Raw genomic sequence first — 122,506 nt, 5'->3', positions numbered from 1 at the left:
GAGGAAAGACTCTCTGCCTGTTCGTGGATGCTCCGTATAAGCTATTTCTCATGAATGAAAGACGTTTCCAGAGGCAACAGCTGCACTGACTGACGGCCTTCTCAGCCTCCGAGGGGGCAAAGCTGCATCAAAGGACTTTTGATGAATTTTTTTTGTAAGTCACTGAGAGCGCATTTTTTATGGACGTTAAAAGCGCTCTCGTTTTGCATCGTTTTTCCTGGAGTGATAAATGCATTCTTTCGAGTCCAGTGACTAAACAGCTGTATTTTATAGATTAGCTATGGAGCTTTTTGTGATTTGTAAAATAATGCGAAATTGTGCTGTAATACTATTTGAGCTGTAATCCATTTTTACTGTACAGAGTGGCCTGTAAATGAAGGACAAACCTTTAAATGTAGGTAAATATGTAAAACACTCAGAACCTGTTTTTAGTAATCGCTCTTGATCCTCGGGAGGAAATATCTTTTATCTCGGTTACTACGTTCAGTCAAATGATGTGATATTTGTGGATGCCATTTTACCAACCATATGAATTTAATGTAAAGATTTGATGCCATAAGAAACAACCGTACCAGGTCAATCATATCAACTCTGGTATCCCATCAGAGAAGTATCTCTTTTACTCTGCCACTTCCTGTTTTTACTGATTAAAATGTTTTCTACCATTTCCATCTTGCCTAAAATTTGTATCAGTGCCAAGTTAAATTCACTGTGTGTGTTTTTACAGCTTCCTGCTGATATCAAATGTGCATCCTACAACTGTACGAGTGAAATAATGATTCACTATAAAAAGGGACGTGGTTACATGTTTGTGCTCTCTTAAATAAATTACACTTTTTTGTTGTTTTGCAGCTGATGGTTGAAGCGAAAGTTTAGCATTGTGAGAAATACACATATTTACATCACCGCTTTACATAGTATAGTATTTCATAAAAAGTCCTGCTATAGTATGTCATGAAAATGTGAAAAAAAAGTCAAAAAAATGTCATTAAAAGTCATGGTATAGTATGTAATGAAAAAGTCAAAGTAGATTATGCCATAAAAATTTGTCAAAGTAAAGTATGTCATAAAAAGTCCTCGTATAGCTCTCATAAAATATCACGGTATAAGATGCCACAAAAATGGCATAAAAGATGTCACAAAATAGTCATAGTATGTCATTAAAAATGATAAGTCATAGTATGTCACAATAAATTATAAAAGTCATAGCATGTCATTAAAAATTCCAAAACTAGAATTACCGCATTGCAGTTTTATTTTTCTGCCAATTAATCCAGTTTCAGTTTCCTCACTTCATTATTGTATCATTTTAGACATTTGTTTTTTGTCATATTTATTCATGACTAATTAATTACACTTATTATTAGTTCAAGTGGATGTTTGAGCCTAATTTGAAGGAGAATGTACCATACATGCATACTGTACACACGGATGGACGAACAGGCAACCCAACACAAAAACACAATGCCTCCAGCCATAACAGGTCATAGTAGAGTATGTCCTACAAAATGTCATTAAAAGTCATAGTTTAAACAAGTCATTAAAAAGTCAGTATAGTGTGTCATGAAAATGTCATAAAAGTCATGATATAGTGTGTCATGATTGATATGATCTTGTTTCATAATCACCTCCATCTTAAATGTTAATTTTGAACCAAATGAAGACCGCTCCCATCCTCCCGTTATCCACACTGTGAACATCCGTGTGGAGGATCCTAACCAGCTCTCATGTCATGATTTAACTGTTATGATCTGTAGTTGAGTGAAAAAGCGACATGAACAGCTATTTTCATAGCAGAATATCCGACCAATAAACTATCCTCACATCTACTGTATGCGCGTACTCATCCTGTCGACTTGTGCTTTATACTTTCAGTATTCATCTTCGAGTGAGACAGATCTAACCTTTTCTAATCATCATAAATCTGTCATGGGAAACTTGAGTCCTAGCAACAATTAGCTTACATTACTTCAAGACATATTGAACCAAGGAGAGAGACGAGTCATTAAAACTCACTAGGTGGTGCTGAAGCTGCTCTTTAGTGTTCCTTGTTCATCAACGTCCTCTCTTATCCTTCCTGCTGAGCTCCAGCTGCTTCTAAAATAGAAACAAAGTCAAGATTTCATTAAATGCAGTGTATAATGAATACTTTCATTACTCATTTATAAACTTCTCATCTTTGATTGATGAACTAGTCTTTAACTGTAAAGGTATGTTATACACAACTTGACAAGTAATAAGCCATAAAGAATTCTTAATATTGAGTTAAAGATGTTTCAGTAAAACTGTCTCTAACTAGATGCAACGGTAGAAAAGCTGTACTCACAATGAAGAGGAGGCTTCAGATTCTTACTGAGATACACCGCTGTACATGTGTGCATGATTTCATTCATAGTTTGCAGTGTTTCTTTTAAAAACAAAACGTTTCTACTCATGTTACTACTTGAAACTTCTTCAAATGTGTCATTTCCAGAATTTAGAGCAGTGATTTCCAACGTGGAGGTCACAAGATAAATCAGAGATGATATTTTAAAACACAAGAGGATTTACAAGATAGAAAAACTATAATACATATATTATTTTGCAAGACAAATCGATGCTTATTGTTTAAACTGGTCACAACCAGTGTACACATGCAACCAGTTAAGAGGAGTTGCAAGTCGACAATGTTTTAACGAGTCACAAGCTACTGATTTACACAAATAATGATGCAACTTCTTCACCTCAGACAAAAGCATTGGTATGATACAGTCGAGTCGTAACAGATCATTTTATTAAAAAAAGATGTATTTGTATAGATGCAGACATGTTCAGTTTAAATACAATCTAAAATGAATCTTTTATATATTCATATTTTTTTCATAACACTGGGAATGGACTACTTTTAAAACAATTTGCATCTAGCAACAATTCTATGACCACGCAGCAATTAGCACAGCAACTACGACAAAAGCATGTTGAAGAGTTTGTATACAAATGCACAAAAGCACAAACAATAAAACACACATATTTGCAAACTTCAGATCTGTGTCAACTCCTCATAAATACTGTAAATCCAACAAAAGGAGGACAGCTCGAACATTATTCGTTTGTCACCTGTTCATCTCCGTACTTCATAAATACAAGAAAAATAATTTCCTGATTAGAATCCCTGTCACACGTTTTGTTAGTTTGTCTGGAGTGTTTTCAGTTTGAGTCGTTGAGGCTGCTGCTTTTCTGCTCTGAGCCGCAGTTGCAGAGCCGGACCACGATGCTCTGCAGGCTGGGCTCCACGATACCGAGCAGGGGCCTCTGGGAGGGGTCCCCGTTCCAGCAGGCCTCCATCAGCTGCCAGCATTCCTCGTCAAAAGTGGGCAACCGTTCGGGTCTGACTCCTGGAGGCAACGTGGACACAAGTGAGCCAACAAGACAGAATCACACAGAGAGTCCTCAGATAGTGAACATCAGCGCTTCATATCTGAAGCCCGACATGTTCCGAGGGAAGGTTTCTCATTTGTATGCCAGCCTCAGTAAGCACTTACATCATAGAGGTAACAGTTACGGTGCTTTAACAGCTCATCTGGCTTGTTCTGTTCAAACCAACTCTGGTCCAACCAACCACAGGTTTTACAATTAACATGAATTCAAAGCTAAAATACTTTTAAATCTTTCTTCTGGCCATCAACAAGGACACAATCTTAAGGAATACTTCATCCTCAAACTGACCATTTGTAAATCACTTACTCCAGGTTACCTTGAATTCTTGAAGAAAACTTTGTTTTCTTGCACGTCTTCACGGTGAACGGAGAATCAAAAGACAGAGAAAAGTCTTGATGAGTTGAACTAGACGTGGGCCGCGTTTAATAACAGCAAAACTACATCAAAACAGTTTACACTCTCAGTCGTGCAGTATAATATAAGTCTTATTCATTTAGTTGTACGGTCGCTACTTCCCAAGCACATGCATCTTTGCTTAAACCGTACTATTAAAACCTCTTCAGACTCACGCTGATGAGTAGCACGTCTGCAGATGACTCTTAATGTGAAAGGGTTTCAAGACGTTTCTGTTTTCTGATGCTCCGTTCACCGTGGAGGCATGCGAGAAAAATGTTTTCTTCAAGAATTCAAGATGTGGCGAGTAATTGATATACAAATGGACAGTAATCATTACATTATGGTTTGAGACACCTGTTCATTCCATTTCTTTCTTTTTTCACCCGTTTGTCCTCATCATAGCATGAGGTCTCGACTAAAACACATAATCAGTTATTTCCTCGTGGATCTGTGACATCAGAGAATGTAAACAAACGCATTAGAACATTGAAGTGTCACCAGAATATGATTTCCTCATAAAACCATAAAAATCTCCAATCGGTTTGTATAACTTCATGTTTACTGCTCTTGGGTTGTTTGTAAAAAGTCAGTGTGAACACAAACTGGACCAGAACTAAAAAGGTAACAAACTATTTATTTCCATCAATCTGAACCGAACGAACCACACTGCAGGTGTGAAAGCGTTTATTACCTTTTTTAACGTTATTCCAGAGCTGGTCCTTACTGGAGCATCTCTCAAAGGCTTCTGGGAGTTTAACTGAACCAGTGCAGAGGTACCAGAAAAGGATCCCGAAGGCGTAAACATCAACCGAGTTATCATACTTTCCTGTTAGGAGAAGGGTCACAATGAAGAGGAACTCTTAAAAAGACGGAAATAGAGCATTCCTGCACAATCCAGTGTAAGTGATGACATAAGATGCGATGACAAATCTCAGTTCTGACACTGTGTATATAGAAAGGTCTCATTACAGGGTTCTCCTCTCAAGTAAAGAAACATCTGCTTGTTCAGACAGTTCTGACCTGTTAAACCTTTTGAAGTTGTACCTCAGGAGTTGCTTCATGATGAACTTATGGACCGTATGACTGCTCAGTAATCGTACCTGTAAACAGCTCTGGAGCCATGTGGATGGGGGTCCCGACGATGCTGCCAGACATCATGGCCTCCGGTTTACAGAAGCCCAGATCGGTGATCTTTGCACGATTTTGTTTGTCCAGCTGGAAAAGGAACAGCAGACATCAAAAGAGAGGGATGCGCTGGTTAGGTCAGAGTATAGCGCATCCCTGAAGCGTTGTGATACAGCTGCCTTAGAAGTCACAGACTCAAAACGTTAGCTGAACTTCTAGTTGGTCTGAACTTACCAGAACATTCTTTAGCTTTATGTCTCTGTGCAGGAGGCCCTGGCCGTGCAGGAAGCGGATCCCCTCCACCACATCCAGAGCAATCTGAAGTCTCTCCCTCAGTGATAAACCGGCCTGGTGGAGATGGAGAGAGAAAGAAAGGAGACTAGAATGAAATGTTACCTTTAAAACAAGAATAGGTCTCTTTTTCCAACCTCTGCATTGTCAAGTCACCTTCAAGCCCGTGTAGAGGTCTCTGTGCAGCCGCTCCATGATGAGCAGCACCGCGATGCTGGAGCCGCCTCCGTAGGTGTGATCGATCACAGAGCCATGCAGGTCCACCAGCCGCTCATGCTTGGGCAGAGACCTGAAGCAACACACATCCTACTTCAGCAACATGATCATAAAAGGAATCACTTTTTATGCTAAAGTGGCAATCCTTAAGATTTCAGTCCTGGTTGATCAGAATTTCTATTTGAGTGAAAAGAAAAAACTACAAATACATCAATTATGCAATACTTTCACCAGTGATGAATCAATCCCCTTGTTTGTCCACATAAAGTAGTTTTCCCGCATTCCTTAATTAGACACGTTCAACATGCTGACTTGTGCACAAGGCTTCAACAGTCAAAACCATTTCTTTCACATACTGGGTGGAGTTTATAACAAGGCAACTGTCATGTCCAATGAAAACATGTCTGTGCTTGATGAATGCAGCCGTCGCTCTCACTAACTCACCTCATGTAGTGGAACTCCAAAGCCAGGTCGTTCCAGTGTTTGTCATCAGGCGGTACCACAGACTTCAGGGCACATGGGTAGTGTCCTCCCCAACTGTCACACAGGTACACAACTCCGTACTGACCCCGACCCAACTCTCGCCCGAGCTTCGGCTTTCCTGTCATAAAACAACATTTTTTTACACTAAAATACACACACACAAAAATGTTTTGCAAATGTGTAATGTATGTGTAATTGACTGGTGGGATATTTAATGATACCAGAGTCACACGTGCAAAAGGTACAGTTTAAAGAGGGTATGTTTTTGCCTGACTTTTCCTTTCTGTGTGTGAACAATGGGAGGATTTGGTGGTGACTCACCATGCAGCAGCACATCCCTGAGGGAGCGGCTCTCCAGAGACAGGCGGGCCAGCCGAGGGGCGTGGTCCTTCCTCACACGCAGCCACAGGTCCTCCGTGCGCTCCAGACGACCCGTGTGCCCTTCCTCAAGCTACAAACGCCAACACATGACATAATATCTCATGGTTAGCATAACAAAATAGCTGCTAAATGACTAGCTTCATTTAACGGTTATTCATCAGACTTCACCATCGTAGAGCAACGGCTAACGTGCCGTACTTTTACTTACTTACTTACTTTCAGCGAGGACGACTGCCCTCAGGTTCTCAGTGACTACAGGCCAGCTGCCTTGACCTCGGTGGTTGTGTAGTCATTTGTCAGACTCGTTAATGCAGAGAGCCAACACAGTTACTGCTTGATGTATCTCATAGTTATTTTTACCCAGAGGCCGACAGTACAGGGTTGAGTTCTCATCACTGGTGTTTGCTTTGTGCTCAGCTGATACTTTTAAGGCAACATCAGAACATACTGTAAAGTTTGCTGGATCTAAAGATTGTGTTCTGTAGTCTGGCTTATTGCGTAATGATAGTGTTCATTTTAAAAGCTAAAAATCTCACTGGCCTCTTTTAAATCACCTCAAGACTCACTTTTATTTCTGTTGTTTTACTTGTACTTTATATTTGTTGACTGATCTTGTATTTGACTGCTCTCCTGCTTTCATTTATCTGCTCTCGTATGTGAAGCCCTTTGAAACGACAATGTTGAAAGATACTATTAAAGTTATTATTATTATTAATTTATTCAATAATAATCAGATTAATAAAATATTGATGGCCTGAAAACTGTATTTAGCCATCATAAGTCCGTTCACTCTGATTATTAAGTTTAAATTATTACTTGCTATTTAATTGACTTATTTGCTTGGTAAAGTATGCCAAGTTCATTCACATGTCTAACGTCAGTCGATCATTGTTTTATGCAGCGTTGCTTAAGAGAAATGGATCAAATGTACGCATCTTTCACGATACACTATTCGGCAATTAACTGCAACAATTATGTATCACATCATTGCTGCTCTGGGGATCAGAATAAGTGCTGAGTGTATTTGTCATGTGTTCTTTTTAGGTCAGAATAAAGGACCCCTCTTTTAAATGCCTATAAGACCAAAAAGGCTTTATTTCCCTCTGATAATAATCTCTACTTTTCCTTTACAGCACTTTGTATTCGTTACATTTCCTCCATATCAGATTGCAAGAGTTTCTATCTCTATAATTTACTGCTCGCTCTACTTGTGATTCTAAAAGGAACATGACAGAACAATAATAATGTTTTAAGAGGTTGCCGTGTTTGACCCGCACTCCATCACTCAGATAAATAAGTAAATTAAATCAGGATATTTCTGTCCATCAAAAGCCTTGAACATAAAGCGTCACAATATCATTTCCTACATTAATGTGTATCTTTAATTGCAAGCGCGGAAATGTAGTCAGTGATGTGACCCACACCGTCTGTCATGTGATAATTATCATCAGAGCAATTTCACTGGAACCGATTTGTCAGGGACTTCAAGGAAGGAGTCGGAGCCATTTGCACACTGGAGCTTTAAAGGCCAAGCAATTCAAGTGAAGAGGAATACGTTGCTGAACCACGAGCTGTGCACGGCTTGAGTCAATAAAAGCCGTCTAAAGTGATGAAGATGTGCATTCAGACCGGTTGCCTCGTGCAAATTCTCCTCGTCATATTTAATAAGGGTGTCCTGGAAGTCATGTTATATCAGGAAGAGGTTGTTGCCACATTTGTCGCTTGTCCTTTTTACAAAGCCCTGTTTTTGTTTTTCTTAATCGACCTTTCACACCTACAGTATCTCACACTGGCGGTTAGAGATGGCAATTGATAAGCTGTGTAGCCCTGGGGAATGAGAGGCTCGCCTCTATGCGAGGTCTTCAACCTCCGGAAGAATTTTTTGTGCATTTTGGGGGAAGCTGGGGACATGGGATCAGAGTGGGCCACGTTCAAAGCCTCCATTGTGGAGGCGGCGGCTTGGAGCTGTGGTCAGAAGGTCATCAGTGTCGGTCGTGGCGGCAATGTAAGAACACGCTGGTGGACGCCAGCGAAGAAGAGGCCTTTTGGGTTTGTCTCAGCAGCAGAGAGGTACTGGTTGGCCAGAGGAGCTGCAGCTGTGGCAGTTGCCTAGCAAAAATCCAGGTGTGGGATGAGTTCAAGGAGTCTATGTAGAAGGACTTTTGGTTGGCCTCAAGTAAGTTCAGACAAACCGTTCGATGATTCAGAAAGGAGTAGCAGGCTCAGCTCAGTTTGCCCCTCCAGTCTACATGTGTTTTGTGGACCAGAAGAAAGCGGGTGAGGCGTCCTTTGGAGGGTGAGACCATCCTCTCAAAGAAGTGGTTGTGTAGCCACTAGCCAGCTAGGTTTTATTGCACAATTTTCCGCATGGATAGGTCTGTAAGCAGCTCAGACGGAGAAGATTTCATCCGCCATAGCCTGACTTAACATCCACTAGTGGTTTGATGGTAGAGAAAATTATGTTGAGGTGGAAACATAAGTGTGAGAGACTTAAGCCAAAATATGGTCAGTAAAAGTTACTGTTTTTTGATATATAATCAAGATGAACTTAGGAAAGCAACAGAGCACAGTGGTACAGGAATGGAGAGAGAAAGGTGAGAAAGATAATGTTCACCTGGTGCAGAGATGCTGCGAAGGCCTCATGGGAGCTGTTGAGGCGGGTTCTGAACTGGGAGCAAATGCTTCTGGCCAGTTTGGCAGCACTGAGGCTTTCTATGGCGTCCTGGGCCACTTTGCGCTTCCACTCTGGGCTGACGGCAGGAGGGTTCACGAACGTTATCCTGTGGATTATCTAGAGGCAAGACACGGAGTAAGAACACCTCTTCAGAAGTCACTGATCACCTTGCGGTTTGAAAGGCGTATTGCTGAATGTATTAGACACTGACCTGTTTGATTTGCTCCCAGAAGAGTCTTGAGACAGAGGATCCTGAATGAAATGTGACCTCCACATGATAGGCAGCATTTAGTAACTGTGGCAGATGAGAAGAGGGAGTAAATATGCAGCAAATCCACTTCCTATGATATCAGAATAACGTCTGTTGGTCTAACGGCTTGTGGCACTGAAGGCTAGCGGATATGAAGAAGGATAATGAAGGCTACGCTTCATAAAATGTCACTCGTCTTTGTAGGAAAACCCATTTTTTATTATTTGTACTGTGCCTGATCCCATGTTGAACCCTTTGTTTTGGTTTGCTTTTCTACTAACTTTCTATTGGTTCACAATTAGGTTTAGATGATTAAATGAACAGTAGACGGGTGACAATTTCTAATCCAACTTCAAAACCCTCAAAAACTTTCTAATCTGATTGCAGACATTTGTCATATTGGAGCCTCAGTCAGAAATCCTTTTGTATGTAACATTTCTTCACAAAGAAAATACATTTTAATAGTAGTAGTAGTAGTAATAGTAGTAGAAGTATTAATAAATATGGTCATACTGCTCACATTATGGTCATACTGCTCACATTCTAGACAAGCAAACTAAACACGGTTTCTGTTTTTCACAAAGGGCCGCCCACCTGTTTGAGGTGATTGGAAGTGATATTGTGGACAGAAGACTCCATGTGTGACTTCTCCAGACTGTTAAGACATCGCTCCAGAGTTCCTACGAAGCTCTCCCTCAGATAGTCCACAGAGCTGATCAGCTTGTTAGCCACGGCCTGATTCAAACGAACCACTATCAGCTCCTGGATCTGGTGGATGCACGATTTGATCTCCTTCGACGTAACAGGCTCTCCATTAGTTGTTACGATGACGTCTGCAGTTGAATGAAAATAGATCATCAAGTTAATATGTGGTGCAAGCCACCAACAGCACAGAACTCCTGATGAATGAATGCTGTCAGACATTAGTACGAGACAGTCTGGATGTTGAAGATGCAGACACACCAAGAGTCTCTGGAGGGTTGTGCTAGATTCTGTGCGCTCTACAGAAACGTGTTCATCCTAGTTGGCTACTTATAGCACTGTGTAGTTTAACATTATACAGAAAGGAGTCACTGTCATTTAGCTTAGACAAACCCTCTCTGTATAACTTCATATAGTTCAACAGCACCACAAACTGCAGCCTCCAAAGTGACCCCCCAGTTGAATCAACACCTCTCTATCCACATTATAACCTTCTAGAAGGTAGGGTTTATTGCAGGGCCCTTGTATCGACCCTTTTGGTGCCATGATGATGATTACGTAACGGTGTTAGCTGGAAGAGAAACAAAGGAGAGAATGGAGAAAAAATGGTATCACCTCAGAGCGGTACGCTAAAGTTACACACTGAAAATGTATTCTTGCTATTTTGTTGGGTGCCAGAATTGACGTATGGCTGAAACTTGAAATATTTTCGCACCCTTTAGAGGTCGGTGGTAATGGATTTATAAAGGCCAATATAATAGTGATAGTGATAGTAGTGATATTGGAGCAGGAAAAAGCTGATTGCACATTTATCGGCCTATACTTCGCAAAGGCTGATAGCGGCAAGATGAGTGAGACGGTGCAAAACTTTGTGGGCAAAAATGCAGGTCTAAAGTCTCTGCAGGTCTAAAGTCTCTGCAGGTCTGACTACACTCTAAGCACCGTAAAGAAACTGGCTTTGAGAGACTCAGGCTGCTGATTAAAAAGCCTGGCCTGATAAGTCAGTTGTCTGTTTTGTCTCCCTCAGAGACACATCGGCAGAATCACAAATATAAGAGAGAATGGATCAAATAAAATAATCTGAATGGGTACCACGAGTCAGCTATCTTTTTTTAAATATAAGAATAATAAAGAGGGAATCCTTTCTCATTAAGTGGAAGATTTCGACAGCAAGATAAACAATGAACACAATGCAGTCATTTGTGAGTAATCCGATGTGAAGCCACAGAATCCAGGTTACTGAAGTCTATGACAGAAAATCACATTTCTGACAATCTAGAATAAGATTTTATAAAGAAAACGTCTTCATTGTAGAACGACTCATAGGTTATGACTTAGTTGAACTCACGAGTAGAGAAACACTAATATTCATAAATTAAGATAATTGAGTAGATTAGATCACATTTTCAAAAAACCCTTTGATATTTTAACTTTAATCTGAAGAGGAAATTCACCTTTTCTCTTTTTTTTTTTCAAAATCAGTAATTCAGTCCACGTCTGGACTGAATCCAAACACGTTGTCACAAATGACTTCATGGTCATGAAGACTACGGCCTTTTCAAAACATAACTTGTTATTTACTAAACGCATGCATTTAATAACAGTGATAAATAGTCAGAAACGTATAAATCATTTGTGTTGACTGCACAGCAAAGACGAAAACCACAGCACATGATAAACTCACTGCTGATAATGTCAAAGTATTTGCAATATCCATTAGAATCCCAAGCTTGTACATGAATTAGTAATTAGCATGTACTACATCATAAAAGAGCTAATTAAATTGGAAGTACAAAGATGGAAAGATCTCGAATTGGGGAACAGTCCCAAATAATCATTTTGAGCTTTAGTGATCTTTTACAGTAATATCCTGTCAAACACTTATTTGCAAACTGTAAAACCGACTTAACTCCTTCTGTTTTTAAAGTGTTACGTTAACTATAAGGACTATAACCACTATTTTGATATAATGTAATAATCAAGATGTTTCTCAAACCCGCTCCGTGTTATGAAACATCAGTTCATTTTGGTTAGGTTCATTTTAAACAAGTTCAAATCTAGGAGCAAACGTATTTATTATTTACCCACCAACTTTTATCATGTAATTCTTTGTGCGTTCCACCACTTATAACACAATATCTTCGTAAGAAATATGACAAACCCTGCGCTGTGGCACTCATCCAGGGTGTTCACTCACTAACCTGTAAACTCCAGGTTGGCAGCATCCTCCAGCAGCTGCTCTTTCATGCTGCCGAGCGTTTCCACAATCATCTCCTTCATCTCTTCCTGTTTACGGTTAGCGATGGCCATAAGGGAGGTGAAGAGTTCACCCTCTTTCTCACGGGTGTACTCCAGCCTGCGGGGTGTTATCTGCAGGTCCCTCTGCATGTCAAAGGCCTGCAGGGAAGGGAAGATAAAGGTCTGAAGGGGATTTGTCATGGGCACACTGGGTCAAAAGTAGACTGAGATCAAGCAGTGCATGAAAAAAGGTAGTAACAACTCCATCATCCTCTGACCTGGTTGATGAAAATATCTAGACAGCGACAATGAACCCCATTAAGCAGGTTTGCAGCCTCCACCTGCTGGTTTTGAAGCACCTGGCGAGTAAAAGGCACCAGCAACCGATGCAGCCTTTCGAAAGCCTCACCCAGCACGCTCTGGGGCTTGGCCCCCGGGGTGGACGTCTGTGTCGGGGCCCCACAGGAGCAGTTTCCTACTGGGCTATTAAGGAAGCCGAGGGAGAGCAGCTGCTTATAGAGGGCACTCTTCTCCCTATCCCTCTCCTTTTCCCTCTCCACATGGCGGCCGGGTTCTGGGGAGGCTGCTGCCATTGTGTCAGGAATACGGATAAAACAGATAGGAAAGGAGAGCATCTCTTTGACCTTCCACAGCTCAGCCACATGGTCTGTGCTTAGGGAGTCCTGGTTGATGGCGTAGAGGATGATGGGGATGACAGTGCGGGTGCAGTCTGCCAGGGCCTCTGCTATGGGCTGGACACTCGGACAAGGCACCACCATGACCTTTGCTTCCTAAAGACAAAGCACAAAAAAAACACACATACGTTTATTTCATTTCAAGCTTTAAATACAGTCAATGATGAGGAATCATGGTTCTGTGAAGAAAGGCCAGTTCACCAGAATTTGACAAAAACATACTTTCACATTTACTTTTCGTAAACTCCAGCCATGCAGACACCACTAGGAGGAAACCACTGGATTTAGTTGCTGAATTTTTACTGCAATATCTACCACTGAACCAAAAACGGAAGTCAAAGGAATTTAAAGCTTTAAAAAGATAAGATGAAGATAAAGAGGTTTTTATTGTCATTGTCGTGATACAACGAAATCTCGTTTGGTAATCGTTATTTTTTACCAATAACAATGCATCAAACTATTACGTGTAATGTGAAAGCTTTTGCTTGTGGTGACAAGCGAATTGTTTTTGGATTTACAGTACACAACTTTACTGTTTAGCTTCACACATAGTGGTGCAGTTAGCAGTGAATGAGCTGGATATTCTCCTCAGGAGTTGGCGTAGACCAAAAACGGAACGAGATGGGGAGTGAATATTGGGCTTATATTCACCAGGTGAAACAAACTACAGCCCCCGTTAGTGTTCAAGGCACTTGGAGGACAGTTTTCGAGCCAATGGATGTTAGAAGACGTCTAAACAGCCTTAACTGCAAAATTAAGAAAACACACATCACATGCTCCTTCTATTTGTGAACACTGGATGGCACATAAATATTTGTGGTGGTCTTGGGAATGTCTGCGACAGGGCAGCAAAATGACACAAGTGATAGGTTTTCTTAACCCTTGATAAATAACGACTTATACAAAAACAGTCTCGGAGAGGGCTTGAGAGGGAGACCATGACGGGGGAGGGGGGGGGGGGGGGGGCATCCCGAGAAAAGAGGCAGAAATGACCAACAGCTACACAAAGGAGACAGTCAGTCCTGTCTCCAAGAAACAAGAGCAGAGCCCATCTGAGCAGTCTCTTTAGCACAAAGATAGCCTACAAACATTTCTTCACAACTAATCAAAATCAAGACAATGTATTAACTGAGTTATTGCAGTCACTTTTCAACTTAAACCCATCGAGAATATCTCTGTTGGCTATTTTGAAGTTACTATTTTGTTTTTCCTATGTCTGTTAGAAGTGTCAGTGCGAGTTAGCATTAAACAAAGCAACACAGTCATGAAAAATGGCCATGTCAGAAAATCAAGAGGTTTCTTCTATTAGCGTATTTTAAGGGTGACTGCTAACATAACAAGCCTTTGTTACCACCAGACTTACTTATGTGAATTCATGGAGCAATAAACATAACAGAGTATGTACCACAAGACGTTTCCAAACGTGGCGATAGCATATCACTCTTTTTGTCCCCTGGGTGTTCAAGTGAAGGTGGGAAGCCTCTGGGACGAAGAGAAGGATAATTAGCAAGTTGGCCACTAAAGCAGGTCGCTGTGATTATGGCAGCAGGGTGTGAATACCGCAGAGAGACGAGAGATTCTGGGCCTTTGTTTACTCCCACTTAAACACGGTAATCTCCAATTCATTCAGCACAAACCTAAATCAGAGTGGCACACTGCTTTTGTGACAAACCTATGTTCACAACTATCAAAATGATATGTAAATATTACATTGAATTTGATTTGAAACAGACAAACAGACTTTTCTGTTTGCTGCTGCCTTTAATTGAACCAGATTCAAGGATATTAATCAATTTCCTGCATTTCACTACTGTATTTTATTTCTTACACTGCTTTTTAGTGTTTTAATGACCGTTTTTATTGTTTCAATGAATGTTCTTAATTGTTTTTAAATCTCCTTTTCTTTTGCCTTATGTTCTGATGCTTTTATGTGAAGCACTTTGAATTACCTTGTTGTTGAAATGTGCTATACAAATAAACTTGCCTTCTTGCCTTGAGCATGGAAATACATGAAAATTGTTCTGTCTCTCATCTGTGATAATGTTTGTGTTATTACTACGAACAATAACGCCTCTGATGTCCTCGCAAATGTGACCAACTTTTTGACCCAAATAAGGGGCTGCAGATCCCCTGCCTCTCAGTCACATGTGAGAATGAACAATGGTGTGAAATGACTGGCTTTACTTCCAGCACTAATATTTTCCTTCCAGGGTTATCTAGTTATCTGGGGGGGGGGGGATCTAGATGCAGCGGTGAAAAAGGTTTTAAAAATGTCAATTAAGTCAAATATATCTACATATTATTTGTTGATCACAAACAGATAATGAAGACAGTAATGCAAAATATAATAATAGTCAAACATTAACTTTAACTAATAACAATTAAGTTATTCCACAACACTATTGAGACACACTGACTGGTGTGCTTTTGTCACAAACACATATTTTGAGGATTCATTATTCTTTATGTGTGTCAACATTTGTACAAATTGATTTTCTCAGGCGAGATGCTGGGGAAGTTGTGAACGGGTCTTTTCAATTTCACAACTAAAAATAATAACTTTTATTACTATAAAAAACACAAGAACGTTTTTTCTAACGATGTGAACAACCACCGTCCCAGAATCCAGGTGTAACCATGGCCCCTTCATCACAGCGAAGGGTTTGGGATTTTTTTACCATGACCTAGTCATGTGAAACGCACCAGACCAGTGGCATTACGTAAGGGGGCTGGGGGGGTGGGCCGCCGTGAGGCAGAGCGAAGCCTTGTTTCTGAGCCTTGGTCTAAAGGATTAGAGACTAATTTCCACGTGTCACACATGATAAGGAATGACTACAATCCTTACACCGTGCTAGATCAATTCACTCCCACAAGATATTGGGATTTTCAGGTCGCACTGACCGAATACCAGCATGACTTGTTCCACTGTGTCCAACAAGTTGTCCTTTTTCCCATAAACACAGTAACCCGCGAGTCTGTTTTAGTGCTAAAAACCTGAACGGGAAAAGAATGCATTTCTGAAAAGTACAAATCAGGTAAAGTAAAAGACTGAACAACACAGGAAATAATCAGCTCTCCTAAGTAATCCGTTTGTGAGGTAAACCATGTGTGAACACAAAGGCTAGTTCAAGCCAGAGACAAGGATGAAAAAACAAAACCTTTTGTTTGGGCTACAAGAGGAAATGCCACCACACAAAAAATAAACAGTTAGGGATGAGCCATATCTTTGAAATCAATGACATAATTAAAGGACAGTTTTTTTCATGTTTCTGTCTAGTACAGTAAACACAACATGACCGGCTAAATCAGAATACTATATAAAACTAGCAGTAATTTAACCTTAAACTGTACCAAACCTCATTTAAAAAAAGTTGATATGAGACATAAAAACACCATATTCAAATTTGTAATTATTATATCATCAAAATATGAATTTTCTAATGGATGACTGAAATGTCAATTAATCCGTTCTTGTCGAGAGATATTCACAGGAAATGGAGGACCATGCAACGGCTTCAGGTCCACGTGAAGTGTCCTCTCCAAGTACACGTGCCAGTTATTTCATGACTGAAATAACTGAAGCCCCTGAATACTGCTAATTTTTCTGCAGAGATGTCCTCTCTACTGGCCTAAGGAAGGATGTGTATACATACCTTACAATGTCAAATCTTAGAACACTTATGTTTATCTAATAGCAAATGAATCTACTTACTTCAGAACGTGATATCATGGCTGTCATGTATCAGATATTAGATAAACTAATAATGTCCTGATGCCAACATTTGATGTCATCAACTTAGTTTTGCCTCATGTCAGTTCTGGTAAAAGCTTTTCCAGAGGGCTTTAGAGAGCTTCATCCAAGCACACACTGCCTCATCTTCTCACCTTTATTCTACAACTCCTTTCAAAAACACAGCAGTGAGAGTGAGTGGACACTGCATGGAAAGTAGATCCAATAGGTTTTCGTGTGATTTAAAGCCTACCTGTAACAGTGGGTGATGTAGGGTGATCTCCAGCTCTGCTAGCCTGTGGGCCGGGTCCTCGCATTCCTCATGGATCTCCAGGTCTTCCCGGGGTACCGTGTCCCAGCGACCGCAGTTAGCCGCCAGCTGGTGCACCAGCTCATACTGGCCCGGCAGTGCCAAGCTGAGCCGTGTCTGTCTCCCATGGGTGAAACACAGCTTCCGCCTCTTGCAGACGCTGCCCTGGACTCCTTCACAAGCCTCTCCGGCCTCTGGGCCCAGTGGCAGCAACCTCTCCCCCAGGAGGCTGTTAAGCAGCCGATAGCGGGCGGCACAGTCCTGGCCTAGTACCAGGATGTACGGGGCAGCACCCACCGTGTTACGCAGGAACTCTTCCTCATGGCTGGGGAAAGAGATGCAGCTGAGCTGGCCTGAGGGAACAGACAGAACACAAAGAGGTATATGATGTTGGGAAGCGGAGCTTTTTAGGAACCTTTAGCAACCCTGTTGAGTGGGCTTTTTGTAGAGTTCTTGGACAACATTGTGCGCAGAGATTGGGTATTTAAGGACACACTAGCGGTTGCATCTGACCATTATTTCCCAGAATATACAGAAGATCCTTGTTCGATGTAAGAGATGTACTTTTTTGACAGTCTGATATTATTCCTTGGCCTATTATTTCCTGATCCAGCACTAAGATGTGGAGCACACACACAGAAGAACCAATTCAACCGTATTATTGAGGGTTTCAGATATAGGCCTAATCCCCAGTGATGCTGAGTCACAGTCTAAAACAGTTATATAACAAAGAGAGGAGAGAGCAGCATTGGCCTACTTTATCTTCATACACAAGTGCATTTCTTTCTAACATATGGCTTTACTGTAACTGTTACTCTACGTTAATCTAGCATTACCCTACTGGTATCCACCCCTTGACCTAACATGACACATTAAAGCCTATTGTTTCAGACAGACCGGCGCTGAGCATTTGACCGCATGACCCCGGCACAGTGGATAGACTAAACAGGCAGCCAAAGCATAACCTCTACCAAAATATTAGATCAAGCATGTAATGCACAATTGAAAGATGAATCTTTCTGTCATCTCTGTAAACAACACACCGGCTCTGAAGAAAGCCACTCCTGCAGATGTGACATATTTCATACCGTCACTCCTGTGCGGTTAAACAATTTCCATGAGGATATAAAAGGAGTTGTGATAAACATTTTATAAAGCATATCAAACGGGGCGTGGGGGTACGATCAATTTAAAGTTTTAATACACACCTAACCAGTCACTAAAACACTCACACAATTAATGTAAAATAGAAGAATGTGTGTCTGATATTCCAGGCTCTCGGTGAGCTACAGAGTGTAGAAATCTCAGCATATTTGGTGCACTTAGTCGCCTCATGCTTTTCAGAAGGGGGCTTAATCCCTTTAGTTCTCCCAAACCCTAATGACTGCATTTTTCCAGTTTATTTGCTGGTGGGGAAATATCTGGGTAACAGAAACGTCATGACTTTTCTTTTACTTATAGGATACAGATGAATAACATGGGATGCTTTAAAGATGGTTTAACACAGTGACATTTGGGTGCACCTCAGGGGGTGTTGCTGCAGCATGTGTTCAAACCTACCTGCCTCAAAAGAAGCTGAATCCGAGCTCATGGTTGATGCACAAGCATTGCTGTAATTTTGCCTTATTTCCCGGAAGAACGCATTAGTTTCCTTTAAGTTCTTCTTCAGTTGTATGGTGTGTTTGTTGTAGCTGTTAAATATCCTCGTCAGTTCCCGAGCTAAAGGTGTCGTCTTCTGTTGTTGTACGTTTCCCTCCATGGTCAACAGTCTTCTCCTGTCCGTGGGTTACAAGGTTCAGCAGGTGCTTCAACGTCTTAGTTAAGCTGCTCAAATGTCAACCAGTCCTGTTACACACCCTTTTTTTCCTTGCGTTCCAGCTAGTAGCCAAGTTAGTTCACCCATCTGCTAGGCTGTCTTAAATAATGAATTTACTTGTAGTCCGTGTTAACACACTGGTGTTGTGCTGGACAGACAACAGTCACTGTAGTGGCTCGTGTCAGTGAATAAAGTCCAGACATTTGGCTTTTGTTGTTATGATGTTGAAGCTGACTTGAACTGCAAGCTAGCTTAATGTCGTGCAAGATAACTTTAAGGTTGTAGTTGACTCGAAGGCAGATTTTAACGGTTAGCCAACAACGTAACCGCTACTTCGGCATATTTATTTTAAAGACCAACTGTTAGGCTGATTGCAGACTGTCTAAAAAACAAATAATAACAACACTACAATGATGTGATTCTGAATAATGTGCGTTTAACGACCTAGCTGTGGTCCAGATACCGTCAGCGCTGCTAGCCAGAAGGCATCTCCTGTCCGCCCTCTTGGCCTGGAGCAACAGACATAACGTTTAACTCCACGGAAATCCAGGGAACCGTTTCACAGCCATAGAGCTCCGTGTTTAAAGAGGGGGGGGCAACTTTGACAGTTTCCACTGAACGACAACTTGAGCGCGCGACAAAAACGTTCGTGTTTTCCTCGATGAGGTTCCGTGGGAGGAGATCTTCCTAAAGTGGCTCAGGCCCGGAGAAGCCAGCGGACATATTCCACCCTGGAGAGCGACGGCGGCTCAACAACACGAACTTTCTCTCTCTTTTGATGATGATGAGGAAGACGAAGAGGAGGGTCAGTGGGGGTGCAGGGCGAGGTGTGTCCAGTCCGGGTCAACTCGCATAGCTGAGACCGAGCAATCAAATCACTGCAAAACAGAAAGTCGACACAACCAAAGTTTAGGGAGAGGAAAGGGCTGGGTTCGGGATGACGCACTGCAGTATGGGAAATGTAGGAATATTGGTCTTGGATCCTCAACAGCTGGCTACTGTCCAGTATGTTGTTGTTCTTCTTCTTCTTTTGCTTTTAATGGTGGTTAGCAAACAGCTTTCGGTTGCATTACCACCACCCACTAATCTGGAGTGTGGACTAAGAATACCCTCTCTAATACGACAACCAAACAAAACAAATTTAACTTAAATAAATAAAATAAAATAAATAGAATAAAAAAGATTTTTCCTCTAATTCTATTCATTAGTCCTGTTGACTCTAAATATTCCAGAAGAAGTTTTGAACAGTAGCAAAAGTACATATGGAGATATATAACGATACACTAATGTATAGAATGATTAAAATAATGTCCTCTAGTGATAGAAAAAAGGGATATACAAAATAAAACATATATATAAAAATTGTGTAAGGCGGGTGGTCAATATGTAACGATATAGCCTAGTATATGAACATAATGAAGTGTGTACAGTAGAATGCTTATGTACAATGTAAAAGAGACAATATATACAGCTGACCATTGTCAGTGGTAAATAGTCTACAATCAGTTCGATAGATGACTGGGAGGTGAACATACAGCAGGCAATGAGTATGAACATCAAACTTTAACTTAATATCTCATCATTTTGATTTAGAAAGTTAAAGAGGATCCCCACTGATTAGCCGCTTAGCCACTGAGAGAGTACCAGTCAGCCTGTGAATACAGTATAATATCAGTAATGGGCTTCCATCATAAATCTTAGGAGACAAAGAATACTAGTTTCATACTCTTGAATAACTAATTAGTTCCCTACGATGACTAATTTGTCAGCAGATTATTAATTCTAGTTGAGTTTGGATGGAAAAGGAACAAGAACGCTTTATCTTTTTGGTTGTGTACATCATCAGCATGTAATTGTAATTTCTGTGGCTAACTTGGGTCATAAGAAGACTGATCATGTGCCCTGGGGGAAATCTAGAGCTTGTTTTCCCCCAGACTATAAAGTTTATTGTTCATCCACTTCACTTTCCCTTCACCAGTTTTTCTAAAAGTGCGGCCCGGGGACCCCCAGGACTCTGTGGCCTGATCTTATGTTAACATGATTCAAATGTATTGTGTTTCTGTTAATCACTATGAAACAGGTTTGAAGTATTTAGGTTGAAAAGTTTTAGAATACAAATAGTTCAAATGGCATCTAAAAGTACAAATGGTAGTATGATTATGCTTAATCCATGTTATGATTAAGAGGGGGTCCTTGGAAAATGTTCTCCTCTTTAAGGAGTCCCTGGACCCAAAATGTTTGAGAACCTCTTCCCCCTAAACCACTCAGATCTCATACATATACTCATACACAGTTCTGTACCACTTGGTTATATATTAATAACATATTTCTGCACATATACCACCCTACTTGATAAACATTTGTTTAGAAAATTAAACTACTTAATTGCAAATATTGTAGAGACATTTGAGGAAACAAGATAACCATTTTGGGGCATAGGACTCCACACGACTAATGAGCCCCCTCTACTGGCAGATCTACGTAATTACATAAACAACACCTTCAATGTGTGGTTTACTTTTTAATAGTCTTTGGTTTCATATTTTTCTCCTAGCCTAGGTACTATTATTTTCTGAATCATATCCAAAATTAAGTGTGAATTTAAATGCAGCAGTCAATTGGCCCTAAGTATTACATATATACAATATTCTCACTAATTTCACTGTTTGTGCACACATTGTAAAGGGTCAATATTGTACAACCTTGTCAATTTAATATATAAACTTATATTCTGTTTTTAGGTTTACTTTGTAGCATCTGCCTCTTGGGACTACAGCTGAAAAATAGCCTCTTGCTCTGGCTCATTTACAGCAATGCTTTTATTAATGTTCACTGTCCCTTATCAAATAAACCATTGAAAATAAAAAATATTTAAAAAACATCTGCTCATCCTGTCCTAACCAAGGAACACTCACCGGCTGAACTAATATTACAGTCTATATAGGATATTAAACGCTGAACATACTAGAATATCCTCATTAATAGAATGCAGTTTAAAGCTCCACACTGGCTGTTTCAGGATTTCTGCCGGCCCACATCTAGCTAGTGGTGACTGCATGCTGATCTCTAGTGGCCTACATCTGTAATGACACTAATACCGCAACCTCTTGCTCTTTTCTAAAATGTATTTCTCTCAGTTCACTAGACTTCCTATTTAGGTCAAGTCGGACTAATGGTTGAGAACAAAAATACATATTCTAGCTCCATGAAGTCAGCTAGGATTTGAAATGCATTTTCTCTACAACCCGTAGGCCATAAAATAATGTAAGCATTGTATTGTTACCGACGACAAACATGTGGATAATGCTCTGTTTGTTAACAGGGAGTTTGCCCTCTGTGTAACCTAAATTACAATTATATGATAGTTATATAATGTGAAGTATTTTCACACGATGACACCAATGATCTCTCTGAAGGACTGGGAGAGTCATTGCATGCAACTGTAGCTGTGTTATTCCAGTCGCTCTTAATCAGGTAAACTGTAGGTTAGGTTGGAAAAGGAAGCTCCGGCTCATTAATCAGTATTTTTTAAGTAGATAATTCAGGAAAAAGGCCCCAGAAATTCAATAAAGTGTGTCAAACGTTCAGTTATCAATAAATGCATTCAAAATGATCAACAACTTGATATTATTGATCTCAGCAGTATAGTTCTCTTATTTGGTTTACTGATATTCTGTGTTATATTTAGTGGGGGATCTTTTACTAAGCCAAGTAAAAGTAGCAATATACTGCAATTTAAAAATACTCTGTTATAAGTAAAAGTCCTGCATTAACAATGTCTCTTAAGTAGAAGTACCAAAGCAAAGCATGCAAAACTTAAAGTATAAAAGTAAAAGTACTCACAATGCAAATTAATTGTCCTAGAAAATGTTAAACTATTATATATGCCATTGTTAGCACCGATGCATTAATGTGCAAGTTTTACTATTTCATATAGGACTACTTTTGGGTAGTTTGATTTTGTATGTATTTGTTTCTCGAAATGTATTGCATCATATTTTACAAGCTCATACGTTTTGTATGTAAAATTAACCTGTAAAGTAACTAGTAAAGCTGTCAAATGAATGTAGTGAAGTAAAAAGTAGTATTTCCCTCTGAATTGTACTGGAGTACAAGTACAAGTACCTCTAATCTCTAAATACAGTGCATTGGTGTATGCTATTAAAAAAAAATAAAAAAAATGCTCTTAGATGTTATGAGTGAAAGTGAATGGAAGTCACGAAAGTCATTCAGGAATTCCCCTTCTGTACCTGCAGTAAATCATAAGGCTACATATTGCAAGGCTGTATAAAATACATTTGCCTCACGCTTCATTTTGTGGTGCGCTTGTTGTATATACCCGTGCACACCGATTGTAACAACAGTCACACAAAACAAAAGCTGAGATCTGCATTATATGTTCTAACTTGGTTTACCAACTACTAAATACCACTAAACTTCTATTACAAGTACTAGTCTACTATAGCTATCCGCCTTAAATCACTACTGCTGTTAATGTCGCAGTCTGCTGCTGCTACTATTACTGTTAATAACTCACCACTTTGAAGCACCATTGAACTAAAAATAGGGTTTAACTTGGAGATTAGAAAACATGTAAATAAAAAAAATCTGCCACTAAGAAGAAAGTAACAACAAATTGACCTCAATCCATGCTCTTGCACTAACCGGCGCCGTCTGGTGTCTCAAATCAAACGCTCCTCCGTGTACCTGGAACGCCCCCTCGACTATTTGACGTGTCCGGCTGCAGGCTGAGCGCGGAGCTCGTGTCGCAGCACGCTGTGTACCTGCAGCTGGTAGGTCTCAGCGCTACAGATACACACACACTCTTTAGCTTTCGGTCTGAAACATTTAGTTGTAGTAATCTGCTGCACAGCCGGAGTCAGCTCGTATTTATCTGAATTGTACCTGAGCACTTTTGGGAGCAACTTGCTCCAACAACAACAACAGAGCTCCGCGCGGAGGAATGCACTTTATCTGCGTGAGAAAATACGCCAAAAAGAAGAAGAAGACAACAACGTTGTGTCAGGATGGAGAGCTTAAATGGTGCCCGTCTGTCGTCAAACCGTTGGCCGTCTGTTGGGGCAGTTTCACCGGGTGAACATCCTCCTGTTGGGAGAGCTCCGTCCCAGGTGACCGTGAAGAGACAAGCCGTGAAGAGACACCACCACAAACACAACCTGAAGCACAGGTACGAGTTTCTGGAGACCCTCGGGAAAGGAACCTATGGCAAAGTGAAGAAGGCCAAGGAAAGATCCGGCCGACTGGTAAGGACCGATATTAACATTCTTTTATCACTTTTTATTTGTAATGCCTTCATCGACGGTGTCCACATCTGTGTTGTCCTGTCGGCCGCCTGTTGTGTAGAGATAGAGAGCTATTTTTAGAAGACGCACTGTCTGCACACAGGTATGGGGTTTTTATTAGGGGGCCTCAAATGTGTCAATGTGAGGAATTGATGAGCCACTACTAAATTGTAAACGAATAAAATAGGTTGGTGTCAGTTGACAAACCAGCATACGTTAGACATCAGTTTGTTTGGTTTAGGTTTCTCTTGTTTTTCTCTGTTTTCTGAACATTGCGTCCAGTCTGTGTATTTGGTAAAACAAAAAAAACCGAATAAACTGTTTTAATGTCTTGCATAGTAATCTAAGCATTTTATTCTCACCACCTTTCTCAGAACGTGTGTGTGTGTGTGTGTGTGACTGTGTTTGCTAACGGGGTTGGAAAGTACACAACTCCTCTGTGTAAATTAAAATGAAATATAACACTTATCTATTCATAAGTATTTACACACCGTGGCACCAGTTACCTCGGTGGCCTCCCGAGTCTGTGGCAAACCTAATATCTTAACAAGTTATTTGTGGTGCATTAAAGTAGATCATTGGGCAACTAAATCGATACTTGTGTGAGCTCATCCTACAAAGACTGAAGCCTACATTGATCCCTGTAACTCTGTACACAAGACGTTTTACGCAGTCACCTCCTACTGGGTTAAAAGGAAGTAAGCGGAGGTGTTTCTTCGGAAAGCCCGTGTGACTTCATCCCAGCAGGAAGTTTAAAACAGGAAAGTTAGGTAACTTTCTTTCTTTGGGGGGGGGGGACCGCAACGAGCCCTCGGGTTATTCCAGTTCCCTGTGACCTAAGGCGAAATGGGAGGTATCTAATCTAAACGCACTGGGCAGAGATAACCCGTTTAAAAGGAGCACAGAGGTTATATTCTTACACGTCCACAAATTGATGATGTGCCAGTTTATATGAATGATGGTAGACTAAACAGTAGAAGCATGTCAGTATAATGCAATATAATTTAACTACAGCCTATAAAATGGCCATAAAGTTGAATCAACAACTTTCTAAAGCAGTTTTAACAAAAACGAAACTCTGACATTCCTGAAGGTTAACTGCAGGGCTCCTGCATTAGACCGCACTCAGTTTACCAAGTGTTGCCTACTAAATGGCAACTATGTGTCTGTTTGTCTACATATTACAAACGGTGTTCTACACCTGATAATTAGCTTTCTACTAAATCTTTTTTTTTTTTTGTTTGTTTCCGTAACGTAATTTATTCAACATTTAATCAAGAAATTATAGGCCAGTTGTCAAAAACAAAAGGCACACTCAGAGTGTAACTGCATTTTTATTGCAGGTGCAGGTAGATGCCTTCAGAAACGGTGACTCATCAAAAAACCAAAACACAGATACTTGGCCTAGAAGTGAGCTCCCCTTTGTCAGCAGGTCATGTTTATCGGAAATGCTCTTAGATGTTATGAGTGAAAGTGAATGGAAGTTATTCAGGAATTCCTCTTCTGTACCTGCAGTAAACAGTAAAACAAGTCCAGGCTTGTTGTCCATCCCTTGTTGTCCACCCCTCTCTGCCCTGACACCGTCTGACGCGACTCGCTGCTGCTACACTCAGCTTTTATAGGAGAAGAGTCGGCGTCTGAATGTCATCCCTGCAGGCATCTTCCTGGTCGTCATGCCTCAAACCCATGTTAACGTCTCAAAATACTGATCAGCCCAAATGTCTGTTTTGAATTCAGTTCAGCTCAAACAGCAGTTGGCACACAATGGAAACATTCATGTGCTTTGTTTTGAGCTACCTACCTGTTGGTATTGACGACACAATGGACAAAGATGTTATTTGACGCGGGGAGTGACCCAACACAAAGGATGGCTTCATCTTGCGTGCGTTGTGGCACTACAGCTGTTCCCATTATCTACATGCATATGTTTGATGACATAACCCATTAAGGAGGGTGCTTTCAGCACACACTGACTGTAGGGTAGACCTCACATTGACCTGGATGCTGTATCCACAACCAGCTATTCAGAAAGCCATTACTTTATTTATCTCGATTAACAAATCTTATATTCTATAACATATTCTTAAAAAAAAAAAAAATAATTCAAAGCTGATGGATAATAAATTTACTATCACAAAGTCCTCAGAAGCGAGCTAGGAAATGTTTGGCACTTTTGCTTGAAAAAAACGTCTTAAATGATTTATATTTAATAGTTGCCAACTAATTTTCTGTCAATCAACTAATCAATTAATTGTTTCAGCTCTAATCTGTCATGCTGTCCAATCAAAAGCAATCAACTATGTAAATATGAAGTCACTGTAGCATCAACCACTTAAACATAACTTTCATAAATAACAGCTTTGGAGGGGCAACAAAATATAAACATAACTGCTAATCCTTTGTAAATGTAGGTACGTAAGTATTTTTGTATGTTTCAAAGCTAGCTAGTAGTTTTCATGCAGGTTAGAATGAAAATATCCAATTAGCTAACCTAACGTTATTTGGTCATTTAAGTTAACGTTATTGACGTTTAAGGTATATTGTGTTATTTTTGTGAAATGTAATGTGTCAAGTCTCATGTGTAGACACGTATTACTTCTTTTGCTTTTCTCTCCAAACGGCTCGCATATAAGTCAGTTGGTTCAGGGAGCTATGCAACAGTAACACAGTGGAACTCTGTGTTAAATATCAAATATTTCAACCTCAGTGCCTATTGCGTGGAACAAACTGAGTAAAGAGGCCACACACACACACACACACACCAACACATGGGTGTGAACTCATGAGTGTGAGTTCAGCCCGTCTGACAGATATGCAAACAAACGCAGGAAGCCACAGTTCCCAGAATCAGGATAAGGGTTCTGTGTGGTGTGACCCGGAGGAGCCTCGAGGCCAGACACTGACTCATGACGGGAGACAGTTGTGTGTAGAAACTGATATGACAGGTCGCCGCCTTACTCACTTCCCCCGTGTCTGTAGCCTCGAGGGTCAGAAAGGAGAGGAAACAAGGACACCCCACCACCTAGTGCCCATCGGGGGCCTCATCACACCCTTCAACTTGGGGTAGACTGATGACGCACTCGGTGCACCGAGGAATCTCAGGCATCTGAGCTTCAACTAGACAAACGCAACATAAAGACGTACAGACTTGTCCAAAGCTTTTATGTGATAAGTCCCCAACAGATACTATTCACATTTAAATGTCCTTATTCCACAAGTCTCTCAGACAAACGGCAGCCAATAGATTTCTTTACAGCAGACAATACTTGACCCGGCGATGCCTCTGCCTTGTTAGAAACAACATGGCACAGTATTCGCTTCGCTGCTCATTGTTACTCTCGCAAGAGGACGAGCTTCAGAGGGAAGGAAATGCTTATTAACATTTTGTTCTTCTTTTTTGTGCACTTATTCTGCTAAATAGACAGACATAATGTAGTTTATTTATTTACTGACTTCTATTCCAAAAGCAGTGCAGTTGCTGACCATTGTATAAATGTTTTCTTTGTCACTAAAGCGAGATTATGTGAGTCTTGACACACACATTCTTCTTTCAAATGAAAAGTGAAAAAAATACACTGTTGCACATTTCAATACACTCAGTGGTTTCACTGCTGCAGCCTCACTTGGGTTTGTATGAAAGAGCTTATGGTGGATAATGGATACCGCTCTGTAACTGACATTACAGAGTCGGTTCACTGACTTCTAAAGACTCCTCAACTGGGTCTGTTGTTGCACTGTGTTTGGATATTTACCATTTTCCTGCACTTGTCACTTAAGGCCACAGCAGCTGCTGTTCATCAAACGTTACACCCTTGCTTTAAAGTAACTATTTGACTCTCCTAACAACTGTAAAGCTATATTATTTTATTTATAAGCCCCTGGAAGTAATCTCACTTTTCTAAAAAAAAGTATGCAAAATATGATCGATTTTTCTGAAAGTCAAATTTTCTTTTCTTTTTTTAGGTTGCCATAAAGTCGATCAGAAAGGATAAGATAAAGGATGAGCAGGACCTGGTTCATATTCGCAGAGAAATTGAGATCATGTCCTCACTCTGCCATCCGCACATCATCACCATATATGAAGGTACAGTATTCAAAATGTGTTTGGGTTTAGTTTCATCGCTCGCCGTTCAGAGCTGACTTCGTCTCCTACATGCAAAGTGAAACGTGATACCTGGAAAGAGACGACTCTCAATCGGTCTCTGTTTGGAGATTCAGAGTTTGGTCACGCAAGTCTTTTGTGCTGAAGAACGATGTCATGTTGCATAAGCGCTGACGTCCGGTCATACCCCGAAAGAAAAATGTGCAGGGCTCTTGTGTCTTCCCGTGTTCCTCACGCCTGATGAGATGGTCGTCGTTCAGTGTTTGTCCACCTCAGTGCATGTTTGCAATACGGTCATCATGGGGCCCCGTTTATCCTAATCAGAGTGGGACTAGGGGTCGCACAGGAAGGTCTATGATGGGCTTTCAATGCAGAAACGTTCTTAATTCAAATGTGTTGGCGCTGCAGAGATAATCTCATTCAGTTCCATTTGGGTGATGAGTTGGATTTGAAACCTTTTTAATAAAAGTTGTCGTGTTTTTTTTGATCTTGCAGTATTTGAGAACAAGGACAAAATTGTGATTGTGATGGAGTACGCCAGCCGAGGGGACCTGTACGACTACGTCTGTGACAAGGGGAACATCTCTGAACGGGAGGCCAGGCACTTCTTCAGACAAATCGTATCGGCTGTGCACTACTGCCATCAGGTGAGGCCGTCTGTCTCAATCCCACGCCTTCACACAGAACACGTAAAGTTGTTTATTGTAGCTGTGGTCGAGTATCTCAGCCCTCCTCACGCATGGCTGCTACGTCGAGGCTAATGACGCAGAGCTCCACTCGGACTAGCTGCTCCGCTCGTCGTTTTTTTTTTCCCAGAGCGCTGGCACCCCCAAAGTTACATAATGGGCATTATTCACTGTGAGCCTGCTGATCTGAACAGTGAGGCTGTGAGAACGATGCAGGGGGAAATGAACAGTTGGTCTGTGGAGAGCTAAAAGCCAGTCGTCCCTACAAACACACACTCTTAATGAGGGTGTGATGGAATAGAAGGGCTCTACACACACGAGCAGTTGTTGCTGTGTAATTACATTTACAGCACACTATGTTTTAGTGTTCAGTACTATGCAGAGCCTTTATACATGTTTGCTGGACTGTATGCACAGAGTGAATTGCCCTGCCATATTCTCTGTCAGCCATCTGTTTTATTGGGTGCTGATGTCTCGTTAAATATTTAATTTTCCACGTGGAAAGCAGTCAGGAAAAGGCCATCGAAACACTTTTTAAAAATTGGTTATGCATGTTGCAGCGATGAATTCTAAAGAAGTCCACGCAATAGTTTCTTCATGACTACATCGTAACAATAAATGAATCCGTTGCTACCAGTAGTGCCCATATACGTAATAGTTGACCTGCATGTTTGAAAGCAAAACGCATTCAAACTGTGCCTGAGTCAAAGGCATGCCCCCCTACAGAGTGGAGGACAATGAGGCATAGCTGACGTACTAGAAAAAAAAAAAACTTCACTCGGAAAAGAATGTGTTCTGACCCAGTAAAGACTAATCCTTTTATATAATATAGAAAACGGATGTGTAATGGCCTGGGTGTAAGATGTTGTTATGCTTAATAACTTGTATATATATTTTTTCCCCTGTCAGAATGGAATAGTACACCGGGACCTGAAACTGGAAAATATTTTACTAGATGGCAAAGGCAATGTGAAGGTATGTTCCAAAAACACACACACACACACACACACACACACACACACACACACACACACACACACACACACACACACACACACACACAAAAAAAGTCTGCAGTTTTAGGTTATTGGATTTTTGTATGGTTTAGATTGTAAATGACAGCAGATGGTGGTTCTATCAAAGGTAATTAAAAATAACGTGTTATATTTGACAGAAGATTTCATTGCTTCAAGTTCTTGTGAAAAGTGATTCACTATGCAACCTTTAACATCACAGTATTACGTGTTCTGAATAAACAATGACTTATAGTGACGCATAATGGAATCTTTTGAGGTTATTTCTGCAGTAATCGGATGATGATACAACAGCTCCGACTGTTGCTCAGCTTGACTTCCACTTCTTGCAGATCGCAGACTTCGGGCTGTCGAACCTCTTCCACGGTGATGAGTACCTCCAAACCTTTTGTGGAAGCCCTCTGTATGCTTCCCCAGAGATTGTCAATGGACGGCCATACCGCGGGCCAGAGGTGGACACGTGGTCTCTTGGTGTGCTGTTGTACACTATGGTTCATGGTACTATGCCATTTGACGGAAACAACCACAAGGCATTGGTCCAACAGATAAGCACCGGAAACTATCGTAAACCCATCAATCCCTCTGGTGAGTCTTTCAGCTCAACTACTCTTTGACACATTTATTTTGGTGTCTATATATTTAGTTTCGTCAAAATGTAACTGTTTGTTTCTCTATTGCTCTCTCAGACGCATGTGGGCTTATCCGTTGGATGCTGATGGTAAATCCTGAGCGCAGAGCCACAATAGAGGAGATTGCAGGACACTGGTGGCTCAACTGGGGCTACCCGCAGCCATTACTGGCTGAGACAAAGAGCAGTCCAGTGGAGCAGACCACTTCCCCAGCCTCTCCATCGACATCACATCCTGCCGGGCTGGCCCTTGTTGGTAGTTGGCTGCGCCGTACGTCCAGGCCTTTACTGGAGAACGGCTCTAAGATGCGCTGCCTGCTGCGCTCACAGGGCGGTGGAGGGGATGTCGTCCGGCAGCGCTCCCTGCGAAGGTCGCAAAAGGAAAACAACGTCTCCCAGACCGTTCATGAAGTAAGCACTGACAGTCGCCCCTCCAAGGGGATTCTAAAGAGACGCAACAGTGTGAAACAGAAGGCAATGAGTGAAGTCCCTGCTGCGGGTTCAGTGGAGCCACAGAACATTTTGGGTTTGTCTGCACCAGCTGATGCGCCTTCAGCTGATCCGCTGCCTCGCAAAGGAATCCTAAAGAAGCGAGCGGAGCAAGAGTCGGGCTACTACTCCTCCTCTCCCGAGAACAGCGACTCTGGCTGGGCTCCACAAGCTAAAGAGTGCCCTTCACCGCCAACTCACAGGAAAGGCATCTTGAAGCGCAATGGAAAGTTCTCCTCAGGTAGGCTGCAGGAGTTTGGCTCTCTGGACCAGCTGGCGGCTTCGTTACCCTGCGGAGGCGTCCGGTCGAGACCGAGCGGGGCCACCAGCGAGGACAGCATTCTGTCTTCCGAGTCCTTTGACCAGCTGGATCTGCCAGACTGCGTAGGACCTCCAGCACAACTGGATAAACCAGCCAAGTCCAGCATGAGAGGATGCGTGTCTGCTGACAACCTGCTGGACATCACAGAAGACGGGATCCTTGGGGACAGGTTGCCGAGGGCCTGGCACTGCTACAGGTCTGGAGTGGCTGACAGCGCCTTTTCGATCACAGACTGTGATAATGTAACAGAGGCTTACAAACAAGCCGCGGTTACACGAGGCTCTGCAGCAAGCTGAAGGCCTGTTGACTAAAGACTGCTAAACTACTGAAGACATGTTCGCCAAAGTGCATTATGTGACCTCACCGGCACACTGTTGTGATAATCATTCTGGCAAACTTCAGGAAGTGCACAGTACCAAAAAGGCCGGAGGCTTCTTGTTAAATGTCGACGACTGTATTTTAGATGGTGATAAGTGTCTTTTATGAATAGCTTGTAATTTGAATGAGTAAAACAGGCAAAAAATAAGCAGACTGCACAAATATCATGCTGCAGTTTAAAATGTCCATTTCAAAGATCCTCAGGAGAAGAGAGCTGCTGTTGGTCAACCAGGAGCTCTACATTTTCAACATAAGAGCTTATTATCAAGTGTAGTTAAAGTCACCCTGAAACCAAAACACTGGTCTTCAATGTCGAAAAGTAAAGTTTGTTTAACAGTGACAATAAACCAAGAAGCTGACATTCAGTCACAATAGGACTGTTGTTTGAACAACGCTTCAGCCACAAAGTCTGTGTCTTTTACTGTCGACAGGACAGTTTGATAAAGAGTTTATGACTTAACAGCTCTTTAAGATTCTAGCAGTGCGAGAGCTGATCATCTGTCAACATATTTATCTAGAACAGCACTAACGCACAGGTTCAACGTTAGGAGGGGTATACTACAGCTTTTACTGTGCTTCAGGATGTGGGGGAAATGACATTTCGTGGATACCAAAGAGTAAGTTTGCTACTGTCATTGGAGTTATTTTGTTTCTTTATTTAAAGCAACAGCAAAAAGTGCCAAGATGTTTGTTTGTGACAGGGATTTCAGCTCTGAAGAGCAATTGTTTTTTTAAATTCTTGTATTTTTCCACTTGAAAGGACTCGTTCTAAGTTTGGATAATGACTTGAATAATAATCATGACGTCTGACTCACATAGAGCGTAACCGGTAGAACCTGCTTTTGCTCCAGAGCCTGCACTAATACAATAGACAGGTGGCAGTTTCACAGGAAAGGTAGGGCTCATAAGGCTTTAAGGTCAAAACACTTTACTTTGTAAAACAGTGAGGTGTTTGAAAGCGAACAATGCGCCCCAGCTAACTACTGTATGATGTGTAACCCTTGTACCGAATTTTCAAGATCCGTCATGCAGCTCGTGTGAACTTTTAAATTTAAAATATCTCGACACCTAAGGTGATACAGTATTTCACAAAGCTAGATTAAAACTTCAGCCATTTAACTGTTAAAAAAAAAAAAAAAAGTACTACGGTTTAACCTGGTGACCTTGAATGGTAAAAAAAAAAGCTTAAATATCAGGTTTAGAAGTAGAATCATGCAGGCTAATGATGACATTACATTTTACAAGATATCTGGTTTCTACTCCTGCTTTATTAAATACCTGCTGGTAATCATAAATGTACATTAGTATGTTTCTGTATGAAATGTCATGCTGCACACTAGAGCTACTTAATTGGATTGGCATGCTGGCATTAAAGTAGAACATCAAATATTTTTTCCAGGTATTTATGGCCACGCTGAGGCTTATCAGGAATGTAACACGCATACAAAAGTAAACTTTGAATTGGCTGATTCCAACTTAACATTCTTTTCATTCATTTGTAATCTGTCACAGACAACTGATTTATTATTCAAGTGTGACAGAGGAAGAGGGGTCTAAAATGGCATCTGTTTCATTTGTGTGTACAACATAAAGTGCATTTCATCACGGTTTCTCTTGTTTCAGAAGTTGCAGGTATGCAGACTCTGATCATATATATTTTTTTCTTTAACAGCAACAAAAACCATGTTTGCCAAAGTTACTGGGCTTGTTATTTATATGACTGTGATCTGCCATGCTGTTATGACCGGGATGAAGAAATCAATAAAAACTACAGAGAACTCAAGTGCTGACTAATGTCATCAGTGACCTACATACAAATGCTTAATGTCTTAACAGTACTGGTTTATAGCCACAAGGGAATTCATTAAAGTGCTGAGACTATGTAGAAACATCTGTTCAAACGTATCAGAACTGTCCAGATATAACATTTTCAATGAATCTAGATATATATGTATATATATCGATACATATGAATAGAATATATAACATTTCAAATGTGCAAACATTGATATTGGGATTCAGTGCAATTCAATATCAAAAAAGTTAATGTATTATATCTTTCAAAGCTGCCTAGCATAACACTTTAAAACAAGCAGCAACAGGGTGGACATTTAAAACAAATCTTAAACTGTAATAGCTCTACATGTCGCGGAGGGATCTCCAAAAGAACTTGCCAAGAACAATAAGGATTAAGGAGTGATAGCATTGTTCTGGTTCATGGCTGTAAAGTTATAATTTAACCATTAATGTCAGGGAGGAGTGGTTTTTGCTTGAATTCCTGGGGTGATGTCACTGGTGTGAATAAAACATCCTGAAAGTCAGCAGGGCTGTAGCTGATCTCTGAGCTGTGTGCTCCGGATCTGCAAACACTGGCCTGGAAACAAGAGGGCAGGCTGAGCTCCAACACACTCCCTAGCTGGTCATAGCAGAGGAGGACCGAGCTCTGTTCAGGGTCAGGTGAAGAGGAAAAACAACCATAAGTTCATCAGTGGGTCATGGACAGACTCTGGCTCTTGACCCAACACTCCATGTGCATTGGTTGTTCTTCTAAAACACACATCTGACGGTCTGTTTAAACGGGGAGCTTTCTAACGCCATCACAAACATGACAGTCGATGTTGACAACAGGGCAAAGTCAAAGAGATATCATATGAAAACGTGAGTTAAACATTAACCTTACCAGATCAATGACCAATAGGTTGGCCAAAAACGTCAGCACCGAATCGGAGGCGATGGCAGCGTCCACTAGCTTCAGCCTCTGCATGGCAAGGCTCACGCAGGCACATGCAATGGTGGAGGGCAAGAACACTGAAAACCTGCATTCTGACGATAAGAGACGAAGATCACTTCCTCTAGATAGTGAAACAATCATATCTAGTACAATATTTCCTAATTAAGATGGCCACTTGCAGTTCACTTGAAGTATTTGTAGCCTACTGCAACGGTGAGAAAGTCAGTAAAGGCTAGACGTAGACAATGAAATGGATTCCACCATTGCAGACACACCCTGGTGGACTAAAGCTCGTACTCAAAAGCAGACATTTCCCAAAACCTGATAAGCTTGTAGAATATCCTAGTTGCTTGAAGACAGGAGACACGCTGAGACAAAACATCAGACATTCAATCCATGCCGAGACACCTTTTTGAATGCATTACAATGGTGGAAGCCTCGGAATTGTCTCAACTTTATGGGCTGTAACGTCATAGTGTGTCTAAAACAGCACACACTGACTGTCTCCCCGTGACCTGTTGCCTCGGGCAGCAGCACAGAGATTCGTGGGAAATCCGCCAGCTGAATGGTCGGACGGAGGTCTTTCACGGGAGACAATACAGGATTACACAAACTCAGCTCTCTGTCTCCGAAATGAACTGCTGACACATCGCAATCAAAGTTGTGGCCGCTTTGTGTTCATTGTTCACCGTGTGGAAAGACATTTAACTTCACTGTCACGTTTAACGCTCACTAACAAGGGATTTAAAGTAGCTGCTTTTACTGCACTGGAGGAATAAAACAGCTTTACAATCGAGCACAGAAATCATTTAACACAAGGGGGAAAAATGGTAAAATGTCTTTTTTCCATATTTGTATCCATTGCCACTGCGTATTGTCTTCTTTATTTATTATGGTAACCCAGTTATGTAACTTACCAGTGGCTGCCAGAGCAATATAGGTGTGAACATGCCTGCGCATGTTAGGAAGGTGCTGGGGCCGGACCAAGGGGAGAGCGTGGAGCACCGGCTCCAGGAAGTCAGAGGGTACCACAGAGGCCAGACACCAGTCTAACCTGGAAACCACCGCCACCTCCCAGTGCTGCAACACACACAGTCCTTTAACTCTACCATCAGAAGGCCCGTACATTAAAACGTTGAATTATAAACCATTAAAGCTATGGCTATCTGAGGGGAACAGTGAAATGTAGGTATGATCCAATCATTGGTTCCCAAACACAATGTTTAGTTTATGTGAAAAATAAAAGTGGAGTTACCAGGATGTCTGAGATTGAAATGGAGTTGTCTGTGTAGATACAAAGCTTGCTGGCAGTCAGATGGACAGTCTCTCTCATCTTGGAGGCCAGGAACATACAAACGGACCCTAAAAGCTGCAGGTTGGACTGTTCAACTGCGAAGCTGCTCAGGTAACAGTCCAGGTAGTGCACCGCCAGCGGAAACACCTCCTCCTCACATTTCTGCTCCTCGCACACCTATAAAAACAGCCAGATGTTGTACTTTTAAGTCAGCAAAGATGACGTGTACTTTGAGTTTGACTGATGTGCATACCTGAAACATCCACACTGCCAGTATATTCCGCATGAAAGGCTCGATGTCTGTCTGGACTAGTTCAAGGTTTGGGGCCACCCGGCAGGTCTTCTCTAAGGCCGTGAGGTTGTGCAGAGTTCGGAGGTCGCCGGTCACCGGTTGGTCGCCGCCCGCCCGGAGAACCACATCACGCTCCGTATCACCGGCATGTATGTCTCTGGATCCCCAAAGATCCATTCGACGAAGTTAAATACAGGAGCGTTCAACGAGGCGTCCGCTTCGTCCGATAACCGTTAGCTAGCTACCGTTAGCTAGCTATGCTAACCCTCATGGGACGTTCACTAAATGACACCTCGTTTAAACGAGGCCTTTAAAGTAGCAAACACAAACAGGCTCAACTGGGGTACCGGGTTTGTTTTGTTCAAACTAAATTTGATAAGTTGAATTCAGGTCTATCATAAAACGATCAAAGCTGAACGTAACGAGGTCTAGCTCTGTGGCCTAACGTTAACTTAATGTCGGATCAGAGAAGACACAGTTAAAGGTGAACATTTATTTTATGATATCCGACCTCAACTACATTTTAACAATGATGCTGAATTTGAATTAAACAGTAACTCATTGTCTTTAAGTACTTTTAAAAAAAGGCCAATTTCACATTTACAATTATTCAGTCTCAAAAAGGACAGTTCACCCCAAAAATAAATGTACATATATCTAACTCTCACCAAAAACTTTGATAAAAAGCACTAGGAGGAAATATATGTATTTTTGATTTGGGTGAACTGTCACATTAATACATTCCTTAAAATACTAACTTTTTTTCTTTTAGGTATTGACTTTTTTGCTAATTATTTTGCCTTTGTTTAATAATATTATATTAGTTTTATTACTAATTTCCAATGTTGGTATATTCAATGAATGAGTCTATAGGTTTTCTGATACAATTTAAATTGACAGGTCAGAGATGACTAAATATGTTCCAGAAGAAATACCAACAGTATCCATTTTTATTTCCTATATGAAGACGCCAGGTAGGTCATGTAAATGTTTTTAAAACCAGGCTGCAAATAGAAAGTATTTCACCATCTATCTTGTGAATCACCCTAACAGTTAAGACAACATAAAATGGAAAGAAACACATTCTCCCTGACCAACTTTTAATGGACTCCGGTTGTTTTTAATCAAAACTGTTGCTTGTAAACAACAAAGTTGCTATAGTCAAACAAACACAAACACCAGTCTTTGTCTTCCCAACTGCAGGAAAAAAAAAGCTCAGACATTCCTGATGGGAAATTTCATCAACTACATCACAACTGATGTGCATTTTTAAATGTGCAAACTCATCCAAGCAGGGGACAGAATTACGGCTCCTGAGACACTGCCATCTTTGAAACTGTCCTTTCGAGGGTCAGGAAGAATAACAAAGTTAGATTTAACCCAATTTTCATCATGCTGAAGAAAGCGTGAATCATTTGCATCAGAGGAGGAGGAAGCACCAGACCAGAGGAAATCCTCATTCCATCTCAACAGTAACAGGGAGCCCAATTTCAAGATCCCTCGACCCTGAATTTTGCAGTTCTCTGCGAATCTCTGCAGAGATCGGAGGGTGTGTTTGTATCTTGAGCAGCTCCAGCAGTGCCGTCTTCTGCTCGGAAGCCAGGTCAGCCTTGTAGCGCTGAGCCATGGTGAGTAAACTCTGATGCCACAGCACAGGAAGCACACGTTTTTCACTGCGGAAGGACAGGAAGTGGGCCACCAAGGCATCTAGGACACGGAAAGGCAGGGCGTATTTCTTGTCAAGCAAGAGGCGCAGGAAAATGCTGTTGGCGCCATTGTACTCCATCTCTGCCAACTTAAGCATCGCAGCGCTGAAAGACAAAAACAATTTAGCATGTTATGCAACCTCCCATGTTATGCAATCTTAACCGTACTTATCTTGCCAAAAGGACACCTGGCTGAATCCTACATACAACGATGAGATGCTGACATCTGTCTGCAGGTGTGCGTATGTGTGTGTGTGTGTGCGTGTGTGTTAGTGTATCAGTGAAAGGAATCATTACCTGGAGTGGAGCACAGGGATGGAGCACTTTGTGAGTATGCTTCCGACGATGATGGCTTCCCTCAGAGTACATGTCCCAGACTCGCACAGAGGAAGCAGTATACCTGTGTGACAGAAGAAGCAAAATACATCAAAAGGGTATTCCGGTACTTCCACAACTGCAGATGCAGCAGAGGCAGTGATAAACCTGGCTTTTACTCCTCAGTCAAGCTGGTTAAAGCTGCAAAAACACTGGCTCCAACCATTTAAATAATGCAAGAAAAGAAAAGCAGCTTAAGTTTTGCCTTCTTCACATCATATGGGAGGGATGGCAGAGACGGGAATGATTCCCATGTTTATGACTTGGGAGCATTAACGCCACCTGAGAACTCAGGATTGTTGTATGATTAACAGAATCAGCCATGTTAAAGTTAACTATCGCCATTAAATTTGGAATTAATTACCTTGACGACCGACTTTGACCGATGTAAAGCCATCCGTGCTTGTTTTATTTTCAGGTATTTTCATACTTTGGCAGATGGCCCCTTTAAAATAAACCTTTACAGGTACTAAACCAACAGCTGTTCAGCTTACAATAAACTATTTTGATTCCAAAGCACACAGTCAAGATTGACAGTGTTGGCAGAGTACAGTTTCACATCAGACACTATATTGCACACAGCATATTAAACTTAATAAGGTATGATCTGTGCTTTAGGTTTGCTTTCATGTTTGTTCACATGATACATCATATTTGAAAAAATATATATATATATATATTTAAAAACAATTATTTCAGAGCCTCCGGGTGCAGTGATCGCATGGAAAAACCTAAAATTAACTCCAGTAATCAGTTCCATTTATCACATATTAAATGTATTCAGTAAACTAAATGAGCTCCAATAATAGAATAATTAATGGAAAAAAACAGTCACTTGTGGTCAGTTCTCTCACTCACTGTGTGACAAACAGTTCAGTGTATTTGTGAGCAACACTGCCACTTAGTGGAGTTGTCTCATACTGGTGTTTCTTTAAATATGGGTCATGGGACGTTTGGGGGACAAAAGTCACATTAAACTGGGACAGTTTGTAAACAGTGAGTTCACAAAGGATTAAAGAAAAACAATCATTGGCCAAACAAAGGATAATTTGAGTTTGTTAATGTCTGAGCTTCCAGAACCGATGGTGTTATTTACCCTGTGGACACGAATCTGAACTAATCCTCTGTGAGCGTCCTCTGAACACAAGTTCTAAATTTAGTGCTGAAATTAGAAGCGTGACACGTCCCAGAAAGCTTGTATTTCCTTCTTTGCAACAAGCTGTCAAATCCTCTCTTTACCACTTTTTATTTTCAAGGGTCAGATGTGAGTAGAGCTTAGCTCAGCATTCACTGGGGATTTGGTGAAACAATAACTAGTAATGCCGAACATGATGGCTACACTTTACAGGTCTGCAGGGCACATCAGTAACTATTTTACATCAACACCATTTGGATTTTACTCTCAGCCTGCACTTTGCTAAATAACAAATGTATTCACCATCCAAATTTAGAATTTTGATAACAGCTAGAAGAGTGGCGCTAATGAATTCAGTCCTTAACAAATTGTTAAAAACACTTTGCAGCTTTTAGGAACTTTCACTTTGCTTTTGATGAAGAATCAATCTGGACGTAATCAGAATTCCATCCCACGACTGGGAGATGCTTAAAACAGGTTACATAAAGAGAATCAGGGTCAAAGAAACACATTAAACAGCATAAAAACTAACCGGTGAACCTTATTGTGAACTAAGATAATATCTTAAAACCATGTGATCAAGCATTTTGTTTTATCCTTTCCAAAACCAAGATATCAAGTTTATTGTCATGTCGGACAAGTAACAAATTCTCATATTCAAGAAGCTGGTGCCAAAAAGTGATGCATTTTTGCTAGACAAATAGAAATAGTTGAAAAATAGTTTAAATTTTCAGTTCCACGATTGTTGCAGCTCTAATGTAAATATCTTCTCACTCTGAAAAAAGAGAAAATGAAAACCATCCATTTAAAATGGTCTCACCTTTGAACCATGCTCCTGGTTTGAACAAGGCCTTCTTCAGAGCACTGTAGAGATGGAAGTTGAGTTTCTTGTACTCTGCGATATCGTCCCGTACTCGGGGCAGCAGCACCAAGTTGTAAAACCTCTGAGCCATTCGCTCTTTCAGATTGGACGAGAAGATCCTATAAGAAAGGCATGGAGAAAAACACTTCATTGTACCTTGTTGAAATATCTGGTAGTAAATGAGATAACCTGCTCAGTGTACAGCCAAAGACAGACCACCTGGGGGACTCACCTTGTTGCTTGGTACATGGCAGCTGCTGTCCAGGTCTCGGGCTCGGTCAAATAAAGAATCTGCTCCCAGTTTGAAAGTGCTGGGACTATTTTAAAAGCCTTTGGCAATTTACCGCTGCGATATCGAGACAGAACCTGAAGCAAAAGAACAGAAATGTAAACTATCATTTAACTGCTCACTAGGAGGTCTTTACACTTACAGTCAGGCACTAAAAACACTTTCTTCCCTTTAAGTCGACGGATATAACTCACCTTATTGACACCTTTGTACACTTCTATTACCCTCGGGTCAAGTTGGGGCATTGGACGCCCCGACACCTCCGACATCACTGTCCCTACCTCAGTCTGCTTCTCTGTAATCTTCTCCATGATGATATCAGCTAAGGTCCGTCTACGAAGAACACAAAGAGAAAACACAGCGAAGCTTTAAAAGCAAGAACTGAGCTCATTTTGTGCTTCATTACAATTCAAACTCAAACAGGTAAGTTTCAAAATGAAGCCAGGATTATGCTGCCTCTTGCCTCATTGGAGGGTTTTTATTCATGAACAGCTCCATGGCCTTCTCGTCGTCGGGGTCAACGACGATGTCGGTGTCACACACCACATCGCCGTCGTCAGCACCCGCCGTTCCCAGTGCGGGCCACTCCTCATCGGAGTCTGCATCCTGAGTGTCAGGCCCTAAGATGTTATGACAAGACAAAGATGGTCAATAAGATTACACGGTACTGTTTAAGATACACACTCCATAGTGAAGTGAAGTCGATCATCTGAAGGAGCGTTACACTATCAAACATGTTCACTATACTTGTGTCAAAGTTCTTCCTTTGATCAAATATTCCTGATTTATTTATGTTTCCTTCCCCACTTCCAGTTAGTATATATTTTTACTTCTGTATAATTAATGTTGAACATGTAAAACTACAAATTACTCACAAACGTGTGAACTTTCACATGAACTTAAATTGTGCTTAAATATAGAAATTATAGAGTAGATAAGTCCTGACACAGAAGACTCCATCCAAATATCCCTCAATCTAATGCATTTCATGTAAAACACAACTTCATAGACTTTCAATAACATGGCTGCAGTTCATATTGAGGAGGACAGACACCTCCGACATTACCGAGAACAGTGACCGGCGTCTTCTTCTTCTCTGGTGCCGGGCCATATTCGCTCTGAAGCTCATCTTGCTGAATTCGTGCCTGCTGTAAGATCTTCCGAGACAGACGCTCGTCTACGTAGTTGTCCTCGTCTTCCGCCCGGCTATCCCTGCTCTTCACCCGGCCTCGGGCTCGCATCGTGTCCGCCTGCAGGATCTGGTCAGCCAGCGCCATCGCCGTCGCTCCTCCGCTCGTCTCTCCTCCTCCTCCGCCTTTGGATTTTTTCACTTTGGGCATCGCTGTGGTTTGATAGAAGATGTAGCGATACTATCAGTGTGTTTGGTTGGCATGTGCTATGGAGCTACCCGAGGTCTAGAATTAATAAGTACTGTAAACAGTCGCTTTATCAACACGTGCGGATGTCCATTGCAGAGGGGAAGTGACGTAGTTCGCGTCACGTAACGTCGAAACCGAGCAGGATTGTAGAGTCGTGTTTGCTGTTTTTGTTGGTGTTAAACTATTTTGCGGTCCACGATTTGTAAATATCGAGCTTCATCAATTGTCACGGATGTTTCGTGTCTGTTTAAAATTTGAAATACTCCGATTTAACTAGCGGAAGACTCATGTTTCACCCGGAAGTACTCAACCGACAACCAAGAATACAATTTGAGGCAAAACATCAATGGGGGTCACTTGGTGAGACGATTGCTTCATGTTTTTAGCTGCATTTAAAATGTTAATGTTTGGAAAACGATGTAATTATTGTACATACCGTATATTCACTATCTCGCCTCAGCCATCGCACATGTTGTTGTGTTACTTTGGCAGCGCTTCATCGCTCACTTTCATTCACACGATGCTCTGCTCATCTTTCTCACATCTCAATCGTACTTGGCTTCTCAGTCCTTCCTTACAGATCCTGACTTGACCTGGTGCTTTTGTTTGTTCTGCAGTGTGTGTCAGGTGCCTGTGACGGAGGGGAAGAGCGTGCAGCAGACAGTGGACGTCCTGCACAAGAAGCTGGAGCAGCTGGGTGCTGTGAAGCAGGGCACCTTCTGGGTAGACTGTGAGACATACCATGCAACAGGAAACGTCAGCGGTAATATTTAATTCTGTACTTTTTCTAATCGTTCTGATAGATGGATTTGGACATTAGCAGGCAGTAAATCCTGATTTTTAGTCCATGTTATTGCTCCCAAAACCCTGAATCCTACATTTCCCACATTGCCACTCAATAGTGACGTTTTTTAGACCTTCAATCATCAACTTGTAACTCACCACTTTCCGTTATGAAAAAAGTCAAATTGCATTGTGCTTAATTAAAAGTATCTCACAAAGTGAACACATTTAGTTATCAATACTTCAAAACAATAGAGTACTTGAGTGAATCAAGTTCTTTACTTGACACCTCTGACAGTCAGTCTTGCCCGTCTGTTACAGGTCAGCCCACCAAGCTCTTATACATGATGCACAACTCTGAAACTCCGCTGAGCTGCATGGGTCTGTTTGAAGGCGGGCCCTGCCTGATAGCCGACGCAAACTTTGACGTTCTCATGGTGAAGCTAAAAAGTCACTTTCAAAATGCCAAGGGGCACAAGGTGGAGTGTCGTGGTTCTAGATACCGTTACTGTGACTTCTTGATAAAAGTTGGTACTGTGACAATGAGCTCCAGTGCCAGAGGGATATCAGTAGAGGTATGTAGTTAAATGAATATAAGTGAGAGTGGAAACATGATTTTTTTTTTTTTTCCACTGTGGCTGCATGTGACGCTTTGTGTGTTTCTCCAGGTGGAGTACTGTCCTTGCGTAGTTCCAGGGGACTGCTGGAACCTCACGAAGGAGTTCATGCAATCCTTTCTTGGCCCCAGCGTCCCCGAACTGCCTTCTGTGTTTGCTGCCAAGCCTGAAGGACTCTTCGCACCATCAGACTGCGTGGACACCATGACTCAGTACTTGGAGTTGTTCAACAAACTTCGTAAAATGCAAATGCCAGGAAGCAACGTGCGTTGAGTCGTCAGTGGCATCGGAGAAAACTTTTTTATGTTTGTATTAATGTTGCTTTAACTCTGGTCCTGTGGATCAGCATGTTATCCAGGTGTTTTTCAAAGTCTGCTTTTTTTTAATTTCCATTTCTGGAGCCTCAACATTGTAATAAACCTTCCTATTTGATAAAAACATCTTGCATGAAAGAGACTTAATGGAGAACAGAAGCTAGAATATGTGTTTCTGACCAATTCTATTGTGATGATCATTGTATAATCATACACACATTTCAAATGTCCTCTTGGTGGGGTTGTAACCTTCTCTAGAGAGACAGTTTTAGCTGGAAGTAATAAAACAGATAATTGTGAGTTTTTCTTCGTAGATTTCCTGTAGTGGGTGTTGGCTAAAGGCTTATGTTTGATTAGTTAATAAGGCTTTGGACAGAAAAAACCCTAATTGACGAATGCACAAGGATGTCTCTGTTCATCTGTGCAGAGACCTGCGGATTTCAGTTAAATTGTGTTTATTCAATAGACCTTTTAATTATAGAGATTTTGACTTGTTTAAATAAAATACAGGAAACACGAGTGAGGTCTCTGTTCAGTTTTAATTTCTTATTAGGCCATACTAGTGATCAGTATGCACAATACAGAGGTGTTACTAATAACGTTAACATTGGAAGATTTGCAGGGAAGAAGGTATAAATAAATGAATGAAAAGCAGGAGGACTTCCATGGTGCTTCTACAAAGTACGGTATAATGTGCGTAAAAGTTTATACAATGTTTAAAAATGATTTCCATTTTCGAATAGAATGGGGGTATTAAAATGAGTCAGTAAAAAAACTACAATACATTGTGGGAAAGATGACTTTCCACTCAGTGCATTATTATTATTTATTTTTTTTTGCAGTATTTTTGCAAAGTCTTGTGCTGGATTAGTATTTAGCACCATGCCGTTTCATCCAGTGTTAATTTAAATCACAATAAATAAAAGAGGCCCTAAATCTAGATTTAGTCCCTTCCACGTGACGACTACAACACCACATTCGGCTAATACTGTGCTTAAAAGTTACACATCCTATGATGCATTTGATCAGATTAGCACAAACCAGCTGACACATGGCGGACATGGGGCTTTCGAGGACATCGAGGTCAGGGGCTCAGTGGTCTTCGGTGTGCGGTCTGGCCTCCGTTATTGTTCCATGTGGCACCGGTGGGTGGACGGACGGTCCATTCTGCTGCCTGTTGTTCAGCCTTTCCGCCAATGAGAGCCCGGTTGCCGCTCAGTCCCAGTCCAATGAGAGCGGCGGGGTCTGGGCTCGGATCGAGAGTTGGGTTGTTCAATCTGCGAGGACAACAACCAGCTCCGAGTGTACCGGATGGATGGATGTTGGCGATGGTAACGTTACCCCAGCTTTTCCGTTAATCAGATGTTGCAAAATGTAGTAACGAACACAGACGGGGCCCGGTGGTAATGTACACCCCATTAACCGGCTCTCTGTGGTGAAAGTCACCGGGGAGTTTTTTAAAACGGTTAACGGCGCAGTTCGCTAGCGAGCTAAGCCGTGCCGTGTTAACACTTAGTTACCGTTAGTGAACGCTCGCGACCAACAACAACCGTTCGGTTAACTTCGATTGTCCTCCGCAAAACGCGTTAGCCGCGTAGCTAACGGTAGCTACTATGGCAAGCTAAGAACATACATGTTAGCTACTTGGTACGAAGCGAATTCTGTGTGTTTTAACAAAGTACATAATTAGAATAGACAGCAGAAAGAGTAGGCGACGCTACGCTTCTGCAGGAGCTGCCGTGGCTAGCGGTTAGTGGCGTAAGCTAACTTATGGCTGGCTGAGCTGCCTCAGACCAACAAAGTTATTGGATGTTCCTGCAGAGTGGCTCTCCTGACTGCTCTTTGTTCTGGCTCAACATGGTGATGGTGGGATAGCTTAGCATGGCGATAAGAGCCGACCGTACTGATCCTGGCGTCAGGCTTTAAAAACACGGGACGGATGCATTTGGGATATTGTAACATTTGGTGAATATCGGCGTCACATTAATGGACACTTCCAAATAAGCACAACACACAACATAGCACGATGTAGGTGTATGCAGCCAACTATAAACCAGTTGCGCCAAGTTAACGGTGTCTTTTCAATAAAAATAGCAGTTTTAAAGTGTTTGATGGTTTCCACAAAAGCAAGAAGAATGGTGTCGTACAGCGCAGATAACCGACGAGGTTGATAATTACATGGATTCACCACATAACTGGAATGGACAGACAGACAGACATCCTCCTTTATGTCAACATTTCTGCCTCAAAGTTTGGCCGTGTAGGATCTTTAAATATTGTCTCCATGAAAAAGCACAATCATTTGTGTATTTATTATAACAAATAACAGTACAAATATACATACACCATATCAACCATACTCTGTTTTCATTCCAAAGGTTCTCAGTGATCTGGACTAATAATCATAGGGAATGTGAGGTTAAGTTTATTCTTATAGCCCAATATTACATACAATGTCTCAATGGGCGTTACAGCCCCTCATCTGGAGCCCAATCTCTCCGTGAAGTCAAGAAATAAAACCCCTGAGCGCATAAGAGAAGAAAGGCCTTGTTTGAAACCGTCTTTTCCAAGTCTCTCATTCACTCCAGTGGTTTTTACGCATTGTGTTAATCTTGTTTAGCATAGCACCACAACATCCGTCAAACGGTGACACCCCATTTTGTGAAGCAGTTTTGCAGTCGCGGTCATTTCTCAGGATCTGATATTGTTTTATTAATAAGTTGTAAACAGGCGTTGTAAACATAAACCATTTGATGTGTTCAAGATTGCAAATCATCTATAATTATTGTTTTTGAATACTCTTACATGCTGGGTGTCCTTGAAGTGGAAAGATAGTTAGTTGTTTGGTGACCTGTCTTCTCAGGAAGTGGCTTTTTTGTTGTTTGTAAATTAGATATTTTATTAATGTTCCTACTTTTGGTGCATCGTCTCATTATTTCTCATGCAACTATACACTATTAACTTAATTTCATCCCCGTTTCTCAGAATGTTCTTGTTGATGACGGTGGACATGGGTGATCAATCCGATCATTGCCGTTGAGTTCTCTGCAGATGTTGTGATGTATTGTCCCAAACCCGATTAAGCAAACTACTTTTACAGTAAGTAACTTTATGTACAGTACAATGCGTGTATGCTTATTCAATGAATGATTGACGATTTTTTTCCCTGTAAATCTCACCTCAGAATGAGGTGCTGCTTGGTTCCAGGACGTGTGTCCTATCACTGAGGCCACATGTGTATCGGGAGAGATGGATCGTTGTAAGCACGTGGGACGCCTTCGTCTGGGCCAAGACCATTCAATCCTCAATCCGCAAAAATGGCACTGTGTGGACTGCAGCACCACCGATTCAGTGTGGGCCTGCCTCAAGTGCTCCCACGTGGCCTGCGGGCGCTTCATGGAGGAGCACTCGCTCAAACACTTTCAGGAGTCACAGCACCCACTGGCCATGGAGGTGCGTGAGCTGGATGTGTTCTGTTTTGCCTGTGGAGACTATGTACTCAATGATAATGCAGAGGGAGACCTCAAACTCCTCAGAGGGGCCCTCTCCACCGTTCGCAGCCCAGGTAGACGCTCACTGCGCTCCTCATCTGGGGGAGAGTGCACCTCCTGGGTCGGGGAAGGAGGGCCACAGCCCGCCATGCAGCTGGCCTCGCGTCACAGGAGGAAAGCACTCCTAGGGAAGATGCTTCGGATGTGGATCGGTAAACATCAAGAGCTGCAGAATCGGCGTGAAGAGAAACTCGAGGAAGCTAGAAGACAAAAAAAAGAGGTGAAAAGGAGACTCATGGAAGAGCTCGTCAATGTCCCTCCCAGAAAGAGTGCGAGGCTTCTTACTCAGGCGCCACGCTCGATGATCACACTCATTCCTCGCAAATTCCGCGACCCTCCGGAACGCCTACCTCCTCCTCCCAAGAAGCCCTCCCTTCTCACCCTGTCCCGTAAGGCTCCTCAGAACGGCAGAGCTGCTAAACTGAGGCGGTACTACTCCACACACGCGGTAACCCGCCGGAGACTCGCTCCAGGTGTCACTGGTCTGCGCAATTTGGGGAACACATGTTACATGAACTCAATATTGCAAGTGCTGAGCCACCTGCAGAAATTCAGGGAGTGTTTTCTCACTTTGGACCTGTGTGAGACCGAGGAGCTGCTGGCCAAGACCAATAACTCCCAGGAGACGAAGGGTGTGACGGGAGGTGTAGTCGGCAGTGGTAACGCCTCACTGTCAGGGTGCCCTCTTGGACGCATGGGGAAACCAGGCAGTTGGAATTTGGCCCCGGGCAAAAAGGAAAGCGCCCCGCCTTCCCCACAGGCTTCGGAGTTGGTCCAGCCCAAGGAGCCTCGCTGCTCCACCCGCCAGCAAATGTCTCTGTGCCATGAGTTACATACACTTTTCAGGGTCATGTGGTCAGGCCGGTGGTCTTTAGTGTCTCCATTCGCCATGCTGCACTCTGTGTGGAACCTCATCCCGGCCTTCCGTGGGTACGACCAGCAGGACGCCCAGGAGTTCTTGTGCGAGCTGCTGGACAAGGTGCAGCAGGAGCTGGACACGGAGGGGTCCAAACGCAGGATAGTTATCCCCATCACAAAGAGGAAACTATCCAAGCAAGTGCTAAAGGTTCTCAACACCATCTTTCATGGGCAGCTCCTCAGCCAGGTGAGACATGAGATATGTGCCCCTATAAACACTCTATAGTACGACTACCACGTCCCAAAGCTTTGAACTCACACAGTTAAGGTCATTTTAAAAGAATAAACAACAACTTATGACAGTGTGATCACCAAATGATGTGTTCCACAGTGATGTATTGCCTGATGATATTCTTTAATTTTCTGTCCCTACAACAATAATCAACTGCAAGACATTCCATTACTCAGACATTTTGTGATGTTTTATTTTCATCTCATGATATTGTCTTCAGAGATGCAATTCATTTTAGAATTAAGAATGTGTGTCATCAACTAACATCCAGACTTACCTGTTTCTCTTCCCGCTGTGTGTGTGTGTGTGTGTTTTAGGTGACGTGTCTGTCCTGTAAGCACAAGTCTAACACAGTTGAGCCATTCTGGGATTTGTCTTTGGAGTTTCCAGAGCGATACCACAGCATAGACAAAGGCTCAGGCGCTACAGCGTACCAGCGCAGCTGCACCCTCACCGAGATGCTGTCCAAGTTTACGGAAATGGAGGCTCTCGAAGGCAGCATCTATGCCTGCAACCACTGCAACAGTTAGTACAACGTTTATAATACAATGCAAAGCAAAGGCGGCGGGTTTTAAAAACATCTTCAAAACAACATTTTTTTTTATTTCTTATCTGTTAAGATTTGCCCTCTACAGCTGGAGTTTGATAATTATGAATTAATTCAGGATGCCTGCCCACAATTTAACATTCGATTTTAAAACCTGATTCAGTCTTTTTATATGAATTTAAAAATACATGTCTAACAAACGGCTTTGTTAATAGTGATGTGTGCCACAAACTTGTGCAAACAAAGTTCCATCACAAAAGAATATTGGGCTTTGAGGAATTAGTGCCCAGAGAAATTTAATTAGAATGATGTGAATTTAAATTAGAATAACTACATGTACAAAATGGTTTTATAAAAATGAATTCAGTTCAGCTCCTCCAGCAGCGGACAATGACTCATAGGATGAGTGAGGAGTGTTGACTGCTGACAGCCGTGGAGAAGGCAGTGACTTGAAAACTACACAAAATATATATTTTGTTTGCTGTCAAAGTCTAATATGTTGTAAGAAAGCGTGTGAACTCTGCACTAAAACAAAGCCTCATATCAGTGCTGGCCATTTGAATTGATTGTGGATTAATTTACCAGTTCATTGTGTCATGGTTTGTTCAGAAAGAAGACGGAAATCATCCCACAAACCCTTAGTTCTGTCAGAGGCTCGAAAGCAGCTTCTGATCTACCGTTTACCTCAGGTTCTACGGCTGCACCTCAAACGCTTCAGGTAAGCTTCTCTACCGGCTGCTTATTCTAATGTTTACTGTTAAATATCTTAAAAACACTTTGAGAAACCAAGGCGGGTTCATTGCTGGGTGTTTTTGCCGCTGAAATCCGAGCGCTTCAGTACATTTGTGTTCATCATGGTTCATGGTTCCCGTGAGGCTGACTCGTCCCTGTTGTATGGCAGATGGTCTGGGCGGAACCATAGGGAGAAAATCGGCGTCCACGTGGCCTTCGACCAGGTTCTGAACATCAAACCATACTGCTGCACAGGCTCAGGTCACTCTGTCCACAGAGGAGGCTACACCTACGATCTGTCTGCTGTTGTTATGCATCACGGGAAAGGCTTTGGCTCAGGGCACTACACCGCATACTGCTACAATACAGAAGGAGGTGAGGAAGAGACCGGACTCGATTCAGATCAAGCTATCACGTCCTGTGGTTCTGTCGGTAACCTCTTTTTCTCTTTGTGTCTCCAGGTTTCTGGGTCCACTGTAATGACTCTGAGATGAAGGTCTGCAGTGTGGAGGAAGTGTGCAACACTCAGGCCTATATCCTCTTCTATACCCAGAGGTCTGCCTAGGTACCTCTCGCTGTGATGTCGACCTGTTTTTGGGCAACTTAAGGCTGCATTTATGAAAACGTTTTCCCGGATGTCACTAAGCAATCACTTTTACTAGATTTACTAAAAAGATGGCAACGGGGCCAGTAGGACAGCCACAATCATGAGTCACGGTGAACATTTTAGCAGCATAATCCAGAAGAAAATGATAATTCAATTAAAATGTTCTAATGGGTGGCTTTGGATTTTGTTTGTAGAAATCAAAAAAACCTTTTCATAAATGAGGCCACGGCTTCCTTTGGCCTGTGGGACCAGCATATCGGTTAATGGCCTGAAGACTGTGGGAGCAGGTCCGACTCTGTCCTGCTGAACACCACCTTGTGTGTCCGTGTTTCTCAATGCGATCGGGCTCATGTCTGTTGAGTCTGGATCCAATCAGGCGCTCTCCTCCTGAAACAGCATTTCACATTTGAAGGTCACATGGATTCTGGATTTTAGAGCATTTCTATCACAATCATGTTGTTTATGTGCTTTTTAAATAACCGTACATTTGATAGCCAATGCACTAAATATTATAAGAGGTACTTCCTTCAACATCATTGTGTAGTTCCACTGGAATTAAATGAATCTAGCGACTAAATTCCAGACTCCGTGTCGCCTCCTGTTCAGCTTTTTTTTTTAAATTATGGTGAAATGTCAGCCATGGAAACTTTTACTGCTCATCCCTGTGTCGTTCGTACTTCATCGTGTCCTCTCCTCAATTGTACTGCTGTGACTGGATACTGTGTCTGAGGATCAAGGCCTTTGGCCTGCGCTCCCAAGTGAACAGGAATAGTTTTAGTTTATTTTGTAGTCATTCTGTGTTTCACCTTCACTTGATGAGTGATGGAAAGCTGCACTTTTGGGGAGGGGCTACTAACGTTGGGCCTATCTTTGTGATTGTTCATCCTTACGCTCCTGTATCTTGTTTAAATGGCAGCTCCCCCTGTGGTGTAACGGTTAGGTAGTCTGAGCCCGCGTCGGAGACACCGCTCCTCTGTTTTAACTGCAGGAGAAACGAGTGAACGGCCAGACTGCGATACAGAAGAATGTGTTGGGGCACCCATTTTGAGTTGAGCACCTGAAAGCAATATATTGTACATCTTGCATCTTGACAGGAAATTAAGATAAAATCAGGAATTCTTCTGCTTCTTGTTATACAATGTTTTTTTTCTACTCTGCTGTTTCTATCAAGGTCTTTAGAATTTGCTAGGTAATCGAGAAAGAACTGTTGTGTTTGATAGGAGTCAAACGCAAAATACATTTGTGAACTCTATGTAAAAGTTGGAACAATCTAATGACGATGAATGTCTTACTTTTCAGTGGTCAGGTGTGGCCATGCCACCGGCTCTGATCCCTTTGAGTTCTGTCTTGTACTGTAAGAATACCTGTCATAAATGTAATGGTCATATGGGTTTTACCAGACGGTGATTATTAAAAAGACAAAACAACTCTGAAACGATCCTTGGGTTGTATTCATTTTTAGAGCGAATGGTGTCTTCAGCGCGACCATTTGTCTAAATGAAAAGATGGAGGAGGGTTCATTCGGGTCATGAGCATGTTGTATGTCGCTTCGCTAGCTTAGCCATCATAATGTCTGCAACATCTATGTTGACGGCATTAAAGGAGGATACATACATGTTCAGTGAACATTAATAAATGTCACACATTTAGCATCATAACAGATGCAGTGAAGTGGAACTGAAATGAATCACAGGATTAACGGATGATACTCTGCTTCTCTAATGCTTCCTTAAAGATGTGAAACCTAGAATAACTGTAATCTGGTTCAGAAATATGATGGGAGGTCATTCAATGTAAATAATCTCTGAAGATTATCCTGAAATCATATAAATCAAACATCTGGAATGTGTAACATAAACCACAATGTTTTGTTTGTACGATTTTATTCAGAACTTCTGTTGGTGAACGATGAGACTGCGATTGTCTTTAAAGCCAGACTGTAACTTTGAAGAGAAGAAATATCACTTTCTTCCTCTTACAATTGAAAAGTCTTCTTTAGATTATAATGCGCTGTTGTTCATTTGAATACACATGCTGCGGCCTCACTTGGTCTGGTATGACCAGCAGCTTAAGTAAGCTAATGTTAGCTGATGTTTTCAAACTTAAGGTACATTTTGCATCAATTCACTGACTGCTGGTCTCTGCTATTGTTCTAACAGTTTAGCATTTTAGCTGAATGCTAATTTAACTGTACTGCTGTACGACTTAAAGCAACACTTGTTTGTATTTCAAAGAGAACACCTCATAGTAGTATCAACACTGTCTAATAATACACCTTTCATCAAGACTTTATAAGTTATATCCAATGGCTTTATTAGCTGTAAATAAATCATACTAATTATTTATAGAGCAGCAATAAGACAAACAAATTTTGGGTTGCCAGGTTGTAAAAAAAATCCCCTTGACTGGAGTTTATCCTTTCCTCCGAGCCCTTTTTCAAAAGGTAAGTGGCCACGCAGGCCAATCAGTCAAAGGGATTTTTCAAACAAGTTGCTATTATTAAAGGCCTAAAACGGAATTATATAGCTTTAGAAAATATTTCATTAACTATTGATACAAATCCGCTAGCTACAATAATTACCATGATCATAATTTCTAAGCGATGGAAGATGTTGCTCTCTGACCCAGTCTGACAACATTTCAGTCAAAAAGTCTCCGGATATATTCAAGGTCAGTCTAACATATGAAATCATTTATTTCTTACATGGTTTAATAAAACAGCAATAATTATTTTTTGCAAACTGGATATAAACTTTGATACGATTTGACATGCCATTAATTTGACATAGTGTGGTTAGAACCAGTTCTACAATAGTGATTATGAAATAGCATTTATGGACAGAACAGATTTCACGTGGTTGAATTATTACGGTGACTTTGTCGCAGATATCGGCAGCTTTTTTTAAATCGGTTCATTCGATTTGGAGAAAAAGACAAAAAGAGAGAAATGCGTCTGAAAGCACTGCTTCAACAGGATGTGAAACAAACCAGTGACACTTTGAGTTGAGACACAAGATATCTGCGCTGTATTTCTGACAGCACAACGGCAGTTAAAGAAGATTTATTTAGTCATTAATGAAATGTTAACTCATGCCAGCTAGATGCATCTTAGTGCACATATGAGGACATGCATGAGCAATAACATTCAAGGAAAAACAACTTTTTCCTCTCAAATATAATATAGCTTCAACATGAAGGCGAACATGATCAGCATTTTTAATTATTAAGTTGCTCTAGTCTTTGTAATTCATGTATCATAAATATTTAGAAAAAGACAATTCCAAAGATTTCTTGCAAGAAACTCAGTTTTTGGTGACAGCAATGTAATCGATGATTGGTCATCAACAGATGAGATGAGATGATGTCTTCTGTCGCTCAACTGGCAAGCAGAGCATTTTTGTTCTTTTTCACTGTAAACAGCTCTCAACACTCTCTGCAGGCCAGATCATTTCCAGATCCTTCCAAAAGTGCCATGTTTTGTCCTCAGACGCTCCACGATCACACTCAAAGGGAACAAGTACAGAGGCCCTCGTTCTATTTCAGTCTCTGGATCCTTCAGTGGGTCTCTGACTGAGTTTGCGACTCTGGTCCCCACTGGAGTCTCTCTCAGAGAGCTCAGCTGGGCAGCAGCCACGGCTCCACAAAGTCCCACTGCTTCCACAGGACGAACAGCAGCAAGGTCAGCAGCACGGTGGCGGCCACCCGGGCTCGGGTCTTCATCAGCGGGGTGATGAAGTTGGCCACGGTGGAGACGAAAACCAGCAGCACGGCCATGAGCGCCAGGATGACGTTGATGAGTTTGCCCAGCAGAGCTCGAGCATTGGCGTTCTCCACTCCCTCCAGCTGGACGACCTGCTGCTGCTGCTGCTGCAGCTCCAGCTTGGTGATGCGAGTCAGGCACGACTCCACAGCCTCCTGTGTGCACACACAGAGGAACCACAGTGGGATTGTTTTTTTGTATTAAAGGCCCTGAAAAGTTATTTTCTCAATCAGCTTTTTTGTTATGAATGAACACATTATGCTGTGGGTTTTTCAGGGCTTTACTCTTAATTAAGGACAACTAAGGATAAATGATATCATAGATATACACTTATGTATTAAAGGACAATTTTAAAGGGTTTAAATGCCTTCAACAATCAGATTTTACCTGAATGTCTCTTGCTCTCTCGTAGGACTGGTAGGCGACTTTTTCCTCCATGCTGGCGAGCTCCTGTTTAAGGTTAGTCATCTCATTCTGGTGTAGCTCCGTTAAGTCATTCAGCTGTTCTTCAAGTCGCTCATACCTGAATATACAGTACAAACACACACACACAAGAAGTGTAATTACTCGCAAGCACAAAAATGTACATTAATCCGCAGATTAATTCGCTATTTGCTCTTGTTTGAGTGACATTTATTAAAAACTAAAATGTCCAGCTGGGAAAGTAAATTATTAAGTCCTTCTGTAAAGAAAGATCATATTTGTGACTGTTTTGAAAGATTTATATCTTTAGTAGGAACAAATGGATCTGGGAATAGAAGTCCCAGTGAGGACTGTATTGAATACGCCAGAGTTCATAAGTGTGACTGACGAGGTATTTCAAATTTTTTTTTTGGGATGTGTACCTGTATCTTTCTTCTTGCAGGCACTGTGTCATGTAGGAGTAGTCACTCTGCAGCTGACCCTTCATGTCCTCGATGGCGTCCTCCATGTGCGCCTGACTGGCTTTGATCTCCTGCAGGCCCTCAAGAAGAGAGTCCCAAGAGCTGTGCATGTGATGGTGGTGATGGTGGTGTCCATCCAGCCTTGGGCTCCCCATGGTTGGTCCCAACAGTCCCCCTCCTCCCCCTGCACCACCTGAATTACTGCCTGCTGCGGAGCCGGACGAGGCGCTGGAGCACTCGTCGTCGCTGCCGTACTTTGGGCTGGAGACCAGAGTAGCACTTCCACTCAGTGCACGAGGTGTCAGGGTGTCCTCAGAGTGGCCCCCGACTCCGTCCTCAAGTGAGTCCTTCAGGTGAGCGATGTTATCTGCGCTGCCAAACTTATTCCTGATAAGACTGGCAAACTCCCTCGGCTTGGAGACCACGGCTGTGTGAGTGAGGGCAGTCACTCCACCTTTGACCCCTTCAACTACTCCGCCTCCAAAACCACTTATACCAGCACGAACATTAGCCCCAACGTCCTTTAATCCCTGTTGCATGTCCCGCAGGACATCCTTAGGCTGCCGGGCCGGTCCATTCTGTAGAGAGGGAAGAGAAATGAGGAAGCAGAGAAGTGGAGGATCTCAAAGGTAGGAAAGATTAGGTTAAGGGAGAGAACTGCAGGGAGATAGATGAGGAGAGCAGGCCCTGTGAAGAATTAAGGTGAGACACAGGATGATGCATTGGTTCAGGAGATGAGAATCATCAGTCTATATTTGGACACAACTGTCCTCACAGATATAGTTCAACACTTGTGTGAGTCCGCCTTGAGAGATAATTATTCAAAACAGCCACAGTACAGAAACAGCTGCACACAAATATATTACATGTTCGTACACAAACTAACTGCACACACACACACACACTCACACACTTGCTCACCTACCTGCTCTATCTCCTTTAGCTTCTTGTGATAGTGCTCTAGTTTCTTGTGCAAGTGTGCGATGGTCTGTGCTGACTTCTGGTTCTTCTTCTCAAACACCTGCTTGATCCTGGACGCCTGCTGTTTGTCTGCGTTGTGGGCCAACTTCAGGTACTCGGCAACGTTGTCGTCACGGGCCTCCTGCTCCACGCGAATCTGCTCGGTGACCTTCAGGACCTTCTGCTGCAGATGCTCTAAGGCAGCACGTGTCCGCTGTGGCTCGCCAACTCCGAAACCCTCTGCACCCCCACAGGCCATGACCCCAGACGCTGATGCTGATGCTGAAGATGCTGCTGCTGCTGCTGCTGCTGCTGGTGCTGGCGCTCCGTCCGCACTGATGTTACTGTCAGAGCCTCCATGGCTGGTGGTGGTGGAGGGTAGGCCGAGAGTTGCCACCTCGCTCTTGTCCAGCTGAGGGGACGAGAGGGCAGGAGGGAGGTAATCAGGGGTGGAGAGAGTACTACAATACACAGTATAGTGTATTATTGACATGACTTTACTCAAGAAGAAGGAACATTACATGTATTGAAATCTATTCAAGTCAAAGTGAAAAGGAAGAATATTTTTGAGTAACAGGCAGAGTGAAAGGGCCAGTGTCGCATCCTGATTGAAATTATTTGTGCTTTCTTTTTGAAAAAGCTTTCCTGCATGAAAAAAGAAGTCAATTTCAAACTTAATATCCATCTGATGGCACCAAAACAGCCAAACTAAGCTGTGGGTTACTTATTAGGTTTTGGCCTTCCAAAAATAGTTAGGCTTTCATTTACAACTCACTCATTACTCAATCATTACCTAGAACTAATTATAGGGAAAATACTGTAGACAACGAGTTCAATTGGTACAACTTTAATTCATTCGTTTCAATATGATCCACAGAGTAGTTTAGTCAAGAGTAGCAGGTCAGCTGAACATGCAGAAATGTGACATTTATCTAGAGACAAACATACAACTCAACAAATATGAGGATTCAAGCGTCCAGATCTAAATGAACAATGAAAATATATTTACTTTGATGTAATTAGAGCATGGTTTTTTTTCAATAAATGCATTTGAAACATTAACAAATGCTGATAAGCTCAACTGACAAAAATAAAACTCTTAACTTTCTCAATATTTTCTCTAAGATTATCGTCAAATTGCAGTTTGTAGGGAGGAAACGTCGAGGAAAGACTCGAAAGAAAAATAGATACCTGTTAATCACTTTGGCTTCTGAAATGAGATTTAGTCAATTACGCCTATAATTGATTTGGTGGTACACCGAAAGGCCATCATGCATTAATTAGATGATATATAATTATAGTCTGCTTCCTGCTCTGCTCTGCCTCAGAAACTCTGCTTCACCAGAAAACAAGTTACTTTAAAAATGCATTTAAAAACGCATAAGGTATGCACCAGGAATAAGAAGGTAAAACACCCTGCATGGTACAGTTGGAATTATAGTGATGATTAAATATGTGATGTTGCTCTATATTGTGTCTCTGAATGTTAATATCAGTGTGGTCTGGATCATTCTGTCGGATTGATCTCTGAGCAAACATCTCATTGGTGCACGAGGGGCTTCCCTCTTATGTAGGCTATCATCTATATGTGCATCTTGGCAGATGGCGGGATTGTTAATGACCCTCCGCCTGACGTCAAAACAGTGTAATCAGACCCGGCAAGCATGAGCTCAGACACACACATGACAGCGACAAAAAATCTCATAGCGCTGCTCTAATTTCTACAGACGGGATTTATTTGTCTTTCAATTGCGTGACAGTGAGCACGCGCTCCTCGTGCTATTATAAATCAGAGCAAGAGCGACGGGAGGCAGGCAGGCAGTGTTATCTTATATATATATATATATATAAACAAAATAGGTTACAATCACATTGTAATGGAGAGAGATGAAAAACAGATGAGTGCAGAGTCCCTGGTGGTTAATCGTCCCCCGATCTGGTCCCAGAAGTCAGATTCATATGCAGCAGCGATAAGAAATATGGCTCATACGAGGAGGGAGGTGCGGTGTCCGGCGTTACATATGGGTGGAAACAAACAACAGGAAACAAACACGGAGCAAATGCTCAAATCTAACGGGAATGAATCCGGTGATGGATCAAAAAAAAAAATCCCTGGAGGAAGAGAAGGCTGTGATGAGGATGGAGATGATAGATGCCTATGGTATTAAAAAGGGGCATGCCCGTCTCTTCTTCACTCGGCAGGAGGACACACTGTGACATGAGATGGATGTCAACGAGCGTGGATGCGAACACATGAGGATGAGACACAAGCAGCACAGCAATAAATTAAATTAGAAACGTTACCATACTGCTTTAATCCAATTTTTGCAGTGCCATTGCAAGTCTGTGTTCGAGGCCCATCCTCCTCCTCCTCCTCCTCCTCCTCCTCCCCCTGAGCTCACCGAGGAGGAGCCCCCCTCCTCAAATATCTTTACCCCCAGCCTTTATATGGCTGACGATCACCTCACTGGATCCTAACGCTCCATTGTTAGTGCCATCGATATCTGCAGCCTCCCCCCCCCCCCCCCTCCTCTCTCTCCCTCTAATGCACTGATCTGTTCCCCTCTCTCTCTCCTTTGTGTCATATGCTCCCTCCGTCTCTCTCTTACCTCTCTCCCGCACGCTCGCTCTCTCTCAGTCTAAATGCAAACGCTAGCTGTCCTGGCCTATAATGGATGTGGGAGCTAAGGGACAGATGATGGAGGGAAATGGGCGGGGGGATGGGAGAGCTTAGCGCAGGCGTGCAGGTGCCTCTGTGCCGCTGAGGCCAGAGGAGAGAGAGAGGAGAGAGAGAGGAGAGAGGGAGGAGGGAGCACAGCAGGGCCTTGCTCCGGGCCCCTTCATCCCCTAAACCCTCAATACAAACACACGCACCCAGTGTGCGCGTGCTGATGCGGGGCCGCAGTGGTGTGGTGCCAAAGTACACAGCGTCTGCCTGAGCAGTGACTCACTCTCTTAATTTACCTTCCTCACAGAGGAGGAGAGCGAATTGTTAGAACAACAGAGGCCCGTTTGAGCTGCTCCGGGCTGCTTGAAGTTGTTTTCAAATCTCTCTCTCTCTCTCTCTCTCTCTCTCTCTCTCTCTCTCTCTCTCTCTCTCTCTCTCTCTCTCTGTGTGTGCTGACACGTGCGTCTGTGGAGGGATGCCATCTACAAACAGAAGGCCGTCACCATCTGAGAAGCAAACCTGAAATACATTTCAAAGAGGAAAAACAGCTTTCATCCACTCACAAGGTGTTGCCTAAAAGTGCAGTAGTGGAAGTATTCAGATGTTTTACTTTGAGAAAAGTAAACGTTATCTATACAAGTATAGCACAATGTACTTAATGCACACAAAACAAATCAAAGTACTTAGGCCCCAGTATTGCTTTATTTATTATTACTGATGCATTAATATGAAAGTAGCATTTAAATGATGCTGCTTGGTTGAAATGGAGCTAATTTTAACGACGTTATGTTTAATCTCTCACAATGTGTCGTCTTTTATAAGATGATCTTTAGTTTTGTAAGTTCACCAGCAGAGTAAATATCTGCCGCTTTCAAATACATGTGATGAAGTAAAAAGTAACTCAAGTTAACAAGAACATAATTGACCTTAAGTAAAGCACTTGAGTGAATATACTTAGTGCATTCAAAGTGGATGTTTAAGAATATAAAATAAACATTAAACTATGAATACACTGATGCCATGGTGTATATTATTGGTGTAATGTATTAATATATTTAAACTTGTTTTTAAGTGTTAACCACGCACCTGATTGGCTGTAATTGCATACAATAGTACTACTGTATAAGGGGCACCAGAAATACTTCTGTTACCTTCAGAATAATCAATACTTCTGGCAAGACACTCTGGGAAGCAGCTAGTTAAACTACTTTCTGTGAGTTAGCAGAATATGAATGAATGAATACTTCCACCAATGTTGCCGATACATATAAACACAGTACAAATGAGAAGGAAAACACAAATAATGCAAAACATTCACAAGTTTCATTTGAACATTTTATTGGAATTTGGAATCGTCATAATAATCTACCAATAACAAAATGAACACGAGGCATAATGTCTCTCAATAAATAAGGATAGATCTTTAAATTTGTAGCTTTTAGCATAAAACAAAATGTACGACCTGTGCACAAGCATCTACGAACAGAAGTGCATTCATTGTTCGGGGTAACGCTGTTATTTGCGTAGCTCTGTATTTGCAGCGCTAAACATTTCTAAGCAGTTGGTAAGAATGAACATTACATTGACCTTGTTTGACACCCATTCAGATTAACCATAGCAGCAGGATTTACCAACATAAATAAGTGTCGTTTGACGTTTGAGGCAGATAACATATTAACTGTTATAATTGCACTATGCTTCCAAAGAATAAAGCACTTTAGCTTAGTAAATAATACACATTATTCGGATTGTCCTTAATGGAGCTTCAAATACCCAAACAAGTAAAGGCACTTGATACTGGGTGCTGTCGGCTATCAGATGTGCAATACTGCAATGTCTTTTTCTGAATATGCTACTTAACAGTGCTGCATTAAACTCTACAGATACATCTCTGATATATATATATTATATATATATATATATATATATATATATATATATATATATATATATATATATATATATATATATATATATATATATATATTATATATATATATATATATATATATTATATATATATATATATATATTATATATATATATATATATATTATATATATATATATATATATATATATATATATATATATATATATATATATATATATATATATATATATATATATATATATATATATATATATATATATATATATATATATACATACACATAAATAGACCTAAATATGTGTTTTTAAGTGTACCAAACATGTTGATACGCTCCTAACCTACAATATCTGGTGCTGTACACATGTCAGAATCCAGACCGGGTCCTCATGGAGACCTTTGAATGAAAGACATGATGGCACTTCTGTCAATAATAATCTAAAGCAAAGCAACTGCATGTACAGCATATCAAAACTCTTCAAACATTGTCCTATGATTACACGATGGTAGAAAAAAAAGACGTATAAATATATTAAGTATAACACATATAAAATAACTCCTAGCCCTCATGATTCACATTGTAAAAAAAAAAAAAAAAAAGTGGATTTGAACAAAAGGAGCAAAAGGGCTTCACCCACTCTCTACCATTTTCAATCACAGCCACTCCGTAATGATTATAACCAACATGGCATCTGTTTCAAGTGTGCACAGTAATGCGTTCATCCATCATTCCTCCGCACTGCTGCAGGTACAGAGTCTCTACAAAGCAGGAATGTACAGTATGAAATGTCCGTCAACACTTTGGCATCCCCATGATCCAAATGAGTATAAATCCACTGATTTGAGAGATTACCGTTAATCTCCTCTGCTCAAATGTCCCCTTCTTACCACTGGGTAAAGCACCCCCCCCCCCCCCCTTAGAGTAAATACAGAACCCTAATTAACCTTATAGTTATATATTACAATGATGTATTGCTGAGGTCCCTTGTGCTCTCAGACGATTCTCTGGGTCCAAGACCTCGTGGGGAGTGACTGTGCAGAGTCTGTGCAGAGACGGCTTCCTGAGAGCAGTGCTGTTTGTGTGCTTCTCTTGGGATATTGGCACCTTCACTCGCCGGATTTGCGTGGCATCCCAACTACTCTTCTTTTAGCCTGATAGAAATCTGTCGAGATAAAGAAACAGGAAATTCAGCTCATGCAAATCCAAGCGAAAAATCACAACTCTACGCATTCACACTTGGAATATGTACCTGTGATGTTTGTCTGTTTCCTCTTCAGTCCCGTGTTCTCTCCTCCCCCTGGTGTTTTCTCCAGCTTCTCCTGGTTGAGTGCACATCTCTCTGGCGAACATGGGATGTTCTCCTTCAGCGCGACCCTTCCTCCGTCCTCGGGCTGAACCGTCGCCTCTGCCGCCCTCTCACCTTCTGCGTGTCCCAGACCCAGCACACAGGATCTGTAGAGCAGCGGCACCGTGGCCCCGGGGATGGCCTCCCACTGGAAGCCACTGTTCTCCAGAGGCGTATCGGAGAGGAAGTCAAAGCCCCATCGATGGCGAGCCTCCTCCAGGCCACTCTGCAGGGCGGCTTGGTAGTCCGCCTGCAGCTGCTCTCTGTCCACCGGGCCAAACAGGTTTCGTCGGGCCGAGCCGGTCCTCGGGGGGCTCAGGATGGGCTTGTGAGTAGCCATCGTTCTACACTGCAGGGAACACAGGTTCAGACCGGCGGTTAGTCGGAGAAGCTGAGACAGTGATGATGAGCTGTAACTTTAGCTGCAAGTATGCCAAAACGTTTTACCATTTAATCAACTAATGGCTGCAGCTCTAATTATCAGACACTTCTCATCATATCATTTTCAATAAATAAAAAGTAAATAAAAGGCTTCAATTTTCCACCGAATAATTCAAAAATGTAAATAAAATATATTCTAATCCATGCCAACAATCCATCCTCAATCAACAAAAACATAAAGCAGACGTTATTCTGTTTAAGTTTTTTGTACTATTCAATTTTAAAAGTATATATCAGGCTTACCATCTCTCCAGTCAGTTAAAGTATCCTCACTAGTAACTACAGAGAGTCTCAGACTGGTGATACTGGGCTGCGCTTTATAAGAAGCCGGGCAGCCAGTGACTGAGCACCTCCTGGTGAATCACTGGTACATGTCTGGACATAATCTCAGACAGACATGTCAAGGCAAATCCTGAGCAGAGGCTGAGATCCCTGCAGGCCCACAGAGGCCCCACTAGGTGGCAGTGTCAGACCGACTGAACACGTTTCAGAACTCAGTGAGCAGCTAATAAGCTAATAATTAACTAATCTTATTTTTTTTTAATCAGTTCTTTCCACATCTGGATATTCATACAGCACTCACATAAAAAAAATAACTTTTCCAAGTATAGTGGTTGAATGGTAATAGCACTTTCCTGTAAGAGCGTCAGGAAGGAATCAGCTGTGTCTCAGGAGAATAATAAGTCATTATAGTCATCCAGGAAGTGCTGTGCAGGAGTCCCAGCCCACCCTAATTATCCAGCTGCAGCACTGGAGGGGAGGATGAGGTCATTCTAATTATAATAATAATAATAATATGGAAGACACTAATGAAGACCTCATTAACAGTCAGACCTACTAACTCCAGTTTGACATGGACCGATGGCTACTTTAAAGCATATCTGACATTTAAACTAAGCAAAAGTGTTCCCCAAAATGACCCCAACCCAATAGCTTAAAAAAAGATCTATATAGATATGAATAGAAGTCTGGTAGATCGTGTCCTGTCACGTGACTCAGCTGCAGCTACACATCAGAGCAGACTACTATGAGATCACGTAATGTCGCAATTGTAACATGATTTGGTGTCTTAAAATGACATAGTGAACGGTGTATTCGATTAAATCGTATTTATTATATGAATTAATAAATGTAAGACGACTAGTAGTCTCATAAAAGTTAACTTGTTCAAATAAATCGTATAAAGTCAGGAATCATGGTCACAGACACCATGGGTGGATGAAAGAGTCCAGCAACAGTTGACTTAATGGGGTCTTATGGGACGTATTTAATAGTACTATACTTTTAACACGTTTTAAAGACTATTCCACTGTTTGAATGGATCGTTACATGCTCATCTATGTTGGGTAAAAAAGGGGTGTGGGAACATTTTGGGGGGGCACTACTGTGAGACACCATTACTCCCCCCCTCCCTCCCTCCCTTTTCTTTCCTTCTCCACACACCCTCCTCGCGGGACACGACGTCATAGTGAGAGCCGGGCGGGGCGGAGTGATTCAAGTCTGTGGCGGGAGAGCGACACTACACATGTGCGGAGGAGTCCCCGGCATGGGCCCCGCGGAAGAGAGCACAGCAGCTACAGATAGACCCTGCCCAGTTTACTACAGCGCTCCACGTGAGGCTGGGGCTCGTGTCGGCGAGTAGTACAACTGGGCTGTCACTGGAGTCTGACCAACCCTCCATCACCACTCACACACATATTAAAATACCTCCGACAAGAAGCCAGCATGAGTTTTAAAGAGTTTAGAGTGATAAACTGAAACCCTGAAAACTGATATGTAGATACAAACACACCCAACTTCATATGAGTAGCTGTGAATCATCAAAAGTAGAATTGTCAAGACTAAAAAATACAAAAATTGACAATATATGTACACGAAAAGCTGTATTACCGTCTATAAAACGTTACGTATACTGTACACCGGAGACATGTGTTTCTAAAGATGCTTACAATCTAACAAAACACTAAATCACCTAAGTAAATGCCAAAAACAGACAGTTTAAGCATTAACATTAGTTCAGGATCATTATACTTACATTATCAGTCCAGTACAGATAAAATCCCTCTGATTCAACCTGTTGAATGAAGCTAGTCCGTTTATCCGCTTCGGTGTAAAATTCCTGTTATCCAACCCACCCTCTCCAATGACACAAAAACAACTAGTAGTGGTAATAGTACTCTCCTTGATAGCTTCTTCAAGTACTCTCACGGGCTACGGTTATATGAACTCCGGTCTTCGGAGATGCTTCCTCTCTCGTGCAGAGGCGGAGTCTGTCTACGATCACACACGTGAAACTTGCCCCGGTAAACACATGAGCACACGTGAGACTTTGGCTCTGGAGTACAGAGGAAGTTCCATCTCAAGACGACCCAGAAAAGAAGCTCGGCACGGGAGACTCTCGCTGCCTCTCAGTGCGCATGTCAGGCCGGTTGACTGTGCAGTAACCCGGATGGGTCTTTGTTTGGCTCCTCCCATTTCAGCTCAGGCATATTTTCAGTGTCAGACACAAATACGTGGAAGAAAAAGACACACCTGTTACTGTATTTACCGTACATATAACACAAGTAACATGGTGCAAAGTATTTTTACCGTTAGCACTGTACTAAAGTACTACTTTATACTTCTACTCCACTACTTTTTTGAGGTAAATATAATACTTTTTACTCCACTACATTTGTTTGTTTGCTTTGCAGATTTAGATTAATACAAAATATGAATCAACTAGTAAATGCTGCTATATTACTATAGATTAAGCTTCCCAACACTATGTTAAGTAATTCAAATTAGCCCTACCTTCTACCAGATGCAACATCTTGTTGCATAAATTGTTGTACACATTAATGGATCAATAATTATAATCCAATAATGTAATGATTCTGTAATGGGATATTCTGCATAATGAGTACTTTTACTTTTGGTATATTTTGATGGTAATGTACTTTTTCTTAAAAATGCAGGACCTTTACTTGTAACACAGTATTTCTACATTATAGTATTGCTTTTGTTTTGTTGGTTTGCACTAATGTAGTTTTGGACTTTTCAATTTCATGTTACATGTTTAATATCTGTCTTTTAACATCATGGGACCATGTTCACAGTTCATTTTAACATCTTATCCCATGATTGATGTCCTTTTTTAGATCCATAAATCAATCAATAAAAAAACATGATATGTTTTATGTGTAAAGTCCTTATTGACAAAGTAATTTATAAATTGTACATGTGCTTTTACTATTACTTGCTATTAATTGTATGTGTAAAGGCAGCTAAATCAAGTGCCCCTCTATTCTTTTAATATTTTTTTCTCAAAAGCAGTTACAGTTTTAATACAGTTTAGACTGTGGTAACAAGATGAATAATAAAGTCTTATTGAATTCAAACTAACTGTGTAACTCTGTGGGCTTGTAACTCAGTCTCTTAACGCTCCTGTTACAAGTCTCTGTAACTTTCACATTGGTAACATTTTGCACTCAAAAGTCTGTTCCACTCAGTCCTCTTGTTGTCGTATAAGCTTGTTTATTTCAAGAACATGGTCAACCAAGAGACAACTGCGCATGCCCAACCCCATGAGCCTAGTTGCCAGCACAACAACAATAACCCTAACTGTAGGACGCAGTGTGTAAAGGCCCAGCTGATCGGACACCACAGTGAGTCCTTTGTTGAGTAGGAGACTGATGGGACATAAGAAGAGATTCAGTGGTGATACATACTGAAGGTAATGAAGTTTAAACTAAATGGAACAATACAATGAGCGCATACTGTTTGTTGCTGAGCAGCAGCTGTGTGGCTCTACATTTGTACAGCTGAGTAGACACTTTATTGTCTCTCAGCTCAAAGGCAGCTGCACAGTGCAGCAAGTCTGCAAGCCACATCAAATTATCTTTTTTCATTTTGTGCTTCATCTTATTCAGGCCTTTGTTCTGCAAAGTGAAAAGTTTCACGTGATAAATGGCGCCAAATGAAGCATAGACACTATGCATGGCCAGTGGCCACATAGTTAACTATTTACTGAGAGACAAAGGCTCGTCAAGGGAGTTCTGCTTATTGAAAATGAATTACTAACCACAACAACGTAACCTTAAACACTTGACTTTTTACTCTCGAGTTACCTGATGGTTTTGTGAACGAACAAATGTATTTACTTTAAATGATCCCAGAAGCTGCAGACTATTCTCATAAGAATGATTGTGGTGCAGTTTAATAATAATTGATTTAACACATTTGTTTGTACAGCCCAAAGTCTCATCTGTTTGGATCATTTTTTGTAAACGCCCCTGAATGCAGGGCCAAGACTCCGACACTGATTTGTTGACATATAACAAGAAATTAATTAACAATAAAAACCCGATTAAAACTGTGAAAAAGTATCTTTCATTTCACTGGGACTTTAGTGAGCGTAAGAGGTGCTGGTGGGTGCATTGTGGTACTTTTGGACAAAGCCAGACCGACTGTTTCCCCATTTCCAGTCTTTAAGATAAACTAAGCTAACCGGCTTCTGTAGACTCAAAAATGTCGAACTTCCTGTAAATGTTAAGTCTAAAAAATATATTAGAAAAATTGTAGAATGAGTAATTTGAGGTCTTAACATGTCACGTTTTTGTCCGAACAATTGTCCAAATCCCAAAGACATTCACGTGACCATGATTTAAAACAGATAGCTTGAGATCAAATTATACTTAGTGCGACCAAATCTAAAATTAGCTCCAACAAGCTGCACCTTTGTTCTCCAGACCAGTCAGTGATCACGTTACTCAACAGTGGGTGTCAATACCACAGGTCTCTGGGTGGATTCCCGCGAGTTCCTTCACTGTGAGAGCCGTCTCCTTGGATACCGTGAGTCACCGCTTCTACGACGTCACCGGGGCTCGAGTACCAAGCGGAAAAGCGCGCGAAAAAATGTCTGTGGGGAAACAGAAGAGACCCACCCAGTTGTACATTTACGCAGCACCTTTTCTGACCACAACGGGGTGAAGAATGTCTCAAAATGAATGAAAATAGTTCCGGACTCACCGCAGTCCTCGGGACCTTTTGATAGGCTGTATGCACCAGACACATACGGGGACTTTATCAGCAGCATTGTCGCTCATCTATCTGGTGAAATAGTTAAACTCAAGTCACGCGGATTACATAACGACCTCACACCGAACCAAAGACTATATAGAAAGTACGACAGAAAAGGAGGGATATCTGGGAAGATGTTTGAGGACATGAACTGGCTATGTTACCGTTTCTTGTTTTCCTATGTGACAACTTAGAAACAGCCTCATACACAGGGAGTTATTAAAATATAGATTCACGTATTACATTTAGGCAAAACTTTAATTTAGGAAAATGTCACCAATTCAGTTTTGACCATCTGAAATGTGACTAAGTTTCAATCTTTGATGTAAAACAAAGATCCAAATATCTTATAGAACACTACTACAATTACAGGTAGATTTGGAGCTGAATCTAGTTTTCATTTGTTTAATTATCAGTCATTTTATAGTAAGTTGATCATTTCAAATGCTAACATAAATGTAAATTAGGCCAATATACAGTGGATCAAACTAACATGTCAAAAGGAGAGCAGTGCAGCTCAAAATTCCTGTTGCTCGATGGGCAACAGAGGAATCAACTAAACCCATTTTCATGAGAAAGTGACTGTGACCTGGACCATAGCGCCTGATAAGTGCTTCTTGTAGAAATTAATAATACAGTATAATAACCTTTCCTCGAGAGGAAATAAATAGACAAACAATGCAGGTCTTTTGTAATCAACCGGTTTCTTTAATTGAGAGACCATTTCACATTGTATCAAACAAAAGAAAAATTATGGAAAACTTCAAGAACAAAAATCAGTCTTTTTTTTCTAAATCTATGCCAGTTTTGACTCTTGGTTGTTTTTATTACAAACCAACCTTTAACAGATGGAAACCGTCAGGGTGAAGTAAGAAAGTAGCACATTGAAAACAGACAATCAAAAGGAGAGACTCTTATAAATCATCCCAATCCTCACTGAAAAAATGATGGCATTGAAAAAGAGCAACTACTCACACTATGTCAAACTACACAGTACATTCATTGACAAAAAGAAAAACTCTGAAGAGAATAATTGGTGAACTGGAATGCTGGGTGGCACGACTGTTTCAGGACAGACTAGGTGGACTGAGGTGAGGCGTCACACTTGTACACACCCACTCAATGTCTGTGAAAATGATAACATGTAAAGGTGAGGGACACTAAAACACTTGATTGTTAAAACAAAAAAAGTCATCACAAAAACGGCGACACGGCCATGTTGAATCCCATCATTTGAAACGGGCAAGCCTGTACAACCGTTCATCTTCAGCTCCCTTTACACCCGGCGGGTGTTCCTCTACTTTCTGTCGTTAGACCTGGAGCGACTGTGGAGAGTGAAAAAACAAACCATTAAAGCTAAAAACAATTACAGTCCAAACTAAAACTCTCAATACCACAATCAAACAAACAAGACCGAGGCACAGGATGGGGACACATGGTATTCTCAGTGGTACAGTGTCCTCTAGAGAAAACCAAGAGCGATCTACTTACTAATAGCTTTATAGGCGAGTCGTGTTACTACGCCTCGCATTAAACCGTCACATATCTGTTAGGACACAAGACTAAATTTATCTTTAGGTAGCTCAAAACATTTCCGTACCTCCTTGATCGGGAGAAAGACCGTGAAGGTTTATGGTTCCTGTCCCGGGAGAGGGACCTCTCCCTCCTCCTGTCTCTGGAGAAAGACCTGCAGACACCAAACCATCCCATTAAGTTAACATGTCTCATGTTTTTTACATGCTAATCAATCGTGCCTGTTGGGTTGGTTTGGATTTTGAATCTGGTTTCCATTTGGCAAAATACATGGATGCATATCAGATTTTGGGCTCATCATCTTTATAGTTCTGAATCAGTATCACTAGTATTTGGATCAAGTAGTTAAGTAGACAAATTGAATAATTAAATATATATATTATTTAGTTAATGAATTTAGTGGGTATCACTAAAAACTGCTGTTTCTTGTACATACAAGACATCCTGAAAGCTACACACCTGCTTCGACTGCGGCTGAAGCTCCTCTTGCGTGGGGATCTGCACGGGGAAAATAAGAGTGTTAAGAGCATACACAGACGCATCGACCCCCTGAAGAGCTCCACACTATTCCAATACTTTCTTTACATGGGCCTCCTTCAACACAGCCCTTTGTCTATCAATTACACAACATGGAAATAAAAGACTTGGGTGTTTTTACAGGAACACAATTATCTCAATCCAAAAAATAGAAGTCACTGACAATGGACCTAGTGCATAAAGATGGCAGGTGCTTAAAAATGATCCCTCACCTATCCCACAGTGCATTGTGCATCTATACATAAAGTCAAGTTCAATTTACTCATTTGGAATGGTGGAGTAGGATGTGTCCTACGAGCTGTGATTAATATGTGAGATTTTTTGTCAGTGTTTGAGCTGATCACAAAATCGGAGAGAGCTCACAAGCAACATTTGCTCTATCGGAGGATTTCAATGCGGCACTGTGGACCGGCCACGTTGTGTGGGGATAAAAACACACACACTGAGGCCACCATCTGTATGAAACTGGCCCACTGGACCCAAAGGGAGCACATTAGGAAGCTAATATCAAACACACAATATACTGGTCACTGGGAATAAGTCTCGATAAGCCACCAGGCTAAGATCTGCTAAAACCAACCATACAGCAAAAAAAAAAAAAAAAAAGAATATTCATTTGGGGGGGTTGAGGAGAGTTTTGATTTGTGTGACTTGATAATTCTGCTCAGAGCCCCAAGAAATACCATACAGATGCTTGTCTATAATGGAAATCTCTGGAAATGTCAAGTTCCAGACATACGATTTAAATAATTAATAAAACAACCTTTTCAGACCAGCTGTCTCTTCACTTTCAAAACTGTAATCAGCAGTGTACTGAATGAAGCAGGAAAACTTACTAGTATTTTTGGTTTTCAACAAGCTAGATATGACGAAAGGGAGGCAGACTGCCGGCCGGGTAGGTAGAATTGGCTGAATAGGACAGGCCAGATGCTGCAAGGTGTTTAGGTGGCAGGCAGATGGGGGCTGGCTGTGGCTTTTTTTCCTGCTTTAATTGGTTAGCCGAAGGCTGCTGTTGGTAGGTTGTAGACTTTTGGGAACGTAATACGCTGATTGGTCGGGAATGTGAGGTGGGCCGCTGCAGTTTGGATTAAGGTTGAAGGAGGAGGAGGTTGAGAACGGCATGCTGAGGAACCAATGGGTTGGTGCAACTTGACGACTGGCCATGCCTGGGTCATATGACAGCACCAGCCAAGCTGATTGGTGCACGATGGTCAGCAGTCACATGATGCTGAAAGAGGACTAGTTGATTGACTCAGAGGATGGTGAGAGGAGGCATGGTGACGGCTCTGCAACGGGTTTCATTCTTATTAATATAGATGAAAAATAAAAGCATCCTCAAACAAAAGGAAAAAATGCATCACATTTGGCACTTTTATCCCCCCAAAATTTTAAACAGATTATACTTTTTCTGAGGAATTATGTCCTCCTATTTCACACACCTATTTTGTCATTTTAAAGCTTTAAAACTTTTTGAGAGTGCACATACTTATGTACACTTAAAAATAAGCACAAGTACCTAAATCAGAGGTTTTACAGGCCAGATTTAAAGATGCATTTGCAACACAAAGACTACATGATCTAGTAAATTGTCCTATTTCATATTTCATTTGGTTATGAAAGTCTGTTTGACTCCCTACGTAAATAATATCAATGAAGATGAAACTATCACAAATGTATAATCAGCAGAAAAGATAAACACTAGAAATTCCCACACTGGAAAAACATAAGCAATTACCAGGAAATATACTTTGTGTAAGAGAGCGGAACCAGTAGATCACGAGCAGGAATTAACAACAACATAGAAAATATGCTGTCCCTGCTGGCCACTGTCAAATCATAACATGGGTCACCTTCGTCTGGCTTGTGGGCTACGACGTCTGTTGTTGTCGTCTCTGTCTCGAGGGCGCCTGCTCCACGGAGGAGGAGCGCCACGGGTGCGACTGCGCTTCTCGCCATTGGACAGCTCTACTCGCACCCGGCAACCACACAACGTCCTGTAAAAACAACCAGTTATCATTAACCACCATAGCTGTATCAAGATGAATCCTGTTTTTCTTCACTGCATCTCAAAATGATGAGATTTAGATTTAGATGGCTGGCTACCTTCCATCGAGCTCTCGCACGGCATCAGTAGCATCTCGACCGTCTTCAAATTCTACAAAGGCGAAGCCTGGAGGGTTCCTGGCCACCCAAACACTGCGCAGAGGACCGTAGTAGCCAAACGACCTCTCTAACTCAGTCTTGTTTCCATTGTTGCCCAAATTTCCAACGTAGACCTTGCAGTCAAGAGGACAGTCACGATGCATGACCGGATCTGGAAAATAATAAAGAAAGGAAATTGATTAGTAATGCAACAGACAAATAGATTATCCTTTAAATAAGAAACACTCATGTCGCGGTTTCTTTACATCTTAAGGGAACATTAGTTTACAATCTGATCTGACAAAAACAGCTACGCTAATGCAACAAACAGCATAGCAGATAAAACACAACACCTTACACAACTGTTTTCGGATGAGATAAGCATGAACCAGTCGAATAATAATAATACTCCCGTTTCCGCAACGTTAACATATAATACATTTATATTGTCCACCAGGGTGGAAATATATACACGCTACCCACCCAACACAAGAAACGACAGCATAAAAAAACAGACATGCGCCGATGTGCGTTCACCCGCAAACTTTTCAGAATAACGTCCACCAACGTGTCAAAATATGTGCAACGTTTTCTGTTAGTTGCTGACTTAACGTGACAAGATGAACATACTGTGTACACATCTAACATGTTAAAAGCAACAGAAAGACGCTTGGCCTCGAGTCATTTATGCTCACTTTAGCTTTACAGGAAATAGTATTCATGCAACCGTTAGTACCGTTAGATTGAAGTACTAGGACTTTGTTTACCTGAGCGGCTCAACCGTACATTGCTGCCTATGTCCCGCCTTTAAAAAAAATAATACTAATGCACTAGTTAAATGTTTCACATTCAACATTAGATTGTCTTTGGACACTTTGAAGCTAATGCTAGCTAACGGCTTTATAACGGTAGCTAAAATGGCTGTCGCCTATCCGAGGCCTACTCCTAATGAGCAGCATTCTGCTAACAACCACAGGATTCAAACAATAATGTTAGATTAAATTGATGCAATTAATCGACGCAAATGTGGTATTCTTACTTTTCAGCACGTCACACATTTTAGAATTTCGTTCAAACTCTACCGTTTACGGTGCAATCCACAGCTCTGACTATCCGCGTTTCTCTGGCTGGTTTGTTCCTCTCGGTCGTCGATGGAAAATGGCGTGACGTTACGAGTTGGTCGGCTGCATACAGTCTACGGTAGGTTAACTAGGGTGCTGCTCTCGGGAGGGCGGGGAAACGGTAAATAAGTATTTCACGACCGGAAATATGATCTGTTTATGGAACTAGGCTGCCTGTGCAGTTTCACAAGTGCAAACACGTTTGAAATTGGTGCTACATGACCAGAAAAAAATATAGTTGAAGGGCTGTAGCATTTTTAAAAAAAGGTAAATAACCTACAACACCCATAATGCACTGCGATCGTTGCCACTAGCGCCACTCCCAGGCCCATCCGAGTATTTGTGTGTGAACCAGATAACCTCCCTTCTCACCGCATGTATTAAAATGAACGCATAATTGACACCGCAAATAACTATTTAAAAAAAAGAATTATGTAGGCATTTTACGCACAAACTGTATGTAGAGATGGACTACATTACAGCTCTAGACCGTGGGTAGACAGGCACAGTGTAAATATAGTGAGAACCAGCAGTGTCAAATCGGGTTATTGTTTGAATCTGCGTGCAAAAGCTGAAAAAAAATAATGTGCTTCCTCATCTACACCGTATCGTGATTTATAGTGTTTTAGTAGTTAATAATTTGCAATCTCAAGGTAAAAGTAAAAAGGGCGCATGCGTAGTGGATGAGGATTCCATCGATTACTACGAGTTTAATGCTGCATTTATAACGACTGGGAAATGACTGCTTCCACGCTATACCCATACACACAAACAGTGTTTTCAATCAAAAATATTTTATTTCACTCCAAATTGTGAGTATATATAACAGATATAGATTGATTCGTGAGTGAAATGTTAACGGCTGAAATCCAAAACATATACAATAACTGTAGTTATTTGTTGTCCCACTCACTTTGAACGCAGCTGTATGGCTGCAACGCCCCCTCAGCCTGTTGGGTACCGCCCACAAAGTTACTCAGCCAGGTGACAGCTGAGCCAGCAGGGACTCAACTCAACACAGCATAACGACATCTGTCTGCAACAGATCATAGGGGAAGACACCCAGACTTTAACCCCATTGTTGCTTTTACTTACAGTTAGTACATGTACTTAATTTGAAAGCCTCTCTTCCGCTCGTTGTTGGAGAGTAGTTAGCTAGCAGCGCGAGGACATCGTTGACGTTAGCTTCTCTGACGTCACTACCAGAGGGCATTGGACGGTGGTTGTATCTCTGACCAGAGACACCTTCAACATGTCGGATCCGGCCGTGGAGCTGAAGCTGGAGGTGAAACAGGCCAGCAAAGAGGTGAAAGAGAGCGAAAACGTGGCGGAAAAATATTCAGCAATGACCGTAAGCAAGAATAGCGAAATTACCATGGGAGAGCTGTCGTCCGCCGCCAGTGCGGTGCCCACTCACAAACCAGTTAAAAAGGTAAGATCTAGTGTGTCACATGTATACAGTGCTTTTAGTTCGTTCAGTATGTAGTAGTTAGAGTACCTCATGTATCTGTGGTATTCATTCACGGGGTCAGGTGTACCTCAATACATTGGGTTCACATCAATATCTGCCTGCAGTATACTGAGCTGTAACTAATGTCCTCCAGTCCTTTGGTAAATAAAGGAAATAGACTTTATCTTAACCTTCCCTTTGCAAGCTTTATACATTTAACATGAGGTCATTTTAATGAATGTCACATTAACAGCAAAACTATACACAAATAATCATTCACATGTGGATTGTCTCTAAATCTGTGTTGCAGAATAAAGCCGATATACACAAGAAAGAGGTACAACTGCAGAGACAGACAGATTAATATTGTGTATGAAATATAGGCCTACATATGTTATATATGCTACAGTAAACATTATGGGATTTTAAAAGTTTGTTTTTCTTTACCCCAGATTGTGAGGTAGTACAAGAGACGGCTTTGGCAGCTTTTCATTAGCCTAAAAGTATTATTCAACTGTAGGAGATCAGCAATGAAAAGTCACATTACCACTGTCTACATGTGTACAATGACTGACGTTTGAAGGTTTCTTTGTAATCCTCAGTCACTATTGTGCTTCTTAACAGAAAAGACCAGTTCAGTTTATCCTCTTAGTCACAGTTTTCTTCAGTTATGCACACATCTTTGACTTCCTTTTCACATCCAACTCAAGGAAACAACTGAATGATTTGCTCCATGTACCACTCACAAAAGAGGGACGTTAACTGACACCTTCGAGGAACAAGGAAGAGTTGCACCGTGAATTCTTGGGGGTTTAAAGCGGAAAGTATTTGTACACCTCATTTAAGTTGCAGTGGACAAATGAATACCAGCTTCGGACAAAATATACCCTTTACTGCGCAAACATATCACACTTATAACTTAACTGTGACCTCATGTCAAATGCAAAGTCTCAACAGCCAGGATTGATTAGTCAGCCTGACAGTCTCACTATAGAAGTGTTTCACATCCTCATTCTCCTTCAGGGAGGAACTTAATAATTATAGCAGCTGTTAGTGGGCAATTCTATGGATCTCAAAAGAACAGTTTGATTTAGTTTGGTTTGGTTGAATAGTTTAAGGTGTCTTCATGCTAATACAGTTAACATAATTATTCACATTATTTTTGTATGATCCTTGTAAAATTAAATTATTTAACATCTGTTTCCCAAAGCTTTAATCCTGGACACGGTGAAAGGAATACAGTTGAGAACCTTCAGTACTAGAAACAGCTGCAATAATTAATTAAGTTGTGGCTCAGGGATACAGGGTCAACGCCCAGTGGAAGACTTTTTCTTTTACACAGACATGGTTAACTTATGTTAATTAAGGTGTTATGTTGCAGATGTTTAGTATGTTCTGTATTTAATATATTTAGGTATTGATGGTTAAGTTAAGTTTCAGCCATCAAACACACACAAATTAAAACATTAGTTTCATTAAAACATAATATAAATAAATAAATAAATACATAAAACACACACCAACTTAAACACAAGACACATTAAATATAGTGCAAATACATTGAATATTAATATAAATGCTTAAACCAGCTCATATATAAGAATGTACATCAAGTGACAGCATAACAAAACACATTCAAGCCAATCATCAGTGGTTATAACAACATCCCCACCGTCATTTCTCATTAGTCCTGGAACCTAAAAGAAGCACTTTGTAATGCAGTCGGGCTTTGAGACCCTGCATCCCACACTATCCTGTCCAGGGGGAAATATGTGGTGTCTCTCACCTTAATCTGAAGAAAACAGCTTCACATTACTCTTTGTTGCCGTGTCGTTTTCACTGGTATGTGGAGGGTTGTCAGTACCGGGCCAAACCTGGCGGCTAGAGAGCGACCGTTCATCAGGATGAAGAACCTGACTCCTCTTCAATAATGAGGAGAAGGGGGGCGGGACACACTGTAGGCTGGCGGGAAAATATTCCGATTGTGTGATTTATTAACGTTATGTTCCCACGCGCTGATTCTTTATATCTTTATATAGTTTTTGCTGAGACCAAAAAAAATAAAAAATCTCACCTGGCACGGTGAAGACAAATACCCAGAAACATTTTTAGAAACCGCTGAGGTGTACAGATTTTCCTGTTGACTTCTCCATACCTGAACTGGAGATAACACTACAGCACCTGGAAGATTTAGTTTTTCTCACTCATGTTGCTTCGATGCATGCAAAGCCCCTGTCAACAAAAATATTAGCTGACCATGCATAAAGCTAAGTACAAAAACACCAGTTCCTTCCTCTTACACACACACACACACACACACACACACACACACACACACACACACACACACACAGGGTAGTGTTTTAAGTGTGGAAATCAATCAATAGTTACAATACCGATGTGCATGCCATCACTTTCAAACAGCAACATTATTATACTGTAATACATTTAAATATAATACGATAATATGTCTGGAGGTTTTTGGATCTCATCAAGGCTACGATGAACTGAGGGAATGTTCACAATCATTACACAAGCATGAGTCAGATGGGGCCAATAGTTTTGACTCTGTTTTTCTGTTTTCGGCAACACAACAAAATAAGCTATTTCCAGTAGGATTCTCAAGTGTTTTTTGGCAAAGATCTTCATTTTTCTCAGTTTCAGTCCTTCCACATTTGGTCAAGTCTATAAACAACCTTAAGACCTCAAGCAAGACAAAAATACAAACAGTCCATCTCCCCTGTTTACTTTAGAAAGAATGGTTGTGCTGTGTTTCAAACTCTACAGCGAGTCTAAAGCAGAACCTTAATAAGAGCTTATGCGTTGCTCATGACTTAGATTTGCATCCATTGGAAATAACTTCAGTGTAAACCGTCTATGAAAACATTTACAGCGTGTAACTTTTTTTTTTTTAACATAGCAAATCCAGTTTGTGGAGGACAAGCAGGAGTTCAGCAGGTTCCCCACCAAGGCCGGCCGTCGCTCCCTGTCCCGCTCCATCTCTCAGTCATCCACAGACAGCTGCAGCTCCGGTAAGAAGGAGAGACGGCAAGATAACACTTGACCTCCAGGGTTCAATTTGTCTGCAGTATAATATTTTGCATGAATGAATGACTAGAATGATTAAAATAAAATATAACCTGTGCTGTTCTAGATGTTAGCTGAACTTTAGAGTGGTAAAGCCAGATCTAAATTCATTAAACCACTTTTGTTTTCCTTGGTGTCTTTAATTTAGCGAGTTCTTTGAAAGCCTTATCTCCGTTACAGCGGCATCGTACACGGATAGCTCCGACGATGAGACCTCACCACGGGACAAAACTCAGGTGAACTCCAGGGGCAGCAGCGACTTCTGTGTCAAGAGCATCAAACAGGCTGAATTTGGAAGACGTGAGATTGAGATCGCAGAACAAGGTGAGACACAGCAGCCGGGTCAAAGGCACCACTCTTTCTTGAATGTTGTCTAATTAATCGAATCTTAATCTAAATAATCTGTCATAATATGTAAGATTTAAACCAAACATTTACAATTTAGATAATATCGGTAAAGTTGTCTCTTGAGCAGTTACTGTTTTTTTAGCTCGTGCCCCTCAGATTCTGACTGATTCGATTAAAGAAATAAAACCACTTTCACCACTCATGTAGAAAAAGGAACCATTTAAAATATCGTTATAGTAAAGAAAAGGCAAAAACACAGATATTTGCTTTTGCTTTTATCGATCTACATGTTCTAAAATGGAGGGTGGTTATAGAACTTGAGTTTTGTGAGATTATTCTTGCATCATCTGCTGTCTTTCTCACTCATCCCTTTTTTATCTTCTCATTTTCAGATATGTCAGCGCTGATCTCACTCAGGAAGAGAGCGCAGAGTGAGAAACCGTTGGCAGGTGCCAAAATTGTGGGCTGCACTCACATCACGGCCCAGACTGCAGTAAGATTTCTCTCTGCGCTTCAACACCAAAACAATGACTGCAGTGTGATAGTGCCTCTCAATCAGGATAGGGGGTTTTTAGGTTAATTGTCTGTACAAAATACTGTCTAGAAAACAGGATTGTTTGATTGATTTGCTCTCTGCCATTCACCAGTGAATAGATCTGTCTTATTTAACCCTTTTCTTGTGCTTCCTCTGTGTTTTCAGGTGCTGATCGAGACTCTGATGGCTCTCGGGGCTCAGTGCCGCTGGACTGCATGTAACATTTACTCTACACAGAATGAAGTGGCTTCTGCTCTGTCCGAGAAGGGTAAGCAGTAGATACGCTGATGAACGTTTAGTTTTGGAGCTCAAACACAGCAACTCACTTTTACCTGGAATCAACCCTGGGGATAATGTTGGTGAGGTTGAATACTGGCAGTGGACACTTGTTTTTGCCCCTTTACAACACCAAGGTGTGGAAACCATACACGTTTTATTTGCACCTCACTACGAACAATAACATGTTTATAACAGACCATATGATTACTATACAGTGCTTCTCCATGTGAGCATGTCTTTTAGAACCAAGGATACTGTTTGGAAATGTTTAATAAACTCTTGAAAGAATCCGCCCTGCAGAGATAATGGGAACACAAGATTTGGCATTTAGTGAACGAGCAGCACTACTTCAGCCTTTTCTCTGTGGTCGCTATGCGACGGTTTAAGTATTTACTAAAGTTCCACTGTAGACCTTTCATGACAAGCTGAGGGGGTTACAACAGATTAAGGAGTAGCTCAATGGACATCATGCATTTTGGGCGGGTTGAGTTTGTGTCTACTGCATAGTTTACTACATACTGAGCTGTTTTATGTCGATAAAAACCAAACATTTTCATGAAACTTTAGGGCACTTCGAAAGCTTAAATGTCTGCCACTGTTATATATAATGTAGAGTTATTTTTAAATGCAAAGAATTTTGAACCATATTGGTCTGTTTTCCTGAATAACTCACCGTCACAGTTTCAATCACTGTCATATGTGCAGCTCAAAGACAAATACAGGGTTATTGATGTAAGATTCTTCAAGATATTGCCCATCTGTTTTGTTTCAGGCGTGGCAGTGTTTGCCTGGAAAGGGGAGTCTGAGGATGACTTCTGGTGGTGCATTGACCGCTGTGTCAACACTGAGGGTTGGCAGCCTAACATGGTACATGGAAAAGTTTGTTTTTCTAACTTCAGTGAGGGGACAGTTTATCTAGCAATATGTGAACGATGTAGGCAAACAAATGCCTTAAAATAGCTTTTCAAATTATTTCAATTAATAGCTATTTATACGTAAATATTGATCACTTGTCTGTTAGATCCTTGATGATGGAGGAGACTTGACACACTGGATGTACAAAAAATACCCCAATGTGTTCAAGAAGATCAGGGGCATTGTAGAGGAGAGTGTCACTGGGGTTCACAGGTGATTTACTGCTTCATAAGATAAACGCTTCCTATAAAATATTTGGTGACACACCCACAGCCACACGCGCCAGCATGAAGGTAAAGGCTTCTACCTTCCTCCTCTTGCCTCTCTCTAGGTTGTATCAGCTGTCTAAAGCTGGAAAACTGTGCGTACCGGCTATGAATGTAAATGACTCTGTGACAAAGCAGAAGTTTGACAACCTCTACTGCTGCAGAGAGTCAATCCTGGACGGGTAAGTCGGCTCAAGCTTCAGGTATTTGGTTGTTGGAAGGCTGAACAATATCAACGTGGAACTGATGTTGAGACGCACTGTTTATCGGACAGCTTGATAGTGACAAAGGTTTGAAAGAAATACAAGTTAAAAGTGTGTTTTCCCCCCAAGTGACGAATAAGAAAAGCTCAAAGCAATTACTTGATTGTCTCACGTCAGCAAATGTTTTGCCACTTGCAAATAATTAAAATTCACAATTCATTGTTTAGTTCAGCAATTCAAAGAAAGAGTTGCATAACTTTTCCTTCACTCCCGAGTGGGTTATCAGCTGCCACATGCCCACCATCAGACCTTCTGTTTACTGTGACACTGGAGGGACGTAAAGGTCACTCGGTCCAAAAAAGATGACATTTGTATAACATCTCAGTCATTTTCTAAAGAGCTCTTCTACTGTGCACACTCTCTGGACTCTGCTCACCACTGAGCCAAACAGCCTGAGAACACAACTATTGCATTTATTACCGTCCTGTTAATTATCACCGCGGCAGCATATAAATAGTGTTAGTACTCTTTAACAACGTCTGCACATCTCTGTATCGAGTCAGTGCTTTCTGCACCGTTCATAATTTATTGCTGTTCCTTCTGATTAATAATCTGCAAGGTACACGGATGTCTTGTAGCAGGTGTTCCATTATGAGTTAAGACACTAAGTGTCGGCATCATTAGACTTTTAGATTCATGCACTGGGATATTTACTCATGATCTGTTTGAATAAAGAGCTTTTATTCAAACTTCAAACTTCAGACTTGTGTTATCCAAAACTGTGGAACTATCACAGAACTTTTACTGTACATCGGTGTAAATATTGACAGTTTCTCACTTCCACATAAAAGTGCTAATTCTGTCCCTCAAACCTCTCTAGCTTGAAGAGAACCACAGATGTCATGTTTGGAGGCAAACAGGTGGCCGTGTGTGGGTACGGAGAGGTGAGATGCTTCTTTTAACGTTTTCATGCCACGTTAATCTCCATCATGTAGCTGCGAAAACATTCATGATGATGATAATGTAATGCTAATACCTCAGACAACACAGGCCGGGGACTCATAACACAGACAGCTGTCATCCTATTTCATAGGACAGTATGTACTGTGTCTGACTGTTGAGTCTAGATGATGTTAAAGGATCAAAATCTGCAGGACCTGATAGGATTGTCTTAAGACGGCTTGTTTTTAAACACTGATGAGTCTGCTGGTCACACAGTGTATTGTCTCGTCTTGTCTTTGCAGGTTGGAAAAGGTTGTTGTGCTGCTCTGAAAGCTCTGGGTTCCGTCGTCTGTATTACAGAGATTGATCCCATCTGTGCCCTGCAGGCCTGGTGAGGAACACAAGAAGTGGGATTACGATGATCCAAGCTGAATGTGTTGAATGTCAAAAATATATAAATAGGACCGACAGCAGGACGGATGAACGTAGCATAGCCAGCTAACTGTGGTTTGTTAATTATTCAACAAACATATTGTGAGACGACTGATGTTCAGTTTAGAGTACAACTCACCACATTGAGCCAACAGGGACTCCAGCCCTGCAGCTGAGTTGAGTTGCGTGTCAGTAAATAATAAATAGTGTCCCGTTTGTCACTGGAGCGGAATGCTGAACCTCTGTTCTCTTTGACAGCATGGACGGGTTCAGGGTGGTCCAGCTGAATGAGGTCATCCGCCAGGTTGACGTCATCGTCACATGCACAGGTAACTCCACTTTAAAACATTGCAGGTGTTAACTGCTCATTGGGATGTACTGACACGGGATTACATTACACAGCCTTTCTATCTATACCTGTCTGACATAACAAACGTCTTCTGGTTCACAGGCCTTTGCACTGGGCTCTGTGCTAATTATGTCCTGTGAGGCGGACGATGTAAGCTGATTGATGGTGTCTTTCTGTATAGGGAACAAGAATGTGGTGACCAGAGACCAGCTGGACCGCATGAAAAATGGCTCTATTGTCTGCAACATGGGCCACTCCAATACCGAGATTGATGTGGTAAATTGTGCTACGGGGGAAGAATTCAGAGTTGAACCATCCTACAGACTGGTTTGATCTATATTTAAACAGTGGGCATGAACCTGTACTCGCATTGCAGGCAAGTCTTAGGACTTCCGAGCTGACGTGGGAGAGGGTGCGCTCTCAGGTGGATCACGTCATTTGGCCCGATGGCAAGAGGGTCATCCTTCTGGCTGAGGTAACTGGCCACACATGTGATGCATAAGTACAGTTGTTTATAATAACAATACTGCCTTTACTTCCTTTAATCATTTTGATGGTGCTGAGTAAAAACCGCCCATGAAGTCTCTTACACTGAGTGACTGACCAGTCTCTATTTCTGGCTTGTGAATAACTCGGCCACATGTTTGTTTGCATGCTTTCATAAAATTGTAACATACTTAAACATGATTATTTTGTACACGTTGTCTTCTCCCACAGGGACGTCTCCTCAACCTGAGCTGCTCCACTGTTCCTACCTTCGTCTTGTCCATCACAGCCACCACTCAGGTACCTGTTGATGCTACCCGACAGCCTGCAATAAGCTATACTGTACAGCAGCTAAACATGCACAGTAGTTATTGCTGCCGTTATTACAGAAGTTCATACTCTATTTTATCCATAATGTGCATCCATTTTCAACAGTATTATCAATCCGTGTTTGTGTTCAGGCCCTGGCCCTCATAGAGCTGTACAACGCTCCTGAGGGACGATACAAGCAGGATGTTTACTTGCTTCCCAAGAAGATGGGTGAGGATATATAGACCTGCAGTATAAATGTTGAAAGCTTACAAGTATCATGTTGTTTTATCTCAGTCTGCCTCGCATGTAAGTTTTGAGAGTACATGTTACGGCGGTGTAGTGGCTAGCACTGTCGCCTCACAGCGAGAGGTGGAAATTCGAAATGTTCTTACTTATAACTAGTAACTTGTAATCTCAGTCAGGCTTAGACCTTTTTAATACAGTTGTACCCAGCAGAGACTGGGTATCTCTTTCTTACTAAACCTTATCCATTTATTCCAGATGAATATGTCGCCAGTCTGCATCTGACCACTTTTGATGCCCACCTGACAGAGCTTTCTGACGATCAGGCAAAATACCTGGGCCTGAATAAGAACGGCCCTTTTAAACCCAACTACTACAGGTACAATTCTGCAAAATGTTGCAACTATGACAACCAAAAGCTATGAAATAAATATTGCATTGCATGCTGTTACCATTTACCTGTCAAGCATTTCATAACTAAACTTGTTCTTGGTATTCACAGGTATTAGTCTGCAAGGGAGCCAGAGCTCAGCACACCTAAATATGAAGGCTACCATCACCTATCCCGAAGAAAAGAGACAGATTTATGCATTCTGTTTTTTGTACTCTTCATTTGACACACGGCTTATATCTAGTTGTATTTAACCGACCACATCAGGTTTTGCTTCACTTGCTGTTTCATTCAGAAATGCACATGAGACCCAGCTGGCTCTGAAAAGTCAGCGCACCTAAATATATATCACTTACATCTGCAGTTCAGTATTTTCTGTTTCTATTATTATTATTATTATTATTATTATTATTATTATTATTATTAGTTTCCAAATCTGCTGGCCCCTCGGTTATTTTAGAGTTCTGATAGATGGTGAGTAATGGATCAATATATTGTGCCAAATGACTGTGACAGGGAAGGGTTAACGTTGTTGAAACCTGCTCAAAGCGTTTCTTTTGACATCAACATATTAAATTCCAACACTTGAAGTTCCAAACCTGTAAAAGGTACAGCTCACTGAGCTTTTAGCCGCTGTTAGCTCCTCGTTTAGTCTCTCTCATCAACCTTTCGCATCGAACCGTTGGCAGCCAAGAACAAAGTCGAGCTCCGAATTGTATTTCTCAGGAGTAGGTGAACAGAATCACCTTTAATTTGTCAGGTGACAAGACGCTTGACTCCAATTAGGTGTCGACGCCTGTCTGCTGGAGGTATACGTAGGCAATTATTTGCTGACAAACGAGCCATAACAACTTGATGATCTGATTGTCAATCGGGGCTGTGTTTCTGTGAGTTTGTTTCTGTGCCCCAGTGGTCAGAAATCACTTGATGCAGCTTGAAAGCAATGTGACAGCGTCCACTTACTTCATACATTCCGTCCACAACATAGAGAACAAATGTCTTGTTCTCTCGTATCGTCCACATTACTGCTAACACTCAGCACGTCTGGGCAAAAGAGGACCGTCGGTACATTTTGACTACGGCAAACATTAGAAGAGAGCTTGGCATTTATTTTCTTGAAAATATGTGTCTCATTTATGAGGTTTTGGTGTCTGGTTAGAATAGTATGTGCACCTCAGGGCATTCAAGTATCTCAAATGTTTGTAAATTTTTACCAGATCAGCACCGTCATTCTCATTACATGATTATTTACAGTACAACTGTGCTGGAGATGTTGATGCTAAAATCTATGTCACCTGTTCAGAGTTAATTGACCATTGCAGATATTTATATTCTGTGTAAATATCACAAGTCATAGACTACATGTTGAGCAGTGGTACATCCAGTGTGTTTATGCAGTATGTGTTACAGCCTCTGACCAGCCGCTCTCATTATGGTATTTGCTGAAGTGCAACATTGTTAGATTTGTCGCAGGACCCTGATCATGTGTTAACTAGAGGCTGTCTCTTTTTCTGTTGAAGACTTTAACAACAGAAAAGTCATCTTCAATCCACAAATGCTCAGACATGGACAAGCATTGCTGTCAGCACATTTGCCTTGTCACGTGTGTTAGCTTTACCTTCTGTCTTGTATTGCACCATTATTATAGCTTTTCTAATAACACAATATTTAGTTAAGTTTCGTGACGCTTTTCATTGTTCAAAAGGCTAAGCACAGTTTTAATTCTCTATATTTACTTACTATATTTACCACAAATGTGTGGCCACATTTGTTAACTTAGCTGAGTGATTCTTTTATAATTAAAACTATATAGTGTGCAGGTAGTAGTTGTGTCATGCTGAACTTAAAGCTTTTTGACACATTTCCACATGCTGTTTATCACGCTGGTGGTCTGTGGGCCAATCTCACTCCAAACTGCTGACGGTACTACTGTCCCCGCCGAGGGTTCGGCACCCTGTTACCTTTTTTAGGTGTTGTTCCACATGTGTTTACTCAGTATCCTGTTTCATCACCCTTCACCAAACCTCACCCACAGAGTTACAGGTAATTCCTGTATTTCATACTTGTATAGTAGCCCACGGGATGCTCCTATGAGGTGTTTTCGTCTTTGAAGACATTCAGTGACGACCTCATTGCCAGCGAGAAAAGCACTGTAACCATGGTTACTGGTCAGTTGACAGTGCCTTGTGACTCACTTGGTAATTTATATTCACATGTACAACTGAGCTCCTCTCGCAGGATGGCAATGTGCCCAACATGGTTGTTATTCTGCAATATACAGTGATGGCTATGCAGCAGAACATACTCTGTTCTTTACCTCCAGTGGTGGAGAGCATCACTCAGCACATATGCAGTACTGTAAGATGACTGACGGTTCTAGACATTATTCTGTTGATTGATTTTAATCTTTCATCCCAGTTTGATTTCTTGTAACAATCGGCCATTTATATTGGTTACTTAAAAGATGCCTTTTATATGTTTTAACTAATAATCGAGTCATTTTACGCTAGTGTTGCCTCTATTATAGAGACAAATGAATGTGTTATTACAAGAGCAAACAGCTCGACTCTTGTCAAATTGAAATAAATAAGCACCACTGTGATTTGACTGATGTACACTGTTAATTGTTTGAAGTTTTTGACATGGAGACGATCTTTAGTTTGAAGGACATCATTTCGGCAGTGTATACACCGTTTTAAACTTCTGTGCACAGATCCCTTTAATAAAATGCTGTTTAAATTGAAAAATGACTGATGCATCATTTCACAGACATGATTAGTGTTAGGCCTCACCTACGAGCAAATGCATTGTCTATATGTTCAAGGTTATTTTATTTTTCATTGCACAATGAAATTCAGATTGTAGTCCCATTTTGCTACATAAGAAAAACACCCCAAAAAAGTAATATATGCAGGATGGAGGATGAGTTGAGTAGTCTCACAGCCAGAGGAAAGAAGCTGTTTTGAAGTCTGAAGGTTATCTTCTCACCAATATCACTGATGCTCAGTAGATGGGTACCAATGTTGTTTTGGGCAGTCACCCTCTGTAGAGCCCTCTTGTCCTGTGCCGTACACATCCCATGCCAGTTCGTGATGTTTCCAGTCAGGATGCTTTCTATTGCTCCTCTGTAAAAGTTGACAAGAACTTGGCACGGGAATTTAGCCGCCTTCAGTTTCCTTAAGAAATACAGCTGTTAATGAGCGTTTGTTCACCAGGATGCAGGTGTGTGATGACCATGTCAGGTTGTCTGTGATGCTGGTTCACAGAAACTTAAAGCTGTTAACTTGCTCCACCTCGGCTCATTTGATGGAGACAGGGGTGTGCATCTGCGCCTCCTCTTTGGTTTTACTGACGTTGAGCAGGAGGTTGTTCTCTGTTCAACACTCTGCAAGGTAGTTGATTTCCTCTCTATATGAAGTCTCATTGTTGTTTGTAAACCGGCCGATGACTATAGTGTCATCTGCAAACTTCTCAACAGAGTTCTCTTGATTTGTACAACATACATAAGTACTACACACAAGTAAGTACCACATACATGGCTGGAATACCAACCAAATAATGTGTGTGTGTATTTTTCATGTAATTACTGTATAAAGAGTAATATAAAATATAATATAAAAAAAATGACAAAATACAATCCAACTCTCGCGGATGAACTACCATCTCGCGAGAGGACACTGCACAAACAACGATGGACGTCGGTGGGAGCAGTGGTGGGCTTCCTGTAAACAATAAACAGAGAGCGATGCTACCCAACAAAGCCAGGGGAGAATTTACCCGCAACCCAAGAAAAGATTCAGAGGTACGTAAACAGAAGTTTTTAAAATTCAATTTCAGCTCACTAATCGTAGACAGACGAGGCCTTTTCTGCTGCTGGGACACAACGATAGCTACTGTTAGCTCTGTCAGGCTAGCTTAAATATCAATTCTCATTGGACTCGGCGACGTAAACGAACAGCAGCAACTGCGGTTCTTGAAAGTATTCAAGTATAGTACCTATATGTGTGCAGTGTGCCCCTTCTAGTTCATTGTTAACTTGTGTTATGTTGAACAGTGAGGTAGCTTAGCAGGGGCTAGCTAGCTGATGTTGGCTAGTCACAGGCCAGACTGAACTGGCTGTCAGGAGTCCAGCTGCTACCTGTTGCAAACGGGCTTCTTCTTTATAACGTACTGCTTTAGTGTATTAATATAAGTTAATTATATAGTTATATGGACACCATAGAGCCCTCACATACCTACAAAGAAAGCACAGTGAGCCAGTTCATTCTAGCATGACAGTGGGAGGTTTATGCCGAGTTCCTTTGCGAGAAAATCACTCCCAGACTTCATGTTTTCCTGCTTTGACCTCTTGTAATCTTTTGAATTCATTCAGACAATAACACACAAACATGAGAATGTACAGCTAAAACCACTGTAAATGTGATGCAGAGGGATGTTTCTGTGCCACAAAGTGATGCATGATCAACAGGCGGAAGAAGTAGAATCACTACAATGTAAAATAAATACATGATAACGTTTTGCATTCAAAATGTTGCTTTGGTGAAGCACGTTTTCATCATTGTGTTTTTATTATTATGCATATTATAGTTTTGTATTATTCTTATTAATAGTGCAGCTGGTCCCGTGGCTTTGATTTTAACTGTGTATACTGTTAGATAGTGTAACCTATAACATTGTATATAATGGTCATATATTTATATCTGTAATATAATATTTATCTGTCAGATGAATGCAGTTTGATTATTACTCTATAGTGATTCTTTCTTCATTCATAAGGGAATGTCATGTGTTGTGTACAGGGGCCGTCTGAGTCTCCAGACATCGAGTTTAAATATGCTGATACAGACAAGTGGGCCGCAGAGCTTTCAGGTGTGTGTGTGTGTGTGGTCATTGAGATTTCCTGACTCCTATGTTCCTCTCAATTTCATTCTTGCAACATAAGGTGTGCTCAATATAAATATATATATGTTATGTATGTTTCAGAGCTGTATAGCTATACTGAAGGACCAGAGTTTACTCTCAATAGGAAGTGCTTTGAGGTGGAATTCAGAACACACGGTACGTAGTTCAACTTGAATACACTCAGTGAAATCCTAATGAATTCATAATAAACAATTTATTACATCTAAGATTAAGAAGGGATGTACATGTTGTGGCTTAGTTTCAGAGAGGAAGTGGACCGAGCTTGATGCTGCTCAGCACAGAGCTCACGCCATGCGCCTGTTGGACGGTCTGGAGGTGATTGCCCGGGAGAGGAGGCTGAAGGCTGCCAGAGCCATTCTTTACATGGCTCAGGGTAAGTCCACATTACTTAAAACTGGTTCAGCATGGAATGACTTTGTACACAGTGAAATCTTGCCATGAGGGGCATTGATCAAAATGGCAATCTGTGGTTGTCTCTTTGTACATGTGACTGTGGGGCATTTTGTTTCTCTCTAGGAACCTTTGCTGAGTGCAGCTCCGAGGCTGAGGTGCAGTACTGGATGAGATACAACATCTTTCTGCTGCTGGATGTGGGGACCCTCTCTGCTCTGGTGGAGCTGCTCAACATGGAGATTGAGTATGTTCTCCATCAGTTTTCTATCCATGCAGAAGTCATCCTAAATAGATTTCTCTTTCTACAAGATGTTCGTCTACTTTTATTCAAAAGTGATACATTGTTGATTAGAAAAATCAGCTTCAGCATTGCCAGACCACAGTGAACATAACTAAAATATGTGGGTTGGCTTTGCAAAGCTACAATTTTATACATATTCCGCTAACATTATTATCGTAAAATGATCTGCATCAGAAGAGTATGAAACATTCGTATTCTCCCTTTCAGTAACAGTGCTGCCTGCAGTAGTGCTGTCAGGAAACCAGCCATCTCCCTGGCTGACAGCACAGATCTCAGAGTGCTGCTCAATATAATGTACCTGATGGTGGAAACGATACAACAGGATGACCCAGCCGACAAGCCTGAATGGAAAGTCATCAGGGAAACCTTCAGAGCAGAGCTGGGTAAGTTTCACAAGTGTGAAAAGCTGCTGTTATGTCACCGATACAAACAAAACCTGCGAGCTGAACTATTTCTAATTCAACTCTCTCATCCAGGATCTCCTCTGTTCAACAACGAGCCCATTTCTGTCATGCTCTTCGGCATGGTGACCAAGTTCTGCAGTGGTCATGCGCCTCACTTTCCAATGAAGAAGGTGTTGTTGCTGTTGTGGAAGAGCATACTGGTGAGACGCATGAAATGCTTCCACGTGATCTCTCACAACAACAAAGTATTATCTGAAGTCAAGAGACAAATTCCAATCCTCTCTCCTGTTTCAGTTCACACTCGGAGGGTTTGAGGAGCTCCAAAGCATAAAGGTCCATAAGCGCGAGGAGCTGCGTCTCCCCCCTCTCCCGGAGGACAGCATTCGAGTGATCCGCAGCATGCGGGCTGCTTCTCCTCCTGCGTCTGCATCCGACCTCATAGAGCAGCAGCAGAAACGGGCGCGCCGCGAACACAAGGTCGACATTACTGCTAATACTGATTTGACTGAGATGTAAAAAAAAAAAAAGCAACCTCGATACAATCACAGTGGAGAGTCAAGTGTCAGTAGTTACGGGTACTTTGAACATGTACACATGTTAGTTGAACTATGACTATCTGAGCTTTTAGGTGGATCTGTAACAGAAAGAAACCTCTTCAAGAATTAGTGTTTTTACTAGATTTGCCCAAAAGTGTTTGTTTATGCTCCTTAGTATGGAAACAGTATTGAATTGAAAAGCTCTACAAGCCATTTACAACCATTTAAAACATATTTTGAGTACTTATTTTTTATTAGGGCAGTTATCAGATTATTTCAGTCCCAAAACTGCTAAATTTAGTCTCTGAGAGACTAGTGATTACATTTAGACATGAATTGATATAGTAATCTGTACATTGTTTATATCTTACCCGATGTTACTGATTATGCCTTCATGCTGCCATCAAGCCTTCTTTGTGCCATTAAGTGCCTGTGTTTGTGTGCACATATTGAGCATCTCACATTCAGTAGCTTTTGACTCTTTTCTTAGTGGTAGTTTTGCGTTTTCCCACCATCTTTGTGGAGCCCTGGATACAGCTGCATGTCATTATATGTTCTAGCTGTCAACGTCCTCCTTGTCTCTCACACAGGGGTTGATTAAACAGGACAATCTTGACGCGTTCAACGAAAAGGATCCTTACAAGGCCGACGACTCTCGTGAGGATGAGGACGACAACGATGACAATGACAACTCCATAGAGGCAGAGACTTTCCCTCTAGAGAGGGACGAGGTGATGCCTCCGCCCATTGCACACCCTCCATCAGAGAGGGTGTCCTTCCCCAGAGGACTGCCGTGGGCTCCTAAAGTCAGGTATTCATTGATTCCTTCCTTACGTACACAAATCAAGAAAGAACCGTAAGAAGATTGAGGTCTCATTTGTCTTGACATTGTTGTTTTTGCTCCAACAGGGAAAAGGATATTGAAAATTTCCTGGAATCAAGTAGAAGTAAATTTATTGGTTACACACTTGGAAAGTAAGTTTTCTCCTCGTTTGCTGTAATTACAAAGGTAACCTGAGACTAATGTTTTGTACTGTGACTGTATTGTGTGTGCTGAGTTTAATCTTGTGCATGTCTTGCAGTGATACAGACACAGTTGTTGGCTTGCCCAGGCCCATTCACGAGAGCATAAAGACGTTAAAGCAGGTATTGCATTTGCCTTCCACAATTTTGCATAAAATCAGTTTCATACCTCGAGGATATTCTAAATGGCAATCCTGCTGCTAGAGTTACACATCTCACGTTCTCATCTTTTTTCAGCACAAGTACGTCTCCATTGCTGAGATACAGATTTCAAAGGAGGAGGAGTTTCAGAAAACCCCTCTGTCTGGAGTAAGTGGAACCAACAACCTTAATGATTCACATAACCAGGAATTATTATTATATCTGTAAACCATGTCTGGCCTCTAGAGTCATCTCAATTTGTCAACTCCTCCAGCCTCCATCTGCCAGTTACTGTGAGGAACTTTTAACTGGTTATGAAACTGGTTAGTCTCAATGTAGCTGTATCGCTGGGCCCGCTGGGGGGAAGGGAGTCGAGTGAGATCCAGAACCAGGACTGTACGGGGCCAGACTGTCAGACCCTACTGCAGAAAAATAAGAGGTTTCCTAAATGGAATCTGGTGCTTTTGTCCACAGGAACTGCCAAATTCAAAATGACATGAAAGTTCCTCATACTAGCTTAAGTCTTCACTCTTTCTTCAGGTTAAGGATAGCAGAGTTTTTAAGACCAATCTGTCCCACAGCTTCATGGTAACGTATTTCTATGTGTTTTATGTCTCTTCTTTTCTCCCTCCTCATCATCAGGGTGAAGAGGAGGTGGAGATGTCCTTCACTGAGCTGCTCTATCAGGGAATTCTGCCCAGTTTGCCTCAATACATGGTTAGTGCTGTTTGGGGTTGGGTATACACTGTGATAATAACTCAAATACAAAATGTTATAGCATTAAGACAAAAAGGCAATTTGGACATTGGATGTATCGCCCCGACACGATGTCATCAGACTGTCACTGACTCCATGGTTTGTCTCTCTGGATGTCAGATCGCTCTGCTGAAGATCCTGCTGGCAGCAGCTCCGACTTCCAAAGCCAAGACGGACTCCATCAACATCCTGGCAGACGTGCTGCCGGAGGAGATGCCGTAAGTGCCGCAGGGACTCTGAAAGGGTTGTAACAGCTTTGCCAGTTCGTCTCCAATGCAACATTGTGTTCTGAACAAGGAAAACATCCTGACTTCAGTAACAACTTTAAAATGAGTTAAATGTTTGCTTTACTTTTGATATACAGATTGAAGATCGTATAGCCAAAGGTCTGGTTAATAGGGTTTTAAAAATGACATTTGAACATAAGAGATGAAAGGTTGTCTGACCTCAATAAACCACATCACAGGGAAATACTTTGTGAGGATCATAGGTTAACTTAACATCGGTGATCTCGTTCTGCAGGACTACAGTGTTGCAAAGCATGAAACTTGGTGTTGATGTTAATCGGCACAAAGAGATCATCGTGAAGGCCATCTCTGCCGTCCTGCTGCTGCTTCTGAAGCACTTCAAACTTAACCACATCTACCAGGTACAGACGTCACGCACCTTTGATATCACAAGTCAGGACTACATGTAACCGTATTAGATATTTCCGTTAATAGTCAAAACGTTTAAAGCACCTCTTGATCTCCTTATTTATTTTACATTGATACAAGGAAATGAATAAATGTCCTTCTCCACTGAGCATGTCTTTGTGTGCTTATCTCATAGTTTGAGTACATGGCTCAGCACCTGGTGTTTGCCAACTGCATCCCTCTCATTCTGAAGTTCTTCAACCAGAACATCATGTCCTACATCACAGCTAAAAACAGGTACTTTCGGGGCCTCTTTAATGACAAAAATCACAACTTTCATTAGCAATAACTGTCCTTGAAGGGAACTTAAATGGCCTTTATTTCACTGTGCTTATTTTTCCTTTCCCCGATAGCATTTCGGTTCTTGACTTTCCTTATTGTGTGGTGCACGAGCTCCCGGAGTTAACAGCAGAGAGTCTGGTGAGTTTTCAGTTGTTTTATAAGTTTTCACCGTCTGATAAAGCAGAGTTTTAAGTCGAAAGTAGAACTGAAGTCATCTTTAATGTGGACATTTTGTCTTTTCCAGGAAGCGGGGGACAATAATCAGTTCTGCTGGAGAAATCTGTTCTCCTGTATTAACCTGCTGAGGATCCTCAACAAACTGACCAAGTGGAAGCACTCCAGAACAATGGTGAGCTCGTTTCTCATCAAGTAGCATTCACCGTGACAGATCGCATCATGTTTTCCACAAATTGCAAATCTAATGTTTCGTCGTTTCCCTCCCAGATGCTGGTGGTGTTTAAGTCCGCTCCCATCCTGAAGAGGGCGCTGAAGGTCAAGCAGGCCATGATGCAGCTTTACGTCCTCAAGCTGCTCAAAGTTCAGACCAAATACCTGGGCCGTCAGTGGAGGAAGAGCAACATGAAGACCATGTCCGCCATCTATCAGAAGGTCCGACACCGGCTCAACGACGACTGGGCCTACGGGAACGGTGAGTGGGAACACAAACAAAGAGCCAGTATGTTTACATTCAGTGGTGATGGAAGCTTCAGCCTGGAGGAGGAAGCACAATAAAATACAAGTTGTGATGAATATATTTTTATCATTACATTGTAGCGTGTGTATACTTTAGAATTTTTATTATTGGTCTTAATTAGAGTTGACACACGTAGTCGAGTGACAGAAAATTACTCAACAATTCAGATCATCAAATAATCTTTTGGGTTTTTAAAAGTCAAGATGGCAAAAAAAAAAAATCGAATTGTTTTCTTTGGGCTTTGGACAAAACAAGCTTGGGTTTAGGAAATTAACCAAACCATTGATGAGATGAACGCCAGATTATTCGGTAATGAAGATAATCGTTAGTTGTTGTCCCAAGTCGAGCTCAGAACCAAAGGGCCCTAAACCTGACCTGCTGCTGTTGCTTGTCCTGGAGCAGATCTGGATGCCCGTCCCTGGGACTTCCAGGCCGAGGAGTGCGCTCTGCGGGCCAACATCGAGCGCTTCAACAGCCGCCGCTACGACCAGAGCCACATCAACCCGGACTTCCTGCCTGTGGACAACTGTCTGCAAAGCGTACTGGGACAGCGGGTGGACCTGCCCGAGGACTTCCAGATGAACTATGACCTCTGGCTGGAGCGGGAGGTCTTCTCCAAACCCATTTCCTGGGAAGAACTGTTGCAGTGAGAATCAAGGACTTTTATTAAAAAAAAAAAAAAAAAAAAAAAAAAAAGTTTCAATCAGGAGTTCAGACAAACACCGACAGTGCTCTCAGCATTAAGTTTCATGTTGTGTACGGACTGCAGGTGAGGGATGGATTTATTTCTGTAAAGGGGAAGGTTTAGACTTACAATCATGTTTTACAACAATCCAAACAAACACTTTACATGATTTACACTTTTCCCTACACTAATGCCACCGACACCTGATGGTGACTCCAGCGCTAAATCTTGCTCCACATTTAGACTTAACCCGACCCCTACTAGCTTTACATGTGCAGGTCTTTGCTCTGTGTGCCTCTCACCTGCTACAGAAGGTCAGTAGGTTTGAGCTTGAAGCACTACATGACAGTTTGATCTTAAAGAGATTTATTTGGAGTAAATTTAACTGTTTCAATTATTTTTGTTGAGGCAGCACATTTATCATGTTAATAAATATACCACTCCGTTGTACATCTCATGAGTTAATCTTCTTCAGATATATACGAAAGGAACGGGGTCCGGGCCTTTTAGTCTTAATTACTGTTTGTACAATTAAAAACATTACTTTTTAATAGTTATCACCTGAAGAGGACAAACTTTCATCTGACTTTCCCTTTGTTGTTGCGCTACATTTGCAAATTATATATATTTTATTTGCATTATTCTGGGTTCCTCATCCGACACGCCTTTACTCTGGGACCATGGAGGAAACCATTCAGGCCCTCATTGACCACCAGGCTGAATGGACATGAGAATACAGCCTTGATTTAACTTGTTTTATTTTCAACTCGGTATCTTAATTAGCGTTGTTGTGTGGAAGAACTGTTTGCATATGTTAACATGATGTGATTGTGGGAGAGAAAAGAGAAACATTTACGTTTTGTGATTTTGAGATCAGGCGTTTCTGAGCTTCATCAGACAGCTGCTCTGAACTGAACGGGATAACTCTGTTTCTCTGTCTTTTTATTCTTTTGAACTTTATTTTTGTTTTATAAGAAAGGTTAATGAAATGAGAATACATGTAAATTGTGAAACTTATTTATCATGGCTTTGTCTTAGTTTTACATGGACTTAAATACTGTAATAAAATGATGTCATTCGTGGAGCTTTTGTTTTTCTTTTTGAAAGATTATTTTGAGATGTTTGATACTGTCAGTAGAGATACAGACAGGAAACGTGGAGGATTGTTTAAATCTGTTAAAACGAGTCTCTCGTGTTAAACATGAACTTCAATAACTGATTAGATTAGATTCTGAACAGCCAAAAATTGTAAATTCAAATTTTGGCTTCAAGTCTTTTCAGGGCAACATGTCAGACCAAGATTGTGTTTGTGTGTGACACAACCTACATTTGGTTGAGAGACCTTTCAGCAATTTTGGAACCGCCACGTTTGAGTGAAACTTTGAGTGGACTTGAAAAAGAGAAACTGGTGAACAACTTTGAACTATTACTTTAACACGTGCATAGGCAAAGTTAAATCAGCAAGTCAAAGAACATGTAAACAAGATCTCACTGACCGGTCTTTGATGCTGTGAAGACATTTTGGTTTAAGGAAGTATTATAGTTGGATACAGAGATAATATGAAAACGTAATTAAGTCAATGAAGAACACTTATTAACTTTTCTACCCATAACTAAATGTATCATAAAAGTATGAACAGCAGGTGATCCTCTACCACCTCACTGTCTGCAGGGCTCAAGGCACCACCGCACCACCATTGTTGGCCTTTCTCTGTCCCTCCCAAATATGTGAGTCACTCCCTTCTCTGACTTCAGGAAACCGAGACAAAAGCAGAAACGAAACTAAACTTCTGACTGCCGCCCCCCTTTGCTCCACTCATCCATGGCGGAGCCTCGTATCACCCTGGAGACCCGCCGCCTTTGCTGTCCAGTCTGCGGCGAGCTTCTCAGGAATCCCGCAACTATTTCTTGCGGGCACAGCTTCTGCACGCGGTGCATCCACGACCGCTTGGACCGTGACGAGAGGAAGTACCGCGCCTGCAGCTGCCCTGAATGCGGTCACAAGTTTCCCTCCAGACCCGAGCCGATCAAGAACACCGCTTTGGCCGACTTGGTGAGGGACATGGAGAGGCGTGGTGCCAAGAGGAAAGACTCGGGCCCGTCCATGCAGACCCCGAAGAAAGCACCCTGGAGCTGTGTGGAGACCGGCACTTCATCAGGAATTAAACTGTGCGTGAGTCACAGCAGGCCTCTGGATATTTACTGCTGCACGGACGAGCAGATCATATGTGCGCTGTGTGCTTCAGCTGAGCACACGGGACACACGATTGGGTCTGTGAGAGAGGAAAGGAGGAGGAAACAGGTACGTGTAACAAACAAACAGAAACATTTCACACAGGTGTATGTTTGGATGAAGTGACGACAGTTTACATCCATAAAGGACCTGAAAGGTCAACCTCACTGTGACGTCATAATGTTATTTTCTGTCCATTATTTAATGTCATACTGACTCGGGAACAGAAGGCGAGATTGTGATCATACATCACATTTGGTCTGATACTGAACTGGTGACACTAATCTTGGGTGTCCTTGAAACAGACATGGAGATTTGGGACTTGGAGTCAAGTCGCACTGAAGTCACACACATTGTGACTTGAGACTTGACTTTCAGAAAATGACTTGTGAGCATCTCTGGGCTTGAGAGGCTCGAGGGACGTGTTAAGTTACAGTAGATTATGAACTGTCATTAGTTGGAGACCCAGTGTAATTGTACAATACGTTAGTACTCTTAACTGTAGGTTACGTTAGCAATATTTTAGTGTAACCCTGTAACGTTAGTCTGTGTCCATATTTAGGGGCAAAATACAGTTATTTGCTTTAAAGGAAGGTTTTCATGTCATATTGTAATAGCCTGTTTAAAGTGACCATAAGCCAACTAATCAATTCTGATACTGTATGCTAAAAGATAAAGGAGTGATGATACAGTACATGCTCTGAATTACTTAGATATGCCGTGTTTACAGCAGAACGGATGAGAGAACGCTCATTACAACCTTAGGAGACGTCAGACCTGACTTGACTTGAAACTGTGGCGATCTTGTGAGCTCAAGAATGTGAGCTCAAGATCTGTGTACAGATCTTGAGCTGCCGGGTTGAAGATGTGTGTGAAGCATCCACGCTTTATAATTTGTTGCGTAGAAATTGTTTCATAGAAAAAAGGCCGCCAAACTACATGATGCACTTCCAACGGGCACAAAGATAAGGATGCCATATTGACAACACCAGGCTCATAAAACTAAACAAACAATGTGTGTTTCTATCCAACACACGCTGAAGACGGAGCTGAGGGACATACAAACAAAATCCAAGCAGATTCTCCAGGAACAAGAAAAGAAATGTAAGAACATGGTGAAGAATCTCAAACAGATTCAGGTGAGGAGAACATGTGGCTGCTTCATACTGAGTGTACTCTGTATCCCAGAGAAGAAATAGAATAGATACAGGACCCAGATCTCACACTTGTGTACATAACAGGAGGAGGAGGGAAGAGAGACACAGGACTACTGTGAAACCGTCTTGGCCGGCATCATTGACTCCCTCCAGAGACATTACATCTCCGTGAGGGAGCTGATCAGAGGACATGAGAAGGAGGCAGCAGCTCAGGTCCAGAGCTCCCTGCAGACCCTGCAGGTGAAGATGGAGGAAATGAAGAAGAGAGATGCTGAGCTGGATCGTCTGGCACAGACTGACAGCGATGTTCATTTCTTGCAGGTAACTTTGATCACAATCACTAGAAACGTCACCTGAACCTGTATAACAGATGGTGCTCTATTTGTCTGTGTCTTTTCCAATCCTCTCTCTTCACAGGGCTGGCCCTCAATGCAGCGCCTCTGTAAGAAAGACCATCTCCATCATCTCCACGAGGACTCGGAGGATCCTCTTCTCCCCTTTGAGTTTACAAAGAGAGCCGTCAATCAGCTCGGGAAGCAACTGGAGGAATTTTGCGACAGAAAATTTGCCTCCCTCTCTCAAACTGGTGTGTGTGTCTTTGTTGATGTGGAAATCATTTAACATCAATCTTATTTAATCTGTATACAGTAGCTATATATTTCATGGCTTTTATTCACTATTTATTTAATAGCTGATGGGGGAGAGCAGCAGGAATCAGAAGAAGAGTCAGAGGAGGACGACATGCAGCAAAGATGTGAAGCCAGTAACACACAGTCCCATGGTCTGGACTTAAAATTGCTAGTTTAACATTATTATTATTATTATTATTATTATTATTAGTAGTAGTAGTAATAGTAGTAGTATTAATAGCATTATTAGTATTATCATTATTAATACTATTATTATAATAATTATTTAAACTTCAGAGGAAGGTTGTAAACCTTGTCTGGGGATTAAAACATATTTACCACCATGTGAAGCACTGCCCTTTGTAAAGTCATTACAATTCTTAATTATAGCAATCTTTCTTTAGTGGCGGCAGCTCCTGTTGATTGGCTCAGTAGCTTCAGGTGTGAAGCCCAAAACACACTTTCAGAACTTGTCTAAACAGCACTTTTTATTACAGAAATCCCCACACTATCAATTATTACCCTTAATCCAAAGGTTATAGATGGAAATTATAATCCTGTCAACCCCAGGTGCAGCATGCAGTACGAATTTATAACCTCTGGAATATGTGTGATAATTTGGGGTATTAGGTTTTACATTATAATTTGTGCTGTTGTACACAGCAAGTGATTTACATTATGTGTAAGTGTTAAACGGTGCATCGCGTGCATCAGTATGGTAATCACTAAAAATCTTAATTCAAGCAAGAATAATTGGTTTTTGAAGGGCCACTTGATACAAATGTTTTTTAAAAAGTCAACAAATTATTTTATTTAACCATACAAATAGTTTAGTTTTTGTTTTTCCAGGTTTTGAGACCATCACAGATTTTATTGAAACTACTGACTTAGTCTTGCGCTTACTTTCTACTGACAAAATAGTCCCAAATGACTATGCTTGTGAATTGTTTTCATGTATATTCTTTTTCAGTGCTGTGAATACTGCACATTAAATCCCAATCCCCTCGATTATATTGGGGTGGAGAAATATCAAAGACATTCAGTATATCTCAAAACCCGGGAAAGAAAAAACATTACCAAAAGCTAAATTTCATTTTTATTGTTGTTTTCTTGTAATTTGGCTGAACTGACCCTTTTTAAGGTAAAGGCTTTTATTGTGACAGATGTCTGTGACAAATTTTAATCAAATTAAAAAAGAGCCTTTAGTTAATGTTATAAGTAACACCTGTGCTTTTCCTACTATGACAAGTCGAGAGTCTGTCAGTGACACTGAATGATGCTCTGAAATGGTCTCGTAGGTCTCTCTGGAGTTAACAACATGACTGAACACAACGTGGAGCCTAAAACCAGAGCAGAGTTCCTGCATTGTGAGTCTTCTCACTTCACTACATTTATGACAGCTGTAGCCACTTTTCAGTTTCAGTTTTTACCTAAGATAATAAGCCTATAGAATACAACATATTGTTAAACTTGCTTGTAATTTTACAAAACATTTTACGCTATTAATCTGAATAAATGTTAATGGCTCAAATAGGTAAACAATCCACAAAATATCATAGAAGAAAAACAAATATGCACGTTTGCAGCAGAATTTCTTCCTTCATCTCTCATTAATCATCTCAACTCTCAGATTTTTCTTGTTGACCCTTGAGTTGAGAACTACAAACTGTATATAAAGAAGTTAAAACTATCTCCACTTTGTCATATATGATAATATATCAGTCACTGGGAACATGTTTCTGCAAAACATGTACTTCTCACACATCTGTACTTTAACTTAAGTAGTCAGAACCTTTACTTACTAAACTAAAGGATCTGAATTCATCCTCCACTACTGTATGTAGACCGCGTCAACCACAACTGTGTTCCCAAAGTGCTCCTTTTATTTTTACATGTTTGTCATCGTCACCTCAGATGCCTGTTGCCTCAGCCTGGACCACACCACGGCTCATGAGGACCTGGTTATTTCTGCAGGAGACAAAGAAGTGAGGCTGAGCCCTTCCGAATTTAAGAGCCACGCTGTTCGTTACCCGCAGAGATTCATCCAACGACGGCAGGTGCTGTGCCGGGAGGGACTGCAGGCCGAGCGCTGCTACTATGAGATCGAGGTGGAAGGAGACAAGGCTGAGATCGCCCTCGCCTACAAAGGAATAGACAGAAAATCTTTCACCCAACGATCAGCTTTTGGGGCCAATGCAAATTCCTGGAGCCTTGATCGCGCCGCAAACTACTCTGTGAGCCACAGAGCTGACAGCATCCAGCTCAAAACATGCCCCAGTCAACGCAGGCTCGGCGTTTACCTGAACTTTAAAGAGGGAGCTCTGTCATTCTACGAGGTGTCAGACAGAATGATGTTTCTTTACAAGGTTGAAGCTGAATTCACAGAGCCTCTGTATCCGGGCTTCTGGCTCGGAGAGAAATGTTGCATCAGTATCTGTGATTTGACACCGGACGGACTGTGACCTATACCTGAGAGGTTCGTAGAAAGGTTGGGGTTTGAAGCTTTGTTGTCTTCATATGGGGAGCCACATCTTGACTTAGGTTGATGAAATGGGACAAAATGACAAATTTGTGGACATTGGAAGTAACAGAAATACAATGGAAAGTGAAGAACGTAACCGCCCTCATACAAAATCTCATTGTGCTTTTTTATAAGTAAATAACTAAAATTAATTTTAAGTAAATCTCAGTTTTATAAGATCCCCCTGGGATTACCTCAAGGACCTCTGCAGGTGCCAGGACCTGATTTGGGACCACCGTTTGAAAGTTTTAATGTATCACTTGAACAATCAGCTTGTTCTTGATAATCAAACTGAACAGATGAATTAACAAACACAGCATTCTCTTACACGTTGAACATCATACTGTTTTTAACTTGATATTATTTTCATGTCTGCATGCTGTTGTTGTTTTTTAAACTATAAGAAATATAGGTGGTATATGTGTGTGTGTATATATATATATATATATATATATATATATATATATATACGATTAAAATATAAATGTAACCAAAGGAATGTAACCCATGGGTTTCTCCTTTTGAAGATTTGCTGGCCTTCCTGTGCATGCAGGTGGCCGGTTCTATTTTTAGACACACGCCTGCTGCTGCAGCTGCTGCAGTTGCACACATACATACACTTGTTAAACCTCATCCGGTACATACTCAGAGTGACATTAAAACAATACCATATTTACCTAACATAACATATTGATATCGGTATGAAATTTAGGATGCCAGGTCTAGTCCTCTTGTAGAGTAAAACGCCATAAAAGACAAATTTGTAAAAACCTATTTTGTTGTATTTGACCTTTGGCCAATCCAAACCCACACACATGTATTAATCTTTTTCTCATTTATCTTGCTTAAATATATCCGATTATCGCATTAATTAGGGTCGTGATTCTACTCGCTTGGTAGAGTAGATGGCCTCGCAAAAGAGTACATATATTTGAAAGATTACTCTGTTATTTAACCTTATGCTTCGCCTATGTGACCGAGGATGTTAATGTTTCAACCAAATGGCCAAACTTATCTACACAGCTTGTCGACAAAATACCCTCGTGAATTATTGTTAACTTTTGGTTTGTTTTCCACCTGTGAGCAATGTTCCATATGTCCTGAGTCCATGCAGAGTTTATGGAGTTCACGTGGCTAGACCCGTGAGTTTGTCCCTCAGCGGCATTAAATAGAGATGCTTCTACAGCATCGAAGCGTTTTTTTAATATATATATTGTATAAAGTGTTGTTAAACAAGAGCTAGCCATTGTTGTGGTTTATTTTCAATGTCGATGATCAGCTTCTTTGACTTTATGACTTATATTAAAGCTCAATACCTAACGGCTGGCTTAATAACTGGTTGCTATCTGACTCGTGGTGACATACCACAGACTTCCCACTAAGAGGAACTCAGTAACGAGCACCCACAGAACACAAGACAGATTGGAGTTTCTTCAGTTCACGCACGTTTGTCATGGAGACGGTTTAACAACTTAAATACTTACATTGATCATTTCGGTTCGTGCGTTGTTTCATCAGCTGAATCAGTTCCAGGCTTCGTACTATTCAATATATCACTGTGAAGCTGTTAACCTCCTGGCCTGAACTAGACATCTGGCCTCGCACTCAGACATCCTGTTTCTTATGCGACACTGCGTAGGCGATACTGCTACAGGCCTTGACGGGAACTTACATGATTTTAATGAGCGTGAAGTACATACAAAATGTGACCGTACATAACTTTATGACTGTGAGACTGTGAAGATACATGACTTAATTCCACACAATGAATATGATTGTAGATGCAAACATTTTTCTCCCACACCATGCTGGCAGCAGTGCGAGTCTGTTCTCAGGTACTAATGTCAGCATGCTCACTCGCTCATAACAATGCAAACATGCTGATGTTAAGCCGGTAAAATGTTTACTATCTTAGTTTAACTAATTAGCTTAATAACATTTCTGACAATGTCACATTCCCAACGTAAACTTATAATTATTATTTTTTAATCCTCAACACAGTTTTGACTACATTTAAAACCAGTAAAACAAAATCCGACAGCAGCTTGTCCACACTTTATTATTAATATTTTTGAATCACATTTGTTTTTTACAATAATTGTCAGTATGATACAATCATACTATGACTGAGGAAAGAGAGAGAGAGAACCTGTAAAGAGACATTTATAAACGTGTCTCCTGTACAGGCAGTGCTTGAAACGTGTGCTCAGTTAGGTCCTGCACCCACAGGTAAAAGAAGGAATCTACACACATACACATATATATAGTTCACACTCTCACACACACACACACACACACACACATTTACTATATTTACATACGCACACACACTCCAGCACTTGTAAGCAAAAGTTGTAACATCCCTTTGGCTATAAGGGGCAGATCATAATCATTGCTATTATCTTAAATTGATCTGCAGTTTAATAACTTGATATTGCTTTTACACAATGAGGACAACAAAACAAACCCTAACGTTTTTTGCAGTCCGAGTGAAAAAAAGTGCATTAATCACATTCATTATTACTTTATATTGCATTTACTGCTAAAACAGTTACTTTTTGAGACAATGATATACTTCACACGGGTAAAATCTATCTTGATTACACAAGATTATTTACAGACTTGAACAACGGAGAGAGCTCTACTTGACACACTCTCAGCAGGAAGTGCCTGGTTCACACTGACTAAAACAAGACGAGATAAAACAAGACTTTAAGTTTAGAGCCACACTAGACAGTAAGACAGGGATGCTCTTTACACACAGAACACAAAACTGTTGATTGGATGAAGGAAGAAATGTAGCTCTAGAGGGGCAAAAAATGAGGACAGTTTTGAATTTTGGATGCATACAAAGTTAAGACATGAGCGTGATGTGTGCTCATGTGGGCCTCGATGTATCAGTCCACCTCCAGTAATGTGACAGAAGGAATGAGGACACAAAAAACACATAACACAATGGCTGTTCTGTCGAAATAAACATGTCTGAATGTGGTCCTTCTGATTTGGCTCAACTTTCAGTCTAAAAGCGCTGATTCATCAGTCTCAGCTGAAGTTGGGCTCAGCTGTGCTCTTGCAGCGTTCACGTCATATCATTAAGACCATAATAAAAAGCGACCGAGTTGGAAATTAAGATTCATGCCATCTTCCAAGTTAGTTATTCCAAGTCCGAGATATCAGGAATAGTGATAAAAGAAACAATTAACAACAAAACTATTGGCAAAATGGCTGCAAGCCAGGCTGGCAGTTACATTTAAATCAAATTTCAATATTAACACTGATTGAATAAATTCAGCTAACTTAACAGCTACACTGTTTGTTTGTGTCTGATATTGCCTGTTAATGAACCGCCCAAATATGCGAAACTGTAACCGCTAATTCAGGCTTTTTAAATGACTATAAGCCTGAATAACAGGAAGTTTTACTGTTTTTGCTAAATTTGAGCCGAGAATTGTTAGCATCTTGACATGTATGCTAGTAACTAATGGATTTGTTAGCATGGTGATATTTAACAAAACATTTAACATGTGAGGTTAGTTAGTATGCTAATAATCTTGTCAGGCTAAAGGTAACAGCGTGTTAGCGCTTTGTCACACAATTAGCAGAGCAGCTTGCTAACATTTAGCATGATGCTATCTTAGCATTCATCTTAATATATCTGAGGCAGACAGGAATTGTGTGTGTTGTTCAAGAGGAAAGTTTGACCTGCTGGATGGTGTTGTGGTCAACGGAGGTGGTGCTAGTGTGGCTAAAAACAAGCAGACCGCTAAAGCTAAAGTGATGGAGTTGCAGCCAGAAGAACACACAGCTCTCATGAACACAACAGACAACCAGCTGCTGCTGTCCAGAAAGACTACACTTCACATCACACATCACCTCCCAGCAGCATTTTCACATCGCACAAAAAGAAATAGCTACACAGACTAGAAAATAGACAAGTCTTTAGATATACAATTTAAATAACCATCACAGAAGATGAAAATATATACTGGTCACTTTTAAAAGATAAATATTTGTTGTTTATCACATCTACAATGCAAATATACAGGAATATAAATATAGTCCATTTAATCCTTAACGCCATTGCTTTGAATATTGTGATAAAAAAATAAATAAAGGTATCCTCTTCCATGTAACAGGAACGTGAGTGTGCTCAGTGGGAACTTGTTGACAGTTTTGCACAACTATTTGCTACCAGTGTGTACGACAATGAATCAGTTCAACCAGGAGTCAAAGATCTCCATCACAAAGAAAACGTGGGGGTGTCTGTCTGTTTCAATAAGACTTAATGAGGTCCATTATTCCACACATATACAGAAACTGTGTGCATTTGATGTGTACATTAATGTGTTGTTTGTGCATGTATGTACAGTTTGTCCAAGGCTTACAGAAGTTCATACTAAGTTATTTGATGAGTTTATTACTTTATTTGGATTTTCGTTCCTTCAGTTCCTAAATCTTTTGGTCCATTGCTGATTTTCCTATTTCTTATTCATTATGTTTTTGGTCCAAAGTGAATATAGTTTGTGCTCTAAAATAAATATTTATTGCTGACTCATTGTACGGAACATATTAATTCCTGGTGTGCATAAGTCTTCAAAACAATACATCAACAATTAGAGTTAGTAATTCACTTGTGCACAATAATTGTGTGAAATCTCTTTTGTGCTTTTGTGGCCTAGGAGGAAGAAACTGCATTAAGCGAGGAATCAACATTTGTTTCAAATTCTCATGAAAAAGCTGTGCTTTCTGTTACTGAATGATAACGAGTGCCATGTTTTTCAGTCTTGCGTGCTGAAAACAAGCGTGGAAAGTGGTTAACTTTCAACAGAATTCAGCATATCCTTTCTGTTTTTTTCTGGAACATAAATATATGGATTTCAAATGTTATAATGTTTGTGTAACGGATGATGAAATCATTTACATCTTACTATACTGCATACCACTGTTTACAATACTGGCTACACACAAAACACAGAGGGAAATGGGAATTGGACATAAATGGATGTCTTTAGAGCAGCCTTAAGTGTAGTTTACAATACACAGCCCTGAAAACAGATCCGCGCTGTGAAAAGTGTTTTGTAGCTCAAACATCAGAACAGAGGTGCTTGTGTAGACATTATGTATGTACTGACTGAAATCCCTGCATAATACTTCATAGAAAATAACTTGAATTGTATGGCTTTGACACACTGTACCACTAGGGAGGACATGCTTGAATCCATAAAATAATTAAACTCACATTCATCTTGGCTCTCTTTGCCCAGTGTACAGAAAAAAACAGTTTAACCAGCAGGACCACACCGGCTCCTCTACATTCATTCTTTCAGATCCCCTGAACTGATCCACGGGGATGTGCATTAAACTGCGTGAGTGTGTGTGTGTGTGTGTTGGGTGGGGGCTGTCTGCTAAGGATCCTTATACTAAGGCAAAGAAAAGCAGATCACAGAACTTTATCTTAATAAACCCTTTGATGTTATATACAGAATAAATACAAATCTCATTCTGATATGTTTGATCTATACTGTTAAGAGTGAATTTAGTCTTTTTTTTAACCTCCTGCTGCAGGTGGTTCCTTGGTGTTATTTTGAGAAGAGTGTGTTCAGATAAATTGGGCGGCTACATACAGTTTTGTAGCGTTAGTAGGGCAGTGGTGGGGATTCTCGGCTCTGCAGTGACCCTCGGTAGAGACTTTATGGCTAGACGGTGAACTGTGCTACAGGACTGGGTGTCAGAGGGTTGTTTGGACAGCAGTCAAGAGTCAGACTCTGGTGTGGCGGGTGTAGTCGGTGTGGTGGGGCTGATGGTAGCGTTCTGGTAGCTCGTACCGTAGCAGATGTTTGGAGACAGGGAGTTGGTGTCCAGGGTTTTGGTGCCTCCTGGAGTCAGGAAGGCCCTGCTTGCTGGCGCTGATGGTGGCGCCTCGCCGGGCTTGGCGCCGAGAATGAATCTGGACTCGTCCTGCTCCTCCAGGTTGGATATGTCCTTCATCATGGTTTTACGGTAGGAGACAGACAGCTTGTTGGAGCCGTCTGACATTAGGTTGAAGCGACGGGCGATGTAGACAACAGGAAGAGGAAGCATGGCCACGATGATGAGAGAGAAGCACATGCCCAGTGCCCAGGGAGGATAACTCTCGAAGCGTTCCTGGGCCTGCAGACACACACACACAGAGGGGTCTAGTGATTATTTATATTCCAAAGAATTATTTTCTCTAAACAGAGGGGAGCATAAGAATGAAATTCTTTGCCTTTGAATCCAAACTACAAATTAGCAGGTTGTTTTCTTATGTAATGGAGAATCAGAATGTTTTTTTCTGCAGGGGTGGCAACGTCAATCTGTTGGTTGGTCGCCCCAACAGATTTAGACTGAGATATCTCAACAACCATTGGATGGATTGCAATGGACTTTTATAAAGACATGCATGGTTCCCAGAGGATGAATCTGGCTGACTTTGGTGGTCCTCTGAAAACTCCTTAATAGGAAAATATAAAAATTGTAGATCAAAACAGAAAAGAAACCTCAAACAAGACAGCTGGCAACGCACACGCACACACACACACACACACACATACACACACACATACACACATACATACACACACACACACATACACACACACATACACACACTGACCAGCTCTTCGACCCAGGCATTGTATCCTGGTGGACTGATGGCCATCTCTACGACAGTGGCTGCGATAAGCACAATGAGACACAGAGGGGAGACGTACTTCCACAGGTAGAAATAGATTATACATGGTCGAAAACCCAACATGTCCTCCAGATCCTGCATGAACCTGACAGAGAAAGAAGAACAAAAACATTACAGTAATGATTAAGTCCCTTTGTACAATTTTATGCTTATTTAACACTCCTATGTTCCACTTTTATTTAATTTTTGAGCGTGATGAATTTCAGACACACAAACATACAGCCAGTTGTACCTTTTTGTGCCATAAATCCAAGCGACAGACACATTCTCCAGGATGACCACTACTGTGAGAGGCAGTCCGGCAGAGTAATCGTCAAACATTGTGACATAGTAATTCCCTGAGCGTTGAACAAACAACAGACCACAGAAGAAGGCCACAATGCAGCAACACACTGAAACAAACCCACAGAAGACAAACAATTAGCCTTCAGAGGAAAATACATGGAAAATAAAATGTTTGTTTACTGTGAGTGTTTTGCATTCAGTACACTCGGAGCAATAATACAAAGCCCGTTCAGATGTGCTTTAATGCAGTGCTGAGTAACTACTAATAGCACACACTGTCCTGTCAGTGGGGCAGGTCTACCTGTGAAAAGCTCCTTCTGGACCTTGTAGCTGTCGAGGACAGGTGTGGTGATGCCGGTCATGGTGCCGATCATGCTGCCCAGACCGAGGTTGATGAGCATGAAGAAGAACATTACTGACCAGAACGGAGACGCCGGGAAATGGGTCATGGCCTCTGTGAAGGCGATAAAGGCCAGGCCGGTGCCCTGAACAGACTGCAGAGAGACAGTCAGAAGACTGAAATTAAGTAACAGACTGACAGGTGGAAAAGAGTCGAACACAGAACATGCTCAGGAGTCGGCTGTAGCGGGGCTGTGCCGAAGACTTGCCTTGTTGAGCTCGTCCTCCAGGAGACAAGGCTCCAGACCTAGCTGGGCGAAGCTGCCCTCTTTTACTGTCTTGATGACGCCGTACATCTCAGCGTAGTCTGATGTGGTGATTTGGGAGAAGTTTACATGTGGAGGGATGAGATCGTGGCTCAGGACGTTAGAGTTGAGGTATCCCAGGATCTTCTCTGAATTCCTACGGAGATAAAATAAACATAATCCACAGATATCAAGCAAACTTAAACGTACATATTATGTACAGGCAAGGGCCGGACTGTATATAATAATAAATGTATTTATATTGCACCTTTCAATAAAAACATGACTGAGACAAAGCCGGGTAAAGATTTAAAGCTCAAATCCAAGCAGCACATAGCACCATACATAGTAGATGCATAGATACTGGACATTGGACTGCATTCCTGTTGAGAGTTAGTATGACGAGGAACAAGGACCAGTAGGATCCTCTGACAGGTGTCCCTCATGATATTGATTAATTAGTAAACCAACAGTATATCTCATCGGCCCAGCTGTCCCACACGCCCCCGGGGAAACGGGATCGGAAAAATATATATGTTGTGAAAATTCAGGCTAAATTTCTTGGTTAATCTACAATACGCATCAGGAAATAAACCATTTCTTGTTAACAAACAAGTGGCTGAGTTGGTCACGCTTTGTTTTTGTGCTCATATTTTATATTCTTGGCTTAAAGATTTTTTACATACACCATGATTGGTGCTTAAGGATAAATAGCGTCTGCAGGTGTTGAACTTACTCTACGATACACTTTTCATTCATGATGTTGGCCTTGAAGCCCAGCACGGCGAACACTACCAGCGTGGCCAGAATGGAAGTGACGAAGTTGATGAAAGAGACGAGCACTGCATCAAAATGACAGTTGTTATCAATCTTATTGTAACTGGAGAAGGCTATGACTCCTCCGAACCCCAGCCCCAGGGCGAAGAACACCTGGGTGGCCGCCTCCCTCCACACCTGCGGCTCCAGCATCTTCTCCAACTGTGAGGTATCGAAAGAGAAAGTCAGATTGTTGAGCATTTGTCAGCATGGTTGATTAAAAATACTGCGAGGAACAAAGTCTCACCTTGGGAGTGAACATGTGAGCGATGCCGTCCACTGAGCCCTTCAGCATCAAACCTCGGATCAGAAAACAGAACAGCACCACATAGGGGAAAAGAGAGCTGAAGTACATCACCTGAGAAAGAGGAAAATGTAAACATACATTCAGGTCAGGGAATCCGGTGGTCTCCTACATGTTTTCTGTCATCACATCGTACATTTCTGCCTTATCCTCTCCACTACCTTCCCAGAGGAGGCGATCCCTCTGATGACGGCGAGGCAGACGATGATCCAGGCCACCAGTAGAGACAGGGTCATTTTCACGTTGAGGCCGCCGCTCTCTGCGATGGTGCTGGTGATGTTCAGAGTCTGACGGTACCAGAAGTAGGTCGTGGCCGAGCTTTTTTCGCACTCCGGCTCCAGAACTGCATGTTTGGCAGACAGAGCGAGATGGAGCTTTACTTTGGGTGTTAATGAGCATTTCTCATTGTGTGAAGATGCAGCAGGGAGGTTTGGATGTCTCGGAGAGGGCAGAGGGAGAAATATAATGAGTGTTTGCTCGAGTCAATATCGCAATTCCCGGCTGGTTTACACCTCTCGGACGTGAAGGGAGCTAAACAAGGTCATCTGTGTGCTTAGTATGCAAAGCCTGAACTTGCAATTCACAACACCTGAGATTTTTTACTGAACACACAGTACATTCCTATACCTCAGGGAAATTATAGTATTATATGTACTGTATGTGAGTTTAGAGTTAACAGTGTTGCGTTTCTCCACATGATATTGCAGGATGGTGCAGATTCACATACAAAACCCACATAAACACATACAGGTGCAGGTAAAGCTCTTTTCAGATGTGTGATGATCTACATCTGATGAAATCTATTGGCCTCTGCTAAATTGATTACTGTCTTGTTCCATCACGATGCTGTGTGTGTCACACTGGATGAAGTGAAATGTTTTACTCTGCTCCCTGTCTTTCTGCCAGCAGCCTCAGCCTCGCTGAGTCACAGTTTCTCGGCTGGCCCCGGGGTTACGTTATTATCGCCTCTAATCAAATGAACTCCGGAGGGTTTTATTCTGGATTATGTCCGTGAAGTCGTGACAGAAAGTTGTGAGGAAGTTAACGCAATTTGTCTGATCTGCTTGCTGTAGGTTTGTCGAAAGGCTGAGGCTGCAAATGTAATCCTAAAGCTTGTAGCATGGTGGTTCATTGAGGAATAATTATGAGAAGAACCATGTAGATGCTTTTAAAAAGATTGATTATAACAATGACACAACATAATCCTGAAAATGTACGCACTCTTGGTATTAGACAGTAAAGCATTCATCTATTGTAATGGCATTTGACTCAACTGAAAACAAAATACACAAACTGGTCAGTATTATATTTCTTATATCCATGAAAAATAAACCCAGTAGTTCCCTATAGACCTTTTCTGCATGTCGTTTATTCTATAATCGATTTAGCGTTTGTCTTTGTTTTGCTTTTAAATGTTTTTCTAAAGCGCTTATTTGTTTTATGCAAACGACCTTACAGTAAATTGACTCTGTGTTTCAAATGTGCTACACATGTAACTTTCCTTGTCTCTAAGTTGCTATTTACTGTCACTCACTGGCAAGTGTCCCGTTCCTTCTGATTGGACATTCGCTCCATGGAAGAGGATACTGGAAGGACTGGAAGAAATAGAAGATGCTCCAGCCGATGATCACATTATAGTAGAGACCTACAAAGCCACACACCTGGATAGACAGACAGAAGGACAGACAGACAGATAGATCACATTTTACAGTATAAGGTTTTAATTTTTATACCTCCACTAAACTGTATAATATAGTGTGAGAAAAGTATGCAGATGAGGCAGCATGCTTTGTGTATTTTCCATGTTGCTTTCAATCTCCAGAGCAATCTTGCCAGCCAGGACATTCACAAGCTAAATAAGGCTGAGGAAAGCATGAATAATTAAAGCGCTCTCTTTTCAACACTGATCTTCCTCGAGATATTTATAGCTACTTCTGCGTCAGCCGTGCAACTCTAACGAAAGGCTACCTTTCATTCTCCAGCACGTCAATACCTCCCATAAACCCAAGAAAGCCTGAGGCAGCGTGAAGGTTGCTGTGGTGACTCCAGATGTTCCTATAACTCTATCCTGCTCATTGCCATATCGGTTTCATGGTTGTTACATGCTATAAACATGCATAAGAGACACAAACCATACGTCAGGCAGGCAAAAGGCATAACAATATTATAAATAAATCACACAGACAGAAGAGTTGCTGGTTTTTACTTATTCTGGTGCCCATTCAGCAGATGTGCTTCTTTTAAACTGCATGCTTTCCTCCATTAACCTCCCTGATTCTTATCAGAGGACACACACTCTTTCTCTCCACCGCGCCGCTTTTCCGAGGCACACTAAAGAAAGTGTTATCAAGTGTATGTTTTAGGCTTACTGCTGTAGAGATCTGAGATTATTCTGAAAATGGAAATGAGTGCCTTTTCCCCCCTCACCATCAGACTGGACACCCCTATACCGCCCAGACTGGGACAGACATAGTTCCAGACCCCGATGCTCCCACGCCGGATCTTCTGACCCACAGCCAGCTCCATGAAGAAGAGCGGGATGCCGATGAGGAGGAGGAGGATGAAGTAGGGAACCAGATAGGCACCTGAAAAACACGGAGGCACATGGCATTAGTCATTTCAAGACAAATGTGTAAATTTGTACGAAACAAAAATGGAGACTAATGTTTGGTTGGTAACCCAACACAGAAAAACAAGTGATGTCCGTCCTTAATTTGAATGCCTTTTATTATTGTTGTATTTGTCTGACAATTGCAAAGACGCAAAAGTATGTTTCTAATGAAAAATAAACAAAACAAACTAATTAACGGAAATGCAGTTGTTGCTGTGGGAATTAAGGAATATCCTTTTTCGAGATAATGTAAGAGTGGACTTTTCCTTACAGATTTAATCTTTTACTTTGAATATCATATACTTTACATTACGGCTTTTTACACTTTTTACAGTGAACCATATCGCTGTAGAATTTCTTCCACGTCTTACATTGAGATCAGTTCTTTCTTTGTTTGCTCGTTACAGTACATCATTTGTTTTGAGTCTGTAGTCTGTGGTGCTGTCGTATTATTAGACTGCTGTTTGTCTCTCTCATGTACATGCCAGGACCAACATGTTCAATACAATGAAATCCAATATGACAGAACCATCACAAACAGTCTTAAAAAATGACGACTTTCTAAAACAGTAATATGTTGTATTTTTAAAACGACTGCATCACATTAAACCGTTTTTTAAACATAATTTTCTGGTCATCCAATGAGTGTATTTGTAGTAAATAGGCTGAAATATGTAAATATACTGATATAATCCTTTAGCAATGTGAGTATAAACGTTGCTGTTTTAATGCCAGTGACATTTGTAAATAATTCAACTATTTTGCATCACTTACAAAATGTGATCCATTGAGATATATTTACCCAACCCCCTCCCACACCCAGCTCCTCTCAAACGTAAGGTCCTCGACTCCACTGACGAATATTCTTAGAATTTCATTTTAATTTTGATGGAAGTCTAAATTTGTCTCTCTGCAGCTTAATCCAGAGCGGCATAATCAGGCTGCAACTGTGTTCCATGTGAAGGGCGATTCGTCATCCGGGACTTATAGCAGGCAAACACGTACTGCTAATACATCAAAAATCGGAATTACATACAGTAGCACACACATTTGATAGTGGGTGAAGTCATGAGGCAGAAAGAGAAGAGAGGAGGCAAAAGGCTCAATCAAGAAGGCTGAAATAGAGAGAATAGTGAGGTTAAATGTAGTTAGGAGTTTGCCAGGATTTTTAAATCCAATGCATTACAGATACTATAATGTGGAATACGGCAGCATTAAGACGTGACAATGGAGGGAGAAAGGATAGAGGATGTTAAAGGGAGAAGAGAAATACATGAGGAGGTACCATCAATGAGAGAGAAGCCCCCACCGCGATAACTCCCAAACAACACAGACCTTTAATGTGTCACACACAATTACAGAGTGAAAAATGGCTGCTCATCAGGCCGCATAACCTGACTGGTTTGGGAATGTACTGTCAGTAAATCCTGCCTATAAGCAATGACAATACTTTTTTCCACTTATAGTGAACTCAGGTTTACACTGTGCACCTCCGGTTACATGCAGCCCCAGACCAAAATATACCCTCATCACTATACAGTTACATTTTTTATCAAGCCCTTCTCTGTTTACCAGAATATCAGCGGAGCCCGGCCTGCCCTGTCGGCAGTAGTAATCAATAGTGCAGCTATATTTAGACATTGCTGTTTACTGTCCTGAATGGAAGCTCCATGTAGTTTGTGAGGGTAACTGCAACACAGCTGAAAAGCTAAACAAGAAGCTGAGCAGATGCTGACTTTAAATAAATGTTTGTCTGAAAGACATCTATCTATCTATCTATCTATCTATCTATCTATCTATCTATCTATCTATCTATCTATCTATCTATCTATCTATCTATCTATCTAGAAGATGACCACCTATGTGAACCCATATTACTTTTGACTCAAACCCAAGAAGTGGACGTAGTCATCGTGACGTCAAAACTTTTTTTGCAACCAGAAGTGAAGCAAAACCCAACACTGAATAGGACATTTTCAGGCCACCAAGAATGAAGTAAAAAACACTATGAAGGGTAAAAGTTGAAGGACAAAAACACGGACAACAACGAGACCGGACAACGCCGTGGTATCGACCTGTCAATCACAAGGTAGCCACGCACTAAAGCATATTCTGCTGTATCGTCTATTTTACTCTAAATGGGATCATAATTTACAAAATGCACATCATGCTGTATTGAAAAAGACTTGAAACTAGATTCAGACCATAAACTCATGTTTGCAATGTTTACTGAGGTAATAAATCAAGTGAGAAGTTCTTCTTTTTGCAACCGGATGAGTCGCCCCCTAATGGCTATTTAAAAGAAGTTAGTTCAAATACTTCCACATTGGCTTCACTTTCCCAAACCCGGAGGTTGCCCCCTGGTAAAACTACTTCAATGTGTCCTGCTTAGCACAGCCATGCTGACAATGACGATGCTAACATGCTGATGTTTATAGCAGGTGTACTGGTAAGCATGTTCACAATCTTAGTTGTTTATTCTCAGTAGTCCTGGGTTGGAGACACTATTAGCGTACATTACGATCCATCATACTGTCTTTTTTGTTACTATCACAAAGGGTTGTGATAGCTTTACGTTAAGATGAATTTATGGATATCAAAAACCTCTAAAAACATAAAGGAACTCTGTAAAATGTGAATTTAAGTACAGTAAATGTGATGATCCTTGTGGAACACGGCAGCTTGGACTACTTCGAGTATATTACCTCCTCCGTTCTTCTGGCACAGGTAAGGGAAGCGCCACACGTTGCCCAGGCCCACAGAGAAGCCAACCTGTGCCAGGATGTACTGCAGTTTGCTGTTCCAGGCGGGGCGTCCATCGTTTTCAGGCAACTCTATCTGCGGGACCTTTTTCCCGGCGGCCCCTCCAACGTTCAGGGAGCTGTTCTTGTAGTCGAGCGTCTCCTCGTGTGCGAGCAGATCGGCCACCGACTCTGTGACGTGCTCATGGCTCTGCTCGCGCTGCGTCACCTTGATGTTCTTAGGCATCAGGGAGGCTGAGGGTCGGGAGGGGGGTGGGGGTGGTGAGAGAAAGAGAGAGCGAGTCTGTTGGGAACAGAAGGAGGTGATACAGACAGATAGAGGAGAAGAGGTGGATGGATGTAGCTATAAGGGAGATGCTGAGCAGTGACAGCTGGGTCTTTGGTTTGGGCCTCAGTCCTGCATCAGAAAGAGAGAAAGGTCAAATAGAAAATTGTGTTTCAAGGACTATCATCAATAATTAAAATGTAATAATCTTCTATTATTGGATAAAAAAAAATCCCATAAATAGTCTCCATTTCAAATAAGCTGTTGGGTTTGTGGCCTTGTCAAGGCTCATTTAATTTGAAGCTTCCTTTTGTGATCCTTAAATAACACTTCACACAGTCGCTGACACAATTATTCCTCCATTTAGTGCTTGGTTAGGCTCATAACGAGACAATGGATTGTAACACTTATGCCTCTCCAGAGCCATGAAGGATGTCAACATAAAGACAGGAGACCATTCGTCACACCTGTGTGTTAACTTAACCCGATTCTTTCAACAAAGCTCAGCAGGGACATTTTTACGCTATACAGCTTTTTGTCTCTCACGAAATGTTTTTGGTTTAAAAAAAAAAAAACCCAATCCTGCAAATTGTTCTATTTAATTTCCCTGTTCGGCAAAGCTTAAATTTAGTGCTTTTTTCCCTGTAATTCCCCTAATCCTCTGAAGCCTGGCTGCAACATCCAGCCTCACCCCTCTTTCAGGGAGTGGTTGGTTCAACCCAAACGAAATGGAGGAAGTGAACATGATGCTCTGGATGAAGCAGGTGCCGTCATGTGGTCTCTTGATCCACATCACGAGCCCCTGTGCAGGCTCATTACTTATTGAGTGAGTCATTTCTCCATTATAAAAAATCTGCCATCCACTGACATGCACAACTGCAAAGCTTAGGTTGTTCGAACATTGTTTCACATACAGAGGAAAAGATAAATAAAACAACAGGCTATGAATACAGACTAAGTCACAATTTTAGTCCTGTCAAAGCAGAGGGAAAATGTGTGACTAAGGAAACTGTGGCTGAATGAAGATGCTGCACCACCTCGAGTGTGACGCAACAGCATTGATGCACACAAGCCTTCATCGTCACAACACTCACTTCTTACATCAGCCTAAAACAAACTCTGTTACCGCCAGCAGATTCTCCACAAGGAACATGACCTCCACACAAACACTCTCAGAGCTCCTCAAGGTAACAAGAATGATACAAACACACCGGAAGTTAATTCGTGCTCAGAATGTGCATTTTGTTTACTTGTTTATGCATTTTTCATCCCACACCAGATTTCCTCATCTGTGCATGCCAAGATGAGCCTGTGATGTAATAATCCATGTCCATTCACAAGTCTTCATAATCCTGTGTGCATTAACTGTAAAGCCCCCGGCACCGCCTCTCTGTCTTGTCATTCAATCCCATCCTACAGCATACAAGACACGTAATATCAATCAGAGGCTGCATCATGCAGCCAACGTTGAGAGATGAAAACACCCAACAAATAATCCGCCCGGAAAAACCCACCAACACACAGTTTTCATGAACCCAGCAGATACTAAGAGTCTGACTGTGTGGAATCATTTCATGCCAAAGTAAAGACGTGTTTTTTTCATGGCAGGAGGAAACTAATCTTTGGGTGTGCTTGCAATGTTATCTCTCTCCTGTGTCAAAATGAGATCTAGTACAGAGTTTAAAATATAACCTACATAACCTATTTATTCTTTTGCATTCTTCACAACAAGGGAAAGCTACCTCATAATGTACATCATCTCTTAATGACTCGGACTCCTGCTTATTCTGACAAAATGTCACATCAACACCAGAGGGTGCAATGTGGGGTCGTTTTCTGTACAACAATAGTGTGGTTTCATTTAGGAAATAGTGTCTTCTATTGTACAATACAGCAGTTTGTCATGTGTGTATGCAGCTATCTTCTGTTGTGACTCCATGTTGTTGGACATGACACTCTAACAATGGATGTATCCAAACCAGAGTCAGAACAAACAACTATTTTATTATCTACAGATTCTTTTCTAAATTCATGAAATAAAAGTGAAAACACGTCTGTCACAAATTCCTAAAGCCAAAGTTGATGTCTTCAAATTGCTTGTTTTGTCCAACTAACAGTTCAAAACCCAAAGATATCCTGCCACGTGACAAAGTAAAGCTGCGTATCCTCCCCCATCGCAGTTTTCACTGTAAGACAAGTGATATTTGAACAGAGAGTAATGACATTTAAACACTTATATACACAATATAACACACAACTAACAGGATGAAAAACTGCAAACCCTGCAGCTATCAGTGTAATCAGTGTTTAAATGCCCACGTGTCCATTAATCGATAATTTATTGATTACCAGCCTCTTTTACAAGGCTTTTAATCAGCTGTTTCACACTGGGAAGTATTAAACATCTGAAGTCTTTAACAACCAGCGCATTCATACTTAACTGGCAACAGCCCATTAGATATCACAGCTTTAAGAAAATAATGGCGTGGACCAGTGGAAATCGAAAGAGTTTTTTTTTTTTTTCATAAAAAGCTTTTTAACAGAAAAATATAGTTGAGCAGAGAAGCTGCAGGTTAGGAATGCTCTCACTTATGAACACAACAGCACTGCTCCCTCGTGTCAGCACATCTGGTGCTGATGGTGAGAGCCCAGTGTTTTCATCTCAGATTTCTACCGCTCATCACGTGATGAGACGACTTTTAAACACGCGCAATCAAGGTCACAGACGATAATCAGCGACCTCTGTGTAAACTACACCACATCTCGACAACGATGCAATATAGGCAGAGAGAACTTGACGTGGCTCAAAACAAGCTGCGTTTAAGACGTAAAACAAAGCGATTGAAACTATTTCCCAGCTGTCTGTGAACTTTCTTTATTTCGAGGCAGGTGATAACACCTAAAAAGAGAGAGATGCACAGCGGAGGGATGTTAGGAATAAATTATTTCTCACCGTGAGTCTTTAGCAGCGATCAACAATATCCAGGGTTTATTATGAACGCAGAAAATGAGTGGAGAAGCATGAGTACATCCGCCGGGCAGTACTTGTGTGTCGGTGTGGTGTGGACTGAGCGCTCGGAGGACTACTGGAGGACGGAGGATCACATGCTGCTCTGCCCACAATTAACATGCAGCGTGGAGAGTCCGGGGCGCACCGTGACGCACAAAGTGCTGCTCATCAACAATGACAAATGTATCACCTGCTACTCACTTGTTGTTTGAGACTTCCGCCCATCACAGCATCTGTGCACGGGAAGGTGTGATGCTGAGCGAGAAAAGAGGGATTTGTCAAGGTTATCCACTCCAACCTGAGGAAGTGATGGTCTGACGCAGCTTTCGTCATTTCAATTGATAAAAAAAATGCAAGCCGTTTAATGGTGTGTCAGGATACAGAAATAAAAATCATACCACAAAATTAGGGTTGAGGTTCTGTTAGCATCCCCAAAAAACAGTTGTGAGGCTGTAAGAGAAACACGCCATGTTTCACTGCTCAACAATGAATGAGCATTAATAAATGAGTACCACTCATAATACATATATGAACAATAAATAAATAATAGTGGAAGGGAGAAAATGACATTTTGCACTTGAAGGACAGAAAATGTGTTATTATTTATACCAGTGATGTAAGACGTTGGCCTGAATTTAGGGTGTAAGATTAAATCAAATACTTAACTAATGGTGATTTAATCCATGATTAAAAGCAGTATCAGCATGAATTCCTGTTGCTCACCATTAAGATATGTTCAAGTCACTCTGACTAAATATAGCTCACACTTAACAGCTCATCTAGATCCATCAAGGGATGTAAATTCACAGTTAGCCTATTGACCACAGCTGAGCTGGTGGCTAGCAGCTAACGGTGCAAACAGCAGTGTAAACAACAGCAACAGTGCTGACAGAGCTAACAGTGTTTACCTGAGGGGAAGCTGGAGGGTTTGGTGCTACCATTCCACCACGAGGCTGTCAGTCGGACAGCTTTATATGAGTGCAGTGCAGAGGCCAATGTGAGCTAGCCAGTGGGTCAAGCTCACATGTGCTAACATGCACTAAACACATGCTATGTAAACAATGTAGCTCTAATTACAACATATACAGAGGGAGAGCAGCTCGATGCTCATGTAGATATTACTCTACTATACCTTTATAATGCAAATAGTTGTTTGCTGCTATATAAATAAATGTAGTGGAGTAGAAGATCAAAGAAGAGCATGGACATACTCATACTTTTTGGGGACAGATATCCACTCTCTAAGAGAATACACATTTAATTTTCTTCATTGATGACTACTCTAATAATCTGTGATTTACAGCTTTATCTCGCTGATCTAACGTTGGACTTTCACCAGGTGGTCGTTTCTCTATTAGACATTGGACATGCGACACGACTGCAGCAGACACAGTCACCCAGGGGATCATAAATCATGTACCGTCCGCCCGAATATTCTTCAACACCACCGAGATTGGGGAGGAAGATATTGTCGAGGGGCCATTTTTCATCCCGACACTGTGGTTTTTATTTCGTTGTCCGTTCCAACATGTCTGCCTCAGATGTGTTTGTTCTCACTTGATTCTTGATGTTTCTCTTCATCTGCATCTGCATCAAATTTATGTATCAGTATATGGACAATGGTCGAAGTGATGATACAGAACATAGAAGAGTAAACATGTGGAATCAAGAGGCTTTAAACTTAGTGGGAACAAAAGCCTGTTAAATTAATAAGCATTCATGCAGATTGAACTGACTAGTATAAGACGTGACCTCTCCAGTACTTTTGAACCACATCGTCCGATCTCATTCTCTCTGTATTCAGGCCTTGCAGTAGGATGTTGTTCAAACTATTTTTAGACGATTTCAGGTTCTGATCTGTTTTTAGTATTTCTTCATCCGGTCCTTGGTGATGCATTTGACGCACCTTCTTCGAGCTGACTGCTGGAAGCAGTTGCCACAGCAACCTCAGGATCATATGACAGACTTTGTCTCATCTCTGCACTCTCCTGTCTGCACTCCTCCCTCCATAAATTGCTTTATTCTTTAGTTGGGAACAACTAAATGCATTTCAAACGTCCACACACACATGTATGACCTAGACTTAAACTATGGTCTCTGAAGTTTCTGTGGGATCCTAGGTGACAGAGTGATTTTAATATTTCTTAAATCCAAATACTTTAAGTAGTACTATACATGCAGATAACTTCTCCTCCCACTGTGTTTACTCTACTTACGTCTCATGGGAAACAATGTCTGACAAGAAACATCTACTGGGGTGCTCTTGATCACCGCAGTACAGCCTCAACTGCTGCAGGGCATCTGCTAAGTGGACAGTGGTGTGTCACTCGCATTATTTTTAGGTGTTTTATTAAGCCTGCATCAGGAGCCTAGCAGGCCTGTGGGACTGTTAGCACTGCAGCACTATATGCCCTCTCTGGTTAGCAAATGACCGTACAGTCCCATCTGGGATGGAGGAGCTGCAGCCTTGTTTTCATTTACTTCGTGTCCTTTTACTCATACTTGCATTTATTGTACATACTTTTGAACCTCGAATCTTTTCTTGGTTCTTGATTATTCAGCACCAGATGGTGCTTGATTTTACCTGGTTAAATAAAAATAAAAGATGTTACCAGCCATGCTAGTAGCTCTGTGAGGCTGTACTAAATGGAAACAATGGTTATTTGAGCTAATGCTAAAGCTAATGTCAGTCAAGGAAAATTCCAACAGGCTGATGTTTAGCAGGTACTATTTTAGTTTAGTGTGTTAACATGATGCTAACTGTTGCTAATTATCAATAAACACAAAGTACAGCTGAGGCTGATGTGAATGGCATTAGCTTAGCAGGATTTTGTTCATAAACACACATAAACACAAACCAGATGATGGCGCTTGTTGATGAAAAGTCAGAGGATCACCAACGTAGATATCTGTGCCAGATTTCAGCAATCTAAGTTGTTGAAATATGTCACTCAAAACCACCAATGTCAACCTCATTTAAACCTTTTCAGGAAAAGTCAAGAGATCATCAAAGCAAGTAAGATTTATTCTCTGGGAACCATAGCAGTCCAAAATAATGACAATCTATCCAGTAGTTGTAGAGACATTTCAGTTAAGATCAAAGTAGGGGCCTAATCAACAGACTGACATTTCTATCCGTAAGGCCACGCTGCCATCATGACCAACAATCTTACATGTAAACTAAACACCAGGAAAGCTTGAGTGACTGTGTTTCCTGTCAGAGCTATTCTTTTCTCTTAGATATTGATCTTTATTTATATCATCCGCATTCTTTTCCTCAGTCACAGTCACCATCCCTACGCAGTGTCCTCCCTCTGGTTATGAAGAATTTCTCTCTGGAATCTTTACTTCAAATATCTTCCATGCTTTTTGTGTCTCATGGTCCTTGGTGTCTGACGTCAGCACCCTTTTACAGCACATTTCCACTCCTCTCTGCTGTTCACCTTCAGTCGCCTCTAACTTCACATTGTGTCCCCGCCGCTTTGCAGCACCCGCTTTCTTTTCTGCTCCCCTACGCCCACTTTCACTCACGTGCGCTCATGCATTCTGCATCTGCACCACCACATACGCCCAGTACTTTTCCTTCACTCCAGTCTCATTTATATTCCGCCCTCCCCATCGCTTTGCTCTCCTCCCCCCATCTTCCCTCCCTCCTGTTTCTCCCCTTGTGTTTTGTGCTGTCTGGGTCACTCTCAGTTCCTAAAAAAAGATTCACTCTGCACTGGGCTTTTTGGTATCGCTTATCTAGTCCATTATTCTCAGTACAAGTACTTGAACAAACGTATTACATCTACACTGCAAATCCTGCTGAAAGCAAGTGAATGTGAACACTTTTGACAGATGTGAATGGAGTATTCAAAGCGATCAATTTCTACATTTGACAGGGTGATCGATGCACTGATAATTCACTGACGCATGTTCTCTCACAATACTACTTCATCAGCATCACGCAAAACCTGTGAATACAAACATATTGTTTTGAGGAAAGACAAAAATAAGAACTTTTCATGTATTGTTCATCTTTCTTTAAGATGAGGAAATGAACAAAAGGCTATTTAAGTCATGCACGACTTGGTTTTAATGTCAAAAAACACTTGGCTTTCTGCTTAATCTGCCAATGCATTCTTACATTGTTGTAACATATGCTGCTCTCTCAGTGTGCATCAGTGCACGGGGACACGCTGGTGTTGTGCAGGTGTTCAGACAGTGGAGAAAATGGGTCATGTCGGGCTCTGAGAGACACACACTGCAGTGCTGTGCCATACGGCAACACTCCAAGACAGTGTGTTTATTTACACAGGATGTAATCAGAAACTGTTGTACTGCATGAGCAGTATTGTCATTAAATGAAGATACAATGAGGAACTTAACAGATGAATAAAAACCAGATGGGTGCCGTGTACGGTAAAGTGATGTGACACTGTGGCTCATATTTTCACACACATGGCGGGTAATTCATCAAGGATTGTGTAATAGTTCAGGTGAGACACGTGAAGGATTGGTTGTCCTTTGGTTTTGGCAGAAATACCCAAACAGATCTGTTACGAAGCATCTGTCTGACATGGAAGCCAGGGTGCAGTGGGTCAGGCCATGTTGTTCACCTTAATGCAACGCACAAAAATAGAAACTCATTAAAAGCTGTATTTTCCGCTCTAATCCTTTGCCGATTTCCCCTTTTAATAGCTCATTAACAAAAACCCTCACATGCCTTTCTGTATTTGACGGTTGTTATCAGATGAAACCCCTTTCTCTTGCAGTATATTCAAGGTTTCATATTTCAGTGAGTTCATTGCTGCAGTCTCTGAAAACATTACTGTGTGAAGGTTTGTTTCCTGTTTGTTATTCACTGGTGTGAACAAGCAGCAGCAACTATAGTTTGCCACCATTTTATAAGTAAGCACAATTTTGTTGACACACACTGATGGATGAATGTTTGGTTAAGGACAAACAACTGACCTGGATATTGGGAAGAGATTTAAAGCAGGACTAAATTTCCCCGCTCATACTATCTTTATAAACACACTTAAACCCATGTTAATACTGGGTGGCAGATTGCCTTGCTGGGCCTGCGCGTGGACATGTGACAGTCTATGGAGGAACTTCACCAGATGGT

At 41.4% G+C, this 122,506-nt stretch overlaps 13 protein-coding genes across 15 annotated transcripts; 6 read left to right on the top strand and 7 right to left on the bottom strand.

Annotated features, from left to right (window-relative positions):
* Window positions 1-2,751: 2,751 nt before the first annotated feature.
* dstyk (dual serine/threonine and tyrosine protein kinase) lies at window positions 2,752-20,268 on the bottom strand. Its single transcript, XM_076110600.1, has 14 exons — window positions 18,469-20,268; window positions 16,852-17,261; window positions 12,452-12,964; window positions 12,137-12,332; window positions 9,828-10,066; window positions 9,195-9,278; window positions 8,924-9,100; window positions 6,250-6,379; window positions 5,890-6,046; window positions 5,386-5,518; window positions 5,173-5,286; window positions 4,914-5,028; window positions 4,505-4,639; window positions 2,752-3,374 (listed from the first exon to the last, which is right to left on the bottom strand). The coding sequence occupies exons 1-14, from the start codon at window positions 18,665-18,667 to the stop codon at window positions 3,187-3,189; spliced, it is 2,790 nt and encodes a 929-aa protein (XP_075966715.1). The 5' UTR covers window positions 18,668-20,268; the 3' UTR covers window positions 2,752-3,186.
* Window positions 20,269-23,462: 3,194 nt separating this feature from the next.
* nuak2 (NUAK family, SNF1-like kinase, 2) lies at window positions 23,463-33,449 on the top strand. The gene is made up of 6 exons (XM_076110706.1): window positions 23,463-23,988; window positions 27,991-28,111; window positions 28,625-28,776; window positions 29,725-29,790; window positions 30,182-30,434; window positions 30,536-33,449. Exons 1-6 carry the CDS (start codon window positions 23,752-23,754, stop codon window positions 31,582-31,584), a joined length of 1,878 nt encoding a protein of 625 aa, XP_075966821.1. The 5' UTR covers window positions 23,463-23,751; the 3' UTR covers window positions 31,585-33,449.
* Window positions 32,390-36,160, bottom strand: ccnd3 (cyclin D3). The gene is made up of 5 exons (XM_076111151.1): window positions 35,945-36,160; window positions 35,653-35,868; window positions 35,315-35,477; window positions 34,347-34,489; window positions 32,390-34,109 (listed from the first exon to the last, which is right to left on the bottom strand). The coding sequence occupies exons 1-5, from the start codon at window positions 36,158-36,160 to the stop codon at window positions 33,903-33,905; spliced, it is 945 nt and encodes a 314-aa protein (XP_075967266.1). The 3' UTR covers window positions 32,390-33,902.
* A 739-nt stretch (window positions 36,161-36,899) lies between these two features.
* Window positions 36,900-41,840, bottom strand: bysl (bystin-like). The gene is made up of 7 exons (XM_076110532.1): window positions 41,417-41,840; window positions 40,814-40,970; window positions 40,545-40,683; window positions 40,294-40,427; window positions 40,020-40,180; window positions 37,987-38,089; window positions 36,900-37,794 (listed from the first exon to the last, which is right to left on the bottom strand). The coding sequence occupies exons 1-7, from the start codon at window positions 41,688-41,690 to the stop codon at window positions 37,440-37,442; spliced, it is 1,323 nt and encodes a 440-aa protein (XP_075966647.1). The 5' UTR covers window positions 41,691-41,840; the 3' UTR covers window positions 36,900-37,439.
* A 24-nt stretch (window positions 41,841-41,864) lies between these two features.
* med20 (mediator complex subunit 20) lies at window positions 41,865-43,962 on the top strand. Its single transcript, XM_076110533.1, has 4 exons — window positions 41,865-42,089; window positions 42,347-42,492; window positions 42,834-43,087; window positions 43,181-43,962. Exons 1-4 carry the CDS (start codon window positions 42,076-42,078, stop codon window positions 43,400-43,402), a joined length of 636 nt encoding a protein of 211 aa, XP_075966648.1. The 5' UTR covers window positions 41,865-42,075; the 3' UTR covers window positions 43,403-43,962.
* Window positions 43,963-44,524: 562 nt separating this feature from the next.
* On the top strand, window positions 44,525-51,465 carry usp49 (ubiquitin specific peptidase 49). Its single transcript, XM_076110531.1, has 7 exons — window positions 44,525-44,774; window positions 46,429-46,542; window positions 46,628-48,099; window positions 48,462-48,669; window positions 49,301-49,409; window positions 49,593-49,798; window positions 49,885-51,465. Exons 3-7 carry the CDS (start codon window positions 46,693-46,695, stop codon window positions 49,986-49,988), a joined length of 2,034 nt encoding a protein of 677 aa, XP_075966646.1. The 5' UTR covers window positions 44,525-44,774; window positions 46,429-46,542; window positions 46,628-46,692; the 3' UTR covers window positions 49,989-51,465.
* Window positions 51,466-53,645: 2,180 nt separating this feature from the next.
* Window positions 53,646-56,127, bottom strand: tmcc2 (transmembrane and coiled-coil domain family 2). Its single transcript, XM_076111150.1, has 4 exons — window positions 55,600-56,127; window positions 54,636-55,252; window positions 54,178-54,313; window positions 53,646-53,945 (listed from the first exon to the last, which is right to left on the bottom strand). The coding sequence occupies exons 1-4, from the start codon at window positions 56,125-56,127 to the stop codon at window positions 53,646-53,648; spliced, it is 1,581 nt and encodes a 526-aa protein (XP_075967265.1).
* Window positions 56,128-60,468: 4,341 nt separating this feature from the next.
* cdkn1a (cyclin dependent kinase inhibitor 1A) lies at window positions 60,469-64,478 on the bottom strand. 2 transcript variants are annotated; one of them, XM_076111030.1, is made up of 3 exons: window positions 64,015-64,478; window positions 61,443-61,887; window positions 60,469-61,355 (listed from the first exon to the last, which is right to left on the bottom strand). In XM_076111030.1, the coding sequence occupies exons 2-3, from the start codon at window positions 61,876-61,878 to the stop codon at window positions 61,300-61,302; spliced, it is 492 nt and encodes a 163-aa protein (XP_075967145.1). In that variant the 5' UTR covers window positions 61,879-61,887; window positions 64,015-64,478; the 3' UTR covers window positions 60,469-61,299. The 2 variants fall into 2 exon arrangements, with proteins under 2 accessions (XP_075967145.1, XP_075967144.1); XM_076111029.1 differs by lacking the exon at window positions 64,015-64,478 and adding an exon at window positions 62,223-62,891.
* A 3,247-nt stretch (window positions 64,479-67,725) lies between these two features.
* On the bottom strand, window positions 67,726-72,485 carry srsf3b (serine and arginine rich splicing factor 3b). 2 transcript variants are annotated; one of them, XM_076110566.1, is made up of 6 exons: window positions 72,335-72,485; window positions 71,214-71,424; window positions 70,961-71,104; window positions 69,033-69,071; window positions 68,641-68,727; window positions 67,726-68,365 (listed from the first exon to the last, which is right to left on the bottom strand). In XM_076110566.1, the coding sequence occupies exons 2-6, from the start codon at window positions 71,414-71,416 to the stop codon at window positions 68,338-68,340; spliced, it is 501 nt and encodes a 166-aa protein (XP_075966681.1). In that variant the 5' UTR covers window positions 71,417-71,424; window positions 72,335-72,485; the 3' UTR covers window positions 67,726-68,337. The 2 variants fall into 2 exon arrangements, with proteins under 2 accessions (XP_075966681.1, XP_075966680.1); XM_076110565.1 differs by having other exon boundaries at window positions 72,292-72,432.
* An 848-nt stretch (window positions 72,486-73,333) lies between these two features.
* LOC142970370 (S-adenosylhomocysteine hydrolase-like protein 1) lies at window positions 73,334-85,358 on the top strand. The gene is made up of 17 exons (XM_076110554.1): window positions 73,334-73,805; window positions 76,744-76,855; window positions 77,091-77,234; window positions 77,651-77,751; window positions 77,959-78,061; window positions 78,845-78,939; window positions 79,094-79,200; window positions 79,319-79,435; window positions 80,337-80,400; window positions 80,701-80,789; window positions 81,089-81,159; window positions 81,361-81,455; window positions 81,556-81,654; window positions 81,897-81,965; window positions 82,127-82,205; window positions 82,479-82,599; window positions 82,723-85,358. The coding sequence occupies exons 1-17, from the start codon at window positions 73,626-73,628 to the stop codon at window positions 82,727-82,729; spliced, it is 1,653 nt and encodes a 550-aa protein (XP_075966669.1). The 5' UTR covers window positions 73,334-73,625; the 3' UTR covers window positions 82,730-85,358.
* Window positions 85,359-86,282: 924 nt separating this feature from the next.
* Window positions 86,283-94,528, top strand: strip1 (striatin interacting protein 1). Its single transcript, XM_076110385.1, has 20 exons — window positions 86,283-86,413; window positions 87,411-87,480; window positions 87,595-87,669; window positions 87,773-87,907; window positions 88,051-88,171; window positions 88,436-88,611; window positions 88,705-88,832; window positions 88,927-89,109; window positions 89,759-89,979; window positions 90,078-90,143; window positions 90,251-90,314; window positions 90,429-90,500; window positions 90,975-91,049; window positions 91,209-91,306; window positions 91,611-91,737; window positions 91,920-92,020; window positions 92,137-92,203; window positions 92,310-92,414; window positions 92,510-92,714; window positions 93,162-94,528. Exons 1-20 carry the CDS (start codon window positions 86,303-86,305, stop codon window positions 93,407-93,409), a joined length of 2,448 nt encoding a protein of 815 aa, XP_075966500.1. The 5' UTR covers window positions 86,283-86,302; the 3' UTR covers window positions 93,410-94,528.
* A 705-nt stretch (window positions 94,529-95,233) lies between these two features.
* Window positions 95,234-101,222, top strand: LOC142970268 (tripartite motif-containing protein 16-like). The gene is made up of 7 exons (XM_076110386.1): window positions 95,234-95,746; window positions 96,721-96,816; window positions 96,919-97,155; window positions 97,252-97,420; window positions 97,526-97,615; window positions 98,762-98,830; window positions 99,378-101,222. The coding sequence occupies exons 1-7, from the start codon at window positions 95,267-95,269 to the stop codon at window positions 99,923-99,925; spliced, it is 1,689 nt and encodes a 562-aa protein (XP_075966501.1). The 5' UTR covers window positions 95,234-95,266; the 3' UTR covers window positions 99,926-101,222.
* Window positions 101,223-105,735: 4,513 nt separating this feature from the next.
* On the bottom strand, window positions 105,736-114,359 carry LOC142970419 (sodium-dependent neutral amino acid transporter SLC6A17-like). Its single transcript, XM_076110628.1, has 11 exons — window positions 114,062-114,359; window positions 111,173-111,330; window positions 110,280-110,406; window positions 108,907-109,088; window positions 108,689-108,799; window positions 108,362-108,603; window positions 107,590-107,782; window positions 107,283-107,475; window positions 106,929-107,088; window positions 106,619-106,781; window positions 105,736-106,134 (listed from the first exon to the last, which is right to left on the bottom strand). Exons 1-11 carry the CDS (start codon window positions 114,342-114,344, stop codon window positions 105,736-105,738), a joined length of 2,211 nt encoding a protein of 736 aa, XP_075966743.1. The 5' UTR covers window positions 114,345-114,359.
* Window positions 114,360-122,506: the final 8,147 nt, after the last annotated feature.

The sequence above is a fragment of the Anarhichas minor genome, unplaced genomic scaffold (assembly GCF_050575085.1).
Source record: "Anarhichas minor isolate MPS153535 unplaced genomic scaffold, ASM5057508v1 ptg000043l, whole genome shotgun sequence".
Lineage (NCBI taxonomy): Eukaryota > Metazoa > Chordata > Actinopteri > Perciformes > Anarhichadidae > Anarhichas > Anarhichas minor.
The sequence above is the reverse complement of the archived record's forward strand: the minus strand, read 5'-3'. Positions and strand labels throughout refer to the sequence as shown.

Bases quoted from the DNA above. Each gene is read 5' to 3' on its own strand.
- dstyk (XM_076110600.1), bottom strand. From the start codon at position 18,667: ATGGAGGGAAACGTACAACAACAGAAGACGACACCTTTAGCTCGGGAA. The intron at 17,262-18,468 runs GTAGGTTTGAAC...CTGTTCCCTCAG, and splicing joins TTCAGCTTCTTTTGAGGCAG to GCCAGCTCAGCTGCATCTCT. The intron at 12,965-16,851 runs GTAGGCTTTAAA...CTTTGTCTTTAG, and splicing joins TACATCACCCACTGTTACAG to GAAGCAAAGGTCATGGTGGT.
- strip1 (XM_076110385.1), top strand. From the start codon at position 86,303: ATGGACGTCGGTGGGAGCAGTGGTGGGCTTCCTGTAAACAATAAACAG. The intron at 87,670-87,772 runs GTACGTAGTTCA...GTTGTGGCTTAG, and splicing joins GGTGGAATTCAGAACACACG to TTTCAGAGAGGAAGTGGACC. The intron at 92,021-92,136 runs GTACTTTCGGGG...TTTCCCCGATAG, and splicing joins TACATCACAGCTAAAAACAG to CATTTCGGTTCTTGACTTTC.
- LOC142970419 (XM_076110628.1), bottom strand. From the start codon at position 114,344: ATGCCTAAGAACATCAAGGTGACGCAGCGCGAGCAGAGCCATGAGCAC. The intron at 109,089-110,279 runs GTGAGTGACAGT...CCAAACATGCAG, and splicing joins AAGGAACGGGACACTTGCCA to TTCTGGAGCCGGAGTGCGAA. The intron at 106,782-106,928 runs GTACAACTGGCT...TTTCTCTGTCAG, and splicing joins TGGATTTATGGCACAAAAAG to GTTCATGCAGGATCTGGAGG.
- bysl (XM_076110532.1), bottom strand. From the start codon at position 41,690: ATGCCCAAAGTGAAAAAATCCAAAGGCGGAGGAGGAGGAGAGACGAGC. The intron at 40,428-40,544 runs GTGAGTTATATC...CTTTTGCTTCAG, and splicing joins TGTACAAAGGTGTCAATAAG to GTTCTGTCTCGATATCGCAG. The intron at 38,090-40,019 runs GTGAGACCATTT...TCTGTCACACAG, and splicing joins ACCAGGAGCATGGTTCAAAG to GTATACTGCTTCCTCTGTGC.
- ccnd3 (XM_076111151.1), bottom strand. From the start codon at position 36,160: ATGGATCTTTGGGGATCCAGAGACATACATGCCGGTGATACGGAGCGT. The intron at 35,869-35,944 runs GTATGCACATCA...CTGTTTTTATAG, and splicing joins TGGCAGTGTGGATGTTTCAG to GTGTGCGAGGAGCAGAAATG. The intron at 35,478-35,652 runs GTAACTCCACTT...TGTGTGTTGCAG, and splicing joins TTTCAATCTCAGACATCCTG to CACTGGGAGGTGGCGGTGGT.
- LOC142970370 (XM_076110554.1), top strand. From the start codon at position 73,626: ATGTCGGATCCGGCCGTGGAGCTGAAGCTGGAGGTGAAACAGGCCAGC. The intron at 79,436-80,336 runs GTAAGTCGGCTC...AAACCTCTCTAG, and splicing joins AGAGAGTCAATCCTGGACGG to CTTGAAGAGAACCACAGATG. The intron at 82,206-82,478 runs GTGAGGATATAT...CATTTATTCCAG, and splicing joins CTTGCTTCCCAAGAAGATGG to ATGAATATGTCGCCAGTCTG.
- nuak2 (XM_076110706.1), top strand. From the start codon at position 23,752: ATGGAGAGCTTAAATGGTGCCCGTCTGTCGTCAAACCGTTGGCCGTCT. The intron at 23,989-27,990 runs GTAAGGACCGAT...TTCTTTTTTTAG, and splicing joins AGGAAAGATCCGGCCGACTG to GTTGCCATAAAGTCGATCAG. The intron at 28,777-29,724 runs GTGAGGCCGTCT...TTCCCCTGTCAG, and splicing joins CTGTGCACTACTGCCATCAG to AATGGAATAGTACACCGGGA.
- LOC142970268 (XM_076110386.1), top strand. From the start codon at position 95,267: ATGGCGGAGCCTCGTATCACCCTGGAGACCCGCCGCCTTTGCTGTCCA. The intron at 97,156-97,251 runs GTAACTTTGATC...CTCTCTTCACAG, and splicing joins GCGATGTTCATTTCTTGCAG to GGCTGGCCCTCAATGCAGCG. The intron at 98,831-99,377 runs GTGAGTCTTCTC...TCGTCACCTCAG, and splicing joins CAGAGCAGAGTTCCTGCATT to ATGCCTGTTGCCTCAGCCTG.
- tmcc2 (XM_076111150.1), bottom strand. From the start codon at position 56,127: ATGTCAATAATACACTATACTGTGTATTGTAGTACTCTCTCCACCCCT. The intron at 55,253-55,599 runs GTAGGTGAGCAA...CCCTCTCTACAG, and splicing joins AGCTAAAGGAGATAGAGCAG to AATGGACCGGCCCGGCAGCC. The intron at 53,946-54,177 runs GTAAAATCTGAT...GTGTGCACACAG, and splicing joins AGAGAGCAAGAGACATTCAG to GAGGCTGTGGAGTCGTGCCT.
- med20 (XM_076110533.1), top strand. The intron at 42,493-42,833 runs GTAATATTTAAT...CGTCTGTTACAG, and splicing joins TGCAACAGGAAACGTCAGCG to GTCAGCCCACCAAGCTCTTA. The intron at 43,088-43,180 runs GTATGTAGTTAA...GTGTTTCTCCAG, and splicing joins CCAGAGGGATATCAGTAGAG to GTGGAGTACTGTCCTTGCGT.
- cdkn1a (XM_076111029.1), bottom strand. The intron at 61,356-61,442 runs GTACATATTCCA...TTATCTCGACAG, and splicing joins GAAACAGACAAACATCACAG to ATTTCTATCAGGCTAAAAGA.
- usp49 (XM_076110531.1), top strand. From the start codon at position 46,693: ATGGATCGTTGTAAGCACGTGGGACGCCTTCGTCTGGGCCAAGACCAT. The intron at 48,100-48,461 runs GTGAGACATGAG...TGTGTGTTTTAG, and splicing joins ATGGGCAGCTCCTCAGCCAG to GTGACGTGTCTGTCCTGTAA. The intron at 49,410-49,592 runs GTAAGCTTCTCT...GTTGTATGGCAG, and splicing joins CTGCACCTCAAACGCTTCAG to ATGGTCTGGGCGGAACCATA.
- srsf3b (XM_076110565.1), bottom strand. The intron at 69,072-70,960 runs GTGACCCATGTT...TTCCCCGTGCAG, and splicing joins AGCCCACAAGCCAGACGAAG to ATCCCCACGCAAGAGGAGCT. The intron at 68,728-69,032 runs GTGTGTAGCTTT...TGGTGTCTGCAG, and splicing joins TTCAGCCGCAGTCGAAGCAG to GTCTTTCTCCAGAGACAGGA.